Source organism: Bufo bufo, chromosome 7 (assembly GCF_905171765.1).
Source record: "Bufo bufo chromosome 7, aBufBuf1.1, whole genome shotgun sequence".
Taxonomy (NCBI): domain Eukaryota; kingdom Metazoa; phylum Chordata; class Amphibia; order Anura; family Bufonidae; genus Bufo; species Bufo bufo.
The window spans coordinates 20347466-20491644 of NC_053395.1; the positions used below are offsets into that span (position 1 = coordinate 20347466).

Here is a 144179-nt window from a genome sequence, read left to right on the forward strand (position 1 = left end):
TTACATAATAGGTTTCAGGGAGTAATGTCCAGAGAGGACGGTAGCCTAGTAAGCAGGGCTACCGCCTGGGATGTGGCTGGTCACGGGTTCGAATTCCGACACAGGGTTGCCCGTTGAGTCCACTGCTGTATGTGTTTGCCTTAGACCCGTTCCTGAGGTCAATGATTTTCAGGGGGTGCCAGTCCCCCACTGCTTGCCTCTGAGTGTTGTTGCCTATGCGGATGATGTGACGGTGGTGAACCTTGTGAGGTGGATATGTTGTCTGCAGCCATCAGAAGCAACTCGGAGGCCTCAGGGTCTCTGGTCAACCTTGAGAAGAGTCAAGCTTTCTGGACACTGAACTCTGATCCAGATTTTGATCTGCCACAATTTGCGAAAGCCTCCACCTATATTAAGATCCTTGGGGTTAAATTTTGGAGGGACGATAACGCCAGGATTAATTGGGAAGAAAGATTGAAAGCCGGAAATGCAAAGGTTCAGCGATGGAAGAACTGGAGGCTGACCGGGTTACTATGTTAAAGACTTACCTCGTTCCTGTCTTCTTATATGTGTCTGTCATTTTTCCTTTGCCGGAATCTTTCTCGGCTAGGCTCTTTAGCCTGTTCTTCCAGCTTCTTTGGGGGAACAGGTTGAACCTAGTAAAAAGAGGGATCACCTACCTACAGAGGAGAGAGGGTGGGCTGGATATGATAAATCCAAGGGTGTTCTTTGACTCCTTGTTCCTAAAAGTTAATTTTGGTGACCTGGACCCAGAGAACATCTCCCTGTGGGTGAACAGTGTCAGGGACTGGATATTGCCTTTTGCAGAGTCTTGGGTGCGAGGCGGCAGTCTCAAGAGGGGTCGGTTAACTCGTGGCTTCCTCCCCCAGTACCTGGAATATGGTCTTAGGTGCTTGAGGAACTGGATGATAAAGCGTGTATTGAGAGTAAAACCAGAAAAGAACTGTACCTGACCATATGTAGGACTTTATTTTATATACAGCCAGCATTAAAAGACTGTACAACGGCAACCTTAAAAGAAAGTATGAGGTTTCTTAATGGAGTCAGGCTCCCTGCAAATTTTTTTGATATAGCCTGGCTGTCCTTGCATGGAATCTAAAGGGGAATCTAAAACATCTGAGTGTGTCAGAGCGTTAAGTGTCCCTTAGGATGTCAACAGGAGGAGACAATGGCACATTTCGTATCTGAGTGCGAGGAAGGTCGGAAAATATGTCAGGAAGTGTCCACCAGGTTAAAGATCCCCAGACCGCAGTGTCTTACATACCCAGATATCATCTATGTACCAGCTAGTATACCTGACATTGACCGGGGGACCATGTACCTGATTATAACAATCATTAAATGCTACCAGTGGCATACCAGAACAAAAGTGTCCGTACATAACGAGCCGTTCCATCACAGGCAAGCGGTGGACCTGATCCTGTCAGAGCTGAGGTGGATAAAGAAAACGGAGAGAAACAGGATGATATGGAGGAATGTACATATGGTGGATGTGGACTTATCTTCATAATGTAATTGTGTTATTACTGATTTATTTACTTTCTTTCCCTTTAACAGTGATGGACTATTGTTAAGTTAAAGTTATTATCATTAATATTTATACTGTTGGATATGTATGATTTCTGGTAAGGCTACTTTCACACTTGCGGCAGAGAGATCCGGCAGGCAGTTCCGTCGCCGGAACTGCCTGCCGGATCAGGCAAAATGTACGCTAACTGATGGCATTAGTAAGACTGATCAGGATCCTGATCAGTCTTAAAAATGCCTGATCAGTCAAAAAAATACATTGAAATGCCGGATGGCATGCTAACTGATGGCATTAGTAAGACTGATCAGGATCCTGATCAGTCTTAAAAATGCCTGATCAGTCAAAAAAATACATTGAAATGCCGGATCCGTCTTTCCGGTGTCATCCGGCAAAAACGGATCCGGCATTTATTTTTTCACCTTTTTTTCAGTCTGCGCATGCGCATACCCTGTGACGGAACTCTATGCCGGAAAAGAATAACGCAAGTGTGAAAGTAGCCTAAATGACCATTGTTTCTGTTCATTCCAATTGAATGTATTGTTATGTTTGTTTATACTAATAAAAATTGCCTCCTATGTACAAGAATATAACTACTATAATACTGCTCCTATGTACATGAATATAACTACTATAATACTGCTTCTATGTACAAGATTATAACTACTATAATACTGCCTCCTAAGTATAAGAATATAACTACTATAATACTGCCTCCTATATACAAGAATATAACTACTATAATACTGCTCCTATGTACAAGAATATAACTACTATAATACTGCTCCTATGTACAAGAATATAACTACTATAATACTGCTTCTATGTACAAGAATATAACTACTATAATACTGCCTCCTATATACAAGAATATAACTACTATAATACTGCTTCTATGTACAAGAATATAACTACTATAATACTGCTCCTATGTACAAGAATATAACTACTATAATACTGCCTCCTATGTACAAGAATATACCTACTATAATACTGCCTCCTATGTACAAGAATATAACTGCTATAATACTGCTCCTATGTTCAAGAATATAACTACTATAATACTGCTCCTATGTACAAGAATATAACTACTATAATACTGCTCCTATGTACAAGAATATAACTACTATAATACTACCTCCTATGTACAAGAATATAACTACTATAATACTGCCTCCTATATACAAGAATATAACTACTATAATACTGCCTCCTATGTACAAGAATATAACTACTATAATACTGCTCCTATGTACAAGAATATAACTACTATAATACTACCTCCTATGTACAAGAATATAACTACTATAATACTGCCTCCTATATACAAGAATATAACTACTATAATACTGCTTCTATGTACAAGAATATAACTACTATAATACTGCTCCTATGTACAAGAATATAACTACTATAATACTGCTCCTATGTACAAGAATATAACTACTATAATACTGCCTCCTATATACAAGAATATAACTACTATAATACTGCCTCCTATATACAAGAATATAACTACTATAATACTGCTCCTATGTACAAGAATATAACTACTATAATACTACCTCCTATGTACAAGAATATAACTACTATAATACTGCCTCCTATATACAAGAATATAACTACTATAATACTGCTTCTATGTACAAGAATATAACTACTATAATACTGCTCCTATGTACAAGAATATAACTACTATAATACTACCTCCTATGTACAAGAATATAACTACTATAATACTGCCTCCTATATACAAGAATATAACTACTATAATACTGCCTCCTATGTACAAGAATATAACTACTATAATACTGCTCCTATGTACAAGAATATAACTACTATAATACTACCTCCTATGTACAAGAATATAACTACTATAATACTGCCTCCTATATACAAGAATATAACTACTATAATACTGCTTCTATGTACAAGAATATAACTACTATAATACTGCTCCTATGTACAAGAATATAACTACTATAATACTGCTTCTATGTACAAGAATATAACTACTATAATACTGCTCCTATATACAAGAATATAACTACTATAATACTGCTTCTATGTACAAGAATATAACTACTATAATACTGCTTCTATGTACAAGAATATAACTACTATAATACTGCTCCTATGTACAAGAATATAACTACTATTGGCAACTGTATATGCTCCCAACAGAGGGCAGGTTGCTTGGCTCGTTCAGACCCTTGGCCTACTTTCCTCCTTTAAGGAGGGAATGGTTATTTTAGGAGGTGATTTTAATGCTACCCTCGATCCTGCATTAGATTCTTCTAATGGGAAGTCTGCCATTACACATGCCCGGTTGCGGCGCCTTAAGATAGCCCTACAGAGGTTAGGGGTTCTAGATATCTGGCGCACCACAAATCCTACTGGTAGGGACTTTTCCTTCTATTCAGCTGCTAAATTGTCCTATCACAGATTAGACTACCTATTTTTATCTAAATCCTGTGCTAATAGAGTTATCAATTCTCACATAGGGAACATCACCCTGTCTGACCACGCTCCGGTATTTTTGAGTGTGTCCCTGCTGGACCTCCCAAAGAGGGAATGGAATTGGCGCATTAATGAGACCATCATCTCTGACCCCTCCCATGCTGCGAAATTATCTTCTATTATAACGGATTTCTTCACATCTAATACCTCAGGCCCTGATGCTCCCTCCCCGTCCATTATTTGGGAAACCCATAAAGCGGTTCTGAGAGGAGAACTAATAGCCTTAGGTGCCCATATTAAAAAACAACGGGATCAGGCTGTGGCGACACTTCTCTCCCAGATTCAGGCTCTAGAGCTAACGCACAAAGCCTCCCAGGGCCTTAGCTGTGCCTTGGAGCTCTCAGAAGCCCGTACTAAGCTCAAGAACCTGCTAAATGTCACGTCAGCTAAGCTTTTACTTAGAGCCAAGTTCCGCTCCTATGCGCACGGGGACAAAGGGAATAGATTAATGTCCGCTTTAGTGAAGAAACAAAACACGGACTCCTTTATTGCTGCAGTTAAAAATGACAAAGGCGTCCTTCATAAAGGAACTCCAGACATAGCAAAGACCTTCTGTGCCTTCTATAGGGACCTATACAACCTTAAAACACCAGATAATATGTCACCAGCTCAATTAGGTGAGGCAACTGAGAAGTTTCTGTCCTCCCTCCAGTTACCTACTATTACCCCCGCTCAGTCAGCCCAGCTCTTATCTCCTATCACAGACGATGAAATTGGTAGGGTTCTCTCCTCCATACCCTCAGGGAAAAGCCCAGGCCCTGATGGTTTTACCATCTCTTATTACAAAACCTTTAAGCAGACCCTAATTCCCCATTTTAATACCTTATGTAACTATTTACTCCAAGGGGGCTCCCTCCCTCCCCAATCGCTTTCAGCCCATATCACGGTAATCCATAAGGAAAATAAGGACCCCCTAAATTGCGGGAGTTACCGTCCTATCTCGCTTCTAAATACGGATGTGAAGTGGTGGGCCAAAATTTTGGCTCAACGGATTCAGTCGGTTCTCCCTGGCATTATCAACGAGGAGCAGGTGGGGTTCGTCTCTGGCAGGCAGGGGAGTGAGAATACAGTCCGTGTCATACAATTGATCACGCATGCTCGTCAGCACTCAATACCTTTAGCTCTTCTCAGTACAGATGCAGAAAAGGCCTTTGACAGGATCAGCTGGCAATTCATGTCTCGGGCACTGTCGAAGTTCGGCCTTCCGGACCAGTTCATCCAATCCGTTTTCTCACTTTATTCGCTCCCCTCTGCCAGAATACGGATTAATGGGACACTCTCTCCAGCTTTTCCCATTACTAATGGGACAAGGCAGGGGTGCCCACTCTCACCTGCCCTCTTTGTTATTGTCATGGAGACCCTGCTGGCCAGGATCAGGCAAGATCCGGACATTAAGGGGATCACCTTGGGGTCGCATACCCATCTAACGGCCGCTTTTGCAGACGACCTTTTGGTCATAACGTCCAACCCTCTAACCTCCTTCCCCAGACTTCAAGCCCTTTTTGAAGAATATGGAGTGGTCTCAAATTTTAAGATCAACTATACTAAGTCACAGGCCCTGAATATTTCTTGCCCACCCGCTACTGTAGACACGCTTAAAGGTTCCGCTGCTTTTTCGTGGGCCACTAAGTCAATCCCTTTTCTAGGTACCCATATCTCAGCAAAACCAGAAGATCTTTTCGAGTTAAATTATGTCCCCTTACTGAAATCCACTAGAGCACACTTACATTCTCTAAAACTTCCGTTTATCTCTTGGATTGGGCGGAAAAACTTCATTAAAGCTTTTATTGTTCCGAGACTGCTCTATCTCTTCCAAACACTTCCTATCTGGCTACCCCATTCCTTCTTTGTGGAGGTCCGCAGGGTCATCTCAACCTTTGTTTGGTCTGGTAAGTCCCCCAGGTTGGCTTATGCCACTCTCACTCGGGAGAGAAGGTTGGGAGGCTTCGGCCTACCCGACATATACCTCTATTACAAAGCATCAATGCTAAACAGAGCTTTGAGCCTCATCTCCTGGCGCCCTCTCGGCCTTGTCTCCCGACTGGAGTGTGATTTGCTTTCATATAGGGACAAGTTAGTTCTATGGGGCTTACGCAAATGTACTGCTAATAATAAGTTTACCTCGCCCTTATGGAAGGGTCTGTTACTGGAATGGACTAAACTGTATGGGTCCTCAACCCTTAGGTTCCCAAGCTTGAGTCTCCCCTTAAAGCTGCTGCAGGCACACGTTCACCCTACCACCTCTGATGTAACAGGAATTTGGGCTTTACTATCTAACTTTAAACTGAAAGACATCATAACTGCATCAGGTGCCTTAAATTGGAGTAAAATATATGAAATCCCTAGGGTTCAGGGAGCCTCCTTCCTAGCGCTTATGGCTTTTAAGAAAGATTTGGCGCTTTTGGAATCTTTTCCCAGGCCTACGGTAGATCCCTCTTGGTTGGAGGGGAAAATCTCTAACGCCCTTCGCCCCAAGAAACCTCTCTCCACTCTCTACAGAGAGCTACTCTCCTCCGCACCTCCAGATCTGTGGTTCCTTGCAGCCTGGGAGAAGGAGCTGTCCCTGTCCCTTTCAGAACCTGAAAAAGCCTTCATCCTCACACACTCACATGGTTTCAACCGTTGTATTAGAATACAGGCAAACTCTTATAAATTACTTACAAGATGGTATAAGACACCGGAATTCCTTCACAAGCTCAATCCCGCTATCCCAAACGGTTGCTGGAGGTGTGGAGGAGATATTGGTTCTTTATCTCATATTTGGTGGAGCTGCGAGAAAATAAAACCGTTTTGGGTTGAAGTAGAAGCAGCTATAAACAGGATATGTAATAGCCAGATTACCTTAGACGCAAAACTCCTGCTGCTCTGGTGTCCAAATGGCACGCTTACCCCCTCAAAGTATAACCTACAAACCATGCTTATTACAGCAGCTCGACTGCTGATCCCTCTATTGTGGAAAAATGAATCAGCTCCCTCGTTCTTGATGTGGACGGAAAAAATTGACCAACTATATCGGTTTGAAGAACTAGCCCACTGGGAAAATCAATCGAGAGCAGTTTTTGTAAAACTATGGTCTCCCTGGAAGCTATACCGCAAATTCTAGGCTTAGATATGTCTTGACTTAAGATTTTGATTGACATCCAACTCTTCCCCTCCCCTCTCTCCCCCAACCCACCTTCCTTTGTCTTGTTATAGCCCCCCCCCTCGTCAGATATTTGTTTGCATATTTCACTCCATTATCTGAAGTCGTGTATGCAATCATTTTGAATATATTGTGTTTGCTGAATATTCACTTATCCAGCTGCGTCTGGACACAAGATGCATGACTCTCTACATGACTGTGTATTTTTCTCAAATAAAAAGAAATTTGATAAAGAATATAACTACTATAATACTGCCTCCTATGTACAAGAATATAACTACTATAATACTGCCTTCTATGTGCAAGAAAATAAATATCATAATACTGCCTCATATGGATAGGAATATAATAGTATTGTCCTCTGATAATAGCACAGGGGAGTGAGCGGTTCTATATATGACATCAGATCTATTGTGTACTGTACACAGTGGGTTATATAATATATAATAGCAGGTTTACATTTTACAATACACTGGAGTTGTAGATACAGTGCGGTATTCTAGTAATGTCACATACAATGCAGTGAACTGTAGATGACCTTACACATTGTATTATAAAGGTAGTTATTCTACCTGTACATTTAATTGCTCTGCCCAACAGCTATATAGTATATACAAACACTGTACTGCTGAGGAGGTATACACTGTTCACAGGGAGAAAACTATGGAAAGATCTGATAACTTCCTGTATATTAAAGTGTACAATGCACTTTAGTTTCCATACACAGAATACATGTACACACCGTAGTATATATCACACAATGTGCAGTATGTCATACAGTGCGTAGTATATATCATACACAGATTTCAGTATAAATCATACAGTGCAGTATACACACACATTGCAGTACACATACAGGGCAGTATACACACATTGCAGTACACATACAGTGCTGTATACACACATTGCAGTACACATACAGTGCAGTATACACACACTGCAGTACACATACAGAGCTGTATACACACATTGCAGTACACATACAGTGCAGTATACACACATATTGCAGTACACATACAGTGCAGTATACAGACACACATTGCAGTAAACATACAGTGCAGTATACACACATTGCAGTATACACACACATTGCAGTACACATACAGAGCTGTATACACACACATTGCAGTATACACACACATTGCAGTATACATACAGTGCAGTATACACACACATATTGCAGTACACATACAGTGCAGTAAACACACACAGTGCAGTGCACATACAGTGCAGAATACACATTGCAGTACACATACAGTGCAGTATACATACAGTGCTGTACACACACACAGTGCAGTATACACACACATTGCAGTATACACACTGCAGTACACATACAGTGCAGTATACACACATTGCAGTACACATACAGTGCTGTATACACATATATTGCAGTACACATACAGAGCTGCATACACACATTGCAGTACACATACAGTGCAGTATAAACACACACACACACACATTGCAGTACACATACAGTGCAGTATACACACATTACAGTACACATACAGTGCTGTATACACACACATTGCAGTATACACACATTGCTGTATACACACACATTGCAGTACACATACAGTGCAGTACACATACAGTGCTGTATACACATATATTGCAGTACACATACAGAGCTGCATACACACATTGCAGTACACATACAGTGCTGTATACACACACATTGCAGTACACATACAGAGCTGTATACACACATTGCAGTACACATACAGAGCTGTATACACACATTGCAGTACACATACAGTGCAGTATACACACATTGCAGTACACATACAGAGCTGTATACACACACACACACATTGCAGTACACATACAGAGCTGTATACACACATTGCAGTACACATACAGTGCAGTATACACACACACACACACATTGCAGTACACATACAGTGCAGTATACACACACATTGCAGTACACATACAGTGCAGTATACACACACACACACACACATTGCAGTACACATACAGTGCAGTATATACACATTGCAGTGCACATACAGTGCTGTATACACACACATTGCAGTGCACATACAGGGCAGTATACACACATTGCAGTACACATACAGGGCTGTATACACACACATTGCAGTGCACATACAGGGCAGTATACACACATTGCAGTATACATACAGGGCAGTATACACACATTGCAGTGCACATACAGGGCAGTATACACACATTGCAGTACACATACAGGGCTGTATACACACACATTGCAGTGCACATACAGGGCAGTATACACACATTGCAGTATACATACAGGGCAGTATACACACATTGCAGTGCACATACAGGGCAGTATACACACATTGCAGTGCACATACAGGGCTGTATACACACACATTGCAGTGCACATACAGGGCTGTATACACACACATTGCAGTGCACATACAGGGCTGTATACACACACATTGCAGTACACATACAGGGCAGTATACACACATTGCAGTACACATACAGGGCTGTATACACACACATTGCAGTACACATACAGGGCAGTATACACACATTGCAGTACACATACAGGGCTGTATACACACATTGCAGTACACATACAGGGCAGTATACACACATTGCAGTACACATACAGGGCTGTATACACACACATTGCAGTACACATACAGGGCAGTATACACACATTGCAGTACACATACAGTGCAGTATACACACATTGCAGTACACATACAGAGCTGTATACACACATTGCAGTACACATACAGTGCAGTATACACACATTGCAGTACACATACAGAGCTGTATACACACATTGCAGTACACATACAGTGCAGTATACACACACACACACACACATATTGCAGTACACATACAGAGCTGTATACACACATTGCAGTACACATACAGTGCAGTATACACACATTGCAGTACACATACAGAGCTGTATATACACACACACACACACACACACACATTGCAGTACACATACAGAGCTGTATACACACATTGCAGTACACATACAGTGCAGTATACACACACATTGCAGTATACACACTGCAGTACACATACAGTGCAGTATACACACATTGCAGTACACATACAGTGCTGTATACACATATATTGCAGTACACATACAGAGCTGCATACACACATTGCAGTACACATACAGTGCAGTATACACACATTACAGTACACATACAGTGCAGTATAAACACACACACACACATTGCAGGACACATACAGGGCAGTATACACACATTACAGTACACATACAGTGCTGTATACACACACATTGCAGTATACACACATTGCTGTATACACACACATTGCAGTACACATACAGTGCAGTACACATACAGTGCTGTATACACACATTGCAGTACACATACAGTGCAGTATACACACATTGCAGTACACATACAGAGCTGTATATACACACACACACACACACACACACATTGCAGTACACATACAGAGCTGTATACACACATTGCAGTACACATACAGTGCAGTATACACACACACACACATTGCAGTACACATACAGTGCAGTATACACACACATTGCAGTACACATACAGTGCAGTATACACACATTGCAGTGCACATACAGTGCAGTATATACACATTGCAGTACACATACAGGGCTGTATACACACACATTGCAGTGCACATACAGGGCAGTATACACACATTGCAGTACACATACAGGGCTGTATACACACACATTGCAGTGCACATACAGGGCAGTATACACACATTGCAGTGCACATACAGGGCTGTATACACACACATTGCAGTGCACATACAGGGCTGTATACACACACATTGCAGTACACATACAGGGCAGTATACACACATTGCAGTACACATACAGGGCTGTATACACACATTGCAGTACACACACAGAGCTGTATACACACATTGCAGTACACATACAGTGCAGTATACACACATTGCAGTACACATACAGAGCTGTATACACACATTGCAGTACACATACAGTGCAGTATACACACATTGCAGTACACATACAGAGCTGTATACACACATTGCAGTACACATACAGTGCAGTATACACACACACATATTGCAGTACACATACAGAGCTGTATACACACATTGCAGTACACATACAGTGCAGTATACACACATTGCAGTACACATACAGAGCTGTATATACACACACACACACACACACATTGCAGTACACATACAGAGCTGTATACACACATTGCAGTACACATACAGTGCAGTATACACACACACACACATTGCAGTACACATACAGTGCAGTATACACACACATTGCAGTACACATACAGTGCAGTATACACACACACACACATTGCAGTACACATACAGTGCAGTATATACACATTGCAGTGCACATACAGGGCTGTATACACACACATTGCAGTACACATACAGGGCAGTATACACACATTGCAGTACACATACAGAGCTGTATACACACATTGCAGTACACATACAGTGCAGTATACACACACATATTGCAGTACACATACAGAGCTGTATACACACATTGCAGTACACATACAGTGCAGTATACACACACACACATTGCAGTACACATACAGTGCAGTATACACACACATTGCAGTACACATACAGTGCAGTACACACACACACACATTGCAGTACACATACAGTGCAGTATACACACATTGCAGTGCACATACAGGGCAGTATACACACATTGCAGTACACATACAGGGCAGTATACACACATTGCAGTGCACATACAGGGCAGTATACACACATTGCAGTACACATACAGGGCTGTATACACACATTGCAGTACACATACAGGGCTGTATACACACATTGCAGTACACATACAGGGCAGTATACACACATTGCAGTACACATACAGTGCAGTATACACACAGGGCAGTATACACACATTGCAGTGTACATACAGGGCAGTATACACACATTGCAGTACACATACAGAGCTGTATACACACATTGCAGTACACATACAGAGCTGTATACACACATTGCAGTACACATACAGTGCAGTATACACACATTGCAGGACACATACAGGGCTGTATACACACATTGCAGTACACATACAGGGCTGTATACACACATTGCAGTACACATACAGGGCTGTATACACACATTGCAGTACACATACAGTGCAGTATACACACATTGCAGTACACATACAGAGCTGTATACACACATTGCAGTACACATACAGAGCTGTATACACACATTGCAGTACACATACAGTGCAGTATACACACATTGCAGGACACATACAGGGCAGTATACACACATTGCAGTACACATACAGGGCTGTATACACACATTGCAGTACACATACAGGGCTGTATACACACATTGCAGTACACATACAGGGCTGTATACACACACATTGCAGTACACATACAGTGCAGTATACACACATTGCAGGACACATACAGGGCAGTATACACACATTGCAGTGCACATACAGGGCTGTATACACACATTGCAGTGTACATACAGGGCAGTATACACACATTGCAGTGCACATACAGGGCAGTATACACACATTGCAGTACACATACAGGGCTGTATACACACATTGCAGTACACATACAGGGCTGTATACACACACATTGCAGTACACATACAGTGCAGTATACACACATTGCAGGACACATACAGGGCAGTATACACACATTGCAGTACACATACAGGGCTGTATACACACATTGCAGTACACATACAGGGCTGTATACACACACATTGCAGTACACATACAGTGCAGTATACACACATTGCAGGACACATACAGGGCAGTATACACACATTGCAGTGCACATACAGGGCTGTATACACACATTGCAGTGTACATACAGGGCAGTATACACACATTGCAGTGCACTGTACACAGACCCCTCCCTAGCAGCTGTCACTGGATCCCTGGGGAATGCTGCACGTCCGCCTAACCTTCCCCCAGACTCCGCCCCCCGCAGTGACAGCTGAACTTGCTGGCTTCTATTGCTTGGCTTTCTTTTGTTATCTTGCGGGAGGAGGGGGTGGGGGAGGGAGCGCTGCGCTGTGATTGGCTCATCCTGCTGTCAGTCACTCTTCCCGTTAGCCCCGCCCGCCGCCTCTCGCCCGGTTCGTTCCAATGTCTCAGTAAGCGGCGGAGAGCAGAGCGGGGGAAGCGGGCGGGATTACAGCGGCAGCTGCGCTCCCCGGGATGTGAGTGTGACCCCGAGTGATGGGGGAGCGCCCCTAGTCTCCTCTCATCCGCTGCTGCTGTGTCACCCGGCCCTCGCAATGTCTGTGAAGGAGAATCCGTGTAAGAAGTTCCAGGCCAATATCTTCAACAAGAGCAAATGTCAGAACTGCTTCAAGCCCCGGGAGTCGCATCTCCTGTCAGACGAGGACCTCAATCAGGTGAGCGCTCCCATCAGCCCCTGCGCTCGAGGCTGCCCTCTAGGGGGGTGTGAGAGAGCAGGCAGGCGTCCTCCAGGGGCACTGCCCTGATGGGGGGCTTCTCCTGGAGGCTCGGGGTCCCCATAGAAATCAATGGAAGCCGCTAAGTGGAGGTCGCCTCCTATTTCACCCCTCTTTATGGGGGGGATAGGGAATGGTTTGTGGGGGGCCCTTCTGTTATGGAGAGGGCCTGCGATAGACCGCAACCTAGTGCACGGGGTGAGAAAGCACCGACTTTGGGCTTTCGATAAAAAAAATCAGTATGGGGGCGAAACTATATACCGCCTAGCTTCCCCCCTGAACCTGCTGATGTGGGGGCCCAATGGCTATGCCCTAGGTGGCCTCTAACTACCCCCCACCCTTGGCTGGGTGCCCTGAGACGTAGACGAGGGGCAGGGGTGAAGGCGCGAGCCTTCTTGTGTCAGTCTTCCCCAGAACGATCCCCTAATCCGTCTCCATTGACAACCCCAGTGATCTAGAAGGTTGGGGGCTCACTCAGATCTTCCTGGGGGGGGGTCTTTAATGTCTGTGGAGGCCATGATGGGACCACTTCCAGCTTTTCTCCAGGGTGATACATTTGGACTGTTACATTGTTTCCATTGACTGTATGATATTTGGCATCATGTGACCTGTCCTAGGCCTGTGTGTTAGATACCGCTTCTAGCTCCTGGAGACCCCCTGGACATTGACGAGGCCTTGCATTAGGCCCCACTTGTTTTTACCCCCCTCCCCATTGTGTAGTATATGGACGTAGCTGGCAGCGCAGGGGTTAACCCACGACCGTAAAGCCCGGAGCAGCGGCGTTCTCCAGCTTTATGGGTTGCACTTAGCAGTGGAAATTGCATATTTCCTGAATGTGCTACATAATTCCTGCGCTCTGGAGCTGCCGAGGAGCCTGGAATCATCGTTGTATGGGGAGGATTCCTCAGGATTTCCACTTGTCTATCTGCAGGAGGGTCCAGAAGCCGAGCCAATGTCTATTCACTTCCAGACGACCTTTTTTTTTTTTCTTTCTCTTTTTTGGAGGCAGGGGTCTGTACTTGGGGCGGCTGTCAGTGCATTGTGATGGCATGAATGACTGTAGTCATGGCAACCGGCCTTGTGTGTCCCCACAGTGTAACACCTCATAACCATCTATCCAGGGTCTTCTAGGACGTTTGTGTCCCACAAACTAGATGTTTATTGGAGGACAACATGCTGAATTATTGGTGTATGTTCTCAGGGTGGGACCTGGTTCATCAGCTCTGGACTTCCAATGAAGCACAGACTGGGATCCATTTCCTTATTAATACCTATTGGCATAGAGAGAAAGAGCCCTAAGTGCATGACCGGCCCCAAACCCAAATGTTAGAGGAGGATATGGATGTAATCTACGTAAAATGGAGTCACCTAGTAGATGTATCACATTACTTATCCTGTACTGATCCTGAGTTACATCCTGTATTATACTCCAGAGCTGCACTCACTATTCTGCTGGTGCAGTCACTGTGTACATACATTTACATTACTTATCCTGTACTGATCCTGAGTTACATCCTGTATTATACTCCAGAGCTGCACTCACTATTCTGCTGGTGCAGTCACTGTGTACATACATTACTTATCCTGTACTGATCCTGAGTTACATCCTGTATTATACCCCAGAGCTGCACTCACTATTCTGCTGGTGCAGTCACTGTGTACATACATTACTTATCCTGTACTGATCCTGAGTTACATCCTGTATTATACTCCGGAGCTGCACTCACTATTCTGCTGGTGGAGTCACTGTGTACATACATTACATTACTTATCCTGTACTGATCCTGAATTACATCCTGTATTATACCACAGAGCTGCACTCACTATTCTGCTGGTGCAGTCACTGTGTACATACATTACTTATCCTGTACTGATCCTGAGTTACATCCTGTATTATACTCCAGAGCTGCACTCACTATTCTGCTGGTGCAGTCACTGTGTACATACATTACATTACTTATCCTGTACTGATCCTGAGTTACATCCTGTATTATACTCCAGAGCTGCACTCACTATTCTGCTGGTGCAGTCACTGTGTACATACTTTACATTACTGATCCTGAGTTACATCCTGTATTATACTCCAGAGCTGCACTCACTATTCTGCTGGTGCAGTCACTGTGCGCATACATTACATTACTTATCCTGTACTGATCCTGAGTTACATCCTGTATTATACTCCAGAGCTGCACTCACTATTCTGCTTGTGCAGTCACTGTGTACATACATTACTTATCCTGTACTGATCCTGAGTTACATCCTGTATTATACTCCAGAGCTGCACTCACTATTCTGCTGGTGCAGTCACTGTGTACATACATTACTTATCCTGTGTAGATCCTGAGTTACATCCTGTATTATACTCCAGAGCTGCACTCACTATTCTACTGGTGCAGTCACTGTGTACATACATTACTTATCCTGTACTGATCCTGAGTTACATCCTGTATTATACTCCAGAGCTGCACTCACTATTCTGCTGGTGGAGTCACTGTGTACATACATTACTTATCCTGTACTGATCCTGAGTTACATCCTGTATTATACTCCAGAGCTGCACTCACTATTCTGCTGGTGCAGTCACTGTGTACATACATTACTTATCCTGTACTGACCCTGAGTTACATCCTGTATTATACTCCAGAGCTGCACTCCCTATTCTGCTGGTGCAGTCACTGTGTACATACATTACTTATCCTGTACTGACCCTGAGTTACATCCTGTATTATACTCCAGAGCTGCACTCCCTATTCTGCTGGTGGAGTCACTGTGTACATACATTACTTATCCTGTACTGATCCTGAGTCATATCCTGTATTATACTCCAGAGCTGCACTCACTATTCTGCTGGTGCAGTCACTGTGTACATACACTACATTACCTATCCTTACAGTTTGCAGAAAGCACCTTAGCTCAGCCGGCACCATCTTCCTTGCTCATGGCAGGCTTGGCTCAGGGTGGACCCTTCTTCCCTCTGTAGGATTCCCGTGTACAGTTGGACCTGGAGATCTTTTCTGCTCCCGGGTTTGGTGAACAAGGACTAGCCGGACGATTTACATGGGTCAATTATTGGTTTTGAACCCTTGTTTCCGTCCCGTGTTTGGACCCTTATAGATGGGTCAGCTTTGTTGTGGTGGCTGGAAACCTGCAATTCGGCCCTAGTGTCCTCTGTCTCCCATGCAGGGGACTCCTCTCAGTAATTTGGTTGTCCGCTTATCTGATCCTTTCACTTTTAGGGGTAACGGCAGTTCTTGTGTGTAGTCCCCTCGGGGGCCGAGTGTGAATGAAACATAACGTACACGTTTACGGACGTTCCTGTCCTCTGTCCTCTTCGTTGTCAGGCCCCCACAGGCCCGCTCTGAGTTCACACACCTGAGCCCAGTGCCGGATGAGGGAACGCCCCTTAGCGGGACACTGACCCTTGGCCCCCCTCACCTGCTGTAGTGACTGTTTTCCCCATAGTACCCCGAGAATCAGAAGGGCCCCATCTGCTCCTAGGAGAGCTGGGGAATGAACGATAGGGCTTCCTTTACATCTCCTCCAGGCCTGATACCTGGGGATGGATCTCTGCTTAGCTAGGTCTTCAGGAAAAGCGGGTGACGTCCCTGCGGCAGCCATATTGAAGCTCTCCTCAAACAGTTACACTGGAGCTTGTGCTGGGAAGCCTCTTCTAGATTCAACAGTTTGGGGGTCATCGACCAGGATGCAGCCCCCGATTCCTCTGGACTCTTGACACGATGGGATTGTTTTTCTTTCCTTCTTCCTGCGGAATCCGCCTGCTCGCCTTTGATCTGGCCAATTATTTTGGGTACGCCTTTGTTGTCGTCGCCTCCTTCTATTATCTGGGTTTTTCACGTGTTGATGGGTAAAGAGTTGCGGAGAAGGACGGGGCATGCTGGGATATGTAGTTCTGCCGTTGACGTGTTCTGCCTCCCAGGATTCTACGTGTTGGCAGAGAGCTCTGTGTACATAGCGCGTCAGTCATCCCCTGCAGATCCTGCCAGAACATGAAATACTATACAGAGCGGCACAATTAATCCTGGGCATTACTAGTCTTCATCCAGAGCCAAGACCTTGTGCCCGGGCACAGCAAGGCACATGAACGCCACGGGGTAGAGGGCTCCTCCCGTACACCCTTACTGCATTCATAGGCTTCCATAGAAATGACCGTTACCACGATTCCCGACGTCACTCTCCTCCGAGCGCTGACGCGTTTCCGATCTAATGCCCTAGTATGTTGTTGCCGTTGTACCTAAAGAGGGCTGGAAACGTTTCGGGGGTCGGTGATAAAAAGGTTCAAAATGTGGCAGGTTGGATTTGATGCTGTCCCTTCATAATTTCTTATCTGGTCCAAATCTAATGGCACCAAGCGCTGATGCGTTTCGCACATAAAGTCTACTTATTTGTAGAGCTAAGAGCTGACGCATTTCTTATGTAAAATTCTTAGCGCGGTTTGGACCAAATGTCATTTCATGGACTGTGGATGAGGATAAGAGAGTGGTGCTTTCAATAAGGACCCAGTTTGAAATGCGTCGGAATGGATCCTGTTGCTATAGGCTGTAGTAGACGGCCCGATTCTGCGGGCGATTGTTGGGAAGGAAGCGTTTCCTCCTGGCAATCGCCTGCTCACTAGCGGAGGAGACCGCTGCTGTTACAAGCTATATCTCCTCGATCACGACTGCCCGATGGACGAGCAGCATTGTTACACTGCCAGATGAGCGCTAACGAGTGCCAGCGATGATCTGGCAGAAAATCTGCCAGTGTAATACAGGCTTTAAGCCTAATGTAACTTATTATTCTCTGCTGCGACAGGAAGTCTATAAAACTCCCCTCTCCGATGATCACTACCAAGGCCTCGTTCATATTTCCATGTCCGTGTTTTATCTATGAAGGTCTGTGGTCCGTGTGGCATCTGTATTCTACGGACACTGTGCAGCGGGAAACGGATTACAGATGCCATCCGTGTTGCGTCCGTGATTTTTTTCACTGACCCATAGACTTCAGTGGGCGGGTAGTTGTGAGCGTCCTTGTGATTGTTCCACTGAACCACGATACGTGGAAAACCACTGATGTTTTAAACAAACACCTTAAAAACAATGGCTACATGTGCTGTCCGCATCTTTTGCGGCCCCATTAAAGTGAACAGGTCCGCATCCGAGCCGCCAAAACTGCGGCTCGGATGCGGACAAAAACAACGGCGTTGTGCATGAGTCCTTAGTCGCATATCTCCAGTGCGGAGAACCCCCACCGACGTGCGTGACCTATAGCGCTGCGGTACTATTATAGGAGGACTGCTTTAGGGATACTGCAGATCCCGCCTGTCGATGGCGATGAGCCCCGTCTTCCTTTGGCTTTGACGGAGCCGACCACTCGTGGAGGAGTCTCCATTTTGCAGTTCTGCTTGTTGTGCTCGGGATCCTCCTCAGGATGATGGGGGTGGTGGGCCACGGAGTTGTGATTTCACAGTCTTTGGTTTTGTGTGTGGGCCCCGGCCTGTGACATAACAAGTGTAATCCACTGCGGTGATGTAACCAGTAATCTTATTTCTCTAATGAGCCTCTGCCAAGTGACTCACTCGGGGAATGTTGGCTCCCGTCTCCGCTCTGGGCTTTTTACCTAATGGGTTAAGTACTTTTGAATGTTTAACTCCATTGATGCTGGTTCTTGTTGTGCCCTTTATCAGCTATAATATAGGGCTGCAGATCACACACTGGAAGACACCTGTACCCCCGTATCCTGACTGAGGCCTCATACAGCAGATCGACGTCACAGGGTCCATACCGCCATATTGTGCTCCGTGTGGCACCGTAATACAGTGATTCTTCCCTAGAAGAAATGTTAAAATATCTATATATCATATAATCTGAGGTAGAGTAGGACCCCACAGACATTGGTACCGTATTACTGCTCCATCCAACCTGAGGTTATTAGGCGCCATTTTATGGTTGTGTGCTTAAAGGGGTTTTTCCAGGAATTGATAATGATGACCTATCCTCTGGATAGTCCTGAGTCCCGGCTCTCCTGCCGATCGTCTGGTTCAGGAAGCCGCGGGGCTCACCGGAGCTCTGGTGAACGCAGTCCGCTCCCGGCATCTCTCCCATGCACGGGGCCGTCCATTGTATAGTGGAAGTGCTTGGTGGGGCGGACCCGCTCCTAGGCCATGTGACCAATATACGATGACGTCACATGCCCTAGGAAGAGGATGCTGTGCTCAGGGAGCGCCGGCCTCTACTAACGGCTGATCGGCGGCGATCCGGGAGTCGGACCCCCGCGGATCTGATATTGATGACCTATCCATAGAAATTCCCAGATAACCCTTTAAGGCCTTCTATGTGATTAGAATAACATGGCTTCTTTCAGAAAAACAGCCCCACATCTGTCCGCAGGTCGTGTGTGGTATTGCAGTTCAGCCCTGTTCAATGTAAATACCAGTCACAGCCCATGGACCGGTGCGGCGCCGTTTCTGAAATCAGCCATGTTATTCTAACTTTATTTTATGCACTTGTCTAGCGCTGACATACATCAAGCTGTCCCCAATTGGTCTCACAATCGATGGGCTCATGCACGCGACCGTATGTATTTTGTAGTCCGCAAAAAACGGATCAGCAAAAAATACGGATGACGTCCGTGTGCATTCCTTATTTTGCGGAACGGATCAGCTGGCCCATAATAGAACAGTCCTATCCTCGTCCGTGATGCAGACAATAATAGGACATGTTCTATTCTTTTGCGGAACAGACATACGGAAACAGAATGCACACGGAGTAACTTCCGTTTTTTTGGGGGACCCATTGAAATGAATGGTTCCACATAAAAAAAACCCCCAAAAAATGGAACGGACACGGAAAGAAAATACATTTGTGTGCATGAGCCCTAAGGATCTGTTCCTCACTACACCCCTCCACATACATAAACACGGCCCAGAGAGGAGTACTCCCTACTGACGGTGGCTCGCCTCCCATGAGAACAAAGCATCAGACATGTTGGAAACCCTTCCGTGACACGTACCATCAGGGGGAGAGTTGGGGAATGCCTTTACACAGCAGATGGTCCACTGACCTTTATCTGATGTGGGTGGGCACCTTTACATGCTTACGTAATACGCCTCCCATTTGAGGGGTCCCATTCAGAGGCACCTAATGCTACTTGCAGCACCAGCCTGATTGGCCAAGAGGCAGCACATGGTCGTGCACACGAATCCCACATGACGTAGCTCTGCCAGCCAAGCCAGGAGCGTCTATATGCTGATGAATGGCGCTCAGTCACCTACCTAGGACACAATGACCCTCCTCCCACCGACAGCGGGTCGATGACAGTGATTCATCTTTGATCCTGGGCGACACTGTGACTTTTTGTAGAGCAATTGATTGATTTTAACTATCGTATGCCCGCCGCGGTCCACAAGATTGCATTCATCTGAGTTCATTCATTTGGAGTGCAGCTGTCGTTCAATAGTTAAAATCAACCAGTGGCGCTTCAAGAAGTCGCGGTGTAGACAAAGGCCTGAAGGGACCAAAAACCGGAAGCGATCCATTCGCTGAACATATAAGAGAATGCCCTAAATATGGTGTCTCCCATCTATGATGGAGTTGTTAGGTATTCAGTTCTCCCAGATTCCTCTTTCACCTGAGTGGATTGAAGTGCGTCCATATTCCGGCTGATATACCATTGGGTTGTCGTCAGTATTGCTTCAGTAATTCATCCGTGTTTACATGCGTGTTCCTTCCTTCATGCACGCCCTTAGACTGTAATGCGCGGATTTGGAAGCGAATATGCAGAAGCCTAGGACTTGCTGCGGATTTCAAACACTGATGGAAATTATTATGACCTCAGCAGCAGATTCTGGTACATAAAACACGCGCCAGGTTCAAATCTGCTCGTGAGACAGAGGGCGTTGGCGGAGGCGATTGCTTCATCAGGCCTCCAGAAGTGCAGTCAGTTATGGGTGGCTTCTGGAGAATTTGGAGCCTCTGGTGAGGTTTGGGTGGCTTCTGGAGAATTTGGAGCCTCTGGTGAGGTTTGGGTGGCTTCTGGAGAATTTGGAGCCTCTGGTGAGGTTTGGGTGGCTTCTGGAGAATTTGGAGCCTCTGGTGAGGTTTGGGTGGCTTCTGGAGAATTTGGAGCCTCTGGTGAGGACCTGGGTGACGCAGACGTATCGTGACGTTTTTGCGGTTTTAGCAAAAAACGGATGCCGCCCGTGTGCCTTCCGCAACTTGCGGAACGGAACAGGAGGCCCATTATAGAAATGCCTATTTTTGTCCGCAAAACGGACAAGAATAGGACAGGACTCATAATTTTTGCGGGGCCACGGAATGGAGCAACGGATGCGGACAGCACACAGAGTACTGTCCGCATCTTTTGCGGACCCATTGAAATAAATGGTTCCATATACGGACCGCATGCGGAACGCAGAAAACGGTCCGTTTACGGAAAGCAAAATACATTCGTGTGAACGAGCCCTAATACTGAGATTGACGGCCAGACGCTGAATACGTAAGTGTCCCAGCATGCCCCGCGTGAGTGACACCTGTGGACCCCATGTCTTCTGTATCATACCTTGTATGTCAGCTTTAGGGCATGCTGGGGGTTGTAGTTTTGCAATAACTAGAGCGTTCTAAGGTGGAAATCTCTGGTGTAGTGACAGTGACTGCCAGTTATCAGGTCAGTCGGAAGCTCCTCGGGATGACGCTGCGCCTCCTCAACCTGTGGACGGAGGTGGCCCTTTTACCTCCAGGAACCTCGTATGACCTTCCGTTTATCAGACTTGGGGATCTGAACTATTTCCTTATGTTTAATGTTGACTTATAGGCTGCGAATGTGTGGCCATTCCTCAGCACAGGTATGAGAGCCTTTCCCCAGTCGTCTCCATGACACCAAGTCCTGAGATTGACTTCCTTCTGATTGGACAGGAAAAACACAGAGAGGTTAAAACCCCCACCCCCTCCTCACATCACCAGTGTTTTTCCTGTCCCATCAGGATAGGAAGCAGGAGAGGTGCACGGAGCTCGTTTGGGCTCACCTGGAGTTTTTTTTTTTTTTTTTTCATCTGGGCCGAGGTCGGATCTGCAGTGCAGCTCTCCCTCCTCCGTTTGGTTAGGCCTGGGCTCGGGCACATAGGTAGTGCCCCTGCGAAGATTCCCTCTGCGGCGGTCCCGGAGGGCTTGATGCAGAGGGAAGGAGGAACACGGCGGATCGGCACTGTGATGTGTCCCTTCCGGCCGGCAGGCGGATGACGTCAGACGCCGGGGGCGGAGCTAAGCGCGCTGACGTCATCAACATGCGCCACAGGTCCTGCAGCATGAGAAGCACATGGAGACACTATAAAAACGCTCAGGACCTGTGTAACGGCGCCCTGCATAGCGCGGCTCACATATTTTGGTGAAGCATCTCTGAAGCGGTCGGGAGTCAAGATGAGCACCCCCCTCACGCCGGGCTCTGGAACCGAGCCTGCATCAAACCCTGGGACAGTGAGTAACCTGTTCTCAGGTACATGCCTTGTATGGTGGGTTCAGTCTGCTCATCCTTTCCTCCCTTACCATTTCAGGGAGAAAAGGATTCGGCTTCTGCAGCCAAAAAAACTAGAAAATGTGGTATTTGCTGCAAAAGATTGTCTAACACTGGATCCAAGCCCCTGTGTAAAGAATGTACTGCCAGTGTCATCAAGTCTGAGTCTTCTAGTCTAATTGAAGACATTAGAAAAGTGGTAAAAGAAGAGGTTCAGCTAGCCTTAACTACCAGAGAACCTACTCCTCCCAAAGTTCCCCCCACTCAGGACGCCCGTAGTGTTAAATCACTTATCCTGGATTCCGACTCTGAGGGGCTGGCGGTCTCAGACTCCGAATCTGTCCAAAAACACCCGGCATCTTCAGATGAAGAGGGCGAATATAAGCGCTTCCTGTTCAATCCTGAAGATATTGATGAACTTATCAGGGCCATCAGGGCCACCATTCAGATGGAGATGCCTAAAACCCCTAGGTCTACCCAGCAAGAAATTTTTGGGGGTCTAGGTGAAAGGAAGAAGGCCGTTTTTCCAGTCCCTGATAGTGTCCAAAAATTAATTAGGTCTGAATGGGAAAAACCGGATAAAGGATCCTTTATCCCAAGAGGAATTAAGAGGCGCTACCCCTTTAGCCAAGAGGACTGTACGGATTGGGAGACCATTCCCAAAGTAGACGCGCCAGTGGCCAAGGTAGCAAAACATACGGCCCTACCGTTTGAAGACTCAGCACAATTGAAAGATCCTCTAGACAGGAAAGCGGAGAGTCTCTTGCGAAAGACCTGGGAGACTACGGCGGCCCTTCTCAAACCGGGCGTTGCCTCCACATGTGTGGCCAGAACACTGAACCTTTGGCTAGACCAGCTAGAGATACATCTGGTCAATAAGACACCACGGGATCAAATTCTAGAGAGCTTGCCTCTATTAAAGATGGCAACCTCCTTTCTAGCAGACGCAGCTGCTGAATCAGTTAAACTGTCCGCCCGTACAGCTGTTCTCTCAAATACAGCGAGAAGGGCACTATGGCTTAAAGCGTGGTCAGGAGATATCACATCTAAAAATAAATTAATCGCACTCCCCTTCCACGGTCAGTACGTTTTCGGAGAAGATCTAGATAAAATCCTAGACAACGCGACAAATAAAAAAAGAGGGTTTCCAGAGGAAAGATATAAACAAAAAAGGCAGCCCTTTCGTGACCGATTTTTTCAACCCGAAAATAAAAAAGATAAAGGGAAGACTGGGAGGTGGAGCTATGCGAAGGGAGGCAGGGGGAGAAGCTTCCTCTTCAACCCAAATCGGGCCGAAGCCTCCTCATCCAACAACAAACAAGGACGCCTATTATCACGTCCCAATTCACAGGTCATCAAGGGAATTCCTAAGGTTCGCAATAGAATTGGAGGGAAACATTCAGCATTTCCAGTTCAGGTGTCTCCCCTTCGGGATCTCTTCTGCCCCAAGGGTTTTTACCAAAATAATGGCGGAAGCCTTGACAACCTTGAGAGAAAAGGCAATTTGTGTGATCCCCTATCTGGACGACCTACTGGTAGTGGCGGACAACATAGAGACCATGGGAATCCATCTCGGGTTAGTCCTGGATCATCTACAGAGCCTAGGTTGGCTCATCAATTGGAAAAAATCGGATTTAATCCCATCCAAACGGAAAGTTTTTCTGGGCATTACTCTAGACACAGTCTCCCAAAGATCCTTTCTACCACCTCAAAAGATAGTAAAACTTCAGACAGCTTTGAGGAAGTTCAAGAAGGAGAAATTCTGTTCAATAAGACAGGCCATGAAGGTACTAGGGAGTCTGTCCGCTTGCATTCCAGCAGTTGCCTGGGCACAGTTCCATCTAAGACCACTCCAGAAATTCATCTTAGACAAATGGAACAGATCGCAATTAACCCTAGAGAGGAAAATATTCTTAGATGCAGAGACCAAAAAATCACTAACTTGGTGGCTCAGCAATTCGAACCTAGAAAACAGGATTTTCTGGGCACAAGATCTCCCTCTAGTCATCACAACAGATGCCAGCCTCCACGGGTGGGGAGCGGTCGTCCAGGGGAACTCCTACCAGGGAACATGGGGGAATTACGTGAGCCAGCAATCCTCAAATTTCAAGGAGCTGAGGGCAGTGTGGGAAGCACTGAAACACACAAGTCAGCTGGCAAAGGGTCGTCACGTCCTAGTCTACTCGGACAACGCTACAGCCGTGGCCTTTATCCAACACCAGGGAGGCACAAGGCATCGCCCGCTACAGAACCTGGCAAACAAAATCTTTTCCTGGGCAGAAGGCAACATTCAATCTCTTTCAGCGGTTCATTTGAAGGGAGTTTTAAACATTCAGGCCGATTACCTAAGCCGGCACAGACTAGACCCAGGGGAATGGATGTTAGCTCCAGAAGCCTTCCATTTAATCACGAAGAAATGGGGCAGGCCGACGATAGACCTGTTTGCATCCAGGAGAAATCATCAGCTAAACCAGTTCTTCTCCCTCAACCCCAGGGATCATCCTCGGGCAGTAGACGCCCTCAACCAGAGTTGGACAACAAACTTAGTCTACGCCTTCCCCCCATTTCCGCTTATCCCCAGAGTGTTACAGAAGTTCCTAAAAGAAAAGTGTACACTAATCCTGATAACCCCCTTCTGGCCCAAGAGAAGTTGGTTCTCCCTCTTGAAAGCCCTCAGCGTGGAAGCTCCTCTCCTTCTACCTCAAAGGCCGGACCTTCTAAGTCAGGGACCTATTTCTCACCCAGACCTGAAAATACTAAAGTTAACAGCCTGGATTCTGAAGAATCCAACTTATTAAACTTTGGTCTATCAAAAAAAGTAGTGAACACCTTACTCCTTAGCAGGAAACAGAGTACCAACGACAAGTACCAAAAAATATGGAAGAAATTTGCTGATTGGTCTGGGACCTCCTTCAACCAGTTTAGAGCCAACATCTCACTAATCCTGGATTTTCTTCAAGAAGGGCTAGATTTAGGTCTATCCCCCAATACCCTTAGGGTCCAGGTATCGGCTTTAGGAGCACTATATAATACCAAGCTAACGGAACATCCCTGGATATCCAGATTCCTTAAGGCGGCAGATAGGATCAGACCTACAATTAGAAACATGGTGCCACCATGGAACCTTAATACAGTACTAGGGGGTCTAACCTCCGATCCATTCGAACCTCTGGACTCTATCCACATCAGATGGCTTACCATTAAAACGATTTTTCTGGTGGCAATAACCTCAGCCAGAAGGGTCTGTGAGCTGCAGGCCTTGTCCATCCAAGAACCATTCCTTGCAATATTTGAGGACAAATTAATTTTCAAATTAGATCCGACTTTCCTCCCCAAGGTAGTCTCGACCTTCCATAGGTCTCAGGACATTGTTCTCCCCTCGTTCTGTGACGATCCGAAAAACGATCAAGAAATCACTTACCACACATTAGATGTCCGGAGAGCGGTCTTAAAGTACCTGGAAGCTACCAGCCTTTGGAGAAAAGACAAAAATCTGTTTGTCCAATTTTCAGGTCCTAACAAAGGGAAGAAAGCGGCAAAAAGTTCCATCTCCAGATGGATTAAGATGGCAATCTCCGAAGCATATAAAGCTCAGGGAAAAGACGTCCCTGCTTCCCTAAAAGCACATTCTACGAGAGGCATGGCTGCCTCCTGGGCGGAAAAAGCCTCAGCCTCCTTACAACAGATTTGCAGGGCAGCAACATGGAAAAGAGTTCATACTTTCACTAAGCACTACAGACTAGATGTAGCTGCTAATGACGACCTAAGATTTGGACGTAAGGTCCTGTCGGCAGTTGTCCCCCCCTAATTGTATCTTTGATATTGTCTCAGGACTTGGTGTCATGGAGACGACTGGGGAAAAGAGTATTACACTCACCGGTAATCCGGTTTCCTGGAAGTCTCCATGACACCACATATATCCCACCCTTTTTTTCTGCTATTAGCTATTATCCTTTCATCCTGGGGTTCTTCGTTAAAATACACTGGTGATGTGAGGAGGGGGTGGGGGTTTTAACCTCTCTGTGTTTTTCCTGTCCAATCAGAAGGAAGTCAATCTCAGGACTTGGTGTCATGGAGACTTCCAGGAAACCGGATTACCGGTGAGTGTAATACTCTTTTCTCATTCCTCCCCCATAATAAGGCTCCTGCCTTCAGAATATGTGCAGCAGTGCTGCACTATAAATCATGGAGGGTTACGCAGCACCAGGCGCCAGTACTGGAGAGTACTCCGTTTTCATCAGAGTGGACTGGCAGTGCCAGCAGAAAAGGGCAAAGCAAGTGGAAAGAAGTGAACCCATCCCCCCCACCCAGCCAGCACTATTAATCAGATTTTTATATATATATTTTTTACAGTAAAGCTTAGGTGGAGGAGCCCTTTAAAGTAAACATCTGAATGTATAAGTATAACCCAGACTCCTGGAGAGAAGATTTTATGATGCAGGAGAATCAGTGGGGGAGGGGCTGATTTAACTCTTTATAACCCTCTTCTAGATGTCCATGTTTAAAGAGCAATTATCAGGATGTTGCTGGATGAGTCTACTTCAGAATCTCCATAGGGAGGAGGACAGGGGCTGGATGATGGGGGTGGTGGTCACCTCTGGTTACACAGAGCATTTACTGCCTGGCTGCATTCACCAGCGGGTGTCCGCTCTTCCAGCGGGTGTCCGCTCTTCCAGCGGGTGTCCGCTCTTCCAGCGGGTGTCCGCTGCCAGGGACTTTAAGGCCTTTTTCACACGAGTGTGACTGATTAGGTCCGGATGCGTTCAGTGAAACTCGCACCATTTTGCAAGCAAGTTTAGTCAGTTTTGTCTGCGATTGCGTTCAGTTGTTCAGTTTTTTTCTACGCGGTTGCAATGCATTTTGATGCGTTTTTCACGCGCGTGATAAAAAAAACTGAAGATTTACAAACAACATCTCCTAGCAACCATCAGTGAAAAACGCATCGCACCCGCACTTCCTTCCGGATACAATGCGTTTTTCACTGACGCCCCATTCACTTCTATGGGGACAGGGCTGCTTGAAAAACGCAGAATATAGAACATGCTGCGATTCTAACGCAACGCAGAAGTGATGCGTGAAAAACAACGCTCATGCACACAGACCCTCTGAAATGATTGGCTTAGGATTCAGTGCGGGTGCTATGCGTACACGTCACGCATCGCGGAAAACTCGCTCGTGTGAACGGGGCTTAATAGGGACAGAAAACAGTCCTGTTGTCTCAGCTCGTTGTCCTCAGTCTCCAGGCTAAGGCTGTTCTCCACCTCGAGGAATGTCATCTGCTAGATCAGTGGTCGTCCAACCTGTGGCTCACCAGCTGTAGTGAAACTACTACTCCCATCATGCCCAGGACAGCCACTGCGCTATGATGCAGTGGATCTGGAGACACAGGAGACGAGCATTGATCCTTGTGTTGTACGGGTGACCACCTCCATGGGAGTTGTAATGTCGGCCATGTTGGCTGTCACTTAACTTTCTCAGACATGCGTAACCAGATAGAACTGTTAAAGGGTTAATCCTGTCTTATAAAGTGATGGCACCTCACTGGTTCTTCCATGGTCGGGAGTCCTTGCTCAGGTTCTTGTGACATTCGCTAGATTACGGCAGTGGGGGTCTGCCCTCAGGAGTGGAGCGTTCTGCATATGCAGATCCACAGAGAGTCCACGGAGGGCCCGGTCCCGGTCGGTCTCATCGCCTCTGCTGCAGGGTGACAGGACGCTGTGCAGGACTCTGCTGGGGATGGGGAATTGGTCCACGGGTCATGAAAAGGGAGTGTAGCGGTGGTGAAGGGCCCAGCTTCATCTCTGCTGTGGCCCCCGTCCTTTGATCTTATATCATTAGGTCGGTCTCCTTTAAGGCCGCCCTGTAGGTTGTAGCGGGGGGCGCAGGGCCGGCTCGTCCTCGGGCCCGGTATGTGATGCGTAGGCCTCGCTGTGTGCGCAGCATCATTGTTCTAGAGATCTGATCATGTTTTCCGATGACAGCAGCTCTCGGCAAAGAGATTAATTGTATATTAATGTATTTCAGTGCGTTCTTGCCTGGCCTCGCACACATTACGTCAGCTCCAGAGCGGCTGCTCATCGTCTGCTCGCCTCTGGGATCTGTTACAGGGCCGCAGAGCTGGACGGGCTGTTTACATGGCCGTATGTGTGTACGTCAGGGGGGAGACCAGGATGCTCCGCAGCTGAACCTGTCCCCGTCCGTCAGGCGCTGCGCTCAGGGATTTCCTCTCTGTTTCTGTACCTTTCTAAAATCGGCCGGACAGCTGCCGTCTGAGGGGGTCAGGATGGCGAAACACAGCGACAGCTGGATACGGCCGCGGTCCGACATTACATCTGGTGCTTATTGTAGCTCCCAATATGAGGTTCTACATCTTTGTAATAGATCTCTGTTTCCTGTCAGTGAATGGGGCCATTCTTGCACACATCCTTTACATTACATTGCAGCTGAGGGGCCCTTACAGTTGTATCCAGTCTGCACAATCCTCTCTGAGCTAAACACATCAACATCACATGTCTCTCACCAGTGCTGATGGTTTTGCTACAATGTGTCAGTGCAGGTAAAATGTGGAGGGCCCTAGTACTGGTCGGCATTATATGTCTCTGTGAAGGTGACGGGCAGCTGTTAGACACAGGCATACGCAGGCTTTAAAGGGGTTACCCCATGATTGGTGTAAAAATTATAATCAGACATCATATCATACAGCTAGAACCGGCCCTGTACCTGACATGGATCCAGAGATCTCCACATTCATTGCTACAATTGTTCTGCTAGATTTAGGTCAAGCTGCCAGCTCAGGGGCATGTCCTGTCTGCTGCAGCCCTCTCCCTATAACAGCTCAGGGGCATGTCCTGTCTGCTGCAGCCCTCTCCCTATAACAGCTCAGGGGATGTGCCCTTCATGCTACAGCCCTCTCCCTAGCACAGCTCAGGGGATGTGCCCTTCATGTTGCAGCTCTCTCCCTAGCACAGCTCACGGATGTGTCCTGTCTGCTGCAGCCCTCTCCCTATAACAGCTCAGGGGATGTGCCCTTCATGCTACAGCCCTCTCCCTAGCACAGCTCAGGGGATGTGCCCTTCATGTTGCAGCTCTCTCCCTAGCACAGCTCACGGATGTGTCCTGTCTGCTGCAGCCCTCTCCCTATAACAGCTCAGGGGATGAGCCCTTCATGCCTCAGCCCTCTCCTTAGCACAGCTGACGTATGTGTCCTGTCTGCTGCAGCCCTCTCCCTATCACAGCTCAGGGGATGTGCCCTTCATGCTGCAGCCCTCTCCCTATAACAGCTCATGGATGTGTCCTTTCTGATGCAGCCCTCTCCATAGCACAGCTCACGGATGTGTCCTTTCTGCTGCAGCCCTCTCCTTAGCACAGCTGACGTATGTGTCCTGTCTGCTGCAGCCCTCTCCCTATAACCGCTCAGGGGATGTGCCCTTCATGCTGCAGCCTTCTCCCTAGCACAGCTCACGGATGTGTCCTTTCTGCTGCAGCCCTCTCCCTATAACAGCTCATGGATGTGTCCTTTCTGCTGCAGCCCTTTCAATAGCACAGCTCAGACGTGTCGGTGTTCTGCTGATGGGCTTGTAGGAGTGATGAGCATGCCGCAATAAAGCGAATCTGAAATCGCTCACAAGGTTCCAGTCGGTGTTATTGGAGCTTTTCACAACCCTAATAAACAATGTGTAAAATGTTCAGGACTCCAGGAAACCTCTGATGATTAGTGCGGTGGTTTGATATTTTTTGTACGCAAAACCGCCACAGTTTTTTTGGGAAAAAATGCACAATTTTGCCGTCATTGCAGCATAAAAAAATTGCATCTGGCTTACAGGGACTGATAGGTATGGAGAAAAACCTGTGAAGGCTAACCTCCTGCACCCCAGCTGTGGTAAAACTACAACTCCCAAGATGCACACTTTCTTGGCTGTTCTCAGAACTCCATAGAAATGAATGGAGCATGCTGGGAGTCGTAGTTTCAGCACAGCTGGAGTGCCGGAGGTTAGCCATCACTGGCTTAGGCCCTTTCAGCCAAGTACAAACCCTCAGCTGTAGGAGATTTTAGGTCGGTACAGGTCTTCTGCCTCTGGAGGCAAGCGAGAATGTTCTCGTTCACTGGCAGCAAGTGGAGGTCTTGGAAAAGCTTTAGGAAATAAAACACAAACTTAGAAATTTGCAGAAGTGCGGACAGGCCCCTTTATGCTTTCAGTTATTTCGGCCTTGCCGTCAGGTGAAATGATCTGCAGCGTTCACAGGAATGTAATATCAGAACATGGCAGCCTCCATTGTGTCCTACGCTACAATGTGCCGCTGTGGTCGCCGAGCCTGATACCCACATGTCACCTGCGGAGCGTCCAGGGTTAGGTAACATGAGACACGGGTAAAGGAGCCGATACAAAAGGCCCCCGAATGCCTTAAAGGAGGCCTGATATCAAAGAGGCGGAGGGATGTGTCCAGTCCCATCTAGTCACAACAGCGTGCCTTTTACAACACTTATTGGCGACTTCACGAAAATGGCGCAAAGACCTAAATACAGTGCAGATATGACACACTAAATACTGAAATGTCACACAAAGGTGAAAAATAAAAACACAATTACTTGCTGGAGGACCCCTTTAAGCTGCCACCATGTCTATACTTACATTTTAGTTTTTTCCCCCGATGATATGTATATATTTTTTTTTATTTTTTCTCTGTATTACATTGCCATTGGGCTAATTTTTGGCGTTAGGATCTGCATATCCCATGGACGCACTGCTAGAAATGTATGTATTTTCCGTCCACCGATCCATCACACCATGAGTGGAGATTCCCCCTTCAGCTCCCGCTAACCTCAACTTAGCCCAAAACATTGGGGGTCTGTGTGATGTCTGGGCGATGTCAGCGAGCCGCTCGGGACCTGTTTAAGTAAACTGTTTACGTTCTGTGCACCCATCCCTTATATAGTCATATGGTGCTGGGCCAGACCCCCAAAGTAGCTGGTGGGTCAGAGGAGCTGGCTCCGGGTTTTACCGTACTTCGCCTGAACAGGTGACTGTTCTGCACATCGCTCCCGGAAAACATGGCGGCGGCGTTACTTATCACAGAACATGTGCGGCTGCTGCTCAGGATCACCGTGGCAGATCTTCCTGTCGAGTGTAAATTCACCCCAGCAGCTCCCACTGGCCTTTCTCTCCCTGTCACCGGCTGGCTCATGTTAGGGGCTTCTGTCACCTCTGATCCAGAGCAGGCGCAGACAGACACTGCGCAGAACGGCCCGCCATTCCGTGTGTGTATATACAGGTGAAATCCGCCAAACCCCCGCAGACTCTAGTGTTAACACTATCCACAGTGATGGTTGTCACCCAGCTTTCCCAGGAACAGATACGACATAGTAGAGGGTCGCTGGGTTTTCACTGCACATTTGCTTGTCAGATGCTTTGTCTGTCGTCGACCTCAATAACTGAATGATCCTATAATTTAATTTCTTCTGTGTATTTCAGGCCAAGCCCATTTACGGAGGATGGCTTCTTCTTGCGCCAGAGGGCACCGATTTTGACAACCCAATGCACAGATCCCGGGTAAGAACAACCCAGATGCAAAAATTCAATGCCTGAAAATACATGTGACCGTGGTCTGGTCCCTTGGCCTCAACAAGCTTCTCTTTATTTAAGGGCAGGGACCTTTAGGGAGTGGTGGGTCTTACAGGTGGAACCCCCACCAATCCTAGCAATACACAATAACCTTTATAAGATCGGAATACCTCTTTAATAAGAGGGCGGGTAACAGTCAACCTTTGTCAGTGTGCCTCAGTATTTAAGGGAAATTCAAGTCGAAAAAGATTGATCCATCTAGATTTTTCTCAAAATCTGATTACTACGACCGTCCTGCTGGCCATATACCTACATCAGGTGAACCCATCACTCTCCCTGATGGCAGGATATAAGGTTCGGGCGGTCGATTTCTACTTGCCCGATCCTTTTGTTCTCAAGAAGATGAGCTGCCACCAGAGGTGCCCGGCTGCAGCTTACTCCCCTGTCTGTCTTGAAAACACATGCACACTCGGCTGAGCCTAGCATGAGTCTGTATAGAAGGGGAGGCGGAGGAGTTGGGAGAGATGAGCTGCCAGATGTCTAAGGGGTATGACAAGGAGAGAGAGGCCAGAGGTAAGTCCTGCCAAGCCTCCTATTTGTCCCCTCTGTTCCATGGCAATTTCCCTTTGAGCTGAAGACCAGTATAAACCAGAGACAGTCTTGTTGTTAGGGACACATAGCCTAACGACTGATAGGAAGAGTATCCATAGCAACCAGTGTCAGACATCCGTTTAGCTCAAAGCTGACAGCAGAGAAAGCTCAGCCCGATTTAGTAATCAGATTTTTCTAAAGATTAAGTCCATTATCTCTGCCCTTCCTGTTTGGGGTTTCTTCTAGTGTGAGAACCTTGCGCTGGAACATCTGCTTCCAATTGAGTAAGGGTTAATTCCTTCCCCGCTTTTCCCATTGGAGACGCTGGTTGGAGAAGTATCCCATCGGGTCCAGCCTCGTGTTTTTCCTGTCTCTGATCTCATCGCTTAATAGCAGATTAAATATAGACGGTTCATCCATAGAAGACTCGATAATTTGGGGATTTGACGACATCCAACGGGCGCGGGAGCCAAACCGACATAACTCGAGAGTGGACGTGTCCTTTTTTCCAGCCAGGGGACCGCTCTGGCTCCGCGGGAGTTAAATGCTGCGATTTTTTTATTTTTTTTCCGTTTATCTCTAACATAATCTTCCGACCACGTAGTGTGAAGCTTGAGTCATTCCCAAAAATAGCAGCCGAATATGAGAGACTTTGCCTCCTGATTAAGGTTTAATAAAAGAAGCGCGGCCTATACGAGCCGAAGAGAATATTCTCTTATAAGGAAGAAAGTGCGCCTGTGGGGGAGGGGAGGTCCCCGGCTGCAAAGACGTCAATGTAGTATAACTTCAAGGGGGGGGTTAAGAGCTGATTTCGGGCACTTTGATACTCGGGGTTACGACTTACTGAAATTTAGGACACTGGTGGTCTTCAAGTACAGGTGTGACCGTATTTCATGTCCTGTGCACCCCTGATCAGGCAGGTTTACTAATGTCAGTGAAAACTGCGCCATTAATTGGCGCATCTGGGCACTGGATGAACAAATGTCTTTTTTCGGCCTTATGTACTATGTTACTATCTAATTCTTAACAATGGAGCAAGATTTACCAAGGGACATGGCATATACTTACACCAACCAATAGCGTCTCTCCTTGCACCAGATTTCTCATCCAGCCTATGCCCTCCCTGATAAATCTGGTGCCATCTAACAGGCGGTGTTCCTATCTGCTAGGATATGCCACCAGTGACAGATAGGTGCGGGTCCCACCTCTAGGACCTGATCCTATTTACGGAATGGACTACAGTGAAGGAGAGCGTGCCAAGCAAGCGCGGCCATCCTCCGTTCACCCCTGTGGTGGTACCGAAAATAGCTGAGTGCGGATTCGCCTATTTCCGACAGTCCCATAGCGCTGAAGGGAGAGGTGGCCATGAATACGTGTTGTGCTCTCCTTCACTTTCAGGGGCCTCTTCTTCTGGAGATGGGAGAAGGTCTCGGAGGTGGCATATCCTAGAGCAACCTCCGGCGCGCCAGCTGTTGTGATACTACAACTCCCAGAATGCATACTTCCTCTGATGGAAAGGAATGGAGCATGCTGGGAATTGTAGATTCAGGACAGCCGGAGTGCCGAAGGTTGCCCACCCCCATGCCGCCGTCAAGGTCTGAGATGGGAATACAGCTTCTTGTAAGTAAAGTTTAAACTGTCTAGTAAACTTTATTCTTTAATTCCTCACCATTTTCAAGATCTCTTGTTTGTTGTCAGTGAATAAAACCATTGTTAGTCCCACCTTTCGAAAGAGCTCGGAAATAAGAAAGTTGGAATCTGGTTGTCGTGGGCAACTAAGTTTTAATTTCCACCAGTTTTGATAAATTTCCCCCTTTGTGTTTTATTTCCTCATCTTTACCAAGGCTCATTACTTGCTGTCAGTGAACGGTGACATTCTCATCGACATCCACAGGCAGAAAACCTGTCAAGACTTGATACTTTTAGCAGCTGACAGTTTGTTACAGTTGCGTCCAGTCTAGACAAACCCCCTGTGAGCTCAGCAGTCTGATGCGCTTTACCAGCACTGATACATTGTAACAAACTATCAGGGCAGGAGGGAGAAAGGTGCTGCGGATGTGCTTAGGTCACAAAGGATTGTCTAGACTGGAAAATGTGTGGAGAGTACTGATCGGGTATGGCGTCCTATAACTAAATGATGGCTGGGGTTCTGACGGCCGGGATCCCCTCCACTTCGGAGGGTCTTTCCAACAGTCCCATGGTGAATGAAGGAAGCAGCAGAGCGCATACTCGACCACCTGCTTCATAAGGACGGGTGTACAGGACCCCCATTTTCATGATTGGTGGGAGGCCCATCGGATAGACAGGGCAGGGATCACCAACCTCCGGCAAACTACAACTCCCAGAATCCTCCTTTGCCGCCTTTGGGAGATACAAGAACAGCTGAGCACGTGTGCATGCTGGGAGTTGTAGTTTCACAGCAGCTGGAGTGCCAAAGGTTGCTGACCCCGGGGATGGGGTGATTAGCTGCTACCAGAGACTGACGGGGACTTAACTCAGCTCTTCTCATTCAGAAGACATGCATGCTCAGCCAAATGTGAGTGTCGAGTGTGTATGCTCAGCTTTGAGCTAGGAAATAAGGATATGATTCACTGACAGCAAGCAGGTATCTTGAAAATAGAAGTTGCAAGACCTACTTCTTTATGGAGATTGACGTATGTCAGTATGTGCGGACTCAGGAGGCTTATGTGTCTGTGAGGACAGTCCCTGTCAGCAGGACCGCTGTACCTACATGTATAATGTGCGAGGTTGGACCAGAAAGTCCTAAGGAGGTTGTACAGCTTGGAAAATCTACAGAGGGTCTCCTGTTCTGGACCATAGTGGAGAGCGGTTACATCCGGAGGACCCGTCCTGTCCTGCATTACACAGACGGCCCATTGATCTGAATGGTCACTGTGTAATACTTAGTCTCTACTGTGGTGGCGCTGCAGAGAAAGTGAACATTTACTGTCAGGTTGCCCCAGATTACAGCTGATCGCTGGGGATCCCATAGGGCACAATTTGTGATCAGCTTATTGGTAAAGCACCCGTCTAACAAGTAGGGATTGTACACAGCAGAGCTCCCCTTTAAACCACTCGGGTTCTGTGTGGTGCGTCCTAGAGCACGGAAGCCGTCCCATGAGAGGGGAGACATCAGCGCTGACAGCGAGGACCTCCGCTCCGGGTGTAACCACCGCTTCCCCCTAATACTTCACACCAGGCTTCTGCTCCTGCATGGATATGTCCAGATGATCCAGAAAGCGATGTGCCGCTGCCTGCGCTGCGACCAGGTGATCCTCGCTCCCCTCCCCCGCTGCTCGCTCCGTTTCCCTCCCTCACACAGAAAAAAGTTGAAGCTGGAGTTTATTGGAGCAGAATTTGCCTCCTGGATAATGCAGCCTTACATGGGCATCAAAAGAGCAGCCAGCGAGGGCGAGCGCCCAGAGGGGTGACACAGAGCCCAGGACGACGTAGGGTTAAACCGCTCGCTGCGCCCCCTCCCCCTCAGGCAAAATGGGGTTATGCTAGGGAAACTGTCGACTCTCCAAGAATAATATAGGTCAGTCAATCGCATTTACAGTCGGCAGCATTTTCTCTGCATTTGTGCAAATCATTATCCGGCCTCGCACGTAGACGAGGAGCTCATCGGCAGCGAGGCATGAGGCGCTACGTACCTCGTAACTGAGGAGAAAAGTGGAAGTTACAGTCCGGAAAATGGCTGATAACAGAGAGCAGAAGTTTATGTGCGGACATGAAATCGGTCAATGAACGTGTCCTCTGTGTCAGATATGGGGGACTTTTCACGTGCCTTCAGAAAGGGAACCTGTCACCTGGATTTTGGGTATAGAGCTGAGGACATGGGCTGCTAGCACATCCGCAATACCCAGTCCCCATAGCTCTGTGTGCTTTTATTGTGTCAAAAAGACGATTTAATATATATGTAAATGAGGCTACTAACGTTTCCGGAGTCCAGCACCGCCCCGCATCCTCCGAATCTCCTCCTTGCTCCCCGACGTCACAAAGCTAGAGCACCGTAATCTCGCAATGCGCGAGCTAGCGCATGCGCAGTGTCCGCCTAGTGTTCCTTCCCTGTGCTGGCATCAGCCTCGGGGAACGAACTGCACATTGCGAGATTACGGCGCTCTAACTTTGTGACGTCTGGGAGCAAGGAGGAGATTCGGAGGATGCTTGGCGGTGCTGGGCTGGATATTGCGGATGTGCTAGCGGCCATCTAGCAGCCCATGTCCTCAGCTCTATACCCAAAATCCAGATGACATGTTCCCTTTTAGCCCCCATCCTCATGTCAGTTCCTGGACCCCTCGTATCTGTCACTGACTAGTCACACATTGGTGTTAATGGCCCCTGTATTCTGGGTGCGTGGCCTCATCTGACATCCTCGCACTCGGAGACGTTTCCTGCTTGGCAGTAATATCCAGGTGATGTATGGCGCTACCTCCTGCCAGGCGGGCGCTGCTGATGTGTTATTAACAGGCCCGGCGTCTGCTTCTCCTTCATCTGCTCAGCCTCAAGATGACAGACCTACCGGGCGGCTGCGCCTTCCTGCAGGGCGTGCTATCAACATTGGGGGACAGAGGGATGCCCACTTCCCGTCCCACAACCCTTTGAAACTGTGCCTCCCCCTTGGGTAATTTCAATGTTGATATTGGTCAGTGAAACATATAATGACTGTATTCTAATAACTGTAGCAGCCATGTATCTCCTAATGACCATGGCGGCCATGATACCCCTCAGTGATTTGTGGTGTGAACCCGGCCTAACAGTACAGATTTGGCACTCTGGATTCTGGGGAAGCTGCGTATTGACCCCTTGACATACCCATAGGACTATGGAGGCTGCTGTACCCCTTCCCTTCTCAACTACTGCTGCCATGATTGCACCCTCCTACGGTCTGGGAAAAATACCACCTCAGGCGCCCCCCACTGACCCCCAAACATTTATCACCAGGTTAGCATATTGCAAACCTTTCATGTCACGTTGTGTAGCCAAAGATGTCCGCATGGTGATGTTACACTAAACAGAATGGGGTTGTGTCGTGACCGGCAAGTAGCCATCGATGCACAAGACTCGCCGGAAATCGGTCACTTGGCGGTTGCAACGTGACCCCATTGACTTTGATTCTGTTGCGATGTGGCATCCCCTAAGCATCATGTGTTACGGCCAGAATCGCCATTAGCCCCAGAGCTTCTTCTTGCCAGTGTGAAGTGGCTGATAACCGGGAGCAGCAGGCGGTATTCCCCATTTCCAGCGTCTGTGACGGATGATCACATGATGCTCGCGCGCTCTGTACGGATGATCGGCCTGCTTTGTGTTTTTGCTCTCCGCGCCGGCTTCGTGATTTACTCCGCTCGGTTTGTATTTCTTGTTCTAATCCTTTCTAATGTTCTTTACACAGAAATGGCAGCGGCGATTCTTCATCCTGTACGAGCACGGCCTGCTGCGCTACGCCCTGGACGAGATGGTAAGTGCCCCCCATTCCCTGGTTCCCCTGTCCCCTCATGTCTCATTGATGTCGGATGTTCTGTTATTTATGGCATGTAGGGAACGTGGCCACTGAGTAAACCTCACGAGGAGCCGGAGGATCAGGTTTAGGCTACACGCTGTTGCGGGATTATTTTAGGGGCGGCATTGTGGGTGTGACTTCCTGGGTGTCATCATCTTGTTGTGTTCTTTTCTTCTCTATACTGGTGATTGTTCCACTCGGCGCCTGTGAGAATTACCCAGAGAGCTCCCTGGAGCTGTGCTCATATAGGTATGCGATCCCATAGGAATGAGGGGAGTTCTGCCGCTTTCTAATAGACTTTTGTCTCCGTTTTTTTTACCCACCATTTTCAATACCTCAGCATGCTGTCAGTGAATGGGAACATTCTTATTGACAATCAGAGGCTAAATCCAGACAAAGCAATAGTCAGCTCTACAGGCTGGTACAATGTATCAGTGCAGGGAAAAAGTATCAGGACGGGAGGGAGTTTTACCTCACAGAGGATTGTTTAGACTGGATACAAGTGTAGCAAACCCTCAGCTGTGAGATTTTTATTTTTTTTTAATAACATCTGGATGTAAAAAAACAGGTTCCCATTCTCTAATGGCAAGCAGAGAGTCTGAAAACGACGAAGAATGGAAACACAGGTAGAAAAATTTCAGGACTTTTCGACATTCATGAGTCCTCACCTGTAAAGTCAGTTAATGAGCGTTCACCGGACGGCGATCTCTCCCGTTCCTCCAGAGACAGGCGTGTATGAATGGGAGAAGGCTGCTGCCGGCCACCTCTTGTCTTGCCTGCCTGAGAACAAAAGGATTGGACATGCTGAAATCCAACTGCCCGATCCTTGTCTCTGCGGCTCCCATACACAATAGGTGATCGACCGATCCTGACCAAAATCGGCACATAGGCCAGCATACATCTAATGTGTATACCGTCAATAGTCGCTGCTTGGCATTTCTGGTGGTGTCTTATAAGGCATGGTGAAATCCAACATGTCCGACCCTTCTTTCCCGTGAAATTTAGCCACTGAGTCAGACGACCCCCCCCCCCCCATACGCAGCAGTAGGTGGTCAGCCGGGTTCAGTAGACATGCATCTGCTGTGTATGGCAGCAGGAGTGATTTCTGCTGCCTTCAGTCTTGTTTTGGGGGGTCTCCCGCGCCCGTTATTTAGTAGAGGCTGCATGACACGTGCACATCTCCCCTCGGCCATATCCTCCTGACAGAGGGTGAAATATTTCAGCAGTAATGTTATGTTGTGACTGAATTTCAGTTGTGCCTCAGGATAGGAAGACGAAGCCCAGACTCGGCTCTTACACCTACAGACATGTCCTAGATGTCTGCCTTCAGATCGTCCAATACACTGCATACAAGTCTGCCGCTGCAGGACTATAACCCCCAGCATCCAGAGAATATCGCTGGTGCACAGCCCTCTATGTAGTCACGATGTCTTTAACCGATTGCTCTGAGCCAGGCAGAGGATGCAAGGTGGTCAGGTGGGACATCTCGGTGCCAGGATTGGTGGTCTGGTGGGACATCTCGGTGCCAGGATTGGTGGTCTGGTGGGACATCTCGGTGCCAGGATTGGTGGTTTGGTGGGACATCTCGGTGCCAGGATTGGTGGTCAGGTGGGACATCTCGGTGCCAGGATTGGTGGTCTGGTGGGACATCTCGGTGCCAGGATTGGTGGTCTGGTGGGACATCTCGGTGCCAGGATTGGTGGTCAGGTGGGACATCTCGGTGCCAGGATTGGTGGTTTGGTGGGACATCTCGGTGCCAGTGCCTATGACCAGATTAAAGTGCTGGGTGATACCGCACTGTGGACATTGTAATAAAAGCCGTCAGTGGTTGTCACCCGCCATCCGGTGCCCTATTGTATTTTTTTGTGTTTCCAGGACATGCTTGCTTCTTGAAAGGGAAATGTACTCTCCGTGGTTCGTGACAGCTCTCGACCCGGCTGTGGAGGGGTTAAGACTGTACATGAGCAGTTTTATTGTCTGCGGCGGATACGGTGGATAGAGAAGCGTGTCGCTACGTGCCGCAGCAAGCGCATAATGTGCATTCCTCAGGCCCGTGTTCTACCTGAGCGGCGGCATCTGTCTACAGGCGCCAGCCACCCAAAAATGTGTCGGCCACACAAGAAATAATTAAAAAGGGCGAAAACAAAAAAATATTCCCACTTGTCTCCAATCTGCGGGAACCGAGGTCACAACAGGGAGCTCAGAACCTGGGATTTTGCCAGCTCCCCCTCCCCCGCTGCTGAGAATACTATACCAGCCGGGAACGCTGCACGAGGGGTTGACAAACTTGTCTAAATGATTAATGATTTGCGTTGCTGTGCACAGTGATGCCCTGTAATATCCTCCATGTATCCGAGCAACCAAGGGCAGGTAACAAACCGTAATACCAGGCACCAGTCCACGGGGACAAGAAGGACCCCAAAACAGTTCACTACAACGTTAACAGCTCCGTACCTCTCTGAATCGTAGGCACAGACCCCAAATTATTATGTCAAGTTGCGGCCCCTACTCCCGATCTCTGCAGTCCTGCCTGTGTCAGTGTTTACTGTAGTTCTAGCATTCTATTCAGGGCCCTCTCAGAATGGCTCTGAGATTACAATTTGCAGGGGATGCCAATGAAATGTGACTACTATCAGTGGGCAGTGCTGCCTGTGTATTGGGGTCCCACCTTGTGATGAAATGTGGGTGTTTCGGCGACAATTACCCCCTGCGGTGCCAGTGTCTGGGTACAATGCGTTCATTTGGACTGAGCCGCAAACAATATTTTTTCTATCTAGCGCAACACTAGTCGTTATTAATACATTAGGGTTCATTGACTTCTGCTGGATTCTCCCTAGTACATGGCAAGTAAATGAGAGGGGAGCTCCTTAAAGATCAGTTAAGGTGACTCCGCACATACACTCGCTTTGATGAAGGAAACAAACAAACCAGCAATTACGAGTGTTCATCCCTTTTATAGCGCCAGCGTTCAGACGGCTTAATAACTTGTTGTTGATATAGAAGCTACTGCGCCGCGGAAATAATGGCTGCCTGTCCAAATAACCCGACAAAAATTGCATGTAAGAGACCTTTGTTGTGGCCCCAGGCTCATCCTCCTCTAATCTAGTTCAGAAGGCTGTTTAGACAGACCAGACACATTCACAGCCCTGGTGTAACCTTACCTAATCTCTCCGAGTGCATGCCAGTCTAGGACGGCTGGTCTACCCTGTATCCCGGGCACTGCAATCCTGTTACTATGCCCAACCTGTGACATCGATATTCTGACCCCTGTGGACTGGAATATAACTGCTGTAATACTGCCTCCTATGTACAAGAATATAACTACTATAATACTGCTCCTATGTACAAGAATATAACTACTATAATACTGCTCCTATGTACAAGAATATAACTACTATAATACTGCTCCTATGTACAAGAATATAACTACTATAATACTGCTACTATGTACAAGAATATAACTACTATAATACTGCTCCTATGTACAGGAATATAACTACTATAATACTGCCTCCTATGTACAAGAGTATAACTACTATAATACTGCTCCTATGTACAGGAATATAACTACTATAATACTGCCTCCTATGTACAGGAATATAACTACTATAATACTGCCTCCTATGTACAAGAGTATAACTACTATAATATTGCTCCTATGTACAAGAATATAACTACTATAATACTGCTCCTATGTACAAGAATATAACTACTATAATACTGCTCCTATGTATAAGAATATAACTACTATAATACTGCTCCTATGTACAAGAATATAACTACTATAATACTGCCTCCTATGTACAGGAATATAACTACTATAATACTGCTCCTATGTACAAGAATATAACTACTATAATACTGCTTCTACGGTGGCGGAAATAATTATTTGACCCCTCACTGATTTTGTAAGTTTGTCCAATGACAAAGAAATGAAAAGTCTCAGAACAGTATCATTTCAATGGTAGGTTTATTGTAACAGTGGCAGATAGCACATCAAAAGGAAAATCGAAAAAATAACTTTAAATAAAAGATAGCAACTGATTTGCATTTCATTGAGTGAAATAAGTATTTGAACCCCTACCAACCATTAAGAGTTCTGGCTCCCACAGAGTGGTTAGACACTTCTACTCAATTAGTCACCCTCATTAAGGACACCTGTCTTAACTAGTCACCTGTATAAAAGACACCTGTCCACAGAATCAATCAATCAAGCAGACTCCAAACTCTCCAACATGGGAAAGACCAAAGAGCTGTCCAAGGATGTCAGAGACAAAATTGTAGACCTGCACAAGGCTGGAATGGGCTACAAAACCATTAGCAAGAAGCTGGGAGAGAAGGTGACAACTGTTGGTGCGATTGTTCGAAAATGGAAGGAGCACAAAATGACCATCAATCGACCTCGCTCTGGGGCTCCACGCAAGATCTCACCTCGTGGGGTGTCAATGGTTCTGAGAAAGGTGAAAAAGCATCCTAGAACTACACGGGAGGAGTTAGTTAATGACCTCAAATTAGCAGGGACCACAGTCACCAAGAAAACCATTGGAAACACATTACACCGCAATGGATTAAAATCCTGCAGGGCTCGCAAGGTCCCCCTGCTCAGGAAGGCACATGTGCAGGCCCGTCTGAAGTTTGCCAATGAACACCTGAATGATTCAGAGAGTGACTGGGAGAAGGTGCTGTGGTCTGATGAGACCAAAATCGAGCTCTTTGGCATTAACTCAACTCGCTGTGTTTGGAGGAAGAAAAATGCTGCCTATGACCCCCAAAACACCGTCCCCACCGTCAAGCATGGGGGTGGAAACATTTTGCTTTGGGGGTGTTTTTCTGCTAAGGGCACAGGACAACTTATTCGCATAAACGGGAAAATGGACGGAGCCATGTATCGTGAAATCCTGAGCGACAACCTCCTTCCCTCTGCCAGGAAACTGAAAATGGGTCGTGGATGGGTGTTCCAGCACGACAATGACCCAAAACATACAGCAAAGGCAACAAAGGAGTGGCTCAAGAAGAAGCACATTAAGGTCATGGAGTGGCCTAGTCAGTCTCCGGACCTTAATCCAATCGAAAACCTATGGAGGGAGCACAAGCTCAGAGTTGCACAGAGACAGCCTCGAAACCTTAGGGATTTAGAGATGATCTGCAAAGAGGAGTGGACCAACATTCCTCCTAAAATGTGCGCAAACTTGGTCATCAATTACAAGAAACGTTTGACCTCTGTGCTTGCAAACAAGGGTTTTTCCACCAAGTATTAAGTCTTTTTTTGTTAGAGGGTTCAAATACTTATTTCACTCAATGAAATGCAAATCAGTTGCTATCTTTTATTTAAAGTTATTTTTTCGATTTTCCTTTTGATGTGCTATCTGCCACTGTTACAATAAACCTACCATTGAAATGATACTGTTCTGAGACTTTTCATTTCTTTGTCATTGGACAAACTTACAAAATCAGTGAGGGGTCAAATAATTATTTCCGCCACTGTATGTACAAGAATATAACTACTATAATACTGCTCCTATGTACAAGAATATAACTACTATAATACTGCTCCTATGTACAAGAATATAACTACTATAATACTGCCTCCTATGTACAAGAATATAACTACTATAATACTGCTCTTATGTACAAAAATATAACTACTATAATACTGCTCCTATGTACAAAAATATAACTACTATAATACTGCTCCTATGTACAAGAATATAACTACTATAATACTGCTCCTAAGTACAAGAATATAACTACTATAATACTGCTCCTATGTACAAGAATATAACTACTATAATACTGCCTCCTATGTACAAAAATATAACTACTATAATACTGCTCCTATGTACAAGAATATAACTACTATAATACTGCTCCTAAGTACAAGAATATAACTACTATAATACTGCTCCTATGTACAAGAATATAACTACTATAATACTGCTCCTATGTACAAGAATATAACTACTATAATACTGCTCCTAAGTACAAGAATATAACTACTATAATACTGCTCCTATGTACAAGAATATAACTACTATAATACTGCCTCCTATGTACAAGAATATAACTACTATAATACTGCTCCTGTGTACAAGAATATAACTACTATAATACTGCTCCTATGTACAAGAATGTAACTACTATAATACTGCTCCTATGTACAAGAATATAACTACTATAATACTGCCTCCTGTGTACAAGAATATAACTACTATAATACTGCCTCCTATGTACAAGAATATAACTACTATAATACTGCTCCTGTGTACAAGAATATAACTACTATAATACTGCTCCTATGTACAAGAATGTAACTACTATAATACTGCTCCTATGTACAAGAATGTAACTACTATAATACTGCTCCTATGTACAAGAATATAACTACTATAATACTGCTCCTATGTACAGGAATATAACTACTATAATACTGCTCCTATGTACAGGAATATAACTACTATAATACTGCTCCTATGTACAGGAATATAACTACTATAATACTGCTCCTATGTACAAGTATATAACTACTATAATACTGCTCCTATGTACAAGAATATAACTACTATAATACTGCTTCTATATACAAGAATATAACTACTATAATACAGCCTCCTATGTACAAGAATATAACTACTATAATGCTGCCTCCTATGTACAAGAATATAACTACTATAATACTGCTCCTATGTACAGGAATATAACTACTATAATACTGCCTCCTATGTACAAGAATATAACTACTATAATACTGCTCCTATGTACAGGAATATAACTACTATAATACTGCCTCCTATGTATAAGAATATAACTACTATAATACTGCTCCTATGTACAAGAATATAACTAATATAATACTGCTCCTATGTACAAGAATATAACTACTATAATACTGCTCCTATGTACAAGAATATTACTACTATAATACTGCTCCTATGTACAAGAATATAACTACTATAATACTGCTCCTATGTACAAGAATATAACTACTATAATACTGCTCCTATGTACAAGAATATAACTACTATAATGCTGCCTCCTATGTACAAGAATATAACTACTATAATACTGCTCCTATGTACAAGAATATAACTACTATAATGCTGCCTCCTATGTACAAGAATATAACTACTATAATAATGCCTCCTATGTACAAGAATATAACTACTATAATACTGCCTCCTATGTTCCAGAATATAACTACTATAATACTGCTCCTATGTACAAGAATATAACTACTATAATACTGCTCCCTGTGCAGAAGACTGTGGGTTGAGCAGGCGGCAGATTGGTGACATGTTGTGCTGTGTCTACACATGGCTGGTGCGGGTCCAGGTTTCGTTGACCTCTGGTGGTTGCTTTCTTTGGGTAATTCTCTCTACACCATCTTGGTTTCTGTTCATTAGGAAGTGACAGTCTCTGTCATAAGTTGGGAATGTCTGGCTTCTCTGCTTATCATGGGAGTTTTCTGGAGATAAGCGGCGCTGCCAGAGGACTTTGGACTCTTGGCTTGGTATTTCCTGCTGCCGCAGGGTTCTAGTTCATGCTTATTACTGTCAGGTTTGGACAGTGCCATTTAGAATCTGACGCCCCTGCGTCCTCCGGCCCCTTCTCCTATAACCCCCAGGCCCGTGCATCGTGGGATCATTTGTCTCACTCACTGGGATAACAGTGGTCTCTGCATCTTCAGCTGCTTCCCATGGACTCTGCGTTGTGTCTCCAGGAAGTATGGGGGAGGGGGTCCATCCCCGAATGGTTAAATGAACACACAGACTACATATAAATAGAATAAATGGCGTCGCCCCCAGGATGCTGCTGCATTCATTTCTAGGTCTTCACGCCTGGGCTTTATCACTGTGATGGCCTGTAGGGCGGCACGAGATGACGGAGCGGAACAAAATCTCTGCAGATTTCTATGGACTTGCTGCAGGAATTTTCTGCAGCAAATCCATGAATCTTTGCCTTAAAGGGGATGTGAAAGAATGTGGGTGGGTTTTTTAGCAACTCCTCCCCTTTTAACCGAAGCAGTAAAGGATACCAAGCCTTACCCGGCACCAACTTCTCGCTCCTTCTCCTCCCGGCCTGTGATGCTCTGCTGAGCGCCCCCCCATGTCAGCATCCGGTTTGACATTGCCACAGCCAATGACTGGCCGCGGTGGTGACCGGCACCCCTTACGTCGTGACGAATTGTCACATGACACAAAGGGATCCAGTCTCCACCGTGGCCATTGATTGGCTGTGGCAATGTCAAATCGGATGTTGACATAGAAGGAGCTCAGCAGAGCATTGCAGGCCTGCAGGAGAAAGAGGTAAGTCATCTTTTCTTTACTGGTGTGGACAAGTGTGTGTGTGTGTGGGGCCCCTGCACCCCTCCCCCCCATTCTTGCACAACTCCTTTAACAGCATGTCCAATTTAGGTTTACTCAATGCTGGTTTAATGTGTGTAGTGACTGGAGATCTTTTTTTCTTTTTCTGGTCTGCAGTTAAACAGGAAATAAAGTCTATCTATACTCGCCACTAGGGGGAGCTCAGGAGCTGACTGCATACTGGTTATAGATTGAACGGCAGTAATAAACCAGTATGCTGTACTAAGCTCCCCCTAGTGGTGGCTGCAGGACAGAAGTCACAAGGAGGCTGCACTGGACTATGACTAGTAGGAATGGGAAAGCAGGACAGACTTGCCCTGATGATTTCATTACGGCGAGGACTGTGGCGCTCCAGTATGCCTCTTGGGGCGGAGGTTGGCACATCTCAGTGTTGCCGTGCTGTGACAGGAGATGATTGTATTCGGACTTTCCATTTCACAACCATTTGCCAGTAACGCTCTGGAGCTGCCGTCCTTCTTTTCCGTCAAGTTGGTTATAAATCCTATTCAGCCTTTTCTTGGGTCCGTTCCTTCCTTGGCTGATGGCGGCCATAATAATTCCCAGCCAAGGCCAGCGATTGCATACTGGGCAGGGACCGCTATAGCTGGCAATCTCCATGAACCTGCTCTGCACGCGCACTGAGGGTGTGGAGTACATGGGGGGCTCACTGTTGGGGTCTTTTTTTACACTGGCAGATTTCTACCAGTAACGAGCAAACTGTTCTCACGGGAGATAATCTGACACAGAGCACACGTGCATGCTTGGCTGTGCTAAGGATGCAAGTGTTGGCGGGCTGGAAGGAACATCTGACTCATTCGTGACTAGATCAAGGTTCGGTGGAGTTTAGGGGGGGGTATGAGGAGACCTAACCAGACTGTTCAGCCCCTGTATGTGTCCTGCCCAGCGAGGGGTTAAGTCCTGATGTGGTTCCTTCAGCTCCATCTGGACCTGGTAGCAGAAGCAGCTGTTCCTCGCCTGCGTCTGAGAGTGTGAGACTCCTCTGGTAGCTGCTGTGTGTAATTACAGTGGAAAATCACTCCCCGCAAAGTCCTCTAAAAAAAAAAAAAACGCCTCTTTGAACCACTTCCCGGCCATTCTTGGGCAAATTGCAGCAAGTCCTCCTGTTATGGGCAGGCTCGGCGCTCCGGGTCATGACATCCCAAGTGTTAAACGTGGAATACTGGCCCGCGTAGAAAAGCCTTTCATCTGCCCTCCAGCTTATCGGCTTTCACCGCCCCGTAATGCTGGCGATGCTTCCAGCCCAATCACACTGATAAAAAAGCTTATGAAAAAAATGACGTCGGGCAATTGCTTTGTAGGCAGTTGTCCGGGTTCTGATGAAGCTTCCCTACCCTACTGCTCCTCAGGAAGACTCGCCAATGTTAGGATGCCCATAAATGAGGAGATGTGAAGCCCCAGCTGCTGCACGCTGTGACTCTTTCATGACTTGGTGTGGCCCTTTAATTAAAGGTGTATCCTGTTTACTGAAGGACTTGCCTGCCCTTTAAACCACTGCTATAAAGGAGAGCGGAGTCGCCCTGTGTTCTTCTGGCTTGCACTTTTGGGCGGCCACATTCCCCGTCTTTTCTGTCTCTGCCCAGGCTCCTAGTATCTATTTATTAGTGTGAGGCCTTCAGTGTCCCACCCCGTGGCCCCCCGCTGTCTGTGGGAAGGCTACGTTTGAGGCTTTATTCTCAAGCATTCCTAAATTCGGATATATCCCCCCCACTGGCAACGTGCCTAATTGATCCATTACTTTTTTTTCTTTTTTCCTCTCTCCCCAAGTTGGAACAGGCCGAGGAGTGGACGTCCTCGAGCTCAGTGACATCTAGGGCAGGGCTGTGTGACACCGCCATGTGGAAAGCAAATGGCACAAGTCAGTAGCAGAAGTGGAAATCGGGGTTGGGGGGGGGAAGTAGGTAGTTATATGCAACGTGGCACCTGACGATTTCGGGGACTGTAGAAAGTTAGGTGAGTGTAGTAGTAGTAGCGGCGGTATATGGTAAGTGATGCCACGGTATACATTGCTCATAGGCTCCCATTGTATACTGCCTACACAGAAATCCATACCGCCTCAACGAAGACCTCCGTCAGCTAAAGGCAGCCCCATGATGGCTTCAGACGTATACGCCTGGAGCTGTACTCGACCTATAGATAAATCCAAAATCTACCCCTTCCCCCCCATACAACTCTGGGACTTTTTAGGGGGAAACTGATCCATGAGGTGTAATCAGCCGGACCTGGTCCAGACTTGCTTATTCCCCGAAGAGCTCGCAATCTACACTCGGGGCATTCGGCTTTGATTAGAGGGTAGGGCCGGGCACACTGTGTTACGCAGAAGAGTCGTAGTATCGCAGGGTGGGGGAGCAGCTTCTTGGAATATTCGCAGCAGTGGTAAAGTGAAGCCCCCCACAGACATCTTCACTGACGTGGAATTGCGCAACGCGAGGAATGAGGACGGGAGGATAACACCTGGTTACAGTCAGGAGGCTGCCGGCCGCTGCACAGTCTGTCTACATCTACTGCCATCAGTCACTTCAGGTGACGGTGCAGAATACTCCGTCGGTGGCATCTCCATCTGTGTCTGCCACTGACGAAGTGTTGAGCGTTTTTTGCAGCCTTCTCACCGGGGGCGCTATATCATCATACAGAATCCAGAAATGTCCCGCAGAGAGGATGGGCAGCGCTGACAGGACGGGGTCTGTGCCACTCTGCCCTGGCTCATTCATGGGGTCAGATGAGCTTCTCACTGGCACATTGTCCTCGGTGCTGATACTATATTTACGTGGTATATTTAGGCCACTGTTTTATTATTAGGCCGTGGAAATGAATTCTCTGAGCATCCTGTGATGGTGATTCCCGCGCCAACGTCATTGTGACTGAAGAGAAAGTGCTGCCCCGCCCCCCCCCCCCAACGCCCAGTCATTAATTCACTCGCTGATGCTTTGTTTCATTGTGGATGTTCTGCTTATAACTTAAGGGCTCGAGGGAATAACAGGAAAGGGGGGATTGTGTTCAAGACACTGTGGCCCCTCCAAAAGACGTCTTCTAGAAGTCAGAATACAGCGATGTACGTACAGGCAAACCCTTTTACTATGTTACATCATGTGACTTGTACTCCAGTCACATCCCGAGCTGCAGCCGCAGTTCTGGTTTCTTGTTGGCAGCGTGCAGAGCATTGTGGGAGCACCGAGCTAAAACCGCACTATGGTTCCACGGACGAGCGGCGGTCTATAATAAAAGCTATAGCTGCAAATGAATAACGCAATTTCATCTGCAAAATTATGTCTAGGAAATATACAAATGTTCAGTTTGATTTGAGTCGGAGCTGCTTCGGAGATCTCTGCTTGCTCTCACTGAATGGAAACCTGAAGGACTGCTCAGCTGAGGGCTTGTAGGCAATGCACTCTGGCTGCAGCACAAACCTCTCTTCAGGCCTGGAAGCCAAGCTTTTACCTATATACTGAATAATTTGTGGTCTGATGAGGCTTTCCGTTCACTGACAGCAAGCAGACATTGAAAACTGAGGAAAAGCTACACAATGCATATCAGAAAGCTGCAGGACTTCTCAGGTTTAGCCGGCCGTCCTATCACTCTGTATGGTCTTGATGAAACAGAACGCCTTATAAAGTAAGTGCAGCGCGTGCAGACTTTTACAATCTGTTCCTGTTTATCGGAGGCCCGGCGCACAGCCCGCTTTATGGGCCTAGTAAAAATGAAAGCCGGCATCTCTGTAACCTCTCCCTGCGTTCCGTCATCCACAGTTTATACATTTTACATCGTTACCAGTCCATTATCCAAGCCTTGTGTGCCGACCCTACATCCTCCATATCTCCAGCAGCTTTTCCTCCTGCCCCCACATGCACACTCTGTTCAGCCAAGCATGCAAGTGTTCGCAGGCAGAGACTTATCTACCATTAGAGACCCAACATGCCCAACCCTTCTGCCCCCCATACACTTGAGAATGATCAGGGGTCATTCTGGTTAGATGACAGTATCCACTCTTCATTGGATAGCGGATAACTATGAGGTCAATGGGGGTCTGACCTACGGGACCCCCCACTGACCACCTGTGTCGTCGTGTATGGATGGAGCGGCAGGTCAGGCATGCATATCGCCAGCGATAGCGGAGTGCAGTCCCATAGACTTTGAACGGAGCGGTGCCACGCATGCCCAGCCACTATTCTCCTGATCGTTGGGGGTCCCAGAGGTCGGACCACCGCTGAGCCAACGGTTATCCCCTATCCGGTATTGCTCGCTGGTATACTGATTTAAAGGGAATGTCGACAGTTATCTTCTGCCCTCACTTTTTTAAATCCGAATCTCCGAGTCTCAAATGTTAATGAGCGCACGGCTCTCCCCGCCCACCTGCCTCTGATTGACAGGTTTTTTTTTCCAACTGAATCAACAGCAGGTGGGCGGGGAGAGCCATGAGCTCATGAATATTCAGGACTCCTCATTATGCACTGGAGCTGTTCCGTAGAAGATCTTGTCCAAATGGCTGGTCATTTAAAGAAAGTGCTCCAGCATCTGCCCTTAGTAAAACTGCTGACAGATGCCCTCTAATATGTATGGCCAGCTTTCAAAGATTTTTCCAAGACTTTTTAATATTGATGATTTATCCTCAGGATAGGTCATCAGTATCTGATTGGTGGGGTGTCGCTGATCAGCTGATCCCTAAGCACAGCGCCGTACATTGACCAGTGGCGGTGCTTGGTATTGCGCTCAGCTCTGAGCTAGGCCACGTGACCAATGAATGTGACATTACATAGGGAAAGCTGATCAGCGGGGGGCCTGACTGTCGGACCCCCACCGATCGGATACTGATGACCTATCCTGAGGACAGGTCAACAGTATTAAAGCCTCGGAAAACCCCTTTAAGCTCAGAGGTGATTGCCTAGACTGGAGACATATGTGTAGTAAACCAAACTTTGTTTCCATTTGCTGACCGCAAACAGAGGGCTTGAAACGCAAAGTATATTGCTGACCTTTCCTAGAAGATCCCCTTTGTCAGAATCTGCATTAGTGGTGGGCGCTCTGCGGGCGACGCTGGGTCCTAGCAGAGCAGGAGGTGGTGGTCTGCGCTGTACAGCAGGGAGATTACAGGGCGATGAATGCGGCATTATGCTCAGATCCGGGCTGTGTGATGTGGGAACCTCTCGCACTGAAGGTCAGGGGGATGAAGGCATTGTTCCCGCCTGCATACTTCTCCGCGCACACCGCCCTCTTGCAGCCATGTCGGTGTTGACATCTGCTGGCACAGGTTCATCCTGTTTCAGACCTCTATCACATACCTGCCTTTTACTGATCCAACCAGCGTACGCTGCTCCGCTCACGTGCCGTACACTGGCGCACACTACAACCAAACCAGCCTGATTACCGCGACGGAAATGAAAAGTGGAACTCTGTCGTCAATGTCCATGCGAACCTTTCTGACCGTTCACAGATGTTACACCATCAGGCCAAATTGTTATACGCTTGAAGAAAATGATAAAGATTGGGGCTGAATGAAAGCAAGCAGAGCTCTTGAAAACTGTACAGAAATTATATCCGCTTTTCATTATATAAAAAAAAAAAACAACAACAAATAATACTACTTTGCTGAAATAGTTGTGCCCCTTTAAGTCTGGATGAACTTAGCTGGAGAGTACAGAAAGTATGAATATTTCAGGCGTGAGAAGGGTTAACATGGAGAGGCTTCAGCGTTGACCGGCAATCTTAAATCGAAGTGTTTGGCCCAGGGGCAGCAGAACTCGGTCCAACTGGATGGAGCGTGACCCTGGATGAGTTTGGTGAAGGGCGAGCGAGGCTGCGATTGAGTAAAGTGCGGCGTCTGCCGCGTCAGTCCTCACTCACATAATAGCCTTATAAGGACACAGACGGGCCGCGATGCTGGAGGAATCTGAACTTTTCTGTGTGCTCTCGAAGCAGACAGATTAGTTATTTTGGGTATAAGGTCGTGTTCCAGTTACACCCTCCTTCCCAGGCATTTGTTTTGGGGAAATTTTAGAGAAATTAACTCCTTCCTGACTGCAATGTCTGTCTTCCACACCTGAAACCACATGGATGATGATAAATGAGTGTCCGTCTGGTTCTTGTAGCTCCACTCCATGGAGTCGGACCTCCGGTGACTTTCCTTCTCGTTGAACTCTTGTCGCTGCATCTCAGGGGCTCGTTTCCTACACGACGTCTTCACTTTCCAAAGGAGGAGCGCGTTCATACTTAAGGCTGTCAATGTCAAGAACACAAATCCCCTGCTTCCCATACGATAAATGCTTGCTTTCTTACCAAAGATACACAAATTGAGTTCCAAAAAGTTATTTTTTTTGAAGGGGTTGTCTCACTTCAGCAAATGGCATTTATCACATAAAGTTAAAGGGGTCCTCTCACTTCAGTAAGTGGCATTTATCATGTAGAGGAAGTTAATGCAAGCCACTTACTAATGTATTGTGATTCTCCATATTGCTTCCTTTGCTGGCTGGATTCATTTTTCCATCACAATATACACGGCTGGTTTCCATGGTTACAGACCTCCTTGCAACCCATCACTGGTGGTCGTGCTTGCACACTATAGGAAAAAGCCTCAGCCTCTCTGGTGGCTGGGACCATGGGAGCGCACATAGGCTGGTGCTTTTTCCTATAGTGTGCAAGCACGACCACCACTGATAAATTGCAGGGTGCTCTGTAACCATGGAAACGAGCCGTGTATAATGTGATAGAAAAACGAATCCAGCCAGCAAAGAAAGCCATATGGATAATAACAATACATTAGTAAGTGCCTTGTATTAACTTCCTCTACATGATAAATGCCACTTACTGAAGTGAGAGGATCCCTTTAATACAAGGCACTTACTAATGTATTGTGATTCTCCATATTGCTTCCTTTGCTGGTTAGATTAGTTTTTCCATCCCGTTATACACTGCTGGTATCCAGGGGTTATGACCACGGCTACAGTGCAGATACGAGGTGCCCGGGACAGGAAATGCTGCGCGTGCAAGTCTATGTGCGTTCCCAGCCACCACAGAGGTCGGCGCTTTTCCCTACAGTGTGCAAGCACGACCACCGCTGCTGGATTGCAGGGGCGTCGTAACTCCTCTGAACGAGCAGTGTATAACGTGATGGAAAAATGAATCCTGCCAGCAAAGGGGGCAATATGGAGAATCACAATACATTAGGAAGTGCCTTGTATGAACGTTCTCTACATGATGAATACCATTTCCTGAAGGGACGCAACCCCTTTAAGGAAAGGCTAAAAAATGACAAGTTATTGGATGGAATTCCTATGCTGGTTACATGACGTCAGTGACTGGGGAATGTAGTCATCTTGGGGGACTACAGTGGATAAAAAAAAAACTCATGAAACTAAAGCCAGAATGTGTCAGTCCAGTCATCCGTAGGATGGAGCCCACCAGGAACATGCCAGAAGAAACGTATTGACAAAAAAAAAGAGAGACTCTAACTTTAGCCGTCTTTTACCTTATCGTCCAAAGCTAAATTTAATTTCCATAGCTAATGAGCAGAGAAGACGACCAACCGGGAATCTCCTTGCTGAGCGTGCCTGCATTTCTTACATACCATCTCTCCTGTAGTAGTAGTAGTTGTATTGTATATTTAGGTCACTGATGTTATGACAGTACTATATAGGTCACTGGGCGGTGGCCGGTTACCTGCACACACGATTATCTGTCTCCAGTACAGTAACCCATGCAACTAGGAGAAGTGCACGTTCCATCTTTCGGCCGGGGTTAGAGGAAATGCTTGAGGTTCAGAGAGCTCGTTCCTTGCCTAAGGCATTGCTGGAGTTGTTGGTGAACTCATCCATCATCTCCGCTCCGGTCTTGTAAAGAGGCCTCTTCCCCATAGACTGTATCTGGACGCACTGATTAGCAAGTTCTTCAACCTTCTTACTTTTGAACATCATTTCAGTTTTATAACTCAATACGACTGGCACTGGCACAGTCTCCATGGGCTCAAACGGCAGTAACTATGGGCCAGATTTATCATTACACCGACCTCTTACTCCACTTCTACATATGTCCAAAGTCACTTTTGGCCAAGTCAGATTTATTAATGGTCCTTTTGATACTGTAATAAATGTGTTTTGACGGTAGCAGTTTATCCTTTACAAAAGTCGCACATCTTTATGGAAAAGTCGCATAAGATAAGCATGGTCCTCACTGGAGTGAAATTGCGCAATTTTTTGCGACTTTTTAAATTGTTGCAATAGAACATCTGTCTAGAGATTCATTTACATAAGAAAACACGCCCACTTTCAGAAAACTGGAGAGCATAGCGCAGAGCCAATAAAAGTCGCAAATTTTTGCGCAGTTTTAGCGATTGCGCAAAAATTCGCGACTTTTTTTCGCTCCATTAATTTTGACTTGAGCTAATGATAAATCTGGCCATATGTGTATTGTCCTGTGACTCGGCCTAGAAGAATGTGGTCAGTGAATAGGACCGTAAACCATCTGAGCTCAATGACGGCACCGACCAGCAATCATGACTCAAAACCAAAGAACGCCACTATATGTAATCTGTCAGGACCAAGGCGCGTGTATCTGACACTAGATTATATCACCTCCATAATTGGAGAATATGGTCACACTGCGGTTATCCTTCATCTGTGCTTAATATGATCTATGAGCATTACATGTGCTTGTAAAAGTATGACCTTGGATTACATTATATCTGATGGCAATGTACAGAAGATGATGAATGTAAATATGATAATTGAAGGTAATAACATAACCTAGATCTACTGCACAGAATACTATAAAATACTATAATACTGCTCCTATGTACAAGAATATAACTACTATAATACTGCTCCTATGTACAAGAATATAACTACTATAATACTGCTCCTATGTACAGGAATATAACTACTATAATACTGCTCCTATGTACAAGAATATAACTACTATAATACTGCTCCTATGTACAGGAATATAACTACTATAATACCGCTCCTATGTACAAGAATATAACCACTATAATACTGCTCCTATGTACAAGAATATAACTACTATAATGCTGCCTCCTATGTACAAGAATATAACTACTATAATACTGCTCCTATGTACAAGAATATAACTACTATAATACTGCCTCCTATGTACAAGAATATAACTACTATAATGCTGCTCCTATGTACAAGAATATAACTACTATAATACTGCTCCTATGTACAAGAATATAACTACTATAATACTGCCTCCTATGTACAAGAATATAACTACTATAATACTGCCTCCTATGTACAAGAATATAACTACTATAATACTGCCTCCTATGTACAAGAATATAACTACTATAATACTGCCTCCTATGTACAAGAATATAACCACTATAATACTGCTCCTATGTACAAGAATATAACTACTATAATACTGCCTCCTATGTACAAGAATATAACTACTATAATGCTGCCTCCTATGTACAAGAATATAACCACTATAATACTGCTCCTATGTACAAGAATATAACTACTATAATACCGCTCCTATGTACAAGAATATAACCACTATAATACTGCTCCTATGTACAAGAATATAACTACTATAATACTGCCTCCTATGTACAAGAATATAACTACTATAATGCTGCTCCTATGTACAAGAATATAACTACTATAATACTGCTCCTATGTACAAGAATATAACTACTATAATACTGCCTCCTATGTACAAGAATATAACTACTATAATACTGCCTCCTATGTACAAGAATATAACTACTATAATACTGCCTCCTATGTACAAGAATATAACTACTATAATACTGCCTCCTATGTACAAGAATATAACTACTATAATGCTGCTCCTATGTACAAGAAGATAACTACTATAATACTGCCTCCTATGTACAAGAATATAACTACTATAATACTGCTCCTATGTACAAGAATATAACTACTATAATACTGCTCCTATGTACAAGAATATAACTACTATAATACTGCCTCCCATGTACAGGAATATAACTACTATAATACTGCCTTCTATGTACAAGAATATAACTACTATAATACTGCCTTCTATGTACAAGAATATAACTACTATAATACTGCTCCTATGTACAAGAATATAACTACTATAATACTGCCTCCTATGTACAAGAATATAACTACTATAATACTGCTCCTATGTACAAGAATATAACTTCTATAATACTGCTCCTATGTACAAGAATATAACTACTATAATACTGCCTCCTATGTACAAGAATATAACTTCTATAATACTGCTCCTATGTACAAGAATATAACTACTATAATACTGCCTCCTATGTACAAGAATATAACTACTATAATACTGCTCCTATGTACAAGAATATAACTACTATAATACTGCCTCCTATGTACAAGAATATAACTACTATAATACTGCCTCCTATGTACAGGAATATAACTACTATAATACTGCCTCCTATGTACAAGAATATAACTACTATAATACTGCTCCTATGTACAAGAATATAACTACTATAATACTGCCTCCTATGTACAAGAATATAACTACTATAATACCGCTCCTATGTACAAGAATATAACTACTATTATACTGCTCCTATGTACAAGAATATAACTACTATAATACTGCTCCTATGTACAAGAATATAACTACTATAATACTGCTCCTATGTACAAGAATATAACTACTATAATACTGCTCCTATGTACAAGAATATAACTACTATAATACTGCTCCTATGTATAAGACTATGGTTGGACACTGTATATCTGAAAGAAGCCTCTCCCACATGGACTGATTATATTGTATATGGGGGGGGGGTCTAGATTAGTCCTTTCCCTTTCGGTAGATTCCGGTGGCTGTAGATGGAGATTTTCCTTGCTCAGCCCCAGTGTCAGAGGAGACGCAGTTGGACTGTAGATGGTGACTGGCTTGTGTACTGGTCTCTCACAGTCGGACTGTGTCATGTAACCAGGGATCCCTCTGTGGACTTTCATCTTCTGTTCTCAGAGTCTGGCGAGCTGGATACAATAATGAAAGCTTTATTCGGCGCTGCTCCTCGGCGCCCCCTCCCATCCTGCTGTTTATCCCGCTCCCCCTCCTGCCTCACTTGCTCTGGTGAACCTTGTTGCTCCGTGCAGGACTCCTTTCCAAGTCGGTCTTTGGCGGCTTCTTGGCTGCCGTGTGTGAGGCTGACCAGTGTGGAAATGTTTCCCTCCATATGACCTTTGTGGAAGGAAGTCGGCGATGTGTCATAGAAACCCATGGAGACTGTAGTGATCTATGTAGATGCTTCCATGCATGACCCAGGCCTGTAGCATCTGGTACCATTCACCAAACCTGTCTGTCCAGTTGTTTGTGACTCCTGAGCTGCTGCTTCCCCTGTGTGGCAGAAACTGGTATCTAACCCTGGTGAGACACCCCGTCATATAATGTACAGCGCACTATATGGCGTATATGTCCTGGGCGGCTGCTCCAGGGGTCCTCGTGGAATCTTTTGCTGATCATAAATATTTTCTTTTAGGCATTTCAGTTCCCTCTTTCTGTTCCATTGGCTGAGGATGCGTGTGTTCTGAATAGAAAGAGTCAAACAAGACTCATTTGAGAGCGGCTTTGAACCCTGGAGAAATCCAACATGGCTTACTCTTGTTTCCCTCTTCAATTAATGCACCTCAGTAGACATTAGCTGGTTGGCAGGTACCGCCGCAAATCTATCTGTATGGCCACCTTAAAAGGGGCAGAGCTGAACCGCTGACATGCCCATATTTTCATCCCGGCAGCCCCCCTGATGATGGCATCGGAGCATTTTATGCTTCAATACTCTCCCTCGCCCTGCTTAGGATTGTGCAGGGCAAGGGCTTTTTTATTTACAATAACACACTGCCGGGCAGAGGCTTCCGCCCAGCAGTGTGTTTGGAGAAGTCACCGGCTCTGATGGGCTGGATTTAGCGATGCCCTAGATGTTTTACAGGCTAGAGCAGCGCTAAAGCCCGCCCATCAGTGCCGGTGACGTCACCGGGCTCACTGCTGGGCAGAAGCCTCTGCCTAGCAGCCCTAAGGAGAGCCCAGTACGTGCCCTGTTTGATTCAGCGAAGCACAAAGGGGAGCATCGGAGCATGAAATGCTCTGGAATATGGGCAGCTCTGAACCCGGACAACCCCTTTTAAAGGGCATCTGTCAGCAGTTTTGTACCTATGACACTGGCTGACCTGTTACATGTGCACTTGGCAGCTGAAGTCATCTGTGTTGGTCCCATGTTCATATGTGTCCGCAATGCTGAGAAACATGTTTTAATAAATGCGAATGAGCCTCTAAGAGCAACGGGGACGTTGCAGTTACACCTAGAGGCTCTGCTCTCTCTGCAACTACCGCACCCTTTGCACTCGTAATGCCGTTTGCACATTGAAGTCCTTTGGGTTCTCTATGCCATTCACAGTCATTCGATAGCTGGTGACCTCAAACGATGGTACTAACAATGATGTGCCCACATACAGGCAGTGATCTGCTACATTTAAAGAGCGCCGGTCAACCAAAGGCCCCCTTACACTGCCCCATATATGGGCAGATCATCACTAATGAGCATTTGTACGAAAGCTCATTAGCGATAATTGACCCTTTTAAAGGTTCCACTGATTGCCTGATGGTCTATTAGATCGTTTGTGTGGTCACCTAAATTATCATTTATTTTGTCTAAACAGCCTCTAATGCCGTCAAACAAGGGTTAATGTATAGGAACGAAGGATGGCATTAGCGATCAATCCTCCCAATACTGTGGAGAAGATCGCTGCATGTAAACGTGTCTCCTCCACTGATTGAAGGAACGCTTCCTTCCCAACAGTCGGCGGCTCCATCGAGCAGTGTGAAGGGGCTTCAACCTTAATTCTAGGGAATATTTTTTTCCCGTGTAACAGGACCCATAGGCAAGAGCCACGTGTCCCCTGGCGAAACCTCACGCCACGTAATTGGGTTGACTTAGGCTATCTAAGCTATAGATAACAGTCAGCTCATTGCAGACTCTAAAGGCTTAGCTGTACTTCATGCTGCTGTGAGACATGGTTTAAGGTGCACATTAGATAAAAGCCAGCACACCAGCCTATTTCAACGGCAATATGTATAGTGGTGCCCCCCCCCCCCCCCCAACAGTATGTATCGGGGGGACAATAGATTGGGCATGTTGGAGTTCAAAATAAGCTATGTCCTGGGGTGTCTTCCCCACCACCCATAGTACACAGAACTGGGGGTGCATGTATAAGAGTCGGGAGGAAGGGAGGTGGACGGGCACCTTAACTCATACCGTGGTCAAAATAATCTAATGTCTGCATCCTCAGACTGAAGCCTACCACTGCTAGACTGTGGCCATAGACAACAGATTTTTCCTAAAAAATCTGATGTCTACTGACCAGACACACAGGAACATTGGTTTTATCTCCTCTGTTAGCACAGATCTCCATCTCCAAATAATAATCCAGTAACTATTGGAGGTTAGTACTGGTTCATCCCCTTCATCTGCATCCATTGCCATTGGGGTAGGGTAGACAATGTGATGAGTGCTCTATCCTCTATAGTGGTATATAATGGTTATATTCCCCTTTGTGTGTATGGACAAGGTATGGGATTGTGTTGAGTGAAGTTGTTAAGTGGTCCTCCTCCATTCTGCCAGGTCCATGCCCTGACTATGTCTCTCTGTTTTTGTGCAGCCAACTACTCTACCACAGGGGACCATCAACATGAACCAGTGCACGGACGTCATAGACGGGGAGAGCCGCACTGGACAGAAGTTCTCCTTGTGCATCATGACCCAGGAGGAACATTTTATCAGGGCAGAGAACAAAGAAATAATCAATGGGTGAGTGACAACTGGACATATCATGCACTGTAGAAAGGGATTTCTTAAAGGGCCGTTATAGGGGTTCTCCGGGAATTAAGAACATGACAATACTTAACTATTACTTTATTATAAATATATTCCCAAATACCTTTCATTAGTTATCATGGCTCGTTTTGTCCGGGGAGCAGTCATTAGGGGAAATAAAATGTCCGCCATCCTATTAGTACACACAGAACCTGTCCTAATCACACAAGGGGACAAGTTACTTCAGGGCACTGAGCTAAAGAGCTGCCTCATCCTCCTCTCCGCTCTGCTTGTTAGGGATTATGATCCTGAATACAGCTGATAAGAACTTTAGCTGCATTTCTGTAGGAATGGACATCATGAGGAGACATGAAATACAGAGAGAACAGACAGGATAGACCATGATGATGTGGGGCTGTGGTAATGGAGGCTGCATACAAGAGCTGCTGCTCATTACCACTTCCCCACCTCCTCTGTACTTCATGTCTCCTCATGAACTCCATTCCCACAGAGATTCAGCTGAAGATCATATTAATCTATATTCAGGATCATAATCCCTGACAGGTAGAGCAGAGGGGAGGATGAGGCAGCTCTTAAGCTCAGTGCTCTAAAGTAACTTGTCCTCCTGTGTGATTAGGACAGGTTTTATGTGTACTAATAGGACGGCGGCCATGTGTTCCCCTGATGATTGTTTCCCAGACAAAACGAGTCATTGTAACTAATAAAAGGTATTTGGGAATATATCTATAGTAAAGTAATATTTTATTATTTTCATTTTCTTAATTCACAGAGAACCCCTTTAACCCAAAGGTCTAGCACTTGCTGCAGCATTATATGACAAGTGACTGTATTTGTTGCTGAAGGTTCTTGTCACTGTATTTGGTTGCTTTCCTGCTCACTCCTGACATTGAGGTTCTTTCATGTCTATTTCAGTACTTGGGTATAACTCCAGTGCTCATAGTCTATAAGGGTTGTATGGTTCCTGGATGGAATATAATCTGTCTTCACCAGTCCCCTCTCTAACACTAGAAGCAGTGTGTGCAGGTGTGCTGGGTCTGCTCCAACCTGTGCTTGCCCGCAAGCCTCCTACAATGGGGGCATTGTGTCTCATGCTTTGTTTTTGGGAGACACCCAAAGAGATTATAAACGGCACTGTGATGGCCTGAGCTGCCACAGCCAAAATGCACCTCCCTATCAAGATCCAGAAGCATGCGCCCACCTCTGTATCCCTCACCTGAGCATTGTGCCCGCCTCTTCCCTCACTAAGCATCTTCCTGCCCACATCATACTTTACCCAGCAGATACCTTGCTCTTGGCCCTACGCTGTGTTCCCATCACTCCTGCCCTGTGTGCCCATATTGTGCTGTCTCTCATGGCGTGTGCCCACCTCTTATCTAAACCCGTGGGTAAACTCTCTCCTTCCTTTTCCTGAATTGCGTTTTCAAATATTTCCTCCAAGATGTGCTCAGCTAACCTGTCTCCCCACCTGTGGCCACCTATGTCTCTTTCTAGCTCTATTCTCGCCTTTGTCTCAGCTGTGCATCTGTTACTACAGCAGCTTGTCCATCTCCATTTCTTTCTCTTCTGGGATCTGCTTTCCCTGGACACATTAGCTTCTCCATTACCTGATATTCGCTTCCCTTTTTCTCAGACCCACTTCACTGTCTGTCCTCTGCTCTGAGTTTGTGGTTGAAATGCTTCGCCACACGTTGTATAAATCCTGAAGATCTCTTTCCTCGCTCAGATGTTCCTCTGTAAGTCCTCTTGGCACTCTTCCTGCCTCGCTGAAGCTGCTGACAGTGCTCACCTTCCACACTGACGCTGTATTTTCCACCCCTGCTCTCCCTTCTTGTACATAGGAGCAGTATTATAGTAGTTATATTCTTGTACATAGGAGCAGTATTATAGTAGTTATATTCCTGTACATAGGAGGCAGTATTATAGTAGTTATATTCTTGTACATAGGAGCAGTATTATAGTAGTTATATTCTTGTACATAGGAGCAGTATTATAGTAGTTATATTCCTGTACATAGGAGGCAGTATTATAGTAGTTATATTCTTGTACATAGGAGCAGTATTATAGTAGTTATATTCTTGTACATAGGAGGCAGTATTATAGTAGTTATATACTTGTACATAGGATTCAGTATTATAGTAGTTATATTCTTGTACATAGGAGCAGTATTATAGTAGTTATATTCTTGTACATAGGAGCAGTATTATAGTAGTTATATTCTTGTACATAGGAGGCAGTATTATAGTAGTTATATTCTTGTACATAGGAGGCAGTATTATAGTAGTTATATTCTTGTACATAGGAGGCAGTATTATAGTAGTTATATTCTTGTACATAGGAGCAGTATTATATTAGTTATATTCTTGTACACAGGAGCAGTATTATAGTAGTTATATTCTTGTACACGGGAGCAGTATTATAGTAGTTATATTCTTGTACATAGGAGGCAGTATTATAGTAGTTATATTCTTGTACACGGGAGCAGTATTATAGTAGTTATATTCTTGTACATAGGAGGCAGTATTATAGTAGTTATATTCTTGTACATAGGAGCAGTATTATAGTAGTTATATTCTTGTACATAGGAGGCAGTATTATAGTAGTTATATTCTTGTACATAGGAGGCAGTATTATAGTAGTTATATACTTATACATAGGAGCAGTATTATAGTAGTTATATTCATGTACATAGGAGGCAGTATTATAGTAGTTATATTCTTGTATATAGGAGCAGTATTATAGTAGTTATATTCTTGTACATAGGAGGCAGTATTATAGTAGTTATATTCTTGTATATAGGAGCAGTATTATAGTAGTTATATTCTTGTACATAGGAGGCAGTATTATAGTAGTTATATTCTTGTACATAGGAGCAGTATTATAGTAGTTATATTCTTGTATATAGGAGCAGTATTATAGTAGTTATATTCTTGTACATAGGAGCAGTATTATAGTAGTTATATTCTTGTACATAGGAGCAGTATTATAGTAGTTATATTCTTGTACATAGGAGCAGTATTATAGTAGTTATATTCTTATACATAGGACCAGTATTATAGTAGTTATATTCTTGTACATAGGAGCAGTATTATAGTAGTTATATTCTTGTACATAGGAGGCAGTATTATAGTAGTTATATTGTTATACATAGGAGGCAGTATTATAGTAGTTATATTCTTGTACATAGGAGGCAGTATTATAGCAGTTATATTCTTGTACATAGGAGGCAGTATTATAGTAGTTATATTCTTGTACATAGGAGCAGTATTATAGTAGTTATATCCTTGTACATAGGAGCAGTATTATAGTAGTTATATCCTTGTACATAGGAGCAGTATTATAGTAGTTATATTCTTGTACACAGGAGCAGTATTATAGTAGTTATAGTCTTGTACATAGGAGGCAGTATTATAGTAGTTATATTCTTGTACATAGGAGTAGTATTATAGTAGTTATATTCTTGTACATAGGAGCAGTATTATAGTAGTTATGTTCTTGTACATAGGAGGCAGTATTATAGTAGTAGTTATATTCTTGTACATAGGGGGCAGTGTTATAGTAGTTATTTTTTTGTACATTGAACCTGATAAAATACCATTGTACTAAGGATTGGTTTTGCTTCACACTTTCACTTTTGTACAGTATGTACTCATTTGTGAGTTTTTTGCATTTGTCAGGTGGCTCGAAATGTTAGCCGTTTACCCTAAGACCAACAAGCAGAATCAAAAGAAGAAGAGGAAAGTGGAGCCCCCCACTCCACAGGTAAGGAAACCTTGGCAACACCTACTTGTTAAATCTTGGTTAAACAAGCAGATATCTTTTTGGTCTTGTACATAGCTGGCTTGCAGCCTGTGACTCCAGCTGTTGTAAAATTGTCGGGTCATGCTAGGAGTTGTAGTTTTACAACAGGTTTGGACTCCACATGAGTGCACTTGCTTCACTGTAAGTCTCTGCTAGAATAGCCGTACTCAGTGAAATTATTAACTGGTAGTGCGGCCTTATCTGCCACTATGATTTGCGTTAAGAAAATGGAGAAGTGTAAGGATCTTTATAAGAACCCAGGCGCCATCTCTTTCCCCTGATAAGGTGGTGGGAGCATGGAGGAACTGCACTGGAATTCCATCCTGCAGAGAAAGTGGAGTCTCAGAGGGGCCATGCCGTGCATGGTAATGGGGAATCTTTGACTCACTGAATCTGTGTGGGAGCCCACAGCTGAAGCTCCAGTTCACTTACATGTCCCGGATGGTTGGGGGTCACAAGACAGCAATGTGATAATCCGATGCCAACACATTTGATTAGCAGCTGCCCATTATTTCCCTAACGTACTCTGTCTATGCGAGTTATGATTAGGTCAGTGCAGAAAGTTGAATGGCATGTATGGGTTGATCAGCCGGTTTGTCCTAAAGGTTTCCCTATGGTAAGTGTCTGTGGTCAGCTGTTATTGATAGGGTAAGCAACTGTTCATGACTGGTCGTCCATGTTAAAGGGGTTGTCCCACTTAAAATATTCTACAGCTTTCAAACCAGCACCCGGATCTGAACTCTTTTGTAATTGCATGTAATTAAAAAATTAGCATAGCCACAGAGTTATTCAATAAAATGTATCTGTATAGCGCCACCTGCTGGTGGTCTTTTTTTAAATTTATTTGTCCTGCTTACTGAGAAGGCCGCACATGCTCAGTTTCATCCTTCAACTGACTCCTGAGCTGTGATAGGCAGAGCTGAGACACGCCCCCTGAGCTTCAGCAGAAAAGACACTCCCCTTGAGCTTGATATAAATCTAGCAGCGCAATGAATGGAGAGATCTCTGGACCCGTGTGAGGTACAGGGCTGGTTCTAGCTTTGGTAGAAAGAGATTGTCATGTTCTATATAATGTCTGATTTTCATATTTTACATTAGTCATAGGATACACCCTTTGAGGACAGACACACTGAGTTAGGGTTGCTACTAATGGTAAAATTGGCTCATGGATCAGAACCCCAAATTTGAGAGATCTTCTCTATCGACTGCGGGGCCCTCATGGGACCTTTTAAGCAAAGGCCGTTGTCCTTCACTCATTTATCCACTAGAGGTGCTGTTATTGTCACATCTGTGTCATCTTTGAGCAACACAGCGAAGATTAAATAAGATTAACCATATTAATTTGCTCATTATCTATGCGTGCCTTTATAGCCCGGTGATGAAAAACCTCTCTGATCTATGTTCTTTTGCATCAACTTTTTATGTCAGGAACCTGGACCAGCCAAAATGGCGGCAACCAGCACAGGGATACCCAATGCAGAAAAGGTTCCTGCCACCAAATCCACTCTCTGGCAAGAGGAAGCGAAGAACAGGAATGGACAGGAGAGTGGCAGCAACAGTCCCATCCAGAGTCCGGTCCACATGCCTTCTTCCCCAAGTGAGCCTGCACCAGACAGCAAAGTCGGTCAGTTTGTTTCATGTTTGGAAGTGGGGGATGGTCTTCCATCTATGTGCCATCTGTAATCTTGTCTTGGTGCCCCATCATCTATGGACTCTGTACAGCACCAATATTTGCCGTGCTTAGTTTTCTCCTCTTTCCCCCACTAGATGGAGGCTTGGTTAATGGAGACCGAGTTGACGGCGGACGCAAGACTCGAGTGGAAAGCGGCTATTTCTCACTAGAGAAGACTAAAGACTTTAAATCTGAAGAACAGCTGTTACAGAGCCCACCTTCACCTTCCACCCCCGATGCGCCCAGCAGGTATAGTGTCCACAGTGCATTCAACCAGGAGCAAGGTCCCTTTTCTCCCCCAGGTAACGGGCACTGCCTGTCGCCGGAACCTCATGTCAATCATGGAACACCAACTGCCCTTCATGTTGCCAACCGGGAGTATGTCATCCTGGCTGATGTACCCCGAGCACGCAGGATCAGTCACAGGGAGGTTTTCCAGGTAGAGAAGAAGCGACTGGAACAGAAAACTAGGGCCCGGAGCCCAGGCAGGGAAGAAGTGGCACGGCTATTTGGACTGCGGAGAAGGTGAGATCACGCAGATTTGTTTTAATTCATCTCAATGTAAATGTCAAGATTTTGGGGGACTGATGGGTAGTTTAGTGGGTGTGAATTATAGCCAAGATTGCAGACAGCCTGGCTGTGTAGACAATGTCTCCAGAAGCCTCTCCTACCATGGGGCTTTACAGGAGAGGCTTTCTGCATTGTACTGGGCAGCCTGATCTCCCACCACCTTCCCTATGAGGTGGTCATAATGGACTGGATTATTATTACGTCTTTTTGAGGGCCCATGAGCCGACATGTGTCGGGTAGATGATCAATGTTTGTATGTTTCATGGTGGTGGAGGGAGGAATGGACAGATTTCATGCACTGTAATCTGCTTCCAGGGGAATGTTGCCCTTGTAGGGGTTACTACACCCATCATCCAGTCCTTTGCATAGATCAGGCACAGCCGGCCTGCTGGGTAACTGGATGAAAATAGTCTATATCTCCCTGTGTAACAATGCTCTACGTGACGTATATATTTATCTACATTCCCCGAAGTACGTAAATGTATGATTTCTAAGTCTGTTCTTAAACCAGATAATCTCCAGTAGCTGTGAAACTACAGCTCCCAGTATGCCATCACAGCCCCAGGGTGTTGCAGCATGCTGGGAGTCGCAGTCCCACTGTTGCCGGACAACCACCAGGAAGCAGCCATTGATGTATGTACACGTGCGCCTGATTTTCTCATGAGTCCAGTATCTGGTATCTGCAATCGCAGCTATTGAATAAGTACTGGCCCATCCATAAGCACAATCTGCAAATGGTACTAACCCACTAACTCCTCCTACCTCGCCGTATTAACCCACTAACTCCTCCTACCTCGCCGTATCAACCTACTAACTCCTCCTACCTCACCGTATCAACCTACTAACTCCTCCTACCTCGCCGTATTAACCTACTAACTCCTCCTACCTCACCGTATTAACCTACTAACTCCTCCTACCTCGCTGTATTAACCTACTAACTCCTCCTACCTCGCCGTATTAACCTACTAACTCCTCCTACCTCGCCGTATCAACCTACTAACCCCTCCTACCTCACCGTATCAACCTACTAACTCCTCCTACCTCGCCGTATCAACCTACTAACCCCTCCTACCTCACCGTATCAACCTACTAACTCCTCCTACCTCGCCGTATTAACCTAACTCCTCCTACTTCGCCGTATCAACCTACTAACCCCTCCTACCACACCGTATCAACCTACTAACTCCTCCTACCTCGCCGTATTAACCTAACTCCTCCTACTTCGCCGTATTAACCTACTAACTCCTCCTACCTCGCCGTATCAACCTACTAACTCCTCCTACCTCACCGTATCAACCTACTAACTCCTCTTACCTCACCGTATTAACCCACTAACTCCTCTTACCTCACTGTATTAACCCACTAACTCCTCCTACCTCACCGTATCAACCTACTTACTCCTCCTACCTCGCCGTATTAACCTAACTCCTCCTACTTCGCCGTATTAACCTACTAACTCCTCCTACCTCGCCGTATCAACCCACTAACTCCTCTTACCTCACTGTATTAACCCACTAACTCCACTTACCTCACCGTATCAACCTACTAACTACTCCTACCTCACCGTATTAACCCACTAACTCCTCCTACCTCACTGTATTAACCCACTAACTCCTCCTACCTCACTGTATTAACCCACTAACTCCTCTTACCTCACTGTATTAACCCACTAACTCCTCCTACTCACTTTATTAACCCACTAACTCCTCTTACCTCATCGTATTAACCCATTTAACTTCTACCTCACCGTATTAACCCTTTGAAAACCTCTTCCTGTGCAGTCTAACAGACACTGACACTCTCACTCTACTGAATGCATGGTTGGCTCTCCAGGCGTTGAGGGTCTGTAGTATTGCGATACCCCCTTCCCCTTCTGTAGCCATCTGGAAAAAAAATGCATGGTTTCTAAGCTTAAAGGGACACTTCCATCAGAAAGGAGTGTTTTTTTGTTTTTAATTTAGTATTCATAGAAACAATTTTTTAGTATGTTTGCCTGATTTTTATTTCAGCAGTACTATGGCATTGAAAATTATAATTTCTCCTATATATAGATAGGTAAACCTCCTGTCAGTTTACTGCTGCTGTCAGGGGGAAGATGTTCTCTGAAGGGTAATTGTCATCATAACAGTAGGTGTAGAATAGGGAGAACAGCATGACCGCTCTACTAATTATCTTGAGAGGCCTAGATAGTGATGTCCACAGAAGAGCATTGCACTGATAGTGTAATGTGTGATGATCTAGTTGAGTCACTACAGGCGGTCTCTCTCTGGCCACAGTGATGGTCTGACTGAGAGAGTTAAGCAAGACTGTCTGCCATGCTGAAAGTCCAAACAAAGAAGAAGTTAAAAAGCCAAGACAGGAAGTAGAAGGCATGGAGTGACTCCAAAAATTTATATACAGAAAACGACCCCCCTGAATCTATCTAAAAATACATAGAATGGTGAAATACAGTGGGGGAAATAATTATTTGACCCCTCACTGATTTTGTAAGTTTGTCCAATGACAAAGAAATGAAAAGTCTCAGAACAGTATCATTTCAATGGTAGGTTTATTGTAACAGTGGCAGATAGCACATCAAAAGGAAAATCGAAAAAAAAACTTTAAATAAAAGATAGCAACTGATTTGCATTTCATTGAGTGAAATAAGTATTTGAACCCCTACCAACCATTAAGAGTTCTGGCTCCCACAGAGTGGTTAGACACTTCTACTCAATTAGTCACCCTCATTAAGGACACCTGTCTTAACTAGTCACCTGTATAAAAGACACCTGTCCACAGAATCAATCAATCAAGCAGACTCCAAACTCTCCAACATGGGAAAGACCAAAGAGCTGTCCAAGGATGTCAGAGACAAAATTGTAGACCTGCACAAGGCTGGAATGGGCTACAAAACCATTAGCAAGAAGCTGGGAGAGAAGGTGACAACTGTTGGTGCGATTGTTCGAAAATGGAAGGAGCACAAAATGACCATCAATCGACCTCGCTCTGGGGCTCCACGCAAGATCTCACCTCGTGGGGTGTCAATGGTTCTGAGAAAGGTGAAAAAGCATCCTAGAACTACACGGGAGGAGTTAGTTAATGACCTCAAATTAGCAGGGACCACAGTCACCAAGAAAACCATTGGAAACACATTACACCACAATGGATTAAAATCCTGCAGGGCTCGCAAGGTCCCCCTGCTCAGGAAGGCACATGTGCAGGCCCGTCTGAAGTTTGCCAATGAACACCTGAATGATTCAGAGAGTGACTGGGAGAAGGTGCTGTGGTCTGATGAGACCAAAATAGAGCTCTTTGGCATTAACTCAACTCGCTGTGTTTGGAGGAAGAAAAATGCTGCCTATGACCCCCAAAACACCGTCCCCACCGTCAAGCATGGGGGTGGAAACATTTTGCTTTGGGGGTGTTTTTCTGCTAAGGGCACAGGACAACTTATTCGCATAAACGGGAAAATGGACGGAGCCATGTATCGTGAAATCCTGAGCGACAACCTCCTTCCCTCTGCCAGGAAACTGAAAATGGGTCGTGGATGGGTGTTCCAGCACGACAATGACCCAAAACATACAGCAAAGGCAACAAAGGAGTGGCTCAAGAAGAAGCACATTAAGGTCATGGAGTGGCCTAGTCAGTCTCCGGACCTTAATCCAATCGAAAACCTATGGAGGGAGCTCAAGCTCAGAGTTTCACAGAGACAGCCTCGAAACCTTAGGGATTTAGAGATGATCTGCAAAGAGGAGTGGACCAACATTCCTCCTAAAATGTGCGCAAACTTGGTCATCAATTACAAGAAACGTTTGACCTCTGTGCTTGCAAACAAGGGTTTTTCCACCAAGTATTAAGTCTTTTTTTGTTAGAGGGTTCAAATACTTATTTCACTCAATGAAATGCAAATCAGTTGCTATCTTTTATTTAAAGTTATTTTTTCGATTTTCCTTTTGATGTGCTATCTGCCACTGTTACAATAAACCTACCATTGAAATGATACTGTTCTGAGACTTTTCATTTCTTTGTCATTGGACAAACTTACAAAATCAGTGAGGGGTCAAATAATTATTTCCCCCACTGTATAGGCTGTTAATATGTGATAACATTTTGATCGAAGTGTCCCTTTCAGCTAATCTTTCCCAGGAAGTTTTTGTTCACAATCCGAACTGATATTTTGTTACGTTGGGAACAATTTACCCCAAAATCAGACCAGTTAAATAGCTTCTTACTGTGAAATGCTACATTAGGATTGAAATTGACCAGTGGCCAAATCATTTCATTCACATCCTGGGAGAGGCTGAGTATAGTACAAACATTGTCATCCTCGTGGACACTGCTTTATACTACCACTCCTCTCAGAAGCTGGCAGCTTTACAGTTAGTGGCCCCTCAATTGCCTTCTGCTGTTTACTTTTTATGGGAAACGGGTCCTATGACATCTCAAGGGGAAGCTGACCGCACGTATTAAAAGGGATGGCTCAAGGGATAGGTGTTAAATGTATATCCGACTGCTAGAACCTCCACCTATCGTGAAGCTTTCCAAATCCCTTGTGTGAATGAAATGGTAGTACGCATGTGTGACCACCTATCTACTCACTGCTTGACGTAGACAATCACTCTACTGGGCGATCTAATAGACAGTGGAGTGGTGGCCATGCTCTATCACTACTGCTCCATTCACACAGGGGACTAAGGTGGGGGGGGGTCCCAATGTTTGGACCCCTAAGAAGCATACATTTATCACCTTTTTCTGTGGACCAACCCCTTTAAAGGATTATTGCAACTTTTACATTGGTAGAGGCCCTACCACTGGCATCCCTACTTATAATAAAAACGAGGGCCCTACAAGACACTGACACCCCATTAATCTCTGAGTACAGTGCGCACCTATTTCCCGCAGACCGTGACATTGTGTATGCTCGATCTGCCTTTCCATTCAGTTTGGGGGGCCCTGTCGGGTACGGGTCCCCGTTCTTGTGACTGAAGAGGATCCTAGTGGTATTACCCACAGTGATCTAATAGCTATCCCCTATCCACCGTAATACCCTTATAAGCCCCAATCAGCCGCCAGTGATCGCTGTGTTCCCTCTGGCAGACACTTTGTGCCTGAGCACAGCTATTTAGGACACCGCATTGTTCTTCAGCACCAAATGTGTGTCATGGGGACCGTGGGCTGTCACAGCAAGGAGCTACAACTCTCAGCAGATCATAAGGTAGAATACTGTAAGTCCACCTGTTGATCAGCGACTATTACACCTTTTTTCTGCATCCTTTCCTTTGTTTCACTTTATATTTATTTCAAGTCTTTTCAGTGTCAGAGGAGAAGAGCAAAAATAAAAGTTAATTATGGCGATCGAGACCCTGTCTCCTTGGCGTAGAAAACCACAATACACGACCGTCCCCTGGTCCGCCAAGTCCGATGGGACCTACTGATTGTAATTTAGTTTCTCCATGTCGGCACTGAAAAGGTTTCTGATTGTTTAGTGGTTTGATTGTCCATCGAGGTGTCGGCTCTGCATAGCGCTTGCCGCCATCTTGCTTATTGAGTCGGTAAATAACCTGCTGATTCGGTGACCTCCAGCAAGGTATATGCTGTCTGGGGTGACTAGATTTTGCTCACGGCAGTCAAATTATTTCATTTCTCATCTTGCAAGAGGAGCTTAGGAGATAAAGCCACGGGCAGCAGCAAAGTCTGACGGACTCACTGAAAATGTATAGATGGTTCGGGTTGCAAAGATGGCTGCTTACGCTGCTTTTAAACGCCATTTCTCATATATTATTATTATTATTAGAGATAAGCGAATTTCATTTTATGAAATTCGTTCACGCTTTGTATGGTGGTAAAAGCAGAATTGCGTTATGGATTCCGTTACCACGGACCATAAGGCAATTCTAGAAAGGAATGCATTCCGTTATAATAGAAGTCTATGGACTGCAAAGCGGATCCGTCCCGTTTGTTATGTAAGGGAGGAGGACTCAGGATCAGGAGAGGACTCCCCTGCATAACGGAAACGGGACAGATCCGTTTTGCAGTCCATAGACTTCTATTATGACGGAATAAATAACGGAATGCATTCTTTTGTAGAATTGCGTTATGGTCCGTGGTAACGGAATCCGTAACGCAATTCTGCTTTTACCACCAAATTCGCTCATCTTTAATTATTATTGTACTAAAAAGGTTGAGCGTATATGACATTTATTTTGTAGTCCTCCAGAGTTACAGCCTGTATTCTGCTTCAGAGCTGCACTCACTATTCTGATAACTGCTGCAGGAAGCTGTGAGCAGCACTAACAGAATCCCTCACCTAAACTTTTATAATGTGTGGGAGCAGATAGTTTTTCCTTTATCAAATGACTGTACAATTCCTTGTGTAAACAGAACATTTCCAATAGTGACAACTGCAAGAGCAAGCTCTGTGCAGACAGTGAACAGGCAGGGAATAATAGGAGATGTCAGCTCTGAAGCCTTCAGACCAATGATTGCAACCCTGGAGTAATATGTATGTATATATTGACTTTCTAGTAGAATATTTAGTGCAGTGCAGCTCTGGAGTATAATACTGGATGTAACTCAGGATCAGTACAGGATAAGTAATGTAATGTATGTACACAGTGACTGCACCAGCAGAATAGCGAGTGCAGCTCTGGAGTATAATACAGAATGTAACTCAGGATCAGTACAGGATAAGTATTATAATGTATGTACACAGTGACTCCACCAGCAGAATAGGGAGTGCAGCTCTGGAGTATATAAGGCTACTTTCACACTGGCGTTTCTGGGTCTGCTTGTGAGATCCATTTCAGGGTCTCTCACAAGCGGCCCAAAACGGATCAGTTCAGCCCCAATGCATTCTGAATGGATAAGGATCCGTTCAGAATGCATCAGTTTAGCTGCGTTCGGTCTCCGATTCGCTTTTGAGGCGGACAGCGTTTTGGTGTCCGCCTGACGATGCAGAGCCAAACGGATCCGTCCTGACTTACAATGTAAGTCAATGGGGACGGATTTGTTTTCACTGACACAATATGGTGCAACTGAAAACGGATCCGTCCCCCATTGACTTTCAATGTAAGTCAGGACGGATCCGTTTTGACTTAGACTTTTTTTTCTAAAGAATAATGCAAACGGATCCGGTATGAACGGATACAAGCGTTTGCATTATCGTTGCGGATCCGTCTGTGCAGATACAAGACGGATCCGCACCGAACGCAGGTGTGAAAGTAGCTTAATACTGGAGGTAACTCAGGATCAGTACAGGATAAGTAATGTATGTACACAGTGACTGCACCAGCAGAATAGTGAGTGCAGCTCTGGAGTATAATACTGGAGGTAACTCAGGATCAGTACAGGATAAGTAATGTATGTACACAGTGACTGCACCAGCAGAATAGTGAGTGCAGCTCTGGAGTATAATACAGGATGTAACTCAGGATCAGTACAGGATAAGTAATGTATGTACACAGTGACTGCACCAGCAGAATAGTGAGTGCAGCTCTGGAGTATAATACAGGATGTAACTCAGGATCAGTCCAGGATAAGTAATGTGTGTACAGACACTCCACCAGCAGAATAGTGAGTGCAGCTCTGGAGTATAATACTGGAGGTAACTCAGGATCAGTACAGGATAAGTAATGTATGTACACAGTGACTGCACCAGCAGAACAGTGAGTGCAGCTCTGCAGTATAATACTGGATGTAACTCAGGATCAGTACAGGATAAGTAATGTAATGTATGTACACAGTGACTGCACCAGCAGAATAGTGAGTGCAGCTCTGGAGTATAATACTGGATGTAACTCTGGATCAGTACAGGATAAGTAATGTATGTACACAGTGACTTCACCAGCAGAATAGTGAGTTCAGCTCTGGAGTATAATACAGGATGTAACTCAGAATCAGTACAGGATGAGTAATGTATGTACACAGGGATTCCACCAGCAGAATAGTGAGTGCAGCTCTGGAGTATAATACAGTTTATATTAGATTAACTCGAACCTGCTTAAATTTACTTAAAGGGGCATATACTTTATCAACCCCTGGATTCAGATCTTTCAGCGAGACAGGTGATGAGCTTCTGCCGCCTGCAATATCAGTGTATAATTACAGCATCCCAGGTCCAGACTAATGATAATCTCTGCCAATAACACAATTAAATGTCTTGATTGATGATGACAATGCATTTGTATTATTATTAATATTGATTGTTGATTGCTCTGATAATTGATAACATTGATTTGACGCCTTCTTGTTTGTATTAGACCACACACTCATTTTCCAGCCTTGTTCTATTTCCAGGTCTTATTGCTCTCCACCTCCTCCTCCTGCTGTGCTGCTGTGCGAGATGGCCATCTTTTCTCAGCCCGCTTCGCTGCCATCTCGTCTTAGTGTCCGAATTTATGAGACAAGAGATGTGACTATTTTCTGTCTCCTAGGAAAAACAATCCAGTCTGGTTTTTCCTCCCCTACCCTCCCTCCGAAAATCTGCTGTCTCCTCTACTGACTCACTCTGATTTTTTTTATTTATTTTTTAACTTCTTTGGCTGCCTGGGAAGGCCGGTGCTGAGTTACTGGGTTTAAAAAAGACAAAAAAAAAATGCCTTTGTCATTATGTTTCCATTGAGAGTTATGTTGGGGGAAATAAAAAGGCTTCTGTTTAATGCATGGTGCAATCAGTGTGCTCCATAACTCACAGCCACCAGATCTCTGGGCTCCATTCTCCTGGACCTGTCATAGCTGTGCCCATAAATTTTGTTTTTGGCTGCAGTAGAACTTACTGAGCCAACTCACGAACAATTGTCATAAAAGACCAGTCCTTAAATGGGTCGAGAACGAGGGGACCCTCGCCGATCAGCTGTTTGAAGAGGCCGCAGCCTCTTCCTGGGCCAGCGATGTGATGTTCATCGGTCCCGAGGCCTAGGCACTAGTGTTGAGTGAAATTTTGTTTTAAGTTTGGCGTCTAACGTTCGGGTGTGGGTTATCGAAGAATCGCCTTATGGATAACGCTACCACGGACCATAACGGAATTTAGAATCCATAACGCGATTCTTCGATAACCCGAACTTTAGACGCCAAACTTAAAACACAAGTTCGCTCAACACTACTAGGCGCAGCTCCGTCCCCTTCAAGTGAATGAGGCTGAGCTGCAGGACCAATCGCAGCCAGGTAAGCCGCGGCCTCCTCAAACAGCTGATCGGTGAGGGTTCCAGGTGTCGGACCCCTGACGATCTGATATCAAGACAAGCGCATGAAGCACCGGTCTTGATTAAATCTCCCCCAGAACGTTGCAGAGGTCAGCTCTTGTGACGAGATGATGAACCCTAGGAGAATCTGATAATGTAGTCTACAGCTGGCTGAAGCAGGGCATGCTGGGAGTTGTGGTTTCACAACCTCTGGAGAGCCTCAAATTGGAGACCACTGTTCAGTGAAGTCAGCCAAAGACTTGAGATTTTTTTCACTTATGTCCACAAGACCCCACAACATTTTCCAAACTAGAGGGGCAACAAGGACTGGACAAACTGGATCTTCTTGGATACCTGTCAGATCCTCTGCTTCCTCCCGAGATAAATGGCGTAGATGCCACTTATCAAGCACCCCGCACAGTGATAACCATGTACGTGCTGTGAGCTATGGAACATGCGTATCTAGTGTTAATGAACTAGTCAGGATTGTGGTTATAGATTATTTCTCAGGATCAAATGAAATGTAAAATGAAATCGGAAGGAAAAGACAAAAGTGTTCTGTTCTGTAACACACGAGCTCATGAAGCCGTAGCATTCAAATGGGGTCAGTGTGCCGTCCTCTCAGTTTTTCGGTTTAAAAAAATAAAATAAAAGATTGAAAGAAGAACGAAAGGGGTATTCCAGTATGTAAAGGATAACTATTAGATGGATCGGCTAGTCGGGCAGGCGCATAGCCGCTCCATTCATTTCTTTGGGAGTTGCAGAGAGAGCGCGCGCTGTACTGGGCTGTTGGAACTCCCATAGAGCTGAATGGAGCAGCTGTGCGCCTGCATGACCGGCCTCTCCATTTTAACAGGGTACGGGGTTCCATTTAACAAAAATAACACGCTTATTCTCCATTGGTTCCATTTCAATGCTTCCTCTGCGCTGTCTGGTCCCTCTTGACACGGAAATGTAACCGCTCAGCCAATCGCTGGCTGAGGAGAGTCACCACAGTGGCCAATGATTGGTTGAGCAGTCAGATTACTAATGTCGGGTGGGACCAGACGGTACAGAGACAGTCGGGGAATGATGAGAGGTCAGAATGAGACCTGCGGAGGATCAGTGAAGTAGTATTTGCAATCCCTGAATTCACTGTTACACTATGGATTCTACAAAGAAGCAGCTGACGACTTGACTCCAGGACACGTATTTGGCTTGCAGACCCCAACCCCTGGTTATTTTACAGTAGCATACAGCCACATGACAACTAAAATAGTGTTTATACAACTTGATACTCAACCTCCGTCATAACTGGTGTCCTAGGGGATGTCATCAATATAACGCCATGTGATGGCTGGAATTTTTCTTTACATTTCAGGAAGTAATTTATTACTGCAGTTAATGGGGGAAAATGGTGCACAGGTGGGCCTGCTTCATCACACAGAACCCCATTAAATTATCCCGTGTTGTGCGACAGCCCGCTCTGTGTTTCGTAAGGCCCAGCCCCCCCCGCAGGGAATTTACCAGTTGTTTAACAAGTGGCTCCGGAGTCGAGGAGTAGACGAGGATTAAACCGCTCAGAACTGTGCAAGATCAAAATGTTTTGCAGGGAAGAGACAGACGCTTCATTAATAGAACCTTGTGATCTCGTTAACTGGGGAGCGCTGCCAACAACCCCCTGCTCCAGGAGCGCCAGCCGATCACAACACGGCCCGGCTATGTTCACCTGAGGACTTGGCACCGACCTGCTCAAGTCACACGTTTCTTTATGAACATTTCCCATAAAAAAAAAAAATTGTTTAAATAAAAATCCTAATCTGGGGGCTAATTGCACGCCAGGGAACAGAGCCGCAGACAATGTTCCCCTCCTTTTGAAGTTTCCTTAATGAAAAACAACCCCTTTTCCCGGCTGACCTCGGATCACGATGTGGGAGGTTACAGCGCGGCACTTTTGTCTTTTCATGTGTAAAGTTATATGAAGTGCAGGTCGGCGTCGTACACTTTGATGTCCCTCACGCGCCGTCTGTACACGTGGGGGAGGTGGCCATTTTGTAGGCAGAGCAAGTCATAGTGAGAACACAGCCAAAGATTTTTCCTCCATTTTGGGGGCGTTCGAGGTCAACTCGGAGACCTGTTTTAATTGCTCTTTAAAATAAGCGAAGCCAACACGGTGGTCCCCTCCATTGTGTAAAGGTGGCAGATCTGAAGGCGCCACTGTCCGTTTTGCAGATTTCTGTATATTGGTGCATACTATATGATGATATTTGAACACGTTTAAAGGGCCTTTAACTGATTGTCCAGAGACATGTTATTGGAAATTAATAAAAGTACTAATATTAAAGGGGTATTCCGATTTGTTAAAGGGGATAACTATCAGGTCAGTGTGTGACCATTAGGACCTCCACCAAGCATGAGAACGGATATCCTATACCCATCGGAGCACCCTGATATTAACTGAGGGGCAGGATGATATGCAAACTGACACTCCATTCATTTCTATGGCCGTTCCAGAGACCGCCTAGTACAGCGCTCGCCTATTTCCAGAACGCCCAGAGAGAAGGGAGTGGCATTTTGCATCCTGTGGATACGGGATAACTTTAACAACTGCAATACCTCTTTAAGTATAAAACATTTTAATTTGCTGGACAGTCACTTTAACTGCAAGCTTACGCGCCAAGTAATGGTGGAGGATAATTACAAATGTGGTGGATTTATAAATGCGAGCAGTGCCAAGCTCTAAGCCTATTACGTTTACCAATCCGAACCCAATGCTGTGCTCTGTGTAGTACCTGAAGAAAGCCGTAGAATGATCTGTAAGTGACGCTACAATCTATGATTCTTCAGCTATGGTCGAACTAAAACTCAACAGATAACGGACAACCTATATCATCCAGGATGTCCTGGAATCTGTCAAACAGTACAGTTTTATAGGGACCGGACTGGATGAGGGAAATAGGCTTCCTTTGGCGTTGCTTACATTTACACAGTTAAAGGGAGTGTGTGTATTACTTTTATACATTTTATTACTTTATAATGGAGCATAATTTTTTCCCTGATGTCTGTCGATTTTTTTTTTTTTAAGATCTCCTGTTTTTTTCCCCCCGCTCTTTTCCTTTTTTCTCCCAGGCGTTCTCTGGTCATTGAGAAGTTTGAAGCTTTGGACATCGAGAAGGCAGAACACATGGAGACCAGCTGTTCCACCGCCCCCAGCAGCGAGGCCCGGCAGGGCCGCAGTGAGAAGCGCACCTTCCCAAGGAAAAGAGTAAGGAACCACAAAGGCATCGTGAGAATTTATTGTGTGTAAAAAAAAAAAAAAAAAAAAACATGTTTATGAAGCCCTTCCACTTGGGTGTGTGGTCTTCCAGCTGCCCTCTGTAGGAGGCTTTATTCACATCACCGTTCAGCTCCTAAACGGAGCAGGAGAACGGAAAGGACGGAGAAGGCACATAACTGAGCCCTTAGGACCCCATAGACTATAATGGGATCCGTTAGGTTTCCGCTCAGAAGATGATTTTGGAGCAGAGAGTTTTGTCTCCGCTTCAAAATCATCTTCTGATTGGAAACATAACGGACCCCATTATAGTCTATGGGGTCCTAAGGGCTCCGTTTGGCTCAGTTATGTGCCTTCTCCGTCCTTTCCGTTCTCCTGCTCCTAAACGGAACAGAAAGGCTGAACGGTGATGTGAACGAAGCCTAAATGGTTTACCTACTCCACCAATACACCATATATGAGTGGAGTCTGACTTGACATATGCATCTTGTTGCGTCAGCGTATCCTGTCACAAGTGTATTCCCCCTCGCCTGTGTTTGATGGAAGCCATGTTGCCAAAGGGCATCGCAAAGTACCTGTATTTATTTTCCTTTGACCTGTTTTTTTACAGGTGTCTTCCTTCATTTCACAAATGTAATCTCTTTCTATCTCATTCAATAGGACGAGACAGGGGGGACCTCTATTCCTGATGTGTCGGCTTCTCATGTTTCACCATACCGAAGGGCCAAGTCCCTGGATCGTCGATCCACAGAATCCTCCATGACGGTGAGTAAACACAGACTGTTCCTGAATGACCGTATCCTCATCAACCATTGATAAACATTCCTCCTATGAACATCATTGCGTGGTCTCCACTCCTAACAAAGTCTGACCACAGCTGTTCTCCATCTGTCACATGGACTTCTAGTGTTGTCATTCGATGGAGTACATGTTGGAATGGGCTCTTTGTTCCACAAGTGTTTCTGTTGTGTTTTTAAAAAAAAAATTATGTGAAGATATCTTTGGCACGTCGAGCTTCTACTATAAAGACCGAGCTTCGCAAATAGCTGGGATGCTACACTCATGAGGCCCGCAACCAAATGTCTGTGCATTTCAGCCCTGTTGCTATTTAAATAGGAAACCTAATTCAGACCCGAACCTTGCTTAGGGCTATTAATTGGTGAAAAGAATACTTTTTTCGATTTGGCAGCCCCCCCCCCCCCCCCCTGTACTTGAATGTATTTTGGTATCCTTAGGAATGGAGGGTTATTCTGGGGCGCTAGTCATATGACTGTCTTGCATATATAAGAAGCAGAGGTGATACCTTAACAGCTGATTACATGACTGGACTGTAATCATGAAACTGGTAGGAAGAGACCAGGTCTGTAGGCTCCAGCTTTAAGACTGTGGCGATAGTTTTGAGCCTATAAAATCATTGCAATAATGAATAATTCATGTCAATTGAAGCCTTTTGAGCGTTGTATTAACAGAACACAATAATATGACTTGGATTTTTACACCTGGTATAGTAATTTCCATGACTTTTTCCGCAGCCGGACCTATTGAACTTCAAGAAGGGTTGGTTGACCAAGCAGTATCAGGATGGGCAGGTGAGTCCTGACACAGCGTGACATTTAGCGGAGTTGGACACTACAATGGGGGGGTGGATACAGTATACTCTTATAGCAGATGGGACCCGCACCTTTTACTGGAAAGGTGTACAAATTAGTTCTCATCCAAAAGGAAGAAAACGGTTTCTCTGGTGCCACCTATCGGCTGCCATGCCGATTTGGAGGAGAGCTAATTTGCATATCTTTTTCCAGGAACCATTGCCTGTAAGATTCCCTATATCGGCTAGGTTTTTATAAGGAGAACCAGTAGCCCCTTGAAAACTAGAGGCTTCAGAGGTTTTGCAGTTGGTTGGCAGTGTGGCCATGTCGAAGTACACTTTTCATTCCTTACCACTGTCCAGCTTTTCCTTCAGGCTTATATTTGTTTTATTTTGGCCCAATGTTAGAGTGCTAATTGTCTTCACATTTCTACGTGCCTCAATCTGAATATCGTGGAAATCATAGTCTATAAGCAATGATCTATTCCATCAGATTTCTAAGAATAAGTACATAGATCGACGTGTTGCTATTGGGTGTTCTGTGATTCCAAGAAACGTTCATCACTTTTTTTATACTTGTCCTGTAAGTCCTGGTAATTTACAGCTGTCTACCAGGATTGCCCTCTTCTCTGTCCAGCTGGCAGGTGTTGGCTCGAGGTAGACAGTCACCCACCATCACTTGCATGAGCCTCGGCCTGTGCCCAGCAGGGTAATGCCTCATAGCCTGGGCTGGCTGCCTGTGTTTGGTCTTGTGTGATAATGGCGGTGTTCTCGGGCTACATACCGGGCGTGCTTGGCAGGCTCTGCCCATGGCTGAGGTTGTGCTTGTTGTGATGCGATCTGGAAGCTATGCAGACTCCATGTTTACAAGCAGAGGCAGTCGGGGAAGTGTACTTACATCATGACCTTATTACAGCTGCCAGCTGGGGCCCCCATGGGATGGTGGTTACTGGGATATGGGGAGGGATCCGGTTACATTAGCTGCCTCTGTGAGATGGATTTAACATTTGCTGGGAGCACAAACAATGCTCTATTTTGGTGGATATCCTCCTTCCTCCGTTTCCTCTCTTTCATTCAGTCCTTACGGTTTCATTGCTTACGGACACCATAAAATGAAATCCTGATGTGCACAGGTCCAGGGCATTCTCTACACAATGGCTTGGCACCTTTATTGGCTCCAGTCACCTGTGTCCTTGACTGATTTAGAGATCTGTAAAACTTCTCCAATGCTGCTTTTATTAGTTTTTTACATATTCTATTTTTTTTCCTTATAGTTTTAACGTGCTTCCTTGCTACCCTCCTGTTTTAGTTATTTAAATGCTTTTTTTTTAAATTATTTATCGCTTTCTTTATAGTTCTATTTATCCACATTGTTTTTTTCTTGTTCCTCAATTTTTTATTCCCATAAGGTATGTACCTCTCAAAATTAGATTTTAGGAAGCTTTTTAAAAATATCCCATTTTGTGCCTGTATTTTTCTTTTTGAGGACTTTGTCCCAGTTAGTTAGGCCTATGGCTTACTTTTTTGTTCCTCCCTGAAGAAACACTCTTTTGAATGACAATTGGAAGGTTATTACTTTATGGTCACTATTTCCCAGGTGTCCCCCGACCTGCACATCTGTTGTTCTGTCAGGTCTATTGGCTAACACTAAGGCTGGGTTCACACTTGAGCGTTTTACAGCGCGTTCAAACGCGCTGTAAAACGCTCAACACATGAAAACCAATGCTTCCCTATGGCCCTGGTTCTCACTTGAGCGTTTTACAGCACTGAATAACGCGCTGTAAAACGCCCTACGCTCAAACAAGTACTTGAGCTTCTTTGGGGCGTTTTGACGCGCGTTTGTGGCCATAGGACATTGCAGTCAATCACACAAACGCGCGTCAAACGCGCGTTTACTATTGCAAAAAACGCTCGTCAAAAACGCGTGTTAAACGCGCATATCAAAGACGCTCAGGTCTGAACCCAGCCTAAGTCCAGTATGGCCGTCCCTCTAGTCGGGTCCTGAATCAGTTGGGAAAGGTAATTGTCTTTGGTTATTGCCAAAAACCTGTTTCCTTTATGAGATGTACAGGTTTCAGTTTCCCAGTCTTTATCTGGGTAGTTGAAGTCCCCCATAATAATATCCTCATTATGATTTGCCGCCTCGTCTATCTCGTTTAGTAGTAGATTTTCTGTGGACTCTGGTATATTAGGGGGTTTATAGTAAACTCCTATTAGTAATTTATTATTGTTTTTGCCTCCATGTATTTCTACCCACAGTGACTCCACATGTTCCTGTCCCTCACTTATATCTTCTCGGACTGTGGGCTTTAGACAGGACTTTACATACAGGCAGACCCCCCCCCCCCTCACCTTTTTTTTCGATCCTTTCTAAACAGACTGTAACCTTGTACATTAACCGCCCAGTCATAGCCATCATCCAGCCATGTCTCTGTTATTCCCACTGTCATAGCTATCATCCAGCCATGTCTCAGTTATTCCCACTGTCATAGCTATCATCCAGCCATGTCTCAGTTATTCCCACTGTCATAGCTATCATCCAGCCGTGTCTCAGTTATTCCCACTGTCATAGCTATCATCCAGCCGTGTCTCAGTTATTCCCACTATGTCATAGTCCTCCTCACACATCACTAATTCCAGTTCCCCAGTTTTATTAGTCAGGCTTCTGGCATTAGTATACATACAATTAAGAGGTTTATGTATATTTTTTACCCTACACCTTTCCTTCTGAACTCTCATTTCTCCCCCAGTCCCATTACCTCGCCCCCGGTCTCTATCTGCACTATCTTCCCATCCTATAATGTAATTACCCTCCCCCCCTCCCCCACAGTCCCTAGTTTAAACACTCCTCCAACCTTCTAGCCATCTTCTCCCCCAGCACAGCTGCCCCTTCCCCATCGAGGTTCAGCCCGTCCCTACGATAGAGCCTGTAGGTGACAGAGAAGTCGGCCCAGTTCTCCAGGAACCCAAACCCCTCCTTCTTACACCAGTTCTTGAGCCACTTGTTAACCTAATCTTCTGCTGCCTTTCTTGTGTGGCTCGTGGTACCGGTAGTATTTCGGAAAATACTACCTTTGTCATTGGTTCCACTATGGACCATGACTGCTGGATCTTCTCCAGCCCCTCCCAGTAATCTGTCAACCCGATCCGTGAAGTGTCAAATTCGAGTGCCAGGAAGACAACACACCATTCGTCGATCCCGGTCTTTGTGACAGATCGCCCTATCTGTACCCCTAATAACTGAGTCTTCCACTACCAGCACCTGTCTGGCCTGCCCTGCTCTCCTGCCTCCTGGAGGTGACATTCCCCTGACTGGCAGAGGAATGGTCCGGCTGCAGCAGTGCTCTCCCTGAACTGACATCCCCCTTATCTGCCAACCTTGTATCAGATCAGGGCTAGCCTCCCTGGCACTTTTCCCTCTATCCCGCTTTCTGTTATCCAGCTACCTACCTCACTTTCCTGATCCTCTTCGCTACCATCCTCCCCACATCTACCCCATAAAGTGCTTGCTCAGTGAGCAGCAAACTCTTTTCCAAATTGTCAACGCTTCTCAGTGTTGAAATTCGCCCGTTTAGATACACGATGTGCGATTCCAAACGGGCAATTTGCTCACATTTTGAACAAAGATATGCAAACGGCTGTTCCAGGACTGCATACATCAGACAAGATGTGCACTGGACTGCGCTGTCAATAATGGAACACATAGTAATGGGGGTTACACAAGAAAAGAGAAAAAATACAATATGGTGCAGTGATAAGAATCTAACTTACTGTAGTCCCCTCCTAAAGTCCCTGAATCTCAAGTCACGTAATCTAAAGTCACACACTTAATACAAACACACACGAACGCTCACAAACTCGCGTTATTTGTCTGCTTGTATAAATGCAGCTCTCAAATCGTACTGTTTTTTTCCCTCTGGATTCCTCTTAAATACTAAGCAGGTTCAGTCCATTTTGGATTAGTAAATGATCCTTACTAGATGGGAAATGTTCAGATTGATTCAAATTGGTATCCTTCCACATAAAATGTATCTTGCCTTCATAGGACTTGATCAAAGCACACTTCACTAGAAAAATCCCAGCCCTGCTTACAGTTAAAATCCAACATTTAGTGCTGGCAAATCCAGAAAAGCGACAGACAAAACAGATTTGTCACTTTGTGCTTACGCGTTTCAAGCTATCCACAGCTCTTTATCATGTACAGCCCTGCTCCACTATTGAAGTGAATTGAGCAGAGGTGCAACACCACACATAACGTGAAGACAGTGGTGGCACTGTTTTGGTGGAAATAACCATGTGTTTGTTTTCTTTTTAATCCTGGACAACCCAATTGCTGCAGGCATTTTCTGTTGTATATGAAGTGAACAGCTACAATTTTTGTCGCATACCCACAGTAGTATTTGTGTACACACTGCTTCCATGTATAAACCATTATCTACTATATGTTCTACATGGAAAGCTCTTATACAGCCTTGGAAATTGTCTCGGTGCCATCTGCTGGTCAAGGAAGGAAGTGTCCATCCCTTCTGGTAGCAAAATAAACTAGCAAAAAACAACAACTTATTTTGTAGCCGTGTGAACCTAGAGCTGATATACTTCTTGTGATAAATGCTTTGCATGCTAACCTCGTATTATGTGTTTCAGTGGAAGAAGCACTGGTTTGTGCTGACTGACCAGAACCTGAGATATTATAGAGATTCTGTGGCAGAAGAGGTGAGGCCCCGGCCGTCTGCTCTTGGTGGTACTGTGCCCTTGTCCTGCCACTTAGTCTCTCATCTACTTTTTGCTCAGGCTGCTGACTTGGATGGGGAAATTGATCTGTCCACCTGTTATGATGTCACTGAGTACCCGGTCCAGAGAAATTATGGGTTCCAGATTCATGTAAGACATTTGCTTTTAGTAGTCCTTTTTTGGAGGATTTGTCCTTGCTTGTATTGTCTTTTTGTTCCCTTTAATTTTCAGAAATTTTGTAGCACTAGGTCAGAGAGGGATATATAGACGTAAACAACTGCTGAATTATGCATGTGTTCATTTTGCTATGTGGTTTTACTTTAGTGGTTGCGCCTCTTTAGAAACAGTGCATAAAACTGCAGACTAGAGTGGAATGTGATACACGTTTGCCGGTCTGATGGTCTCAATGTTTCAGAGATTATTCCACATTTTGGAAAATATTTGCGATGACCCAACAGTTTCATTATCTTCCATTAGAAATTGGCAAAAAACACCCTCTTTCCAATGTATGGCTGAAATATTCAACACTGCAGAAACCTAGGCAAGAGTTTGTTGATATCCACAAGTCCTTTTTTGATTTTTACAGACAAAAGAAGGGGAGTTCACTCTTTCTGCGATGACCTCGGGAATTCGGCGGAACTGGATGCAGACCATCATGAAACATGTGCGACCCAACACTGCCCCTGATGTCACCAGGTGAGGGCCTCCTGTATGGTGATGCATGTCTGCTTGATCCCATTTCTTTCAACTAAACTTCTACCCGCTACAAATTCCTGAGGATCATCAACTTTCACAATATTTCTATAAGTGAACCTTTCATTTCCCGTCCTCCTTCTCCTGCCCTTTCCCTTCCTTTTCTCATTTCGCCATCTCTTTAATTTCCATGCAAACCCCAGGAAAAGCTTCTCTCTGAAACTGTCTGTGCTGAAGCCAAGGTTGGAAAGCTGTGTTCTCTCCTGTATAAACGTCTTGTGGTTTGTATTCGTTGTGGTTCACTGCATGCTATGCTTCTCATGTCCCAAGGTTCTCTTTAAGTAGGTTCTTCGAGTGACCTGTGCCCAGTGGAGATTGCCATAAGTTGCATTTTCTCCCCCTAACTTGTTCCCAATTATGCTCGCGAGTACTGAGCCGCCTAAATGGCTGCCTCCACTATGCACAGAAAGTGGATGCTGTTAATAAGATTACATGGTCCCTACACAGCAAAATAAAGCACAGGAGTGGGTGGCTTGTTCACGCTTGTTGCTTGTATGTAATGTTACTGCATCCTGGCATGGCGATAATGATCTGCCTGCTCTGCCACACTCATGCAGCACAAGTATCGGAGACATAATAGTTGTCATTGTTTCTAGTTGACTTGCCTATCTTTTACAGGTATGCATGACATGCGCTTTTATTTTATCCTTGTCTTCGACTGTAATAAAATCTTTTGGCATGGGTGACAAAGACTAAACACCTACCACATCAAGCCTATGATCTGTAGGGTTCCCTTTGGACCTCTTCTGTAAGCAAACTGAATGTAGCTTAAAATGGATGTTCAGGACAATGTAGCCAATTGCTTTGAAGGTGGGGATTCCTTAAGCCAGCCAATCAGTCGTCCATGGAATTGGTCGTCCAAAGCTGGCTGGCCAGGGAGTCCATTTTTATATTTTTTTTAATCGGCAAATTTTGCTGAATTCAGCAGACCACAGCCAAAGTTTTCCAACCTTGTTCATCACAGAAGTCTGCCACCGGCCATCACGAATGTTCAAACTATGGTTTTCCAAAATTGGAAAACTTTTATCTCGTTTAGTCTTAAAAGCAAGAAAGAGCATTCCTACAAGAAACTCAACTCTAAATAGAGGTGAGGTGAGATTTAATACATGGAGTATATTTCTCATAGCTGAAGCATGTAGGGAAGGCGATCTGGAAACCCCAGGAGAATTGCACACTTTGAGAACCTGGTTTCAGACTTGAATTGCAATATAATACACTTTCATATAAACTCTTCCTCTTTTCCATACTTTGCTTTCTCTTTTAAAATAATGCATTTTATTGCAATGGGTATTTTCTAGACTTGGAAATATTACTGCCTGCCAACTCCTGCCCTGTCCCAGCTTTATAAGTCCCCATTGGTGGAAGATGATGTTGGACCTCTCCTTTTAACCTCATGTGTTTTTTTGTTTTTTTTATATCAACAGCTCGTTGCCCGAGGAGAAGAGTAAAACAGCATCTTCGTTTGTCTCCAGTTCCATCCAAAGTGAAAAGCAGGATTCGGAGCACTCGGACGCAGATGGAGAGCAGAAGAGGAGCCGGGCACGGGAGAGAAGAAGAGAAGGGCGTTCCAAGACCTTTGACTGGGCAGAGTTCCGACCCATTCAACAAGCACTGGCTCAAGAACGAGCTCAAGCAGCTGAGGTGACAAAGTCGGTTTCTTGTTATGACACCACTGACTCCAAGAATGATCTTGGGGAGCTGGAGAGGGAACGAATACGGCGGAGAGAAGAACGCAGGAAAAGGTTTGAGAGCTCGGACTCTGTGGAGGAGTCTACGGGTGAAGAATCCTCACGTATGGAGGTAGATAAAGGACCGGCGTCTTCTGATTCCATTGACATTAGGCCAAATGTTCAAGTGGAAATTGAGCAGCGCTGGCAACAAGTAGAAACCACTCCATTAAGGGAAGAAAAACAAATACCCATTGCTCCATTGCCTTTATCCAGTGCCTCCCCCAAACGCACCACTGAAGATATTACAGTACTCTTGGAAAAGCAGGTAGAAATTATATTTATTGTATGGGTCACACAAACTGTAGATACATGGTTCTGTTATATGTTCTTTAAAGATCAAAACCAATTGGAATTTTCTGTTTTATTTACTTTTTTCCACCCATGGTCCAGCTGGAGCAGAGTCAGAAAGAAGTGTCTGATCTTCTGGCCGAAAACCTAGTGCTGCAACAGAGACTCAAGATGGCCTTGGAACAACAACAAAATGCGAGAGATGGATATGTGTTACAGGTACCAACGACCGGCTAATGTTCTGCTAAACCTGTCCATTGGCACTCTGTAATCCTTCTGCTGGCAGTGAACAGGTTTACTTATATAGTATGTGAAGATCTGATATACCTGTGCATGCTCCTCTCTTACATATTTTCCTGTGGTCTTCAGTAGAGATGAGCGAATTTCCGGTTATGAAATTCGTTTGCGATTCGTTTACTGGTAAAAGGTGAATTGTGTTATGGATTCCGTTACCACGGACCTCTAAAGGCATTCCTACATAAAGGAAAAGGCAGCTCTCACCTGCTCCTATTTGCCGTGAGCACGGAATCCGCTCCTGGACACAGCTGACTTGTTAACTCCAAAACAAAAACGTAAGATCCAGCTCAATCTTGTGGCAAAGAGGAATACTTTATTGAAGCGATAAAAACTTCCAATACAGGACAGTCTCGTCTACGCGTTTCAGACCTTAGGTTTTTGGTCCTTACTCAGTCATGTTATGCTTTCCGTCATAGAATTGCCTTATGGTCCGTGGTAACGGAATCCATAACGCAATTCCCCTTTTACCAGTAAACGAAGCGTGAACGAATTTCAAAATATGAAATTCGCTCATCTCTAGTCTTCAGCTTGCTCTCGTTACTGTGTAATACAGTGAAAAAACCTGTGTTATGGTCACCGCTCTTTCGGCTATATTTCGCCTCATGGTCAAAGCTCTTTCGGCTATATTTTATATTTGGCCACAGACAAGCTGAACTCCATTTACTTCTAGAAGTCTGTTTTTGAGTTCTTTTCAGCATGGTTTCTATAAGTAGTGTTAGCACTGAGGAATTCACAAGCATGTTTCCTCTGTTATTTACTGCATGTCGACCACAACCCTAAAAGCATCTGAGCTCATCTTCTCTCTATGCCTATAATTAGGGCAGAGTGGTCTTCTACTAACACATCTTGGTGGCTTGTACTGCATGGTGTCATTTTTTTTTTTTAAAGCATGTTGTACATCTAATATTTCACTGAGTGTCACATCTATGGGCTTTTCCTACCAGCATTAAAAAGGTTCAGCAGTTGAGGCTAAATTCTCCGGCTTCTGGTTGTGCTTCTGTCTGTCCCTGTGCTGTATTTATGTACGTCTGCATGCCTATAGTAACCTTCTATTATTTGCTCTCATACAGATCTGAAATCTAAGATGTTGCTTTGCTGTTTTTTTTTTTTTCTAGCTTTCTATTTCTGATTCATTTGCTTCCTCTTTGTGTTTATAAGTAGCAGTTAAAAGAGTAATAAAAAAAAAAAAAGCTTGCAATAAATAAAAAATCATATCTTTTTTTTTGCTGTATCTTGATTTTACACTTTATTTTTGTTCCCTACTTTGCATGCCATAGGTCGACATTCATTTCCTATTAGCTTCATATGATTTTGCTAAAAAAAAAATTGTTTTTGTCTTAAAAAACAATATTGATCAACAAGCTGTTCTTCCTCGCCCTGCTACCACCCCAGTTTTTACCCCCTCTCTGCCTTGTTCCCCACCCTCTACTAGATAGTCTTATTTTTTTTTCCCCCCACCTCTCCGTTTAGAATCTTTTATGCATCTTTTTTGTATGTTTTTACGTTCACCATCAAAATCTCCAGACAATCTGAACCAGCCTGAAAGTACAAAAATGCCTCGAACTGCAAACTATAGGTAGCTGCAAAAAGGGGCAAGAAGTTTTATTATGGTCCATTCTGACCAGAGGTGTGACACTCAGCCTTGTCAAATGAGAGTGTTACTAACATACATGTTTAATCAATCTCTTTAAGACTGAATTGGCAGATCCATCTTCGGATGCTTGGCAGAGACTCCATAAAGTCAATGAAGACCTTCAGAACGAGCTAGAGGCGCAGCGTAAGCGTCAGGAAATGCTCAACCATCAACTGCAGAGTATCAAACACAGTTATGGAGAAGCCAAGGATATCATCAGACATCACGAGGCTGAGATTCTGAATCTTCAAGCCCGTCTTAGCAGTGCATCCGCCGAGCTTTCCATTAAGGAGCAAGCTCTGACCAAACTAAAAGGAGACCTTAAGTTTGAAAAGGAAAAGGCTCATGAAATGCTGGAAGAATGGAAAAACAGTGAGGTGGCACTAAGCTCCCAGCTTAAGGTCAGCCAGCAGAAGCTGAAAGAAGTAGAAGCTTTGCTTTTGGAGAAAAGGCAGGAAATGCGTGAGCTTGAAATGCAACAAGCTCTGCAGAAGGACTATCAAAAGGAAGCACAAAGGTTGCAAGACAAGCTTGCAAGTCTGCAGGCTCAGCTGGATGCAAGTGAACAAGCGCAAAGACTGATAGAAGAGAGACTTCAGATGAATTATGAGGAATTGTTAGACCGCTCGGAAAAGGAGAAACAACTATTAATCCTCAACTTGAAAGAAACAGAAGCCCGTCTTGTAGAATATGAAGATAAACTGCAAGAAAAAGACCAGGTGATGGAGGTATTACAGAAAGAGAAGCTCAATGATGGTGCCGAAGCTAGCGTATTAGTTCACCACCTGGAAGAACAGCTGGTGGGAAGGGATGGCGCTATTCACAGATTGAAAGAATGGATCAGAGAGCTGGAGTTCGAACGGGACCAGCTTAAAACTACATGTCAAGAAATGGTCCAGCAGATTGCTGGTTCAGACTCTGACATCTCAAGTTTACAAAACAGAATTCAGGTTCAAGAAATGGAGTACAATCAGTTGAGGAGTTCATTCGAGAAATCAACAGAGGACATCCTCAAAGTTCAAGAATGTCTCAGAGCCAAAGAAGAAGATTTGAAAAATGTCTATGAGGCTCACAGGAGGCTTATGGGAAAAAAAGATCAGGATATTAATGAGGCACTTATTAAGATGGCAGCTCTGGGAAGCAGTCTGGAAGATACTGAGACAAAACTGAAAGCCAAAGAAGAGGCGTTGAAAAGCTTGGGTGGGTTATGTTCGGACTCTCAAGCAAAAGAAATCGAGTCTGTATATCTTCAATTAGAGACTGCAAAATGTAGAATTTCAGAGATGGAACACTGTCTACAAGCAGAAGGCGGGGCTGTATTTAGGGAAGAGTCGAAAAGAGATGGTCTCATGGAAGTTGTCCATGATGTGCCACTAGCCACTGCTGACATAAATGCTTGCACTCACTTTACAGAAAAAGAACAAGAGACAGGAGTAAAAAGACAGAGGATACGATTTTCCAGTATTCACTGTCAGAGATATGCTCCTCTTGACAGCACTGAGAAAACATGGACAAGTTGTCCTCCCCCTGATACAAACCAGGAGCAATCTTCCTCTGAAGGAAGCATCTCGCCTGAAGTTACTGTTCCATATCAATCTTCTGGAGCTAACGACTTGGATAGTTGTTTGTCCATTATCCATTCTATCGAAAGTAAGCTATATCTAACAGAGGAAAATCTGAAAGATCTGACTCTAAAGCTGGAAAATGAAAAGACCAGTCATAAGGAGACCCTTTTGGCCCTTCACAATCAGTGGGCAAATGCTGAGGCCAGTCTTAGGGAACAGCTACAAACTAGTATATGTCAGGTCAACTCTATGGCAAAACAATTGGAAGAGATGCAAAGAGAGAAATTAAGTTGCCACTCGGATATGACCAGAAAAGAAATTGTATGTTGCTTAGAAGCTTGTGGTAATCTTCAGAAAGAACTACATGAAGCAGATGAATCATACCCAACCTCTTACTCACTGCCCAGCATTAAACATGGTTTGTCTGGCATAATTAATTCTTTACAAAAAGTTCTCAATGATTTATCAGATCCCGAAGATCTGGATAAGGATTCCCAAGCAGAATCTACAATGCAGTCTCCTCGGGGTTCCATGCACAGACTTTCAGAAAAAATAAATTTCCAGTCTCAGTTAATATATAAAATGGTGGAGTCCTTTAAAAAAACAACCTTTGAAACTAGTCCACAGGTTCCAGAAGGTGAGCAGAAGGCAAGTTTCTCTACAGATTATCTGGTAGAGAGGTTTGCAAGGAAAGTTGAGCTAGAAAGAGATTTCTGGGATAGGGTTGATCAGCTTGGAAAAGCTATTGCGGGGAATGAAGGGGTGGTAGATCCCGAGGAGTCCAGTTTAAGACTAAGTTCAAGTTCAGATCTTCTCCAAACCTTGGCAGACAATACTCTGCTCAAAGCAGAGCTTGCACTGGCCATTCAGAAGTCGAAGGCTCTGGAAGTCGATCTTAAGAAAGTGGAAGCTGCCCTTGAAGGACCATCTGTGGAGGGCACAGGAACAAAGACTTCTGGATCTCTGACGTTAGGAGTCACTGACTCTGAGCCATATAGCTCTGAGAACGCTAGCGTTGCATGTTCAGAGGAGCTTTCTTTACAGTTAAAGGAAAATGCAGATAAACTAAAGAGAATCTCGTGTGCCCTAATGTCACTATCGCATTCAGATTGTCAGGGAGCTATTCAGACTCTGTTGGAAACACACCAACAAATTTCTAGCTGTGTTCAGTCTAGCAGTTCTCTGCCATTACTTGTACACGATGCTGTCGTGCAGGCCCAGCTTTGCTATGTTGCTTGCAAAGCTCGGCTTGAATATCAGAGAGAGTTGAGGAGGAATATGAATGCTTTGTGCACGGCTCACTCTGAAGCTTTATCCAAGGTCCATCAAGACTACCAGGAGATCCTACATCAGAAGCAGAGTGAACTCTCAGAAGTTTTGGAAAGCGAAAGGAATGCAACTGCTGCTGTAACCAATAAGGCCGGAGAAGCAGAAAGATTTCTCGGTGAAGCTGAAGCAAAATTCAAAGAAACAATGTCACAGCTTGAAAATGAATACAAAAATGAGATGCAGAACCTGATGGATCGCTGGATAGAAAGGGAGAACACTTTGAAATCGCAACAGCTCGAGGTGGATGCTAAACTTCAAGCTTCAGAACGTGAGAGGAAAGAAGCAGAGAGGCTTCATTGGGAGAAAATCAAGCAATTAGAGGCTCAGTTCCAAGAGCAAATTCAGGAGCTCCAGATCATTCACAGAAATGAGATAAAAATTTTGGAGGAACGGTATACACAAAGCATCCAACAACTTCAGGATACGCTTGACAGCTGTCAAAGGGATCAACCATACGCCCAGACACCAGTGGACTCCACTGCTTTCAGTGTCGCTTCTGATGAAGAAATAGTTTGTAATATAGACTCCATGAATGTCCTCAAAGGTCGAATTCTAGAACTGGAATCCCAGATGGACAGAATGAGAGAGGAACTTGAACAGAGACATCCAGAAGAAAATATGTCCTCCATAAAGGAGAAATACCAGGCAGACTTTGAGAACCTGAAGGTCCAGTTAGATTACATTATTAAGTCTTATTTTACTGTCATCTCATTATTACTGTTTCTAACTCTTGAAGTAATAGGGGGTGATTCGTGATGCCCTACACCAAACTTCTCAGACCCTTTCATATTACATGTGGTTAGTCGGCTTCTTGTATTCAAGAATGCTCTTTAGTGCTTCTGCTTTTTTTTTTTTTTATAAAAACTGACATTATTTGGATCACTGTAAGAATCCTTGAAGGAAATAATAACCCTTGAAGACCATTTAGACTATTAGTACATAGTCTTATCTTCATTTTTTAGTTTACGACACCAATTTGAATTACCCTTTAATAAATCAGTCCATCTCCTTCACCATAGCCCCTCATACACCATCACTGATGACTGTGTAGTATGATCAAAGACCTTAGACTTCTATGACAGATTTAATTGACTTTCTACAATATCCACCAACAATCTAATGTCTCTGGGGAAAACTAGATTCTACCCCAATATCTTCTGTCAGTAGATATTAGACACAATGGATTTTACTTTTCCAAACCATTCCCCAGAGATAAGTGGCACAAGTGGTTTTTCAAATCCCTGAAATGGATCACCCCAAAGCTATACCTTTTTCTAGTATATATTAATATACAAATACACTATATAGATACACTAGATCTCAGTATTCTGCGTTAGGCTCCATTCACACGTCCGTAGTGTGTTTTGCAGATCCATCGATTGCATTTTGCGGACCGCACATCGCCGGCACTAATAGAATATGCATATTCTTGTCTGCAATTGCCGACAAGAATAGGACATGTTCTATTTTTTTTCGTGAACGGAAATGCGGACCCGGAAGTGCGGGTCCGCATTTACGGAGACGGGCAGCACGTCGTGCGGCCCCGTAGAAATGAATGGGTCCACAAACGAAATTGTGGACGTGTGAATGGGGCCTTAGGCTGTTCACATCTTATTTTTGTACATGTCAGAGGTATACATCTGGAGTATTCCCCAATATATATACCGTATTTCTCGCCCCATAAGACGCACTCCCCCCCCCCCCCCCCCCCCAAAAGTGGGGGGAAAATGCCCCTGCATCTTCTGGGGCTGAAGTCCGGAACTAGGTGCGGGGCTCGGTGCAGTCACTGTACTCTTACTGCGGTGAGCGGCGGGGCCCGGTGTATTTATAAACATTAAACCTTATCCTGTTATTAAGTTTAACGCTGCGCTCTCCCCTGTTCCCCTGTATCCGTACAGCATTTACGAACAAGCTTCCATACCAGGCAGAGCGGACGGCAGCAGTAACGTCACTCACTGACGTCGCGCCCCTGCTCCTCCCACTTTATGAATGAAGCAGGTGGAGCAGGCGCGCGACGTCAGTGAGTGACGTTACTGCTGCCGTCCGCTCTGCCTGCTATGGAAGCTTGTTCGTAAGTGCTGTACTGATACAGGGGAACAGGGGAGAGCGCAGCTTTAGTTAAACTTATTAACAGGATAAGGATTAATGTTTATAAATACTGCGATGAGCGGCGGGGCCCGGTGTATTGGGGGACACTGTTATGAGGGGGATCTGTGGGTGACATATATAGCAGTGTCATCCACAGATTTCCCCCCCCCCCCATAACAGTGCCATCCACAGATCCCCCCCCCCATAACAGTGCCATCCACAAATTCCCCCCCCCATAACAGTGCCATCCACAGATCCCCCCCATAACGGTGCCATCCACAGATCCCCCCCATAATGGTGCCATCCACAGATCCCCCCCATAATGGTGCCATCCACAGATCCCCCACCCCATAACAGTGCCATCCACAGATCCCCCACCCCATAACAGTGCCATCCACAGATCCCCCACCCCATAACAGTGCCATCCACAGATCCCCCCCATAACAGTGCCATCCACAGATCCCCCACCCCATAACAGTGCCATCCACAGATCCCCCACCCCATAACAGTGCCATCCACAGATCCCCCACCCCATAACAGTGCCATCCACAGATCCCCCACCCTATAACAGTGCCATCCACAGATCCCCCATAATAGTGTCATGCACAGACCACCATTAATTCAAAACCCACCAAAAGCACACCTTTTGGTTAAAAATTTTTTTTTTCTTATTTTCCTCCTCAAAAACCTAAGTGCGTCTTATAGCTTATAGGCCGGTGCGTCTTATAGGGCAAAAAATACGGTGTATGTATGTATATGTGTATATGTGTGTGTGTATATATATATATATATATATATATGTATATACATACACACACACACACACCACCATATATACAAAAAAAAAGGCCAGCGATTGGCCGGTGTGCGACACCATACTTTTTAATTTTTTTATTCCTTAGGAGACAGGTACTTGCTGCTTCCTATATAACCCTATATCTGGAGTCTAGGAAAAGCACTAATTAAATAGACCATTGCCATCACAGTGGATTACACACTGGGCAAAAAGGGCAATTCCCCAGTCTCGGACACCTTGTCCCTACCAGGGACTAAATTTGTGGTACTATATAACATAGACTGCACTATTATCTATGCACTGTGTATAGAAGTGTTATGACTGTATAGTAGGGTTGTTTCGATACCAAAATTTTGATTCGGTTTTGATACCATAAAAAAGTATTGCAATACTCGAAACTATTCGATACCACGCGAAAAAAATAAAACACAAAAAAAAAGCTGCGTGCATTCCGCATTTTATGGAACGTCCGGCCCATAATCGAACAGTCCTATCCTATTTTTTGGGGGGACAAGGTGACTAAAAAAAATGGCGAATCGCGCAGTTTTTATTTATTTATTTTTCTGTTACGGCGCTCACCGCATAGGACATTTTTGAAATATTTTAATAGTTTGGACTTTTCAGACATGGCGATGTGATATGTTTATGTTTATTTATTTATTGTTTATATATTTTATATGTAAAATTGGGAAAGGGGGTGATTTCTAATTAATATTTGGATGTTTTTTTACTTTTTATTTAATAACTATTTTCCCCCTTAGGGGCTAGAACCTGGGATCTTTGGCCTATTCACCCTGATAGAGCTTTATTAGGGTGAATAGGACTTCACACTCTCCCTGCTGCCCTGGGCATAGTACACACAGCAGCAGGGAGATTAACATGGAAGCCAGGGCTTCAGTAGCGTCCTGGCTGCCATGGTAACCACTGCCATGGGGGTCAAGGGGAGGGGGCGCACTGCGCCAACAATGATTTTAATACTGGGGGATTGAGGTGAGGGGGCGCACTGCACCACCAATGATTTTAATATTGGGGGGGTTAAGGGGAGGGGGCGCACTGCACCACCAATGATTTTAATACTGGGGGGTTGAGGTGAGGGGCGCACTGCGTCACCAATGATTTAAATACTGGGGGGTTGAGGTGAGGGCCGCACTGCATCAGCAATGATTTTAATACTGGGGCCGGGTGCGGCACCTGAGGGGTTAACTGTCGCTAATCGCAGCTCCCCGCCAGCACCCGCCTCTGGGATTTGTATTAAACATTTACTTTCATTGGTGGCGCAGTGCGCCCGCCCCTCTCTCATTGGTGGCAGCGGCACAGGGGGAGGGAGAGACTGCTTCCTTCTCCCCTGTGCTGCTGAGGAGAACACGGAGCATGCTGAGAGCAGCGTGCTCCTTGTTCTCTGATACTAGACTGCGCGATAGCGAAGCCGAGTATCGAAAAAAGACAAATCCTGGTATCGAGGTTGATACCGGGCAAAAGTATCGATTTTGGTATCTAAAATTCGATACCCGAAACAACCCTACTGTATAGTACTGTTTGCACTATATGACTGGATTATGTAGGTACTATGTGGCACTGTTATTGGGGTGTAATATAATACTTACTATTTCCCCATAGACTTTGTTCATACCCTGTAATATACAGTGAGAATATTTCCAACCTTGCTCAGCCCTACGCCCAGGTTAGGAAACTGTAGCTACAAATTGCATATTCTTAAGTATCAGCAGATAATAAATTTTACCAGGAGGATAGAGGTGAACCGCCAATATGGAAACTTAATTTTTTCCTTTCGGAATATAGTGCTAGCTAGACGTTATGAGCTGGCCTACATGTCTGTAGACACGTTTAGTATTTTGTAAAATTGCATTTTCATTAATGGTGGTAATCTTTTTTTCCCTGGGCTGATTTCAAATGCAGTTTTATCTGCCATGAAAGGGCTAACAACTAAAATAATGAAGCGCTTTTCTTTGTTGGAAAAACCAAGATGATCTTTTTAATTACTAACCACTTCATACTGTCCTCGGGAAAAATGTTGCATGTTAGTTTTCACAGCCATTTAGAGATTCTCATATTGATAATTAGCTTTGTTTTAAGCCTGATTAGCCTGTTTTATCCTTTATCTGACTGCACCATCAACTTAGTAAAGCAACATCAATGGCTTATAAGATTTTGTGAATACCAGGAACAGCAAAAGCATGAGATATGAGACAACTCACACCCTGCTCATTATCACATAATTGGCCTCAAACCATTTCCCGGGTCCGGTCTATCACATCACCCCTTTTGTTCTGCAGTAGAGCCCTTTCCTTCCCCTAATTAGCTAGAGAAATCTACAACTTTGATGAAATCCACTCAAGAAACTTCACTTCTCACTAAAACCCCCTGAATATTCTTTGTTTCTACCTTGCCGCCTTCTTAGTTGCTGACTAACCAGTACGGCTAGCCATAGACCATAGATGAAAGTCTGCCGTAATAAGAAATATGCTAAGTTTTGGACAACTGTAGGACAAATCTATACACCAAAAAGAATGAATGTCCCTCACTAATAAAGAACAATCACATACCAAAAATCTATATCTTAATTAAATTATGCAAATCGTGAATATATAAAAACAGTCAAAACAGCGGCCTACATGTGCAAGCAAAGAGGATACATTGGGACTGCATACTTAGTAAAAATAATACATGTCACAAAAAGAGAATAGAGCAAAAGGACAGCTAAACAAGCACATCGAATTACATCACATACTAACACGCCAGAATGTAACCTGTAATAATCAAAAGCATACAGACCAAAGTGCCTCCAATCCCGACGTACGTTTCACTATACAGCTTTCTCAAGGGATACCAAGTATTGTTCTTTATTAGTGGGGGGGACATTCATTCTTCTTGGTGTATAGATTAGTCTGGATCCCACGGACAGCATTAGTTCTTCGCTTAAATATCAGTAGTAAGAAGTCGTAACATTGTGTGTGGTTAAACTGCCTTACAATGTGGTTCTAACACCTCTCCTGAGGCAGTTTAACCACATCTAATAGCTTCAGTCATGTGGGAGACTTCTCATACAAGCAATTCTAATTAAGGATGCCAATGAAATGTCTTCAAGAAAAAGTCCAGTTGCGCTCACTTATTACTATTGATATTCCATGACCTGGATACATGAGAACCTTTACAGACATATTTTTTACTTGAATGTTCGTTTCCTTTGCTGACATTTTTTTTTTTAAATGGATTTTTTGGGCCAGTATGCTGTCTTGAAGTGCAATGTCCTAGGTTTGAACCTGATCAAGGACAATACCTTAATGGAGTCTGAATGCTTTTTCAATGTCAAATGGAGTCAAAATGATTTTGTGGGTTTCCTCTCGCGTTTCAAAAATCTACCGAGAGGTTAATTGGTTTCCTAAGAAAATTGACCCTAGAATAAGCACTTAGATGACACCCATTGACTCCCCTGCTCCACAGCTATCCACATAACAAGAGTGTCCAAGCACTTTTAGTCTCTTTGTTGAGAAAAGTGCAATACTAATGGTTGTTGTCTTCATATGTCCAGAAATGTCCCTATTCACGTAGTGAGCCTTGAAGTTGTTGGCACATTGACAGGTCAATCAAAAACTGGCAGACTTTCCTATAATGTTTGTGGCCATCTTTATTACTTGGTTAGTTGACTGTCGGCTAGTTTTGTCTTCTTTAGACCATTTGTTAATCCATTCATACGAACACTCTGTCCCCCTCTTCTGATTTCCTCAGCGACCCATGGCATGGTGTTATTTTAAAAGGCTCTTTCTTCTACAGGCAACATGCGAACGAGGTTTTGCTGCCATGGAGGAAACCCATCAAAAGAAGATCGAGGACCTTCAGAGACAGCACCAGCGAGAGCTGGAGAAGTTGCGGGATGAGAAGGACCGTCTTCTTGAAGAAGAGACTGCAGCTACCATATCAGGTACGTAACTGATGGTCAACCACGATGCTCTGGTATGAATTACGAGCAGTGAGTAGGTCAACTTCTGACCAGTTCACCACAAGCTTCTCTTAATCCAACCAGCTTCACTTCACTCTTTAATATTTTCACTCTTGCAGCCATTGAAGCAATGAGCAATGCACACCGTGAAGAGCTTGAGAGGGAATTGGAGAAATCCCATCGCTCTCAAGTCAGTAGCATTAACGCAGATGTGGAGTCATTGCGGAGGCAGTATCTGTAAGTTCTCTCTCATTGAATTGTGTTTTCCTCTTGGATAGTAGTGTCCAGTAGTTGCTGTATATTCTGTAGAGATTTGCTCTGGTAGGCAGGGTAAGTGGACGCAATACAGAGGCAAAAAACTGTTTGTAAAGCAAAACTTCAGTGTTTATTCACACTTAAGGTATAGCATAAAACGCAAGTCACTTTGCAGTCTTGGTGTTTGTTCACACACACACGAAAAGTTCATAAAGCAATAAATTCACCTGATCTCCTGAGTGTTGGTTCACACCTTGCTGGCAGTTCTGCCTCGTCAAGTCCATAAGCAGGCTATAGGAGGCCTGTTTCCCCTACACCCGGGTCTCAGCCCTCCAACTCGGCACAAGCCTCAGATCCCAACACAGAGATCCCCTCGGCTGATCCCAGCTGGCTTTTAAAGGCAGCTAGGTGTTGCCAAAACCCCAGAGTGGCACCTGAGATAAAGTCCGGTGTTTGACCCCACCTGGCCACCAAGCAGTCCAGCGGCACACACTGGGAGGAAAATACCTGTTTTCCCAGACAGTACTCTTCACTGTGTCACTACTCGATTAGTACTTGTATGAGATTTTCTCTTGGGGCTTTTTAGATCTCAAATATGGATTGCAGTCTTGTTAGTACTGTAATAGGAACATACTATTGCTGACTCCTATTAAGGTACAAATGGTTCTTCTCACAGGGAGGAGCTGCAGTCTGTGCAAAGGGAGTTGGAAGTCCTCTCCGAGCAATATTCTCAGAAGTGTCTTGAGAATGCCCACCTTGCTCAAGCCCTAGAGGCAGAACGCCAAGCTCTACGCCAGTGTCAGAGAGAGAACCAGGAGCTCAATGCCCACAACCAGGTGAATGTTGCTGCCTCATCTGTGTTCTTTTAAGAATCACGGCATCGGTTTCCACATCTCACGGTTATTATTCCATTGCAGGAGCTGAATAATCGTCTGGCCAGTGAGATAACACGGCTTCGAAATCTTGTAACAGGAGAAGGAGGGGAGGTATCGCCTCTCACCCAAGGGAAGGATGTCTATGAATTAGAGGTTAACGCTTTTCTTCTTATGGTCTTTAGCTTTTGTTTTTATTATGCTTGTGTATTTTTAGTGTCAATAATATATCTTTTCTGATTTATAAGATATAAATGATATCTACCAGCTGTATATGGACCTCACTGGTACATACAGTATATTCTGAAAGATTGCAATATTCTGATAAAAACATCACTTTTTACTCAAGAACAAATACGTACAGTAATTTATAGAGCGAGTATTCACCATGAAATCTACCTCCCCGTAACTACTCCAAAGTGGATAAAGCTACTTGTTTAATTTGGATTTACTCATCTGTTTGTTATAGTTTTCTCACAATATCAGTAGTGTTGATCACGAATATTCTAATCACAAATTTTTTGCGTGAATATCGGCACTTCAAGAATTCGTGAAGATGTAGAATATAGTGCTATATATTCGTAATCCTATTCCTTATCCAATTACATTAGATAGTTAGTTAGCTCATACATATAATACAGATAGACAGTGTAGGTCAGATAGTGATATAGTGTAGCTGATAGGTTCCAGTGCAGGGTGTTAGGTAGTGTGATAGGAATTACTGTTTCTCTGCTGTCCATACATACAGGCTACAGACATAGTGCACCAATCAGTAATATCTACTCAGACCTGATAAAATCTGAAGTTAGATGTATTGCGCAAAAAATATGGACATCATAAGTGCCGATTTGCGCAATCGCGACAATAATGACTGGAGATCACGAATTCTAGAATTCACGGATTGATTGCAAAATATATGCGAAAAATTCACGCAATATCGCGGAAAACGAGTATTGCCTATGCTGCTCATCACTAATTATTACTCTTGCGTTCTTCTTTTGTCATCCAGGATAAGTGGACACTGTTCTAAAAGTCTGTTGTGTTCTGCAGGTCCTGTTACGAGTTAAGGAGTCTGAGATCCAATACCAGAAGCAAGAGATCAGCTCCCTGAAGGATGAACTGCAGACAGCTCTTAGGGTAAGAGTCCTCCACCCCTAGGTAATGCTAAGGAAGCATTTTGGCTTCCAAAGAAATCGGTGAAACAGTCATGAATATTTGGCCCTGTAGCTGCAAGCCTGTGTCATTCAAATTGACTGTCATTATTATGTTCTTCTGACTTAAAGGATAAGAAATATGCCAGCGATAAATACAAGGACATCTACTCTGAGCTGAGCAACGTAAAGGCCAAGGCCGAGTGTGACATCAGCCGGCTGAAGGAGCAGCTGAAGGCAGCCACCGAGATGCTGGGGGACAAATCCCCTGAGAATGCAACGGTGTCTGGATATGGTAAGGATGAAAATGTAGCAACACTTCTCCCGCATCATCCTTCTTTTTTTTTCTTTTACTCATTGGTTTAGTTGTAATTTTTTTTTTCATCTGCAACCACTGACTTTCACCCCCCCCCCCCCCCCCCTCACAGACTCTTAAGACTTTAAATAATTTATAAGAATGAATAGATTAAAGGGGTTATCCATTCCTTATAATGACCCTCAGAATGCCTCGGCCCCTCCTCTAGAGCATACTTACCTGCTCCCCGACACCCACCTCCCTCGGGAACCCTACACGACTGCCGCTGCATCTCCCTGTCGCGCCGATCAAAACATCCAGCAACGGGGCAAGCAGCCAGTAGTAGGCCGCGACAGTGACCAGCCTCATGTGCAGGGATCCGGAGAGACGCGGGTGTCAGGGAGCAGGTAAGTATGCTCTACAGGAGGGGGTCATTATAGGGATTGGATAACCCTTTTAAGGCCAATTTCTTAAGAGTTTCTCAAACGAATACCAGTTTTCTACAAATATTTAGTATTGAGGAAGCATAACCAGGAATATCCTTTATTATTAACTCCATGTCTTCCTGGTAAGAACACCGTCCCTATGCTGATGGTTGCTTATTCAGCCCGTACACTGTCACAGAAGTTCAGGTACGCGCGTGATCGCATTATTTACATGTAGTCACCTATGTCCGCAGATATCATGAAATCTAAAAGTAACCCAGATTTCCTGAAGAATGACAGGTCGACCATCAACAGACAGCTGCGGAACATCAGGTCCAAGGTACGCTGGTTCCTGTACTTCAAGGAAAAGCAATGTCACCCTAACAGATTTCAAAAGATATGGATGTCTGATACAAATATTTTTAGTGTTCTCCACCTACGTTTGATTACTGTAGGTTGGGATAGGGGCTGGCATGGTGTAACTGCTGCCAAACTCATTTACTACCTCTCTGCTTTCCCAGAGAAGGGTGCGTTCACGCAGTGGATTTTGACGTTCCGCAGCATACTCTGGCCGAAACCGTTGCGGTTGTTCAGTTTGACTGACACAAACCCGCTCGCAGCTTAGCTCCATCAAATGTGGAGCTTATCCCGTGAGCAAACATCAAGCGGTCTCCATCTGGACGTGTCCCTGCTCTAAAATCCTACAGTGTGAACGGGCCCATAACAGCAGAGACGTGCAGTTTCTGGTGGAGGTTGAGATCCGGCAGGAAGGCTTGGCATGCATTTACGTCAAAGCTTTCTCGATTTTCTGTAATTTAGGCGGAAAACCTCATCAAGGAGTTGGGGGATTCTGCATATTACATAGATGCAAGTGATCAGACTTCGTAACGTCTGCCCCAGGTTTATAGAAACGTTGGAGGATTATTATTAGAATAACCAGGTCTGCTAAAAATATATAATAAAATAAAAACAATACACGTTTTGTGAAACCCACCCCCCAACCATGTCCCTTTCTAAATGACCTGTTTTTTGTCGCCCCATTTATCCTGTCTGATCCTTGTGATTTTATCTCCCTAGTTGGTCACACCGTATAGATCATAATTGTCTGCCTGTTAGTAAGTATATGTGAGTGGTCCTCATCTCACTGGTTAGCCCGTGTCCGTGCAGGATCCCTGCATGATATCACCAGTTCCCCCCCCACTCCAAAGTGTACATGGTCAGGGGTGATGGGAAGGGGTTTGTGCACTGTCACCAGTGGGATTCATGCGCTTTCTTTGTCTGTCTGTGTCTGTGTGTCCCTTTATCCATGGAAGTCCGTAATTGAGCAGGTCTCATGGGATAACTGAAAAGTTCCACGTACCAGGTTCCCTGACATGTAGGTAAAACAAGGCCACCGAACTCTGCATGCACAACTTTCCTCTCCATCCTGAGTGCCGCCACCGCTGGCCTATGCCTTTCTTATAGCTGTAATCTTCACTGTGTAAATATATAAAAGGCTTATCGACAAAGAGCGTCCCAGACGCCGATGCCACGTCTTCCAGAACGTGGATTAGGTCACCTCAGGTTTTATTGGATTTGCCGAATGCTAACCACCACCGCACATTATGCTGAAGCACTTTTTTAGCAGAGCCTTGAATATTTTGAGGAGACGGTGGACTCTTGGGGCCGCCAGGTGTGAACATTGTGATATGTTGTATTGTCCTAGATTCTTGTGTTTGACATAAGTGTCTGTGACCTTGGTGTCTTCACACCCCATACTCTGATACGCTGTGAATCATCCTGTTCTGTGTCCTGCCCCAAATGCAGGGACATCCCCCTTATATTTATCCAGACATGCTTTATTCTCTATATGTGGTGGTGTGATATACTTCTCCTAAAATGTAATACACAGAGTTATGTGTAATGTCTGATGAGGAAATCGAATGATTTTCAGACGCCGGCAGTATTAACCCCTTAGTGACCATCAATACGCCTTTTTACAGTAGTCACCAAGGCGCTTTAGGCTGTAGTCTCCCGTGCAGCGGAGTGTGGGGGGGGCTCAGCTGTCCCATGAGAGCCACGCTCCTGCTTTTCTAACAGCCCGGACTGACAGGAGTGTTGATACGATCTGTTTAACCCCTTACATGCCAGGGGCAATGGCACCCACCACATGTAAGCGGTTACAGAGGGAGCAGACTCCCTCTGTCTCGCATTAGCACCTAATAAAATTGCAGGGAGCCGATGTGTGTATTAACAGGCCGGGACCTAGTATAGGCCCCAAGCCTACTGCAAGTGTTCCCCCTCTCTCTGGTGCAGCCTGCTGGTCAATGTCAGTATAGCACTGACATTAAAATACAAAGCACTACAGGAATAGTGCATTGTATTTTAAAAGCGATCAAAAGATCAACTCTTATAGAACTATTACATGGTTAAAAAGAGTTAAAAAAAAAATTGTATCCAATAAAAAAGGCTTATAATGCTATTCAGTGGAAAAATTAGCAAAAATAAAATCTCCCCCATATGTTTGGTAACAATCAGCACTATGCTAATATCATGTAAATTATCCTGTACTATGAACGCCGAAGAAAAATATGCCAGAACTGCTGCTTTTTTGCTTAGTCGTCACCAAATAAAACTTAATAAAAAGCAATCAAACAGTGTTATGTACCTCAAACTGATACCAATGAAAAAAAACAAGTCATCCCGCAAAAATCAAGCCCTCAAACAACTCCCTACAAAGAGAAAAATGTTATGGGTCTTGGGGTGCGGCGACGCAAAAATATTTTTTTGAATCAGACATCGTACATGACAATGTCTTTCTAACAAAGAACCAGTCCTGTTCCTCACATGGATCCAGAGATCTCCTCATTCATTGCTCTAATAGGGTGTGTCCTTTCTCAAGGGTCATGTCCTTTCTGCTGTAGCACTTTTCCTGTAACTGCTGCAGGTTCTAACAGAAGGTGCAGCTGGTAGCAGTTGAAGATTTAAACTGAGCATCTGCAACCACCATAGTGAGGTGGATGGAGAAATGGGAAAAAGTGCAAACAGCAGGTGGCGCCATACAGATACATTTTATCGAATAGCTCACTGGCTATGCTAAATTTTTAATTGCAAGCAATTACAGAAGTACTTAGATCCAGGTGCTGGTATGGAAAATTTAGAATATTTTTCGTGGCACAACCCCTTTAAGTTGAACAATACTAGGAATGACAGAACAAGAGAAGGATTTCTGGTTACGAGTAGGTTGAGCAGTGCTACTCAATGTCAGCAAAAGCAAATAAGATCTTAGGGCTCAATCACACGACCGTTGGTTAGGTCCGCATCCGAGCCTAATTTTTTGCAGCTGGGGTGCGGACCCATTCACTTCAATAGGGCCGCAAAAGATGCGGACAGCACTCCGTGTGCTGTCCGCATCCGTTGCTCCGTTCCGTGGCCCCGCAAAAAAATATAGATCATGTCCTATTCTTGTCCGGAAAACGGACAAGAATACGCATTTCTATAATGGGCTGTCCGTTCCGTTCATTGCGGAAGGCACACGGCCGGCATCAGTGTTTGGCGGATCTGCAAAACACGGCACGGTCGTGTGAATGAGCCGTTAGGGTGTATGAAAAGTGAGATAAAATGGAAGGTCTCGCTTATAATGGAAGGCTAGCAAAATGTGTGGTCAATACAAGGAATTGGAGAATGAGGTGTGTGGAAGAAAGACAATTTAGGCATCTATATACAGTATATAGGAAAGGGTTCTTTACAGTTAGTGTAGTCATAGAAGTAGTAATGGCAGAAAATATGTCAGCATTTAGTAAAAGGTGAAAGGCTTATCTTAATAGCAAATGGCATTTAGGGGTATAAATAATCTGCCAATGACTAATATATAATTGATACAGAAAGGGTATGGTCAGTGGCTACTTTGGGTGGGCCACACGCGACCAGCTGTACCAAGAGATTGAACTTCATGGACCAGTGTCTGTTTTTCAAGCGTATGTAACTTGTACTCATTCACAGTCGTTTTATAAAATCTTGGTCTAAAACCGACGGGCGGAAAAACAGCAGAGCGAGCACATTCAGAGCCTGTGTAGTGTTTTTAACTTCATAGACAGATCCCATCGGTTAATCTACATTTCCCCCAGTTTTACTCATCTACACATCTATTGATGGTCCTCCGATACGGTGACAGGACCTGATGTCTAATCAAAGTAGGTAAAGACCTTCCGTAATGATCTCTACATTTGAGGCGCAACATTAATTTCCGTCTCTGATTTAGCATTAACTTTTCAGGAGCAGTGCATCTTTTTTGGACAGTAATACAAACCCTTTAACACTAATGGTGTAATTGTCACCTAACCCTGCGCTGTGGCCCACAGTCACGGCCTCTCTTCACGTGTGGTGTTTGCACTCATTTTCCTCACATTCATCTGTCGTGTTTGACCCGTCTACCAAGACACCCCTGTCACCCGTCAGCATGCAGAACTAATCTCTTCCCATGTCGTGTGTGTGTTTTTTGTCCCCTGGCGCTGTCTCTCTTGCCATGTCCTTGTTTTAATGTTAACCTCCTTTTTCTTTTCCCCCCGACGCAGAGCCTGAAGGAGGGGCTGACAGTCCAGGAGCGCCTTAAAATCTTCGAATCCCAGGACTTCAAGAAACACTAACGTCTCCCAATTTCTGCTGCTTGTCCCTAGGATGTGGAGCAGAGATGCACCGCCCCGGATCCATCAGGCCTCAGGGGACTCTGATGTGCAGCTCTCTGCATGTCACGTGGCTCTTGAAATGTGCAAGACCATTCAGGTGTTTAAATGGTTAATTCCTGTGGGTACCTCTCCAGCTCGATGTCTTTCCCTAACCCTTCCCCCTTCAGGATTAGGGCACATTAACTCGCCTTCTCCATCTTGTCAGAGCTTTAACTCTCATTCAGAATTGTCAGTATTAAGGCACCGCTGCCGACCAATAAGCTATCAGGTGTGACAACATTGGACCTTCGGGCCTAGTGCTGGGCCCCATAGTGCGACGCATGCTGCCGGAGGAGAGATGAATCGCAGACAGGGAAATGTGACAGGGCTACCTGCCTACAACCGGCACTATACCCCTCGCCCTCTCCTCGTCATGTATGTACTTATTTATAGATGTGCTTGTGTGTAACGTGTGTGTAACGCATGTGTACAGGGCGCGAACTGCAGATTACTTCATTCTGCTCTGATATCTCCATTCGACGCTCGGATCTGATTGTACGATGGGCTTAACGCAGTAGTTCTGGGTGGTCTCCTTTCCTCCGCTCGCCCTCTTTTACAGTGGACATAGTGCAGACCCGGCAGCCACGTTTTTCTGCTGTACTGATAATTCTGTGCCATCAGTTCTAGAGTTAGTGACGTTGACATGTTAAATGTCCCTGCTGAATGTAGCGGCTGGGCCAATAACTAATGTCTCCTCCACAATTTAGGTCACAAACATATGTTTTTCTATGAATATTTTTACATTAGTATCTCATATATTTTAATTTTACAACCCTAATAAAGACGTGTACTTTTAGCAGTCTGTCCCCGGCAGGTCAGTAGGGACTTTTATTATTATTATTTTGCATTTATAACTAAGGCTGGCCATATTAGATTGCCGACCCCTCCATACACATGCATGCTCATCTCTGCCAAGCATTCAAGTCCTGAATGGGGAGAGATGAGAAAAGCACTGCCTTCCTGAGAACCCAACCGCCGTCAGTGGCTAGTCAGGAGGAAGCCATTCACATCAGACAATTGACTGGTTGGCTAACATTTATATAGTGTCTACGGCCAACGTAACCTCACCTACCGGCCCAGTTTCTAACCCTTTAGACCAGGGATGCCCAACCTGCGGCCCTCCAGCTGTTGCAAAACTACAACTCCCAGCATGCCTGGACAGCCTATAGCAGGGCATGGTGGGAGTTGTAGCTTTACAGCAGCTGGAGGGCCGCAGGTTGAGACAATTTAGTTTTTTTTTATTTAATATTTCTTTTTTTAGGGATTACACAGGATTAGAAAACATGGCCACGTCCAGAAGCAGCGCCAGACGTGTCCGTGGGTTGTGTCTTATTGCAGCTCAGCTCCACCGAAGTGAATGGGGCTGGATTGCAATACCTCGTGCAGCCTGTGGACAGGAGCGGTGATGCCTTTGGAAGAAAGCACCCATGTTTTTCTACTCATGTTCTATCTGACCCCTTTAAGAAAATCCAGAAAAGTTGCTGCCGTGTAAAAGAAGCTTTTGGTGTAGTCATAAGGGCAGACACGATGACAATTTTTAGGTGATTGCATAGGTTCTAGCCTACCCTTGGAGTCGCTTTATTTAATATAATCTACAATTACTTAAATAGCAATCTCATATCATCTCTTAAGAGAATTCCTCCCGCTAGTAACCAAGAATGATACTGGAATACTGCAGCTGCGGAGGTATTAGATCTTCCCTATGGCACTCTGCAAAGCAGGTAGCAGGTAAAGGCGCTCGGGATTTTAATTTTTTCTTTGCAGTCCTCATGCAGTTTAGTATGGTAGAAATGATAAGGCAGCGCTAATGAAGTAAATCCTTGATGTGTTCTGCACAGTAGAGCGGTGTTACTATATTACTGCGTTACCCATTTCCGGCTGCACCGTTCTAGCCTATCCATTCACCAAGAACCAATGATACAACAATGCATTTCATGGGCCCAAGTAATATTAGTGAAGATGCATCCTATCCATTTGCTATCGCTGGTTCTTGGTCAGTTGGAGGGGCTTGTCCTTATACACGCTGCTCCAGCCTATGAAATGGAGAACACTTGGTAATAAAGTAGCAGCATGGATTGCCACAGACGGGTGCAGGTGAAGGCTTTTCCTGAAGCGCCCTCTAGTGTTCGTGTGGGGCTCCTAGGAGGACTTGGCAGGTGACGTTACTTTGGAAGTATTCTGTTATGTGATGGTGTCATTGACCCGCTTTTGGTCTTGTAAAGTGACTTCTATTAGGATGAAGGTTTGTGTGATGTTTTTTTTATGTACAGGACTGTGTTTCAGTATGTTTTTTTTCTTTGGCATTGGAAGTAAGTTTGTTTGGAGTTTTGCTCAGGATATTGCCTGTGACATAGTATCCTCGCTTATCCAGCATCCAAAGAGAATGGGATGTTCTCCGAGGACACTCGTAGGGTTCATTATCCACCAGCCGTTCCCTTTGAAGGGAACTTTATGAATCTCAACCCAGCTTAGTGTCCGAGGGGCTGAAAGATGATGAACTGAGGCTTTAAGAAGGTGAGCTGTGAGTCGTGGTTACGTGCAGTCTTGTGATAGAGTATGTACGCCGATGGTTGGGAGGGCAGAGAGGAGCTGATTGCTGTTTTTGAGAATTTTAGTTGTCACGCCACAGATGGAAATAAGATCCTTGTGGTTTGTGCTGTTCAGAGTGAAACACGCTATATGTAGTCGTGTAGACTTTAGATACTCGCATTTACGGTCCATTCACACGTCCGTAGTGTATTGCGGATCCGCAATACACCCGGCCGGAACTTCCATAGAACTGCCTATTCTTGTCCGCGGACCGGAAGTTCGGGGCTGTCCGCATCCATTCCTGCCCCATAAAGAATGAATGGGTCCGGATAATTGCGGAACAGGTGCGGACACATTCTACGGACGTGTGAATGGACCCTTGATGTTCAGTGTCTGTTATTATTTTCTTATGGAATTGCAGATGTTTGGTAGAGAAATATCTTTGCTTTGTTTCTGTTGCACGGGCTGAGTTGGGCTTTCTTCTCACCCATGTTGGACATTCTGTTCTGTCATAGGAACAGAAATTAATAGGGATTTAAATATTGATGACCTATTCTTTTTGAATAGGTCATCAGTATCAGATCGGCAGGGGTCCGACACACGGGACCCCCGCTGATCAGCTGTTTGAGAAGGCACTCGCAGTAGCACCGCTGTTGCTTTCCCTAGACCGAGTGACGTCACATTCATCAGTCACGTGGCCTAGATGCAGCTCAGCCCCATAGAAGTAAATGGAGCTGAGCTGCAATACCAAGCACGGCCACTATACAGTGTACGGCGCTGTGCTTGGTGAGCACGGAGAAGGCCACGGCGCGCCGATGCATTCTCGAACAGCTGATCAGCGGGGGTCCCGGGTGTCAGACCCTCACCGATCAGTATTCAAATCTTGGAAAACCCTTTTAAGTCCATCAAAACTGAGACACGCAGATGTGAGCGAAGCCTTATTACGAAATCATGGAAGTTATTGCAATAAAACGGCTTTGGAAATATAGTTTAGTCATCCTGCTTTCAAGTTTATGTATGCCGGTTATTGGGCCACAAGCGCCACCTTGAAATTGTCCATTTTTAATACTGCAAATGTCCTTATGGATATTAAATAAGGACCTGTTCACAATAAAGTCTTCAATCCCACCTATCGGGTTCATTAAGGGCAAAAATTCCCTCAAAGAATTGCAATGGGACCTCTATAGCAGTAGTTTTTCTTCACTTTAGATTTCCATTGCAGTAGAATTACTAGTCTTGCTTATACACTTTTCTGTGTGGACGTATCTATCTTCTTTGCTTGTTTTAAGCAGCCCGATGACGCTGAGTTTAGGAATTTAGGCTATTAGGAAATAACGAGACAACTCGAGACCGTTACGTTTAGGGACGAGCGAATTGACTTCAGATGAAACATCCAAAGTCGATTCGCATAAAACTGTGAGCGCCCCGTACAGTATTAGAATGTATTGGCTTATATGAGCCGAAGTTATTACTTTGCAAAGTCTTCTGGTGATAACTTCAGAAATTAATTTCTACTGTTAAAAACCTTTTACCGAACTTGGGTTCGGTTCCAAGGTACCATTGGGAACCGAAACAGAGTTCGGTAAAAGGTTTTTAACAGTAGAAATTAATTTCTGAAGTTATCACCCGAAGTCTCGAGAGACTTGGCTCAGATGACCCAAATTTATTACTTCGCAAATGCATTCTAATACTGCATGGAGCGCTCCCTTCGTAGCGTATTCTAACTACGTTTTATGCTAATCGACTTTGGATGTTTCATCCAAAGTCGATTCGCTCATCCCCAGTTACGTTATTGGCCCATACACACTGATTACGTAAGCCGTACCATCAACTGCAGAATATTGTATTTCGCCAACAATTCTCTAGCTGCCTCTTCAGCATGAATTTTACATCTGATCATATCCTGGTATTTGAGGGTTATCCGGATTACCAGTGTCCAGCAGAATCTGGTGTTGCCAAGCTGTGGATGGCCAATGTAAAAACGGAGTAAATATTTGACGTTGGTAGATGTCCCCCAGTGCTTTACATGCATTTTGCAATGTCCAGCAAGTCTAAGGTCGTGGAGAAACGTCACAGCGAAGGCTGGTGTATTTCTGCAGTTCCTTCCCTCTGTATACACAATGTACACGCATTTCTTTCTTTTAGAGGAGAGTTTGAGGGCCAGTGGGTTCAATCCTGTCATGTGCTAGTGTGTATATGGTCGTAATGTATTTAGATTTTTTTTTTTTATGCGATTCGTCACCACCTCCTGCAGATGGCGCACTCTGGGACCCCGGCGAAGGTAGAGTTAGTGCATGCGCAGGTCCCACCTATAACTCACTTGTCTGTTTTAAATGCCAGATAATTTAAGAAAACCTGTATAGTATTCAGAACACACTTTGTACATATTTCTTAAGTCCAGAGATAGTGAGGTTTGTGTCCGACTTGTGTTTTTAATCTTAAACCCCAGATGTTTCATTTTGTTGTTTTTCTTCTTTCCTTCCTTAAATCTTGTGGATTGAGTGTAACATTTGGAGTTAAATGACACTTGTTAGTTTTGATAATGTTTTAGAACCTCACCGAATGTGAGTCCTGCATTTTTCTGTCCCGTGTAATATATATAAATATACGTTGTAGAGGATTGTACAGCCTGCCTCTGACCAGTATTCCACATTCCTCCAAGTGAGCGCCTGGGTCCTCTTCTCGGAGAGAACTGGTGCAAGCTGCTGAAGTTAACGGAGTCTTCTGTCGCCTGTGGGTTCTGCAGCATCGAATTTAAGAGGAGATAATGTCTTGTGTAATATGTAAATAACACGCACACCTTTATTTTCTGTAACATAATCCAGCTCTTGGTTTATGACTGTTTCGACTCCTTTGCTGCCAGTGCTCTTTATTGTAACCGATTCTGGCAGGGAAAGGGTGTAGGTGCCACTACGAAATCTTATGCACTGATCTGCCGTAGAACACATCCAACCAAAATATTGTTTAACCTACAAGATTGTGCTCCTGACACTACACGCTATATTTGCTTGTTTGGTTAGTTCACAATTTGTTAGGTTTTTTAAGTTGTTTCTCCCAAATATTTAGCCGAAAAATGCAATATCCTAATGTGGTTCTAGAGCTAATAATGTAAAGGGGCCCCACAAAAGGGCCCTTGAGGATCAGATGGTAGTGAATTGCACTTCGTGAAGTCTCCAGCAGCAGCAGTCATAGACGTGTAGCACTTAGGTTGCAGGCAGACCGCCACTGTAGCTGAACTACAGGTTCCAGCATTTCCTGTCTGAACGTGAAGTGTTGCTGCAGCTGTGGTGGTTTGTCTATCTTCCATAATATACAGCCCCTTCCCCAACTCCTACCATCTGCCTTGGCCACACCATGTGCACCCCCCCTCCCCCAGGGGGCGCTCACTGGACAGCCCAATAAAAATATGCAAGAAACAACCCAACTCCAGAAAAGACAGGGATACCAGAGAGACATAATTCTTCTGTCTGGATGTATATCGATGTGTCATTCTAAAAATTACTTTTACTTTTTGCTATTGTTTTTATGACGCCCCTTGCTGCATCTTATTTGTCAGTAAGCCCTCCAGCGCTGAGTGGCACCGCCGTGCTCACCAGGGCTGCAGGGTTTAGTGCGGGCAGCAAATGGGCTTAAAATTACATTGATGTTTTTGTCTCTCAGTACAACATATAGTATGAATGCTTTCATTTCTTTCCCTCTTTTTTTTATTTTATTTGTGGTGATATCTTACGTTCCTTCCTCGATCTGCCTGTTCCCTTCCGCTCACTTTGGTCACGTTATTTCTTCCCGCCGGATGCGTGCGACTCGCTAGGTTCCTGTGGATGTAGCTGATCATTTTTATTTTGTAAATATAATTACTTAACTTTACATAAACTATATGGTAATAAACTATTTTTGCACCACCCTTTATATGCTGTCAGTGTTCTGTCTGTTGGTGAGCAGTGGATGGATGGGGGCGACCTACTGGAATACAGGGGTACATGTAAATATCAAGTCTGGTTAGCCTGATTCCTCAGTTGGGGAGAAGGCACCAGTATCCTGTCCTCTTATCTCATACAAAGCCGTTTAGCTCCTGTAGCTGGTAAGTGAGATGGAGGTAACTGAAGTGGGAGCGCTCAGCTCAGCTCAGCCTGAGAGAAAAAATAAACTCTCAGGCTATGAGCGGAGCGCTGCGATTGGCCAGCGCTACAGCCTGGGAGAAGGAGACCGCAGCAGGCTCTACCCAGTTGAACTGAACATATGAAGATACCGGAGCCTATACCGGAAGAACGGAGCGGCGCCCAGGGATAATAGTAAGTGCAGGGGGATCCCTGGGCGCCACTCTCCATGTCTGTATGCTTAGTTTACATTTTTTATTCTAGTGAAAGGTCCTCTTTAAGGAACGGCAATACTTATACTTTCCATTGTGTTGTGTTCCGCTGTTACAGGGAACCTGGTTAACCTCGCCTCTCACTGATAACTGATTAATATGTTTTTTGCAGGACTAGAGACACTTGTATAAGTGAAGGGAATGGATAGTCAATAGTTCAAGACTGAAGCTGTAAACCATTTAAAAGACTGCTGTCATTCAGCTAAGGCAATAAAAACTTGTAAACGCAGATTGTTAGCTTAAACTTTAACCACCTCAGGACCGCCGTACGCAGGATTGCGTCTTAGCGGCGGTCCTGTTGTTCTGGGTGGACGCGCCGGTGCGTCCTCTCGCGAGACGCGAGATTTCCTGTGAACGCGCGCACACAGGCGCGCGCGTTCACAGGATCGGAAGGTAAGCGAGTGGATCTCCAGCCTGCCAGCGGCGATCGTTCGCTGGCAGGCTGGAGATGTGATTTTTTTAACCCCTAACAGGTATATTAGACGCTGTTTTGATAACAGCGTCTAATATACCTGCTACCTGGTCCTCTGGTGGTCCCCTTTGTTTGGATCGACCACCAGAGGACACAGGCAGCTCAGTAATATGTTGCACCAAGCACCACTACACTACACCCCCCCCCCCCCCGTCACTTATTAACCCCTTATTAGCCCTTGATCACCCCTGATCACCCCATATAGACTCCCTGATCACCCCCCTGTCATTGATTACCCCCCTGTCATTGATCACCCCCCTGTAAAGCTCCATTCAGATGTCCGCATGATTTTTACGGATCCACTGATAGACTGATCGGATCCGTAAAAATCATACGGACGTCTGAATGGAGCCTTACAGGGGAGTGATCAATGACTGTGGTGATCACCCCATATAGACTCCCTGATCACCCCCCTGTCATTGATTACCCCCCTGTCATTGATCACCCCCCTGTAAAGCTCCATTCAGATGTCCGCATGATTTTTACGGATCCACTGATAGACTGATCGGATCCGTAAAAATCATACGGACGTCTGAATGCAGCCTTACAGGGGAGTGATCAATGACTGTGGTGATCACCCCATATAGACTCCCTGATCACCCCCCTGTCATTGATTACCCCTCTGTCATTGATCACCCCCCTGTAAAGCTCCATTCAGATGTCCGCATGATTTTTACGGATCCACTGATAGACTGATCGGATCCGTAAAAATCATACGGACGTCTGAATGCAGCCTTACAGGGGAGTGATCAATGACTGTGGTTATCACCCCATATAGACTCCCTGATCACCCCCCTGTCATTGATTACCCCTCTGTCATTGATCACCCCCCTGTAAAGCTCCATTCAGATGTCCGCATGATTTTTACGGATCCACTGATAGACTGATCGGATCCGTAAAAATCATACGGACGTCTGAATGCAGCCTTACAGGGGGGGTGATCAATGACAGTTGGGTGATCACCCCATATAGACTCCCTGATCACCCCCCTGTCATTGATCACCCCCCCTGTCATTGATCACCCCTCTGTAAGGCTCCATTCAGTCTTTTTTTTGGCCCAAGTTAGCGGAATTTTTTTTTTTTTCTTACAAAGTCACATATTCCACTAACTTGTGACAAAAAATTAAATCTCACATGAACTCACCATACCCCTCACGGAATCCAAATGCGTAAAATTTTTTAGACATTTATATTCCAGACTTCTTCTCACGCTTTAGGACCCCTAGAATGCCAGGGCAGTATAAATACCCCACATGTGACCCCATTTCGGAAAGAAGACACCCCCAGGTATTCCGTGAGGGGCATATTGAGTCCATGAAAGATTGAAATTTTTGTCCCAAGTTAGCGGAACGGGAGACTTTGTGAGAAAAAAATAAAAAATATCAATTTCCGCTAACTTGTGCCAAAAAAAAAAAATTTCTATGAACTCGCCATGCCCCTCATTGAATACCTTGGGGTGTCTTCTTTCCAAAATGGGGTCACATGTGGGGTATTTATACTGCCCTGGCATTCTAGGGGCCCCAAAGCGTGAGAAGAAGTCTGGTATCCAAATGTCTAAAAATGCCCTCCTAAAAGGAATTTGGGCCCCTTTGCGCATCTAGGCTGCAAAAAAGTGTCACACATCTGGTATCGCCGTACTCAGGAGAAGTTGGGGAATGTGTTTTGGGGTGTCATTTTACATATACCCATGCTGGGTGAGATAAATATCTTGGTCAAATGCCAACTTTGTATAAAAAAATGGAAAAAGTTGTCTTTTGCCAAGATATTTCTCTCACCCAGCATGGGTATATGTAAAAAGACACCCCAAAACACATTCCCCAACGTCTCCTGAATACGGCGATACCAGATGTGTGACACTTTTTTGCAGCCTAGGTGGGCAAAGGGGCCCACATTCCAAAGAGCACCTTTCGGATTTCACTGGTCATTTACCTACTTACCACACATTAGGGCCCCTGGAAAATGCCAGGGCAGTATAACTACCCCACAAGTGACCCCATTTTGGAAAGAAGACACCCCAAGGTATTCCGTGAGGGGCATGGCGAGTTCCTAGAATTTTTTATTTTTTGTCACAAGTTAGTGGAAAATGATGATTTTTTTTTTTTTTTTTTTTTTCATACAAAGTCTCATATTCCACTAACTTGTGACAAAAAATAAAAACTTCCATGAACTCACTATGCCCATCAGCGAATACCCTGGGGTCTCTTCTTTCCAAAATGGGGTCACTTGTGGGGTAGTTATACTGCCCTGGCATTCTAGGGGCCCAAATGTGTGGTAAGGAGTTTGAAATCAAATTCTGTAAAAAATGACGAGTGAAATCCGAAAGGTGCTCTTTGGAATATGGGCCCCTTTGCCCACCTAGGCTGCAAAAAAGTGTCACACATCTGGTATCTCCGTACTCAGGAGAAGGTGGAGAATGTGTTTTGGGGTGTCATTTTACATATACCCATGCTGGGTGAGAGAAATATCTTGGCAAAAGACAACTTTTCCCATTTTTTTTATACAAAGTTGGCATTTGACCAAGATATTTATCTCACCCAGCATGGGTATATGTAAAAAGACACCCCAAAACACATTCCCCAACGTCTCCTGAATACGGCGATACCAGATGTGTGACACTTTTTTGCAGCCTAGGTGGGCAAAGGGGCCCACATTCCAAAGAGCACCTTTCGGATTTCACTGGTCATTTACCTACTTACCACACATTAGGGCCCCTGGAAAATGCCAGGGCAGTATAACTACCCCACAAGTGACCCCATTTTGGAAAGAAGACACCCCAAGGTATTCCGTGAGGGGCATGGCGAGTTCCTAGAATTTTTTATTTTTTGTCACAAGTTAGTGGAAAATGATGATTTTTTTTATTTTTTTATTTTTTTCATACAAAGTCTCATATTCCACTAACTTGTGACAAAAAATAAAAACTTCCATGAACTCACTATGCCCATCAGCGAATACCCTGGGGTCTCTTCTTTCCAAAATGGGGTCACTTGTGGGGTAGTTATACTGCCCTGGCATTCTAGGGGCCCAAATGTGTGGTAAGGAGTTTGAAATCAAATTCTGTAAAAAATGACGAGTGAAATTCGAAAGGTGCTCTTTGGAATGTGGGCCCCTTTGCCCATCTAGGCTGCAAAAAAGTGTCACACATCTGGTATCTCCGTACTCAGGAGAAGGTGGGGAATGTGTTTTGGGGTGTCTTTTTACATATACCCATGCTGGGTGAGAGAAATATCTTGGCAAAAGACAACTTTTCCCATTTTTTTATACAAAGTTGGCATTTGACCAAGATATTTATCTCACCCAGCATGGGTATATGTAAAAAGACACCCCAAAACACATTCCCCAACTTCTACTGAATACGGAGATACCAGATGTGTGACACTTTTTTGCAGCCTAGGTGGGCAAAGGGGCCCACATTCCAAAGAGCACCTTTCGGATTTCACTCGTCATTTTTTACAGAATTTGATTTCAAACTCCTTACCACACATTTGGGCCCCTAGAATGCCAGGGCAGTATAACTACCCCACAAGTGACCCCATTTTGGAAAGAAGAGACCCCAAGGTATTTCGTGATGGGCATAGTGAGTTCATGGAAGTTTTTATTTTTTGTCACAAGTTAGTGGAATATGAGACTTTGTAAGAAAAAAAAAAAAAAAGAAAAAAATCATCATTTTCCGCTAACTTGTGACAAAAAATAAAAAGTTCTATGAACTCACTATGCCCATCAGCGAATACCTTAGGGTGTGTATTTTCCGAAATGGGGTCATTTGTGGGGTGTTTGTACTGTCTGGCCATTGTAGAACCTCAGGAAACATGACAGGTGCTCAGAAAGTCAGAGCTGCTTCAAAAAGCGGAAATTCACATTTTTGTACCATAGTTTGTAAACGCTATAACTTTTACCCAAACCATTTTTTTTTTACCCAAACATTTTTTTTTAATCAAAGACATGTAGAACAATAAATTTAGAGCAAAATTTATATATGGATGTCGTTTTTTTTGCAAAATTTTACAACTGAAAGTGAAAAATGTCATTTTTTTGCAAAAAAATCGTTAAATTTCGATTAATAACAAAAAAAGTAAAAATGTCAGCAGCAATGAAATACCACCAAATGAAAGCTCTATTAGTGAGAAGAAAAGGAGGTAAAATTCATTTGGGTGGTAAGTTGCATGACCGAGCAATAAACGGTGAAAGTAGTGTAGGTCAGAAGTGTAAAAAGTGGCCTGGTCTTTCAGGGTGTTTAAGCACTGGGGGCTGAGGTGGTTAAACATGACTATGGGATTTTACTAGGGAAATCATGTTTTAAAATAAATGCCCCTTCCCGGATCCTCCCACTGCCCTATCATCAGCAGATCAGCAAACAAAGGAGAAGGCAGCAGCTTCCTAGCCAGTAGTTCTGTGGTAATGACATGTATGTTGCCTTTCTTTCCTTCAAGGAATGTATAATTGGATTTTTTGTACTCACCGTAAAATCCTTTTCTCGTAGTAGGCATTGGGGGACACAGCACCATGGGTATATTTCCAACTACCACTAGGAGGCGACACTAGACATAAAAAAAAGTGTTGGCTCCTCCCCGTTGGGCTATACCCTTTCCACAGACACTAGGCAGCTCAGTTTGTACCAAAAGCAGTAGGAGAGAGAAGAAAGGCAAGGAACCAACAACTCCCGTACCGGGAAAGATCAAGAGACCAGCCCGGAGAAGCGGAAGTAAAACAACATAGGGAGGGATCTGTGTCCCCCAATGCCTACTACGAGAAAAGGATTTTACGGTGAGTACAAAAAATCCAATTTTCTCGTGCATGGCATTGGGGGACACAGCACCATGGGACGTCCCAAAGCAGTCCCCGAGGGTGGGAAAAGGACAGCCATGCCACCGGTTGGGCATACAGGTGCGGGAGAACCACGTGACCCAACAGGGGGAAAGCACAGAATAGGCAAGAAGCCTCATAATAAGGTAGAAACCCCAATGAAGCCACAGCGAAGACTGCCCGCACCGCAGGACAAATGCCTGGGAGAAGGACCCAAATGCAAGAAGGCGGCAAAAGGGAAACACCGAGCTCAGCCAAAGGCTGGAGAGAGAAAGTAGGACAGCACCACGTAGTGGAGCTACCCAACATTCTAATTGACTCAAGCAAAAGCACAAACACCCTGAGGTCAACCCCTGACAGGCCAAGGAAACATGGACTCATTGAAGGCCAAACGAGTGAGGGAAGCTCACATGAGAAGGGAGCAGGCCTCCCCTCAGCGCAAAACAGGTGATGAAGATAAGCGCCCTATTGAAAGGAAAAAACCCCAAAGACGATAACGGAAACCGACAACCCTTGTAAAGGGAAGGGGTTGTAAGTAAATGCCAGGAAAAGAGAAAAGATGAGGCCGGCATCACAAAATCAGGAGACGAGGAACGAGCCCCTGAAAACAAAATATCGATGAGAAGCGCAAGACCGGAGAAACTCTGGCCAAAAGAAGTATCAGGGAAAAAAGGGGACCAGATGCAGGCCCCGGAAATCTCAGCAGGGACACCCTGGAGTGAGAGAAGCCATAGCAAGGCTCACAATGAAGTGAGCAGGACTCCCCCCACCGCAAGGCAGGTGATGAATAAAGGGCTAGCAGACTGCCTTAATGAATACTTCTGTTCAGTTTTTACAAAAGAAAAAGGAGAAGGACCTCCACTAGAAAGAATGACTAATAAATCGTTTGATGCATGTATCTTTACAGAGGAAGATGTTCTAAGTTTGCTGTCTAAGGTGAAGACAAATAAGTCACAGGGGCCTGATGAGATACACCCAAAATTATTAAAAGAGCTTAGTGGTGAGCTGGCTAAACCGTTAACAGATTTATTTAACCAATCATTAGTAACAGGAGTCGTCCCGGAAGATTGGAAATTGGCAAATGTCCTGCCCATTCACAAGAAAGGTAGTAGGGAGGAATCGAGCAACTATAGACCAGTGAGTCTGACATCAATAGTAGGCAAATTAATGGAAACCCTACTAAACCCTATTAAAGGATAGGATTGTGGAACATCTAAAATCCCATGGATTGCAAGATGAAAAACAACATGGGTTTACTTCAGGGAGATCATGTCAAACAAATCTTATAGATTTTTTTGACTGGGTGAATAAAATAATAGACGGTGGAGGTGCAGTAGACATCGCATATCTAGATTTTAGTAAGGCTTTTGACACTGTCCCACATAGAAGACTTATCAATAAACTGCAGTCATTGAGCATGGACTCCCATATTGTTGAGTGGATTAGGCAGGGGCTGAGTGACAGACAACAGAGGGTTGTAGTCAATGGAGAACATTCAAAACAAGGTCATGTTACCAGTGGGGTTCCACAGGGATCTGTACTGGGACCGATTTTGTTTAATATCTTCATAAGTGATATTGAAAAAGGCCTCGATGGTAAGGTTTGTCTTTTTGCTGATGACACAAAGATATGTAACAGGGTTGATGTTCCTGGAAACGCCAAATGGAAAAGGATTTAGGAAAACTAGAAGAATGGTCAGAACTCTGGAAACTGAAATTTAATGTGGATAAGTGCAAGATAATGCACCTGGGGCGTAAAAACCCAAGGGCAGAATATAGAATATTTGACACAGTCCTGACCTTAGTATCTGAGGAAAGGGATTTAGGAGTAATTATTTCAGAAGACTTAAAGGTGGGAAGACAATGTAATAGAGCAGCACGAAATGCCAGCAGAATGCTTGGATGTATAGGGAGAGGTATAAGCAGTAGAAAGAGTGAAGTGCTTATGCCGCTGTACGGAACACTGGTGAGACCTCACTTGGAGTATTGTGCGCAGTACTGGAGGCCATATCTCCAGAAGGATATAGATACTCTAGAGAGAGTTCAGAGAAGAGCTACTAAACTAGTACATGGATTGCAGGATAAAACTTACCAGGAAAGGTTAAAGGACCTTAACATGTATAGCTTGGAAGAAAGAAGAGACAGAGGGGATATGATAGAAACTTTTAAATACATAAAGGGAATCAACTCGGTAAAGGAGGAGAGCATATTTAAAAGAAGAAAAACTACCACAAGAGGACACAGTTTTAAATTAGAGGGGGCAAAGGTTTGAAAGTAATATAAGGAAGTATTACTTTACTGAGAGAGTAGTGGATGCATGGAATAGCCTTCCTGCAGAAGTGGTAGCTGCAAATACAGTGAAGGGGTTTAAGCATGCATGGGATAGGCCATCCTTCATATAAGATAAGGGCCGGGGGCTATCCATAGTATTCAGTATATTGGGCAGACTAGATGGGCCAAATGGTTCTTATCTGCCGACACATTCTATGTTTCTATGAAGTTAAGCGCCCTATTGAAAGGTTGAAACCCCAAAGGCGCCAAGGGAAACCGCCAACCCTTGGAAAGGGAGGGGGTTGCAAGTAAAGGCCAGGAAAAAAGATAAGATAAGATAAGACCTGCATCCCACAACCAGGAGACGAGGAACGAGCCTCTGAAAACAAAATATCGCTGAAAAGCGCAAGACCGGAGAAACTCCGGCCAAATGAAGTATCAGGGAGATGCAGGCCCAGGAAATCTCAGCAGGGACACACTGGACTGAGAGGCATGGGAGGAGAAGGAGAGTACTCCCAACAATCTAAGGAGGAAGATTCTACAAACAACGATTATCATACAGAATCTGCGTGGTCCATGAAGGGGGACAGGGACTCCAGAAAGGAGTACCCGGTATGGGCTCACAAGGAACCAGTAACTGAACCACCAGAGGACAACGAAAGGCAGAATAACCAAGAAAAAATTAAAAGAACCGCTACATGGGAAGGGATTGGTCATGGACAACTAACCATTCTAAGAATAGTGGCTAGCAATCTATATACATTGTCCCGGAGAGGACAAGTACAGCGGCTTGGGTTGTACCACAAAATCGACAAACACCCATACGCATAAGGAATGGCGAAGACGTTATAAAGAAACTGGGAGTGACTACACAAAATGTAGAAACCAGCTGCGACCGACACACAGAAGACTCCCAGGGGGAGAAAGTACCAGACAGGCGCAGACAATAGCAAGGTCCAAGGGAACTGCCCTCTGTCATATAGTACAACTAAGCAGAGAATATAATGGAACACCCGGACCCAGAAGGAACTACGGAACCCTGTCCGATGCCAGAGCAATCAGCAGAAAATTCACCTACCAGGCAGGTGTGTGGCGCTCAGTGTTTCCGTCCCTGACCATTAGGAAGGACGTCCAACGAGGAAAAAACGGTGACCCCAGAAGGATTCCGTGTGGCGAAGGACATCCAGTGATGGCCGAAAACCGCTGCAGCGGCCGGAGCTCACCAAGCCTGTACCCCAACAAGGAAAAAAATCCAGTGGAGATGACTGTACTCCACCAGGAGTGGTCCGCCCTGTAACAGAAAACAACCCGGGTACTCCTTATGATATGGGGTAACGCGGAGTGCCGCAGACAGAAGTACTTTATAGGGATGGCAAGAGCAACCCTAGCACGAAAGCCAACAACCACCTGGCCATGGTGTAGGGAGCGTGGTTGTATGTGGACCACCCACCAGATCAGAACAGATCAGCCATATACTGGGTACACCAAAAGTAGCAGTAGACCGACAAGGTGGAGGTGGGGTAGGGCTGGCCCACCCCTGCCAGATATGGTTACAGTGTACATGCTGAACCAGGATGGCCTGTTGTAGACAGTGCCTTGAGAAAACACAAGAAGACCATAGAGCACGACAGTAGATGTCTGGAGTATAGAATAGAGTCCAGGGAAGGAAGCACCCCGTAATACAGAAACTGTATGGGCCACAGATTGCACCCTAGGGCCCAGCACGTAGGCTAAAAATACACGCCTAAAACCGAGCTAAAGTGGCAGCATGTTGCACACTAAGGAGAGTGGAAACAAAGCCACAGCATCCGGAAATGCAACCGCATTTGGAGGGTACAGGTCTACAACCTGGTAAAGTAGCAATACGGCTGTGTAGTGCAGAGATACAACCAGACAGGTGCAATGGGTACAGCATCTGGAGATGGTAGATGTACTAGATTTAAAATTAGAGCAATGTGGCCGCATGGTGCCCCCTAGGACCAGAGAAGTCCAGCGGCTACAGCGTTAGCAATGCTACCTATATTCCGCTCGGGAGGGGGAAAATAGGGCCACACGGTACCACAAAGAACGACAGGTGCACACCACAATTAAGTAAGTGCAATGGCAACTGAAGGAGGCCCTCTATTTCACCAGAGGGAAACAGGGCCGCAAAGTACTCCATAGAGCCAGACAGGTGTAACGGTTGCAGAAATCTACCTAAGAAGAGAGTAAGATGGCTGTTTGGTGCACACTATGATGAGGTAGGTGCAATGGCCACGGCAATTGGAGGAGGCCTCAATATCTCGTCCGGTATAGGAGAGAAAATGCCACATGGTAAACCATAAAGCCAGACAGGAGTAACGGCTACAGCATCCAGAGATGGTGCAGGTACTCTACCTATGAAGGGATCAAGGTGGCAACTTGGTGCCCACTAGACCCAGAGAGGGGCAATTCTATGGCAATTGAAAGTGGCCTCTATATCTCGCCCGTAGGGAGAAATGTTGCCGCATGGAACACAATAGAGCCCGCCAGGGGTATTGGCTACAGCATCTAATGGCTACAGCATCTGGAGTAAGTGTAGGAACTAATCGCCACGGCAATAAAAAAACGGCCTGTATTCTCTGATACAGGCTACTACAAAAGAACCTTTAGAGGCCGAGGAGGGTTACCAACCCTACAAGAGGCGTATGCCTGAATTATCAGCTTGCCTGGAACATAGCCCCTGGTGAGGGGAACCAGGAAGGTCTGTCGTGTACCGCCTACGAGGGCGCACATACCAGAGACACCACGTAGGTGTCCCAGTTGCTAAGCACGGAGACGGCTGGCTAAGGCTACTTTCACACTAGCGTTCGGGGCTCCGCTTGTGAGTTCCGTTTGAAGGGGCTCACAAGCGGCCCCGAACGGATCCGTCCAGCCCTAATGCATTCTGAATGGATGCGGATCCGCTCAGAATGCATCAGTCTGGCTCCGTTTGGCCCCTGCTCCGCTCAGCAGGCGGACCCCTGAACGCAGCTTGCAGCGTTCAGGTGTCCGCCTGGCCGTGCGGAGGCAAACGGATCCGTCCAGACTTACAATGTAAGTCAATGGGGACGGATCCGTTTGAAGTTGACACAGTATGGCTCAATTTTCAAACGGATCCGTCTCCCATTGACTTTCAATGTAAAGTCAAAACGGATCCGTTTGCATTATCATGGAAAAAAAAAAAAAAAAAAAAAAGAATTTTTTTTTTTTTCATGGTAATGCAAACGGATGCGTTCTGAACGGATCTAAGCGTTTGCATTATAGGTGCGGATCCGTCTGGGCACATACCAGACGGATCCGACCTAAACGCAGGTGTGAAAGTAGCCTAACCAGTGCGGTAATTACCTGTGCAGGTAGGAGAGCGCCATCCGAAAGTCCACTAGAGAGACACCGAAACCTGGGTAGGGTAGGTTCCTCCGTGCACGTTTGTCTTGACCTCACAGAGGGCTTCTGTATGGTGGAAGACCGCCTGATGCTCTGTTCCGAGAGAATCGATGCAGAGGTGTCCCCAGAGGCAACTGACAGAGAAGGCTTCGTCACCAGCCTCAGGCCTGTCCTGGGGAGACCCAAGGATGCCGAGGAGGGGTGAAAGCTAGTTAAGACCACCAGAGGTTGGTCCGTGGGCTACTCCTTGCGTGACCCTGTATCGACGTGAGCCTAGGGGGGAGAGGAGACCGCAATTCGTAGGTAGCGCTCCAGCGACTCTGCCGAGGATTGGGAGAGTCAGGGCAGGTTCCCATGGTTCGACAAGGAGGGAGCCCATTCAGGGGGGACCTACACAAAAGGGTGGAAAAAGGGGGGGGGGGGGACAAGGCGACCACATGGAAACCTCCGTAAGACAACGGACGTACGTGAAATACGTGGCGATCCGATGAGGAGGCTGGGAGAGGAGGCCCTCAGAGCAGCAGGGCTGACCTAACTGTCCCCGGAGCCACTGTTCCTAAGAGGTGCAGCAGCAGCAATAGATCAGGTGGCAGGGCTGCAGGAGAATGCAGCAATTGAGAGGAAGGAGAGAGGGGGGGGGGGGGAGCCTGCAGAGCAAATTAGCCAGAGGCTGCCTACCGACCCCAGGAGCTGTGTCAGCGCGCCCCATGCAGGTGAGGATGGACCTGGTGAAGAGAGAGAAGCCGGCAGCCGGAGGAAGAACCGCCCCTCTGACAGAGCAGGGCAGCAGGAGCTGGATTGGGCAAGGAGCAGAGGCCCCTCCCACGGAAGGAGGGAGAATGAGAGAGCCCGGGAAGCCAGGAGTGGGCGGAGAGAAGGCTCCGCCCCACGAGATGCTGGATTGGGCAAGGAGCAGAGGCCCCTCCCATGGAGGGAGGGAGAATGAGAGAGCCCGGGAAACCAGGAGTGGGCGGAGAGAAGGCTCCGCCCCACGTGACCTGCGGCCTAGTCGGCCGAAAAGCCGGGGCCTAGATTAGGGAAGTGCAGCCGGAAACGGACGCTTGCGATCGCGGAGGCGTCCTGAAGCCGGGAGGAACACAGGGCCGAGGGGAATTGAGAAAGCCCTCAGGAAAAACACCCGAAAATGACCCCCATTAATGCTGCGACTTCCGTGGAAGTGCCGGACCCAGAAGAGACATGGGCCTCTCTGCAGGTATCTTGGCCCCCAAATAACCCCCTTCATGGGGATAGGGGAGATAAAGTGGGTGGACCACCCAGCAAGGTGCCCCAGACCCTGAGAGGGAGTTGGGGAAGGAGGGAGGGAGAAGGGGACTACAGGGCCCCCACAATGGATCCGGATCTCTACTTACCTTCCGATGTCTTCAGGCGCAGCAATGACCACCCCCTCGGCGGACTCAACAAGGGAGCCGTGGGTCTACTGGAATTCCACTGCGGAAGCAGTTACAAGTGGGGACTGGGTGGCTGCCAGGTACCTGAGTACGCGCCCGCAGGGGGGCAACTAAAGTGGAACACGATGGAGCCACCCCTGCCGCAGGCCAAAACCTGCAGAGGAAGAAAAAATGATTGAAGAAAAAATAAAATAAAAAAGTAGCAGGATGACCTGCACAAAAAAGCAGGTCAGGTCTGCCTCCTATGCACACTAGAACAAGACTGAGCTGCCTAGTGTCTGTGGAGAGGGTATAGCCCAACGGGGAGGAGCCAACACTTTTTTTTATGTCTAGTGTCGCCTCCTAGTGGTATTTGGACATATACCCATGGTGCTGTGTCCCCCAATGCCATGCACGAGAAAAAATACATTCGCATATTAAATACAGAGGAGTCGGAAGTACCAAAAACAGAGGAGTCGGAGCATTTATCGACCGACTCCACAGCCCTGGTAGTGGGTCCTAACTGTTGTAACCTCACCACTGTTTTATGACTCATCCTATTTGAACGGACATGGAACGACCCATTAAAGTGTCTGTCCAGGTATATTCCGCTGTCAGATCAGGTGTAGAGAGCCACACTGGTCCTATTCTAATTGACAGAACCCATGCATGATACTCGCTAGGTGTCAAGGCGGCTGCCTCAGCAACTACACCTCCCAGCATACACTTGAAGTGCATAGGCACCTATTATATAAGACTGGAAGTTTGGTTATTAGCCCCATCCCCCCCTTCACAGTAGGGGCAGGATTTATTACTAATATGGGTGCTAAAATGCACCCAAATTAGGGACGTCTGAATAAGGCCTAAGGGTACAATCACAAGCAGCAAATCTGCAGTACTGACTGACCACCAGGTCTGAGGACAACCACGTGTGGTTACAATCCTATAAACTTAAAGGACAATCTGTTTCGATTAATTCTATTGCTTATTGTTTTGTGTGATTATGACTACAAATACAGAACGGTTCAAACTAATCCTAATTACTATATGTAAATGAGGCTTTACACAAGTCATAGGCCCATACTCAGTCTCAGGTCTCATACCATCATGTTTGAGTCTTCAGTCAGATCTACATCAGGAGGATTTCTGGACCAAACGAAATGCTGGGAAACCTCCAAATACAGTTAGGTCCATATATATATTTGGACAGACATGTTTCTAACCTTTGTCCTGTACATTACCACAGTGGATTTTGAATAAAACAATTCAGATGCAGGTGAAGTTCAGACTTTCAGCTTTAATTCAGTGGGTCGAACAAAATGATGGCATAAAGATGTGAGGCACTAAAGCCTTTCTAAACTCAATCCCTTCGTTTAAGAGACTCAAAAGTAATTGGACAAAAATTGTAAATAAAATGTTAATTTCTAATATTTGGTTGAAACCCCTTTGTTGGCAATGACGGCCTGAAGTCTTGACCTCATGGACATCACCAGACTCTGCGCTTCCTCCTTTTAATGCTCGGCCTTCACTGCCGCGGTTTTCAGTTGGTGTTTGTTTGTGGCCTTTCTGTCTGAAGTTTAGTCTTTACCAAGTGAAATGCTCTATTGGGTTCAGATCCGGAGACTCGGCCATTCAAGAATATTCCACTCCTTTGCTTTAATAAACTCCTGGATCGCTTTGGCTTCATGTTTTGGGTCATTGTCCATCTGTATTTTGGAACCCCGACCAATCAGTTTGGCTGGATTTGAGCGCACAGTCTGTCTCTGAAAACCCCAGGATTCATCCGGCTGCTTCTGTCCTGTGTCGCATCAATAAACACTAGGGCCCCGGGGCCACTGGCAGCCATGCAGGCCCAAGCATCGCACTACCTCCGCCGTGTTCTACAGATGATGTGGTATGCTTTGGATCATGAGCTGTACCGAGCCTTCACCATACTTCTTTCTTTCCATCATTCTGGTAGAGGTTGATCTTGGTTTCATCTGTCCAAAGAATGTTCTTCCAGAAGTCTGCTGGTTTTTTAAGATGTTTTTAGCAAAGTCCAATCTATCTAGCCTTCTTATTCTGGAGGCTGATGAGTGGCTGCACCGTGCAGTGAACCCTCTGTATTACTTTCATACAGTCTTCTCTCTATGGTAGATTTGGATATTGATATGCCTATACCCCGGAGAGCGTTGTTCACTTGGTCGGCTGTTGTGAAGGGGCTTGTCTTCACCATGGTAATTATTCTGACATTATCCTCCACTGTTGTCTTCCGGGGGCGTCCAGGTCTTTTTGCATTGTTGAGATCACCGGGGCTTTCTTTCTCAGGATGTACCAAACTGTAGATTTTTCCACTCCTAATAGTGCAGCAATATCTCGGATGTTTTTTTTCTGTTTTCACAGATGAAGGACGGCTTGTTTAACCTGCATGGAGAGCTCCTTTGACCTTATGTTTACTTCTCAGCAAAATCTTCAAAATGCAAGCACATCTCAAATCAACTCCAGGCCTTTTATGTGCTTAATTGAGAATGAAATGATGAAGGAATTGCCCGCACCTGCCCATGAACACAGCCTTTGAGTTAATTGTGGAATTACTTTTGGTCCCTTTAAAAACAGGGTGCCACATGTAAAGGAGCTGAAACTCCTAAATCCAATTTTAATGTGGATACCCTCAAATGAAAGCTGAAAGTCTGGCCTTTATGTCCATTATATAACTATAACTTAAATATGTTTTAGTAAACAGGTGAAAAAAAAAAATTTTGTCAGTGTCCAAATATATATAGACCTAACTGTATATACACTACTCGCAAAAAGTTAGGGATATTTGGCTTTCAGGTGAAATTTATGGAAAACTTAAAAGGATCCCGCTACATTGATAATATATCATGAAAGTAGGACATTTAGGTAGAAGCAGCAATGGTGATTTCCTCATCTCAAACTATAAATGTCTGTCTCAATAATAACTTGTCCTGTGGCATTGAGCATCAATTACAGCTTGACAACGACGCCTCCTGATGTTCACAAGTCAACCTATTGTCTGCTGGGGCATGGCATCTCACTCTTCTTGAAGGGCAGCCCTCAGGTCATTGAGGTTCTGGGGTACAGAGGTACGAGCCTCTACACGGCAACTCAGCTGATCCCATAGGTTTTCAATGGGATTCAGGTCTAGAGAAAGCGCAGGCCTCTCCATTTGAGGTCTCCAGCAGCCATCCCTTAATGATACAACCTCGATGCGCTGCCACATTGTCATCCATGAAGATCAAATTAGGTCTGTGTTGTTCATGCAGAGGCACAATGACTGGATTAATGATGTTCTTCAAGTAGTATGGGCTTGTCTCTGGACCATTCACAAAGTGTAGGGCGGTTCTGTATTGACTAGACACACCTGACCACACTGTAACACCACCACCAAAGGCTCCTCTGGCGACCACACTGGCTGATGCATACCGCTCTCCTTGACGTCTCCAACATCATTGGCGGCCATCATTTCTGCTCAGCGTGAATTGACTTTCATCAGTGAACGCTGAGGCCCACTGGTCCCTCGGCCAGTGTAGATACCCCCTGGCCCATGCAAGACTATGATACCTGTGGTCAGGTAGCCTTGTAGGTCATCTAGCACGTAGACCACACTGATGTAAGCGGTTTCAAATAGTCTGCCGTGACACTTGGGTGCCTCTCACCCTCTCTTAAATGTGCCTGGAGTTGTGTGGTATTAATCATCCAGTTCCGCAAGGCATTGTTCACAATGAAGCGGTCATTGGTGTGGGATGTGGCCCAAGGACGTCCACTTCTCTGCCTTTCTGTGGCTCTTCCAGTCTCTCTGTATCTCAGATACAACCCGCTGATTACACTCTGTGACGCTCTAAGCTCAGTGGCCACTTCCGTCTGAGAACATCCTGCTTGAAGCCTCGCAATGGCGAGGTACTGTTGATCAATTGTTAGGTGTCGTCTTGGTCTCATGATGTCAAAATGCGAACAGCATGATGAGGAGGACTGGTTAAATACCAATTCTAATTGAACCAGGAAATTTATTGCGTGATTCATGGAGCAAACACCTGCTGTGAATTTTGCAGTTAAGCTCCTTGTTAGAGAACAGCAAGTTCTGCAAAAAAATAAATAAATTACTGAATCCTCAAACAGCTGGACATTTAAAAGTTTAGAGAAAGTCACATTAAGCGCTGTTTCACACGAGTGAGTCCATTGCGGGAATCGCGCTCCATGTGTGAGTATGATCCTCCGCTCTGGACTTGCAGGAGCGCACGGCATTATCATGATTTATAATGCTATGTGTCTCTGCATGGCCTTTTTTCCACAGAATCATAGTGACATAAAGCTGTCAGTATGATTCTGTAGAAATAAGGTCAAGCAGAGGCAACATAGCATTATAAATCATGATAATGCCGTGCGCTCCTGCAAGTCCAGAGCGGAGGATCACACTTACACACAGAGCGTGATTCCCGCAATGGACTCGCTCGTGTGAAACAGCCCTAAGGGTCCATTCACACATCCGTAAGTGTATTGCGGATCTGCAAAACACCGACACCTGCAATGTGCGGACAGCACATCAGACACTATAATAGAACATGTCCTATTCTTGTCCGCAATTGCGGACCAGAAAATAAATTTTCTATTTTTTTTAGGAACGGAATTGCGAATCCCTAAAATGCAGATTCGCATCCGTTCCAGCCCAATTGAAAGTGAATGGGTCCGCAAATTACGGACGTGTGAATGAACCCTAAAGGTGTTATCCCATCTTAGACAATGGGGGCATATCGCTAGGATATGCTCCCATTGTCTGATAGGTTTGGGTCCCACCTCTGGGACCCGCACCTACAAGGAGAACAGAGCCGGGGAGAGTGGTTGCTGGAGGACCCCACGTTTCCCGGGGTCCGTCCACTACCAGGCACAGTTCCCCGCCTCTACCATTGAAGTGAATGGGAGCGCACCACGCATGCGCGGCCACCGCTCTCATTCATTTCTATGGGGCCGATGGACATAGCCGAGCCAGCGCTCAGCTATTTTCAGCGGCTCCATAGAAATGAATGGAGTATACATGTCATTGTATTCTTTTTGTTATTATGATGTATGCAATACTGGGTTGTGTAGAGCTTTGTATACTACTAGGTGAAGTTATATTTTGATATTATTGATGTCCCACACGTGAAAAACGTGCTTCATTCTTGCCAGTACCGGATGATGCTATTGCAATGTACAATTGTGTAATTTTATGTACTGGAATGCTGTACTATGTGATCATGCACCAATTTGCAATTGTTATTCTCAATAAAACGAGTTAAAAAAAAAAAAAAAATGAATGGAGGACGGCTGTGCAGTGCGCCCTCAACTTTCTCTGCGCCATTCTCCTTGTAGGTGCTGGTCCCAGAGGTGGGACCTGCTTCTATCAGACATTGGGGCATATCCTAGTAATATGCCCCCATTGTCTAAGATGGGAATACCCCTTTAAGTTCACCTGTAAAGGTTAGAGGGCATTTTAGGTTCATCCTAATGATATTTCACCCACAAGCCAAATATCCCAAACTTTTTTTGAGAGTAGTTGCACATGCTAAATGTGAGGTTCTAACATGATGTGAGTAGAGCCTTACTAATGGTATATTATTTTCGGTCTATAAGCCCCACTGAAATGTCCCATACATCCTCACCAAAAATGGCTTTTCCCAGTGTATAAAGAAGGTGCAAGTTAATGAAATTCATTCACAATCAGCACCATGGGTCTGGTCCCACTGGTCAAAAGACTCCCCCCTGATTGGCAGGGTCCAACATCTCACGCCTGCAAAGTTGCACTGGCACAAGCAAAGGATCTGCTGCTGCTATTTTAGCAATGCAGATACTGACTGCGCATGCGCCACCACTGACATCTCAGGACACCCGAATTGGCGTTGGTGGCTTCAGACAGAGGTGTGCGGTCTATGAGTGTGCTGAGACATCAGTGGCACTAGTGCAGTTGGTATCTGTGCTTGCACAGGTGCCCTGGGCAGCGGCACAGGCATGAGACTGATAGGGAAAGGTTGAATGTTCGGCCTTATCACTCAAGGGGAAGGGAGGAGTCTTTTTTTTTTTACCAGCAAGGCCTTCGGAGCAGATTTTGAACTAACATGATTTGTTGGAATTGATTTGCTCAGCTACTTCCAACCCTTGACACATGCAATAGACTTGGTTATGTGTGTTCAATGAAGAGAAAGAAGCAACAGCGAGGGGCGGACTGGCCATAGACTCTACAGCCCACACCTCACCTCCTGCTCCATATTAGAGACAACTGGAGGAAGAAAGAACGCGGGAGCTATTGAAGGCCACCACAGAGGGACAGCTTGTGGGAGGCTTTATATGCTGCACTCTTATGGCTCTTTCACACGAACGGATGCCGTGCGTGAAAGAGCCAAGCCCCGCTCTGGACAGCAGAGACACAGAGCATTAACATGATTGATAATGCTCCGTGCCTCTCTGTGATCTTTTTACTACAATATCACGGTGACCACTTTATCTCACTGATTTCTGTAGTAAAAAGGTCACAGAGAGGCACGGAGCATTATTAATCATGTTAATGCTCCGTGTCTCTCCTGTCCGGAGCGGGGCTTGGCTCTCTTTCACGCAGCGGATTCCACGCACGGCATCCGCTCATGTGAAAGAGCCCTTAGGGTTGCACCAGATATCGAAGTCTCAATACTTTGATACCCGGTTCCATATGATACTGGGATTGGCATTTTTTCGATACTAAGCTGAATCAGTCCCTACCAGAGAACATGGCATGCACAAAGCAGGCAGTGCTCTCATAAGCAGCCACACAATGGAGGAGGGAGAGCGTCCCTTTTCACTGCAACTAATGGCCCGATGGGAGAGTGTCAGGGAGAATATGAGGGCAGGGGAGAGAGAGAAACTCACCGCGGTCCTCAATGCTGATAAGTTAAAGGACCTTTGATGATGTCGTCCCCATGTGACCAATAACATCCACATGTTACTGGTCACATGGTGATGAGAAAGGTCTTTTAACTTATCATCCTTGAGGTTCTTGCTGCAGGTGGTTTCCTGCAGTTTTACAGGCATGTGCTTTGTGTTGTGTACATGTATAATGTGAGGCACATGGTCTTCTTATCCAGCGTTTTTGAGCAAGCCAATAGCAGGTGGTGACGGGGACAAGCCTCCCTAGAGTCACCGGCGATGCTAGGGAGGCTCGTTCCCATCTCGGCATATTGGCTGCTAACCCCCCCCCCCCTCCCCCTCCCCCAAATAGGCCTCTGATTGGTTACCAAAACAGCCTGGCACATAATACAGCAGGCACCTAGCCAATAGGGGGGACGACGACGACTGTCAATTAACCCCTCAGATGCCACATTCAACAGAGATCTCAGCATTTGTAAGGGTAGGCTCCTGCAGTGAAACTGCGGGGCTCTGATCAGCTCCCATGACGGCCTGGGGAGCACAGCTTAGCAGGGAGCGTGTCAGAATTCCATTCACCTGAATAGGATAAGGGATCAAAAGATCCCAGGTTCTAGCCCCCTAAGAAGGCTAAAGTTAAGCAAAATTAAAAAATGAAATAAATAAAAAAAAATGTAAAGTTTATGTCACCCCTTTCCCAAGTTTACATCTAAAAAAAATATCAGGCATCTTTGCGATGCAATTTTTTTTCAAAGGTTTTTATTATTATTTTTTGCGTATCGCAATACTTTTTCTTGGTATCGAAACCGAATAAAAATTTTGGTATCGTGACAACTCAATGAACTGTGGTATTTGGTTCTGTGCTGAACTATGGCATTACTGATCCTGCCAACTTTTATTGGCCCCATCTACTTGTGTTGCCCCACCTACAACATTTGGGCCAATTTTTTTTTTTTGCAGGGCCACTAAGTTTCCAGTCCGCCCCTGGCAGCGGCCTACCTCCCACATTAAAGCCTTATGCAGACGTCCGCGGAACACTGTCCGCGAGATACTGGACTGGTATTGCAGGAGCGCACGGCATCATAGCAACCAATGCCAGACCGGTATCTCACGGACAGTGTTCTACAGACGTCTGCATGAGGCTTTATGAAAGGATCAGACATGTTGAAATCCAACATTTGCTGGGAAACTCACTAGAGTCAACTCTTAAAGGGAACCTGTCACCGTGATTTTGTGCATAGAGCTGAGGACATGGGTTGCTAGATGGCCGCTAGCACATCCGCAATACCCAGTCCCCATAGCTCTGTGTGCTTTTATTGTGTAAAAAAAAAAAAACGATTTGATACATATGCAAATTAACATAAAAGAGTCATATCTTACTTGTGTGACCAAAGAAGAGTCATATTTTCAAGCTCTAATTCATCTCAGGGTAATTTGCATATGTACCAAATCGGGTTTTTTTACACAATAAAAGCAAACAGAGCTATGGGGACTGGGTATTGCGGATGTGCTAGCGACCATCTAGCAACCCATGTCCTCAGCTCTATACACAAAATGCAGGTCACAGGTTCCCTTTAAGGAAATCGGCAGGTTCTGCCATCCTTCATTTAATGTGTATTGACATCTAGAGGACTACTCTTAAAAACATTCAGAAACATAGTACCTACTGTAGTATCGCGCCATGCACCCTCCAGGTAACTATGTGTTATCCCGGCTGCAGACGTGGCCTGTGCAGATCAATGTGTGGACTTAGAGAACGGTCTACAGAAAGCTGGACTGCACACGGGTGAAGGACCGAACAGCTTCCTCCATCCTGATCTATGCTACATGCAAGGCCATCTACATCCATGTCCTCCAGTGACAGATACCGCGCTGCTGGTTCTCTGCTGTACCGGGCGGCTCTTAGTAATTGAAAATGTAAAACTTAAAACAATAAGCGATCCTCTCAAAACACCACTGATCGCTGTGTGTGTCCAGTGGCAGGGTGGTCACAAATGAGACATCAGGGTCCCTTCTCATCCTCTTCCGGAAAGAAACTGTAGCTGGCGGGGTCATACTCCTCCCAGAGACGCTCAAACTCCTCCATGTAAGCCCTGACGCAGATGCCATCATCTGTGATGAGGAGGTTCTCTCGGTTTGTCTGGATGGCCTGCATAGTCCAATTCATGGATCCAGTTATGACGATGCTCTTGTCCACTACCGAAAATTTGTGGTGCATGAAGCCAGAGGACTGACTGTGACGGACCTCCACACCTGCAAGATAAGGCTCCGGTTAAAGGAGTCCTATATGTACTCGGGACTGGTGACCTGCAGCTATTGGACCGAGTCACGCCCATCGACAAAGCAGGTGCAGCACCAATTCCCCCCCCCCCAATATACTACTGCCCCCCCCCTCTCCGTTTGTCACAGCCCCTGCACGTACTATCACCCCTTCCCAGTCATCCCAGACCACCAGTACTCTCCCCCCAGTAATCCCTCAACCCCCCAATATACTCTCTCCCCCCATAATCACCCCCCCCATATACTCTCTCCCCCCCATATACTCTCTCCCCCCCCATAATCACCCCACCCATATACTCTCTCCCCCCATAATCCCCCCCATATACTCCCCCCCCCCCCCCATATACTCTCTCCCCCCCCATAAACACCCCCCCATAAACACCCCCCCATATACTCTCTCCCCCCCCATATACTCTCTCCCCCCCCATATACTCTCTCCCCCCCCCCATAAACACCCCCCCATATACTCTCTCCCCCCCCCATAAACACCCCCCCATATACCCTCCCCCCCCCCCATAAACACCCCCCCATATACTCTCTCCCCCCCCCATAAACACCCCCCCATATACTCTCTCCCCCCCCCATAAACCCCCCCCCATATACTCTCTCCCCCCCCCCATAAACACCCCCCCATATACTCTCTCTCCCCCCCCCATAAACACCCCCCCATATACTCTCTCCCCCCCCCATAAACACCCCCCCATATACTCTCTCCCCCCCCCATAAACACCCCCCCATATACTCTCTCCCCCCCCCCATAAACACCCCCCCATATACTCTCTCCCCCCCATAAACACCCCCCCATATACTCTCTCCCCCCCCCATAAACACCCCCCCATATACTCTCTCCCCCCCATAAACACCCCCCATATACTCTCTCCCCCCCATAAACACCCCCCATATACTCTCTCCCCCCCATAAACACCCCCATATACTCTCTCCCCCCCATAAACACCCCCATATACTCTCTCCCCCCCATAAACACCCCCCATATACTCTCTCCCCCCCATAAACACCCCCCATATACTCTCTCCCCCCCAATATACTCTCTCCCCCCCCCATAAACACCCCCCAATATACTCTCCCCCCCCCCCCATAAACACCCCCCATATACTCTCTCCCCCCCATAAACACCCCCCATATACTCCCCCCCCCCCCCATAAAACCCCCCATATACTCTCTCCCCCCCATAAACACCCCCCATATACTCTCTCCCCCCCATATACTATCTCCGCCCCCCCCCCCCCAATATACTCTCTCCCCCCCCATATACTCTCTCCCCCCCCATATACTCTCTCCCCCTATCCCCCATATACTGAGTACATTGTACTCTCCCCCCAGTCACTCAGCGCCATCTTACCCGCCTTCCGCAGGGCGCCGATCTGAGAGCCAGAGGCCGCCATGTAGTCGCTGTCGGTGATGACTCTCACCCGGACCCCCCGGCCATGGAGCAGCAGCACAGCCCGGGCCAGCGGAGCGCTGGAGAAGGTGAAGACGCAGAGATCCAGAGAGCGCCGGGCCGCGAGGAGCCGCCTCATCAGCTGCGGCAGGGCGCCGTCCAGGTCATGAGGTAACGGGCAGGAGCACCAGGTCCCTGGGCTCAGCAGCGGCTCCGTACAGACCAGAGGAGCCGGGAAGAAGAGGACCTCTCTCACCGGCCTCCTCCTCGTCAGGAAGCGGTACACAACCTCCAGCGCCACGGCCACAGCGGTCAGCCCGAGCAGACTCCACGACACCGCGGAGACCATGACAGGAACGAGGAGGCGGGGCCTGAGAAATGGCGGGAACTGCTGCCTCGGGGGAGGAGCGCGGGAAGAGGCTCCTAGCGCTGCCTGAGGGGAGCGCGCAAAATGGCGGCCAGTGCTGTGAAGAAAACCTGTTATAGACTGAGAGGGGAATTTACTGGGAGGCCAAAGTAATCTCGGCTGGCCTTGTGACATGTTCCCCTTCAAAAACTGTTTTGGGGTGGACAACATATGGGTCAAAATGGTCATTTGAATAAGGCCTCATGCAGACCACCGTCACAGGTCCATGCCCATATTGCAGCCTGCAAACAGAGGGTCTGCAATATACAGGCACTGGCGGTGCGCGCGCCGTATCACAGATTCTGACCCATGCACTTGCGCTGGTTCGCAATCCGGAAGATATAGTGCGGATCAGAAGCACTACGGAGTGCCTCCGCCCCTAAAAAAAAGTAATGCGTGCTCTATTATTTTGTGGTGCAGACCCCACTCACGTGGATGGGTCCACGTCCACAGCCGGAGGTCGCACGGTCAGTGCTGGTGCATTGCGGTGCAGCACGAGGCCTAAGGCAGTAGTAGTCCCCTCTGCCCCTGAAACCCCATAGTTGCCAACAGTCCCGAATTAACAGGGACGTGGGTGTTCCCAGTACGCAACCGCTGTGCTACGCTCTATGCTTGGGCAGTGACGTCACCTGTGCGAAGGGCAGTGACGTCACCTTATGCCACGTATGTTAACCCTTTCAGGACCCTGCCGTATTTCACCTTAAGGACCAGGCCGTTTTTTGGAAATTTGACATGTCACTTTATGTGGTAATAACTTTGGAACGTTTTTACTTATCCAAGCCATTCTGAGATTGTTTTCTCGTGACACATTGTACTTCATGATAGTGGTAAATGTCTGTCAATATTTTTCATTTTTATTTAAAAATTTCCAAACAATTTGAAAAATTCTCAACTTTCCAAATTTCGATACCTCATGTAATAGTAATTACTTTACATTCCCCATATGTCTACTTCATGTTTGGATCATTTTTTAAATGCCATTTTATTTTTTGGGGACGTTAGAAGGCTTAGGCTATTTTCACACTTGCGGCAGTGTGATTTGGCGGGCAGTTCTGTCGTCGGAACTGCCCGCCGGATCCGCCGATCTGCATGTGACTGAAAGCATTTGTGAGACGCATCCGGATGCAGATCCGTCTCACAAATGCATTGCAAGAACGGATCCATCTCTCCGCTTGTCATGCGGACAGACGGATCCGTCTTGTATCTTTTTTCACATTTTTACCGGTCTGCGCATGCCCAGACCGGAAGGACAGATCCGGCATTCCGGTATTTTGAATGCCGGATCCGGCACTAATACATTCCTATGGGGAAAAATGCCAGATCCGGCGTTCAGGCAAGTCTTCAGTTTTTTTTCGCCGGAGATAAAACCGTAGCATGCTACGGTTTTATCTTTTACCTGATCAGTCAAAATGACTGAACTGAAGACGTCCTGATGCATCCTGAACGGATTTCTCTCCATTCAGAATGCATGGGGATAAGGGTCCATTCACACGTCCGTTGTTTCTTTCCTGATCTGTTCCGTTTTTTGCGGAACAGATCTGGACCAGATCTGGACCCATTCATTTTCAATGGGTCCTGAAAAAAAATCTGACATTAAGCTGTCCGATTTTTTTCAGGACCCATTGAAAATGAATGGGTCCAGATCTGGTCCAGATCTGTTCCGCAAAAAATGGAACAGATCAGGAAAGAAACAACGGACGTGTGAATGGACCCTAAAACTGATCAGTTCTTTTCCGGTATAGAAGCAAATCTTAAATCTTTTTCAGAAAATTTCCAAAACCCACTTTTTAAAGGACCAGTTCAGGTCTGAAGTCACTTTGTGAGGCTTACATACTAGAAACCAACCATAAATGGCCCCATTTTAGAAACTACACCCCTCAAGGTAGTCAAACTTGACAAACTTTGTTAACCCTTTACGCCCCTTTCACACGGGCGTTGCGGATTGGGGCCAGATGCGTTCAGGGAAAATGGTGCGATTTTGACACTAAAACAAGTCAGTTTTCACTGCGATTGCGTTCCATGTTTGCGTTTTTTCTACGTGGGTGCAAAACATTGTAATGCGTTTTGCACGCGCGTGAGAAAAATCTGCATGTTTGGTACCCAGACCCGAACTTCTTCACAGGTGTGTAGATTTTATTATTTTCCCTTATAACATGGTTATAAGGGAAAATAATAGCATTCTTAATACAGAATGCATAGTACAATAGGGCTGGAGGGGTTAAAAAAAATATTTAACTCACTTAATCCACTTGATCGCGCAGCCCGGCTTCTCTTCGGTCTTCTTCTTTGAGGAATAGGACCTTTGATGACTTCACTGCGCTCATCACATGGTCCATCACACAATCTTTTACCATGGTGATGGATCATGTGACAGACCATGTGATGAGCGCTGTGACGTCATCAAAGGTCCTTTTCCTGTGCACAGCAAAGAAGAAGACAGAAGAAAAGCGGGGGTGCAAGATCAAGTGGATTAAGGTGAGTTATATTATTATAATTATTTTTTTTAACCCCTCCAGCCCTATTGTACTATGCATTCTGTATTAACAATGCTATTATTTTCCCTTATAACCATGTTATAAGGAAAAAATAATAATGATCGGGTCTCCATCCCGATCGTCTCCTAGCAACCGTGCGTGAAAATCGCACCGCATCCGCACTTGCTTGCGGATGCTTGCGATTTTCACGCAGCCCCATTCACTTCTATGGGGCCTGCGTTGTGTGAAAAACGCAGAATATAGAACATGCTTAGATTTTCACGCAACGCACAAGTGATGCATGAAAATCACCGCGCATGTGAACAGCCCCATAGAAATGAATGGGTCCTGATTCAGTGCGGGTGCAATGCGTTCACGTCACGCATTGCACCCGCGCGGGAAAACTCGCCCGTGTGAAAGAGGCCTTAGGTGTTCCACAAGAATTGAAGAAAAAAGGAGATGAAATTTCAGAACTTCACTTTTTTGGCAGATTTTCCATATTAATCCATTTTTTCCAGTAACAAAGCAAGGGTTAACAGCCAAACAAAACTCAATATTTAATACCCTGATTCTGTAGTTTACAGAAACCCCCCATATGTGATCGTAAACTGCTGTATGGGCACATGGCAGGGCACAGAAGGAAAGGAACGCCATGTGGTTTTTGCAGGGTTTTTAGTGTCTCCATATTCTGAAAGCCAAAGTTTTTTTATTTTGTAGGGCCTCATTTTTTGCGGGAAGAGATGATGGTTTGATTGGTACTATTTTGGGGTGCGTATGACTTTTTGATTGCTTGGTATTACACTTTTTGTGATGTAAGGTGACAAAAAAGGGCTTTTTTGACACCGTTTTTATTTTATTTTTTTACGGTGTTCACCTAAGGGGTTAGGTCATATGATATTTTAATAGACCCGGTTGTTACGGACACAGCGATACCTAATATGTCAACTTTTTTATTTTTTTCACTTTTAACACAATAAAAGCATTTTTGAAACAACAAAAAAAAAATCATGTTTTAGCGTCTCCATATTCTGAGGGAGCCATAGTTTTATTTTGCCCGATTATTTTATGTAGGGGCTAATTTTTTTACGGGATGAGGCAACAGTTTGATTGGTACTATTTTGGGGGACATACACCTTTTTGATAGCTTGGTGTTGCACTTTTTGTGATGGAAGGTGACCAAAAAAAAAAAAAAAAAAGGTGTTTTTTTAGCACAGTTTTCATTTAATTTTTTCTACGGCGTTCAGGTGAGGATCATGTGATATTTTTATAGAGCCGGTCGTTACTAATGCGGCAATACCCAATATGTCTGTTCCTTTTTTTTTTTTTTTTTATATATACAGTCAGGTCCATAAATATTGGGACATGGACACAATTCTAACATTCTTGGCTCTATACACCACCACAATGGATGTGAAATGAAACGAACAAGATGTGCTTTACCTGCAGACTGTCAGCTGTAATTTGAGGGGATTTACATCCAAATCAGGTGAACGGTGCAGGAATTACAGCAGTTTGCATATGTGCCTCCCACTTGTTAAGGGACCAAAAGTAATGGGACAGAATAATAATCATAAATCAAACTGTCACTTTTTAATACTTGGTTGCAAATCCTTTGCAGTCAATTACAGCCTGAAGTCTGGAACGCATAGACATCACCAGACGCTGGGTTTCATCCCTGGTGATGCTCTGCCAGGCCTCTAGTGCAACTGTCTTCAGTTCCTGCTTGTTCTTGGGGCATTTTCCCTTCAGTTTTGTCTTCATCAAGTGAAATGCAGCTCAATCGGATTCAGGTCCGGTGATTGACTTGGCCATTGCAGAACATTCCACTTCTTTCCCTTAAAAAACTCTTTGGTTGCTTTTGCAGTATGTTTTGGGTCATTGTCCATCTGCACTGTGAAGCGCCGTCCAATGAGTTCTGAAGCCTTTGGCTGAATATGAGCAGATAATATTGCCCGAAACACTTCAGAATTCATCCTGCTGCTTTTGTCAGCAGTCACATCATCAATAAATACAAGAGAACCAGTTCTATTGGCAGCCATATATGCCCACGCCATGACACTGCCACCACCATGCTTCACTGATGAGGTGGTATGCTTAGGATCATGAGCAGCTCCTTTCCTTCTCCATACTCTTCTCTTCCCATCACTCTGGCACAAGTTGATCTTGGTCTCATTTGTCCATAGGATGTTGTTCCAGAACTGTGAAGGCTTTTTTAAATGTCGTTTGCCAAACTCTAATCTGGCCTTCCTGTTTTTGAGGCTCACCAATGGTTTACATCTTGTGGTGAACCCTCTGTATTCACTCTGGTGAAGTCTTCTCCTGATTGTTGGCTTTGACACACATACACCTACCTCCTGGAGAGTGTTCTTGATCTGGCCAACTGTTGTGAAGGGTGTTTTCTTCACCAGGGAAAGAATTCTTCGGTCATCCACCACAGTTGTTTTCCGTGGTTTTCCGGTGTCGCTGAGCTCACCGATGCCTTCCTTCTTTTTAAGAATGTTCCAAACAGTTGTTTTGGCCACGCCTAATGGACCTGGCCATGGAATAGCTGAGAAGCCAATTGTCCCATTACTTTTGGTTCCTTAACAAGTGGGAGGCACATATGCAAACTGTTGTAATTCCTGCACCATTCTCCTGATTTGGATTTAAATACCCTCAAATTAAAGCCGACAGTCTGCAGTTAAAGCATGTCTTGTTTGTTTCATTTCAAATCCATTGTGGTGGTGTATAGAGCCAAAAATGTTAGAATTGCATGGATGTCCCAATATTTATGGACCTGACTGTATATTTTTTTTTTATTATGAAAAAAAACTTCTTTTTTTGTCCCACTCTGTGACTTCAACTTCTGGGGTCTGATCCCCTCTGCAATGCATTGCAATACATTGTGTATTGTAATGCATTGCATGTCAGCTTGTATGCTGACAGCCTTCCTGTGAGCAGTGATGGCCAGTTCGCATTGTTAGCCCGCGAACACATGCGGGCTGCCATCTTTTCTCACAAGTCCGGCGATGCACAGGTGAGCCCTTACCTGTGCCTGTGCCAGTCTGAAATCAAATGTGGTCACCGGGAGCAGGCAGTTCTGAGAACAGCCGCCGGAGGCCTTCATCGGGCTGTTCTCAGAACTGCCTGCTCCCGCTGACCGCATTTGATTTCAGACCGGCTCGCGCACAGGCACAGGTAAGGGCTCACCTGTGCATCGCCGGACTTGTGAGAAAAGATGGCAGCCCGCATGTGTTCGCGGGCTAACAATGTGAACTGGCCATCACTGCCTTTGAGACCTAAGGGCTGGATCTCACAGGCTTCCGTAGAAGGCAAGCCCCGATGCCTATGGAAGGCATCGGACTGCCTTCTCTGCAATCGGGTCCCCATCACTGCAGCACGGGGACCCGTACCCTCTGCATGCCGCGGTCAGCTTTGAGCGCGACATACAAGGGGTTAATACGCCGCCATAGTTTTTTTTCACCAATGCCGGCGTATGTAGAGAGGGCCCGGCTGTCAGTGACTGCCGGGTTCGTGCCGCTGATCGGGTGGGCGCAGCTCCTGCACCCGCCGGATCAGCCCGCTGTACATGTACGGCGCTGGTCCTTGAGTCACGTCCACCAGCGCCATACATGTACAGCGGA

The 144179-nt window shown here is 45.4% G+C and overlaps 2 protein-coding genes across 11 annotated transcripts; one reads left to right on the forward strand and one right to left on the reverse strand.

The window, feature by feature from the left end:
- Positions 1-13287: 13287 nt before the first annotated feature.
- Positions 13288-109383, forward strand: LOC121008366 (myosin phosphatase Rho interacting protein). Of its 10 annotated transcripts, none has more exons than XR_005780567.1 (25): positions 13288-13586; positions 32621-32698; positions 38694-38759; positions 60832-60980; positions 64682-64766; positions 66234-66429; positions 66573-67002; positions 79314-79449; positions 80119-80223; positions 80991-81047; positions 85691-85759; positions 85838-85927; positions 86364-86473; positions 87955-88525; positions 88651-88767; positions 100049-100196; positions 100334-100451; positions 101146-101305; positions 101387-101497; positions 102392-102478; positions 102625-102787; positions 103467-103552; positions 104290-104337; positions 104526-104587; positions 107766-109383. XR_005780567.1 is itself a non-coding variant. In XM_040440856.1 (24 exons), exons 1-23 carry the CDS (start codon positions 13467-13469, stop codon positions 104311-104313), a joined length of 3276 nt encoding a protein of 1091 aa, XP_040296790.1. In that variant the 5' UTR covers positions 13288-13466; the 3' UTR covers positions 104314-104337; positions 107766-109383. The 10 variants fall into 10 exon arrangements, 8 of the variants coding, with proteins under 8 accessions (XP_040296790.1, XP_040296789.1, XP_040296788.1 ...); XR_005780566.1 differs by having other exon boundaries at positions 104290-104327; XM_040440856.1 differs by lacking the exon at positions 104526-104587.
- Positions 109384-135666: 26283 nt separating this feature from the next.
- Positions 135667-138254, reverse strand: PLD6 (phospholipase D family member 6). The gene is made up of 2 exons (XM_040440799.1): positions 137638-138254; positions 135667-136250 (listed from the first exon to the last, which is right to left on the reverse strand). The coding sequence occupies exons 1-2, from the start codon at positions 138251-138253 to the stop codon at positions 136000-136002; spliced, it is 867 nt and encodes a 288-aa protein (XP_040296733.1). The 5' UTR covers position 138254; the 3' UTR covers positions 135667-135999.
- Positions 138255-144179: the final 5925 nt, after the last annotated feature.

What these genes read in the sequence shown, in the direction of transcription:
- LOC121008366 (XM_040440850.1), top strand. Translation starts at nt 13,467, where the DNA reads ATGTCTGTGAAGGAGAATCCGTGTAAGAAGTTCCAGGCCAATATCTTC. An exon ending in AACAAAGAAATAATCAATGG is followed by an intron (nt 60,981 to 64,681) that starts GTGAGTGACAAC and finishes TGCATTTGTCAG; the next exon opens with GTGGCTCGAAATGTTAGCCG. An exon ending in GAGATGGATATGTGTTACAG is followed by an intron (nt 88,768 to 90,537) that starts GTACCAACGACC and finishes AATCTCTTTAAG; the next exon opens with ACTGAATTGGCAGATCCATC.
- PLD6 (XM_040440799.1), bottom strand. Translation starts at nt 138,253, where the DNA reads ATGTTGTCCACCCCAAAACAGTTTTTGAAGGGGAACATGTCACAAGGC. An exon ending in CGGCGCCCTGCGGAAGGCGG is followed by an intron (nt 136,251 to 137,637) that starts GTAAGATGGCGC and finishes CTTATCTTGCAG; the next exon opens with GTGTGGAGGTCCGTCACAGT.